General features: G+C 42.9%; 6 protein-coding genes, 1 non-coding gene and 1 pseudogene across 12 annotated transcripts; 5 read left to right on the top strand and 3 right to left on the bottom strand.

Moving 5' to 3' along the window:
- Positions 1–1,579, bottom strand: part of LOC146250837 (neurexophilin-2 pseudogene) — a 10,026-nt pseudogene extending 8,447 nt beyond the window's left edge.
- Positions 1,580–2,477: 898 nt separating this feature from the next.
- elapor1 (endosome-lysosome associated apoptosis and autophagy regulator 1) lies at positions 2,478–18,314 on the top strand. Its single transcript, XM_084681120.1, has 23 exons — positions 2,478–2,611; positions 6,225–6,256; positions 9,049–9,169; positions 9,438–9,618; positions 9,769–9,916; positions 10,029–10,109; positions 10,414–10,519; positions 10,742–10,891; positions 11,202–11,290; positions 11,578–11,755; positions 12,329–12,457; positions 12,796–12,886; positions 13,075–13,180; positions 13,687–13,824; positions 14,140–14,403; positions 14,507–14,683; positions 14,867–15,017; positions 15,447–15,540; positions 15,646–15,747; positions 16,124–16,250; positions 16,376–16,554; positions 16,988–17,153; positions 17,284–18,314. Exons 2-23 carry the CDS (start codon positions 6,245–6,247, stop codon positions 17,350–17,352), a joined length of 2,859 nt encoding a protein of 952 aa, XP_084537246.1. The 5' UTR covers positions 2,478–2,611; positions 6,225–6,244; the 3' UTR covers positions 17,353–18,314.
- On the top strand, positions 3,775–4,135 carry LOC146250836 (small Cajal body-specific RNA 2). The gene has a single exon (XR_014732186.1).
- cfap276 (cilia and flagella associated protein 276) lies at positions 4,452–5,729 on the bottom strand. The gene is made up of 5 exons (XM_084680656.1): positions 5,552–5,729; positions 5,225–5,341; positions 5,026–5,147; positions 4,794–4,903; positions 4,452–4,629 (listed from the first exon to the last, which is right to left on the bottom strand). The coding sequence occupies exons 1-5, from the start codon at positions 5,630–5,632 to the stop codon at positions 4,559–4,561; spliced, it is 501 nt and encodes a 166-aa protein (XP_084536782.1). The 5' UTR covers positions 5,633–5,729; the 3' UTR covers positions 4,452–4,558.
- Positions 18,315–20,050: 1,736 nt separating the features above from the next.
- mapk14a (mitogen-activated protein kinase 14a) lies at positions 20,051–29,861 on the top strand. Of its 3 annotated transcripts, none has more exons than XM_084680181.1 (12): positions 20,051–20,605; positions 22,123–22,252; positions 22,485–22,543; positions 24,258–24,369; positions 24,568–24,597; positions 24,984–25,031; positions 25,175–25,289; positions 25,399–25,470; positions 26,416–26,495; positions 27,842–27,920; positions 28,064–28,237; positions 28,373–29,861. In XM_084680181.1, the coding sequence occupies exons 1-12, from the start codon at positions 20,487–20,489 to the stop codon at positions 28,435–28,437; spliced, it is 1,083 nt and encodes a 360-aa protein (XP_084536307.1). In that variant the 5' UTR covers positions 20,051–20,486; the 3' UTR covers positions 28,438–29,861. The 3 variants fall into 3 exon arrangements, with proteins under 3 accessions (XP_084536307.1, XP_084536306.1, XP_084536308.1); XM_084680180.1 differs by lacking the exon at positions 26,416–26,495 and adding an exon at positions 26,959–27,038 and having other exon boundaries at positions 20,055–20,605; XM_084680182.1 differs by lacking the exons at positions 20,051–20,605; positions 26,416–26,495 and adding exons at positions 21,767–21,959; positions 26,959–27,038.
- Positions 29,862–29,940: 79 nt separating this feature from the next.
- Positions 29,941–42,960, top strand: srpk1a (SRSF protein kinase 1a). 4 transcript variants are annotated; one of them, XM_084680179.1, is made up of 17 exons: positions 29,941–30,105; positions 30,288–30,389; positions 30,997–31,051; positions 32,110–32,240; positions 32,378–32,486; positions 32,581–32,668; positions 33,170–33,257; positions 33,885–33,991; positions 34,208–34,373; positions 34,459–34,484; positions 34,578–34,815; positions 35,160–35,570; positions 36,112–36,212; positions 36,508–36,615; positions 36,738–36,807; positions 38,205–38,297; positions 41,263–42,960. In XM_084680179.1, the coding sequence occupies exons 2-17, from the start codon at positions 30,377–30,379 to the stop codon at positions 41,445–41,447; spliced, it is 1,989 nt and encodes a 662-aa protein (XP_084536305.1). In that variant the 5' UTR covers positions 29,941–30,105; positions 30,288–30,376; the 3' UTR covers positions 41,448–42,960. The 4 variants fall into 4 exon arrangements, with proteins under 4 accessions (XP_084536305.1, XP_084536303.1, XP_084536302.1 ...); XM_084680177.1 differs by lacking the exon at positions 38,205–38,297 and adding an exon at positions 38,890–38,982 and having other exon boundaries at positions 29,944–30,105; positions 35,160–35,597; XM_084680176.1 differs by lacking the exons at positions 29,941–30,105; positions 38,205–38,297 and adding an exon at positions 38,890–38,982 and having other exon boundaries at positions 30,172–30,389; positions 35,160–35,597.
- A 43-nt stretch (positions 42,961–43,003) lies between these two features.
- Positions 43,004–44,198, bottom strand: lhfpl5b (LHFPL tetraspan subfamily member 5b). The gene is made up of 2 exons (XM_084681328.1): positions 43,787–44,198; positions 43,004–43,266 (listed from the first exon to the last, which is right to left on the bottom strand). Exons 1-2 carry the CDS (start codon positions 44,196–44,198, stop codon positions 43,004–43,006), a joined length of 675 nt encoding a protein of 224 aa, XP_084537454.1.
- Positions 44,199–64,249: 20,051 nt separating this feature from the next.
- Positions 64,250–143,495, top strand: cpne5a (copine Va). Its single transcript, XM_084680004.1, has 21 exons — positions 64,250–64,359; positions 95,331–95,371; positions 96,663–96,709; positions 100,469–100,572; positions 101,721–101,760; positions 103,987–104,001; positions 104,204–104,280; positions 115,375–115,438; positions 119,137–119,240; positions 119,575–119,679; positions 123,689–123,730; positions 125,197–125,272; positions 127,072–127,125; positions 127,676–127,737; positions 131,987–132,033; positions 132,392–132,573; positions 133,511–133,638; positions 134,894–134,996; positions 139,088–139,145; positions 143,024–143,097; positions 143,268–143,495. Exons 1-21 carry the CDS (start codon positions 64,250–64,252, stop codon positions 143,475–143,477), a joined length of 1,743 nt encoding a protein of 580 aa, XP_084536130.1. The 3' UTR covers positions 143,478–143,495.
- The last annotated feature ends 684 nt before the right edge of the window (positions 143,496–144,179 follow it).

Below are 144,179 nucleotides of genomic sequence, written 5' to 3'. Positions count from 1 at the left end.
CAATACTGATGAACTTGAAACCCAAGTATATCAGGGTGCCATCATGATTGCACAACAGGGTGTATTATAATGTTGCCGGTGTGGTCGCCAGGTTATTGTAGATACGTTTCAGTAGTGGTTGACAATGGTGCAATGGTGCAGTCCTAACCAAACAAGTGGTTCTTCTCTAATAGCTCTTTTGCTGCAATTGTTTATTTGTGTGTCGGTGTTATAATGTATATACAGCATGTTGGTTTTAAAGTATTTTGCATCCCATGTAGAATAGGATGTACTCCTTAATGATCTGTACATGGTCAGCTACTGACTGTGTGCTGGAGAGTCTGGCTGTCTAACCTTGTCATCAGCTTTGTAGGCTTTCTCATCCTTCTTGTCTCTCTTCTGTCAGGATGTGAGGTGGGGTTAGACCCAAATGCACGAGAGTACCGAGGCATACGGAAAACAAAGGGTTTTATTTCTCGAAAATGGGGGGACACAGAAAGGTACTCACACGACAGGTAGTAGTAACCACAACAAGGACAAGACAAAGGCTGGACACAAAACAGGAACCTAAATACACAGAACCAAACGACACACAGGTGGACACAATGAAGCTAACGAGACGGTGAAGACAATGACAGGGAACACTAGGACAGGGCAAAACCAAAAACAACAGGGGGGGGCACGGCTGTGGCCGTTCCCTGTAGCAGTATGACAGGACAGCACACTTTCACTTTCCATGGAACTCCTCACTGACCTTGACTACATTTTGTTATGTAGGTCATGCTGCTTTAATGGCTGCAGAGATTAGGTTTTTAAAGCTTTGCTTCATGCTACGGTCAGCATCATGTGAATGTATCCGTGACTTCACTATCTTCGTCCTACTTTCACCGCCTTCCTTATCTGTAGATCACAGGGCTTCCTTTTCATCCATCATCATCATCCTCATTTAGGAGACGGTATCACGGGTGTCTGGTTCATGGTATAACTAGTTAATGACCCAGGGTCACTGTAGGGTTGCCAAATTTGTCACTATGAAATAAGGGACCAAAAGTGGCCTGCCGCAGCAGTACGGGGTAATCCGTGTTTCCACATGCCAAATCGACTGAACAGTGTCACATTTACCTAATTTTCTTTTTGTGTGGAGGAATTTAGTTAACGTATACTGATGCGCGTGGGGTGGGCTGTGATTGGATTATGACAGGTGCGGTGATCATTCTCAAGTGTTGTGATCAGCACTGCTGCTGTTGCATCAGTCAGTGGTTATATCAGCGTAGCAGTCAATAAACGGGACAAGGGAGGTCACATAGTTTATTAGACCCAATGTAAGGGACGTCCCGGCTCATACGGGACAGTTGGCAACCCAAGGTAACTTTCACACTCTTCTCAGAGCCCTACTTCTGCTCCTTGTTCACTAAGACAAGGGGTCGCTTCAGTTGGCCTGGGCTGGACACAGGGAGACAGAGGGCTACATGAAGATCACCACCCCGTTTCATAATCCATCCATCAAACGAAACATTCAAATCTGACCCTCAAAACAGAAATACCAACCTCTCTGAGCATGAATGTGTACCTTTTCATAGAAGAAGTACAGCTGCACCATCGTTACTGTCTTGGGCAATTAAGTATATCTCTTGTTCTGCCTGTTTTGTGATATACACGCCTAAAAAAGTTTTCTATGGTGAAATAATATCGGCATTATAATTATTATGATTATGATGGTGTTTCATTTGGCTATTTTTGGTGCCCCGTACTTGGTGCCCTACGCACAGCGCGTGATGGGAGCGGCGGCACTGAATTCACTCAGAGACTGTTTAAGGACAGCCTTTCCACTCCCTATTAAGCCCCATTGTACCGAATCAGGCTGCAGTTCCACTAGAGTTCCACTGGGGGTGATCGCGAGCGAGTGCATGTTGAATGGGAGTCTATGGAGCTAAACGGCTAAATGTGTCTCTTTCGCCTGATTGTCGTTGAAAAATCTCCGATTTGATTGTAGTGTGTGCATTTTCAACATGGATTGTAGGTCGAAAGTTGAATGAACGAGTACTTATGTCCTTTTGATTTCTTACATGGTGAGTCGTTGTTGCCCATAACACGCTAGCATACTGCTAATGAATGCTGATTGGTTAGTGAAAGACTGATACGACCAGAGCTCCCGCTTGATGGCATCCGAAGCGGAATCAGAATGTCGGAGCATTAGCAACATTAGCAACAGCAGTGCCGCCGCTACGCGCACTACGCGCTGTGCGTAGGGCACCAAGACTTGAGGGGGCACCAAAAAATTGCCAACTGAAAAATCATCATAGTTATTATAATTATAATGACGATATTATTTTAGTAGGCCTATATAAATATTACGCACCTTTTAGGCATGTATATCACAAAACAGGCAAAACAAGAGATATATTTAATTGCTCAAAAAACGTTACGATGGTGCCCCCCCCCCCAAAAAAACAAAAAAAAACAAATACACACTCAACTTTCCAAGCTCGCAATGCCCTTTCCTATCTCAGTGGCCTGACGAACTTTGACAGTAGGCTAGGTAAACTTTTCGAAAATGGCCTCAAAAAGACAACAGGAGTCAGGGGCAGAAAAAGAAATCAACTGCAAGATGATGCCCGTGATTCACTTTCAGGTAAGTCCATGTTTAATTATTGTTAAATACGGGAAATGTGCTGCTAACTTATAGTTAGCCTATGCATACACCTCGAACTAGCTGACGTTATTGCTAATTTTAGCACACTCAAATATGTGCAAACTAAATATAGATTTTACTGTTAAACATTATCTATGCATTTGAAATAACTGACGCCAGCTATATGTTACTTTACTGTACATTCTAAGATGCTTTTTTATTCGATTGATCAAATAGTTTTTAAATGAGTAATAAAGGTGGAGAGCTCCTTGGTTGCATGCTTTCAGTTTTAAATGTTTATAATTAATTTGGAAAACCATGCTAGGAAACGTAAGGGTGGGGCTGAAAAATTAAGAGACAAAAATACATCACCTTCACTAGACAAGGTTTTACCAATTGAAAAACGGCTGTTTATTTGACATATTTAGTTTATGCTCCAAAAACTATTATGCACTCAAATAAAGGCCCCAAAATTTCGCTCGCGTGCATTGCGCGCTCGCATTAACTCCTTAACCAGCATCATATCAAACACAGAATGTGGATGCATTGACAGGGCAGCTGTGGTGGTGGTGGAGGGGGGCATCTCTCAGGGCATTGTCAATACCCTGGGAGAAAAAAAGTGACCAGAGCTTGCCGTCAAGCAGTAGCTCTGGTCGTACGATGTGTATGACGTCAATGACATTTTCAATAGCTTTTTAGAAGAGAAATGCGACTTTAAAACAATCTAACAGCCAGCAGTGTGTACTTTCCCCCCCTCCCCTTTCGAATTCAGAATTCAAATTTCTAAACAAAAAATTATATCCTGAGAACAGTGGATTTTGAGGGGTACCAGTCCATAGACCTCCCATCATTCTGCACTCGCTCGTTAGCGCCCTCACATGGAACTTCAACCAGTTCAGAACACGGAAGTTTCCCGAGAGTGGCAGTTCTCTCTATATTAGACATTCTCTTGATTCACTGTTCTTGCTGTTTCTTCGTTCCTCCATAAAGCTGTCTTCAGTTTGAGCCACACCGTTCACACCGCCACACTCGGTGACTCGGTGCATATGCATATTCCCAAAGTTCTCAAGTTCGCCGTTCAAAGTCCGCTTCCATTTTTGTCCACGCGAGGGCACTCAACATTTTAAATCAACCCTATTTCCCATAATTCCCTGTGCTTGCGTACATTTCCGGTCATGTTCTGACTGAGTTGAATGGCTGGTGTGGTTGTGTTCGTGTGGTCGTGCGAATGTTTGTGAGCGTGAAAATGAATGAGCGAGAAAATGTATGAGCGAGAGTGAATGTTCGTCTTTTGTGTTTCTCTTAAAACTACACAGTGATCTTATTTGATCTGGACGGAGCCGGGCCTTCCTCCGGTTCAGAAATGATAGAATCCGACTTGCGAGCCAGTAATGGCGGTGTGCATGAGGCATTTCACTGATTCCAGGGCCTCCACAATTTCTAAATTGTGGTCAGAAATGATGAATTGATCAGATATACTAGTGCCGTTCCCGGCCAATGAGTATAGAAGCGATTCTGATCTCACCATAAATTCAAAACTTGTGGACCACGATATTTGGACGAAGATGAGCTCGCTAGCTAGCTAGTACTATCAATCATACCATATAGCTAGCGTTAAAACAACATGGACGCTAATTACAAGTTTGTTAAAATAAGGGTCAAACAACGGATCTTATATGACTAGCCATGTGATATTGTACAGAATGTTTCAAATAAAATATTTATCGGCTCGTGTGACTAATTGGCTAGCTAATTTGTGGTTCTTGTCATGTTTGCTACACCATGATATAGCTAGCTGGCAGAAGACGACTGTAGACTAGAAAGGCAAGCGTCGGACACGTGCTCTTAAACGTTTATTTCATTATACACATTTCATTTTACACATCAAATGGTTGTCACAGCATTGTTTTGGGGGGTATAGAATGTAGTGTGAGATATTCAATGTGATTAGATCGAGTAGAAGCCACCGTCATGCTTTCTTGAGTAGCCCCTGTTTGTTGAGGCGTTGTGATGAGATTCTGGGCAGACAAAGGCATTGTTATAATCAAGGGCACGCCCAAGCTTGAACTGGGTTACTTCAGAAGTATCAGTCAAGAGTGCATCAAGTGTACATTGTAAAGTCATAGATTTGTTTTAGTAAACCCATGTTAAAATAAAGCCTGGCACTGTTTTTACATCTCACCTATCGCTCCTTGAATGCTGCAAAGGGAATTCCTCTGAGAGTTCATCCATACTTTAAAATCCATCTGTTTGGTTGGCTCCTCATACGTCACACGGTTCTTTAGGGGTCTCCTACAAAGTAGAATGGTTAGTTAAAGGAATTGAACCACTAAGGACAACTTTCATATTCCATCTTAAGAAAATGATGTTATTAATCATTTAAGTAAAATTCACCACCGCTCCATCAAACTCACCCATGGTCATGATCCTGTGAGAGAGTCTCCTTCTGGTATAAAGTCTGGTTCTTACTAAGCATGAACTCCTGGTGGTGATCATAGATGGATTTTAAGTGGAAGTCTAGGCTGTCTTTTGGTGCCTTGGGAAAAGGGATACAACTTATTATTTGCCATAATATTGAGCTTGGTAGCCTACTTAATGGTGAGCTGGACCGACCTGCTTGTTGTAATGCATGACACTCCGCCTGGTGCTGGCCAAAGTAGACGTCTCGTTTAGACGACACCAGGGTTGGTCATTTTGCGCAAGGTGTGTTGGTTTATCAAATGTCGCAATCTGTTGTTGGAGAGAAATATGCTTAAACAATTTGAAGTTGTACTTCAAGTACAAGTAAACTACACTAGTACCAGTAGTAGATTAGAGTAGCCTACGTTTGTTTGCAGTTGAAATTCATTTGATTTTGTCCGTACAGTACAGTAGAGCTAGTAACATTTGTCTGGAAGCTATGCTAGACCTAATAGTTTTTCAGATGTGCGTGGGTCTTACCCGTTGAACTTCATTTGCCCCACTGAAAGTAATGTCGTTCTCATGTTTGGGAAATGGAAAAGGATCTCTTTGACTTGGCATTGTCAAAAATGCCGGAATAAAACAGATGGAAATACGTTCGCCACCAAACTCCTATGAACGGAGCAGTCGAGAATGTTTACCAACTCACGGTTGCTAGGAGATCCCCCCCCCCCCCCCTCCCTACCACCACCACCACCACCACAATATTTTAGACCGAATGAATAAGTGTGGTAATTAAATGCATGTGCGTGTGTGCTCTTTATAACAATATTTAATGCACAATTACATTTATTTTGATTCAATATGCACAAGAAAAGGGCTGCCTGTCCAACATGCTTGCAAAGCAGGAACCAAACACATTAAGGATATTGGGCTATTACAAATAAAAAAAACTAAAATGAACATTGACTAAAACAATAAATGTATAATACACAACCATCATTACTTGGAATCCACATGACAATCTATTTGGTTAATGGAGGCGGAGACATCCGTCTACCATAGTAGGACTGATAAACCTGAGTCGTCGTGGCACAGGTTCAACTCTAAAGTCATTGCACTGACTCGCCACTTGGTTAGATCTACATGCATGTGGAGGCAAAGATGCTCCGAGCTTCACTCTGCACTTTTCTGTTCTTTTTTGTCGAAATAGATGCTTCCCGGGAACTGCCCATGTGTAAAGAGGTAAGGAACGCGATAACGACTGCATTATTTTAGTCTAGGCCTACGTATTGAAGTAATGGATTGAATACGATTCGATAATGTTCACCCCTATCATGGACTAGTGTGATATTTACGGTCGGTAATTTGCCGTATTTTGTCCACACTGAATCCTAAGAAGAGCATGTAATTTAAGCAGCCAATATTTGACATATCTTTATGACATTAGGAAACTGGAATATCAAATTATGAAATGACAGTCTATTTTACAATGTACGTTTATAAATGCATTTTGAAAAGTAACTCATATTAACAAAGAGGTAGGGGTACAATTCACCTGTAATGTCAGGGTAAACTTAAAGAGTGTCAATAATGGGTTAAAATTCAGTACATACACCCTCTTGTTCGATTTTTCTTATCATGAGTTGTTGACAACGACTTGAGTACACCTCACACATAGTTCAAGACCTGTGGGAAACCAACAGGTGTCACCAGTCTGGATTATATTTTAGTCTAGCATTAGTTAAACTGTACAGCTGTCATTTTGTAAGGCCGGAAAAAGCAAGTGCTGAGTTGCACAGTTAAACAACTACCTACAGTCTCCTTCATTTCTTTATATTTGCATAACAACTGTTCTCTTTGATAATGTTAAAACATTTCCTTTTTTTATGAGTGTACATAGCCCACGTGTGAATGACCTGCTGTGATGGACTGATACAGTATCATGGTACATGACTGGGCCAAAACCTTACCCTTGATATTCTTGAACAGCCTATTTCAATCCCATTGCAATGGAGTAGCCAGGTCATAATGTGTTTTTTTCCCCAAAAATTTAAGTGGTCAGAGAACTAGTAAGTACTACCAGCTTAATAAAAAATAAAAAATAATGTTTAACAATGGCAGCTAACACAAATTACCAGATAACTGTCAACAATACTGTATATACAGGATATATGGCTGTCACAAAACACAAACTTTGCTTGCCTTGCCTGTCAGTGAGACCAAAATGAGAATCATGAGTTACACAATCTGTTTCAAGAGAAACACTAATTGACGTCATCCAGCAGTAAACTGTACATCTTAGAATGTAAGTCAGGTCAAAAGGCGCCAAAGCTCAGGCGCATGTGAAATCTAAAACCCCCAGAACAAGTGACCAATGAGTAAGATCTGAGACCATCTGAAATTACCAATAGTAAAATAACACAAGAAAATAGATGGGCACATACAACATTATATAAGTGTATGTCCGGAGGGTAAAAGACCAGGTGGTTCTGGAATCAGCTCACATTTGTTGGGATTTTCGTCACCTTGAAGCAAGGCCGTAGCCATGGAGTCAACATTGGGGGGGACGAAATCTGCTGGGGAGTCTGAGGGTCCCGCCCTGAGAAGTTAAATAAAAAAATAAAATGTTTTAATATTTGGTTGCCTGTCGTAGTCTAGCACATTTATATTTTATTCATATTTTTATATCAATATATTAGGGGGGACATTTTGACCAAATTTGAATATTGGGGATGTGTCCCAAATATATATTACGATTACAGCCCTGCCTTGAAGACCAATAAACTCTTTGCATCAAACTTTGCAGAGTTCCAGGGCCATTTTGGAACTTTGAAGATTGGTTGAAGACGTATAACATTTTACACAGCAGTGTTGTTAACCAGACAGCCTTCCCAAGTTCACTAAACGGCACATTTGCATCAAGGTGAGGGAGCTTAAAGACAGACTCAGGGAAGGGACAGCATGGCATCTTGTATTCATCAGGTGGATTTGTTGGCAGACATGGTCACCTTTATGACCATACAAAAAGAGGGTCACCATGTCCTGTTGCCTTGGTATCCTTAATGTTTATAGAAAAGTAGGATTAGGCAGGAGCCCATCTCTAAATTGATGTGTTGTTTTTACATGACCACACACACACACACACACACTTATACACACTCCTTGTCCCCTTGCACAATGAAAGTTAATGTAGCAACACTAATAGAAAACAAGCTGAGCGACTAACAGGTCTACTGGTATTATTTTGTTAACTATTAATCTCATGGCTCAATGCAGTGGGCAATTGTACACAGCTAAGTGCTTGCAGCCTACATTTTTAGCCTTGTACTTAGTATGTATTTGTTGTTTTGGGTATTGGGAATAAAGCTGTTGTTTTTTGTTGGTTTACATCTGTAACTCAAATCACATTGAGTAAGTTAAACTTCTAGACATCCTTGCCTTGCTTAACATCTTAACTCCTATTAGCCCTCTGTAATTGTTACAACTTATAACAACAATTGTAACGGGATTTGTATAATGTTTACATATTTTCCATTAATGGGCTTTTCCCTTGGTGAATTAATGAGTAAACAACCTTATGGGGTGACCTGTTGGTTGAGAGTAGTGAGGTCGGTTAAGACAGCAGTTTAGACAGCCCACTGAACCAATATTGACTCCCTTAAATCGCTTTATTTGAATATGGGGTTGGTCTGGTTAAGTGAGAATTTTTTGCAGATGCTATTCATTGTGCCGACTGACTATGTTCAAACAGTGTTTCCTCACATTTACATTTTACGCAGAGCTTCCATAAGTTATCTAAATGAGAGATCATAAGTACCGAATATTTAACACCAACTGTCAAATCTGTAGGATAGGGGCCTCATATGGTCTGGGCATGTGTGGTATCACAAAGCTTTTACAGCTGCTCCCATGCATTTTATATATTTTATACACAAACTTGTGTGTTCGCTAAAAAAATATTGTTTGTCATTTTCCTGATTCTCATTAACGGTCCCGTCCACTCACCTGTGTGTGTGTGTGGTCTTACCTTGCAGTCAGATTACCACTTTGAGTACACAGAATGTGATGTGCTGGGGTCACGCTGGAGAGTAGCAGTGCCCAATAAGCTGGACACATGTACAGGCCTCCCTGACCCTCTCAAAGGCACTCAGTGCAGTGAGTACTACCCTCCCCCCATCTCTACCACCTCTGGACGTACTCCATACTAGCCCAGAGTATTTATAATAACATATTCTTCCTGTCGTGTGACTGTTGTTATCAAATCTCGTCATTACATTCTCACATACCTCCTTCATTTCCTCACCTTGCAGGACATCAAAACTCTTACATTTACCATTACATGTCTACCACTAAACCATTTCCCTGATTTGGACCTCTCATCCTCATCCATCTGTTCTCTTCTCCCCTTCCTGTCACCGCCCAGCATTCTTCTGTAGCGAAGGAGAGTTCCTGGACATGAGCAGCCAGGAGTGTCAGAAGTGTGCAGCTGGGACCTACTCCCTTGGGACAGGGGTGGCCTTCGATGAGTGGGATGACCTGCCTGCAGGCTTTGTCACCCATGCCATGAACATGCACGCATCCGACATCTACGCCAACTGTTCCAAGTACGCCTATGACCGCGGCTCCTAATGTGGCTGACGTCAGGCTATTTTTGGTGAAGCGATTGAAAAGGTTGCATGCAGCTCATGCATCTGTCGCGGGTTATCTTGCTTTAACTGGATATGTTGTGTCTGGTCGTTGTTGTTCATGTGCAGCTCCACTTGGACACCGAAGGGTGATTATATTGCCTCCAACACAGATGAGTGCACCACCACCTTGTCCTATGCAGTGAGCCTGAAGAAACCAGGCGCTGTCTCCTTTGAGTATTTCTACCCTGACAGCAGCATCTTCTTTCAGTTCTACGTGGGTATCCCCCCCCCCCCCCCCTCTCGTCTCACTGTAAACTCTGCGCTCAAAGGCTGTTGTCACAGCACGTGAATGTTGACAGAATTGTCTTGTATTTCCATCTGATTAGGTTCAGAATGACCAGTGTCAATCCACAGACTCTGAGGGCCACTGGATGAAGACGTCTGAGAACGACTGGACTCCCTACAGCGTGAGTGTGCTCTGCTTTTTGCTCGACAGACAATATTATGAATATGATCCAACAAAATATGTTTTGTCCCAGCACCCTCTCCGGGAAATCATCTCATCATGTCTTGCTAACGGAATATCATACTATTACAAATTGTCGGGTAAATGTTTCAAAATTGAGCTCTCATACAACTCTAAAATTCACACGTTTCAAACATTGTTCAAAGACTGATGCGTCCTGAGGTTGTGACTGTTGATAGGGATGAACACTCACACTTGTGGATGTTCATGTGTGTGTGAGCATGTGTCCATGTGTCCACTTGCAGGTCCAGCTAAACAGTGGCAACAACGTGCTGTACTGGAGGAGCGCTGGGTTCGCCCTGATGGGCAGCGCTGTCAAACCCGTGCTAGTGCGCAACATCGCCATTTCAGGTCTGCATCCTCTGATGATTCTCAGAAGGCCTTTGCTGACCCAACCTTTTGAACTTTAGAAGCTTTGTGTTCTTTTTACTGTAAAATACACAATATCGACATTGCAAAAACATACTTTACTCAGTACTTTACAGTGAACAATCCTATTAACAGTAAAAAAAGCCTAGATCTCTGTTCCTTGTTAATCATTCCCCAAAGATAAAGTGGTTGATCGTCCTCCAGGGGTCGCTTACACCTCTGAGTGTTTCCATTGTAAGCCTGGAACCTACAGTGCCAAGCCAGGATCGGCCCACTGTGCCAGCTGTCCTGCTGATTCCTATTCCAACAAGGGTGCCACAGTCTGCCAACAGTGTGAGAAAGACAAATATGCAGGTAGCTTTCTGCATCCCCATGGACCCACGAACGCTACACTGTATGAGCGCATGTTCTGTGCTGTTCACTTCCACTGGCTGCCTAGTACTCAGGACGTTTTTCAGCACGTTAGCACTCTTGGTTAATGGTATTGTGTACAACATGTGTATGTAAATGTACACATTTGAAGGGTTCAATGCATGTACGTGTGCGATAAGGTTACTCAGTGTATGTGTGGCATATCACTGGATCTTAGTGTGTGCGGGCTAATGCAAGTGTGAGTGCCTGAGCGCGCCTACGCGCCTAATTTTCCCCTGCTCCCCTGCTCCAGAGCCAGGCTCAGCAAGCTGCAAGGCCAGACCTGCATGCACGGCCAGCGACTACTTCTACACACACACTCCCTGTGACTCCAGAGGACAGGTAAGAAAGGGAAACAATCACCATGCCTGGGAGTTCAGCCATTACCAGGAGAGTTGAGTTTCAGAAATTCATTAATGCAAATGCATTTACTTTTCACTCTGTATCCCACCATCTGGCTGTGATATTGATTTCACGTTAGTCTTGTTTACTTGCCAAGGCCCCAATGTTTTCTGTTGCCAGAATGCATTTGCTTTGGCCCATCAGGAAATTATTCAGGAGAACCAGGAGCAAATATATTCAAGTTACAGCTGCCTGGTTTAACCCCAAACCCTGCCTGTGTTCATAAGACCCAGCTAATGTACAAGTGGACTGAGCCCAAGATCTGCAGTGAGACGGCTGAGGGGGGGGTGTCTTTGCCAGGCTCGGGTGAGATGGAGACCTGCCCCCCCTGTAACCCAGGCTTCTACGTCACCAACACCTCCGTCTGCATGCCTTGCCCCCCCGGTTCCTACTCCAATGGAACAGGTGTGTAACCTTCGCCTCCACCTCTACTCCTATGCCAGCCCTCCATCTTGTTCTCCCTCTGTCTTCCTCCTTTCTTTCTCCAACTCTGTGGTCTTCACAGCATCTGACTAGGAGCGAGTTATATATTCTGTTGTTTTACAAGCCTAAACATTTCCTTAACTTGAGATATGGCACAGTCTGGGGTCTGGGTATTTGATTAGATGTATTCAATTAGCCAAAGCTTTTAACCAATTAGTGACATACAGTACAAAAGTGTATCTACTGACTGCAGAAGAAAATCAAGCACTTGTGACAGGATGACAGTGGTTTCAAGTGTTGATCTGAAAATTGCGATTGCTAAATTTAATTTTGTGTGAACAGTCAGCATGCTTAGAAACCCTGATTGCACTGTTCGTAACCCAGTGGGAATATGCCTTTCATTGTGATGAGGTAATTTACTTAGGAGTTGTACAATGAACATACTTTCCTGAATGTTCTGTTTCATGTCCATAGTGAAGGCATTATCTCTGGCCCATGCCCTCCTGTTCAGCCTGCTGCTTCAACATGCCCTCTCTTTCCCTACCTTTCTGCCAGCCTGTTCAGACTGCCCTGTCGGCACAGCCCCTGAGGTGGGCTTTGAGTACAAATGGTGGAACAAGATGCCCAGCAACATGAGGAGCTCCGTCTTCAGCAGAGAGTACAGCGACTCTCACAGGAGCACGGGTAAGAGACTGACTTTGAACTAGATCAGCTAAATGTGACTTAATGTTACCATGCATCATGTTGTTGAAGCACAGAAGTGCACTGACCGAAGAGTCAGTGAAAACACATTCTGTTAAAATCCTATTTGCATTTATGAGGAAATCTTCTCACGGGCCACATAACATCTGTTCACAGGCCACACATTTGGCAGCTCTGAAATAAATGCTATAGTGGTAGCAGAGTACATACAGTAGAGTGATAGCTTACGTTTAGAGTGAGCTTAGCTTTGCTCTGACTATCGGTTGTCATGCGGAAGTGTGTCAGTGCATGGGACTTGATAGGTCGGTTTGTTGTGACAGCATGGGAGGTGGCGGGGGAGTACATCTACACCACCCCAGGAGACCTGGACTCGGACTACATGATGCTCACTCTAACTCTCCCCGGATACAGGTGGGCCGTGCGTCATGACAAACCAAACAACACGTTGGGCATCTCCTCCCTGTTAAATAACCACTAACCGCTAATGAGAGTCCAAAAGTGTTCGGGAATAATTGACTATGACTCATTTGCTATGTAATGAATGTATAGCCTGTGTTCATGTGGAATGCTTTACAAAAGCTTTGGCCTATCTTTCCCAGTCTGCCTCAGTCTGTGGCCAAAGACGATGGAAGGAGAGAGCTTTCCCACATCACCTTTGTCTTTGAGACCTCGTGCACAGCGGACTGCACGCTTCATTTTCTGGCGGTGAGGAAAAACATGACACCATATAATTTTTTATATTTATTCAATGAGCAGATGGTTCAATCCAAAGTGACAAACAAACAGTGCATACAGTAAATACAGCAGATAATCATGAACCAAAAGGAACAGCTTGTCAGATGACTGAGCGGTTAGGGAATTGTGGCTATTAATCAGAAGGTTGCCGGTTTGATTCCCGGCCATGCAAAATGATGTTGCTTCCTTGAGCAAGGCACTTCACCCTACTTGCCTCGGGGGGAATATCCCTGTACTTACTGTAAGTTGCTCTGGATAAGAGCGTCGGCTAAATGACTAAATGTAATGTATCCTGACACATCATCACCACGGCAACACCATCTTAATCATTCCAAATTAGAAATTCACAGGTTTCCAATTTGTTGAAATGCAGCCATCATTTTACACATTCAAATCATTTCTCCCTTTGAAGACATGAGTTAGTAGTTTCTCACCAATAGTGACGTTGCCATGACCATCATCCGGCTTTCCCGCAGGGCTACAATGAGAGGAACAATGAAGAGGTGGAGCGCTGGGCCGGCTCCAGCAGGAAGCAGTCCTACTCCTACCTGATCAGGAGCAACAGCACCACCAGTTTCACCTGGGCCTTTCAGCGCACCGAGAGATACAACTCAGTGAGCTTGTTTAGACACAGCACCATGTTCAAAGTTTTGTCACAGAGTTTAGGTTGAGCTGTTGGGGTGTGAAAGTGGTGGTGGGGGAAATAGTGCACATGCAGTTTTTTTGTGGAATGTTTTTCGAAGGAGGCGTGTTAGAATGTTTGTAGGATCATTAAGTCTGTGTGTGTATGTGTTTCTGTGTGTAGAGGAATGCAACAGATGCACATCCCAGCCAGAGCCTCTTTCCACGGAGAGCCAATCTGTCCTTTTGAGGGTGGATTTCCCATCACACGTAGCATAACACGGCTTCGGGTGTGTTCTCTATTCTAGGAACGACAGTACAGCACGGACTTTGCCAAAATTTACTCAGTCCTTGTGACCAACGTTGTGGGGGGCGTGGCTTCACGGTGTCACCACTGCGCCCTTGATTCCTCCGGCGCGGGCTCCGCCTGCGTCCCATGTCCCCCTGGACGCTACATGGTCAACGGAACGGGGGTGTGCAAGAGTTGTCCGCCCAACACCTACATCCTGGCTGAGCATCAAGTAGGACAGGATGCTTGTATACCCTGTGGACCCAACACACACACCAACAAGGTAGTTGTTGTAAACAAACCGCGACGTGAATGTCCAACAAATCTACATCGAAGACTTTTCCCTCAGTGTTTTGCAAGTGGGGAAACCTTTGTTATCACCCCAGGCCAGATCAGCCTGTGTCAGCGACTGCAGTCTGGCTCTGCGCTCCAGCAGAGGGGAGTTGCTGCGCTACGACTTCTCTCCCTTGGCCAACGTCACCGGCTTCCAGAGCGGCTCACGCTTCACTAGCAAAGGCCTCAGATACTTCCATCACTTCAACATGGCCCTCTGCGGAACGGAGGTGAAAGATGGTCTACTTTTGTAGCACTTGATCACGGTTTATTTATCATGGAACATTTCACGTTGAAATACACGTTCCTGCACTTTTATAACACTTCACACTTTTTGTCTCTGTTGAAGTTGTATGTTTTCAATCAGGTCGTAGTACCAGGTGTATTTCGTTTTTTTTTACTACTGTGCGCAGGGTAGAAAGCTGGCCAGGTGTGTGGACAACGTGACAGAGAACAGAAGGGAGATAGAATGCTATGCCTGTCAGTCCACCGTGGTTCCCTCAGACATCAGGGGCCAGAGCATGGTGTCTTCCCAGCCCTTCAGCATTGGGGACAAGCTTGTCGGTAAGAAACATCCAAATGTTAACATTGCTCTGAAATGGAAGCCATGGTACAGCAGTAGACAGACTCATTGATTCATATAATGTTTTGGTGTAACGGAGTTGTCTAGACTAGGGTTAGAGAATATAACGTTTTAAACCTTTGTAACAATGACTGAATGCTCCTTTGTGTTGGGTCATTTTATACTAAACCTACAATATGTATCTATTTGATCATAACCATAGAAGGTCTTCATTGTTTACTGTTACTGTTTGTGCTGTACTTTCTGTACTTCCCTCCTTGAGGTAATCTTGTGTGTCAAATAGGTGTGAACATGTCCTTCTCAACTCGTGATACTGTTTACTGTCAGATCAATGTTAATAATCAAGGGAAGGGAGCCAGAATGGTTTAATAAAATATTTGTCTTTGAATGTTTTCTGTTTGTTTGTGAAGGTGTGACCACAGAGACAAGCCTGAGTGGCATCTCCTCTCTGCAGCACTCTTTCCCCACCCAGCAAGACCTTCCTGATGTCATCTTCTACTACAGGTAGCGGTCATGCCCTCTCCCATCTCACATTCACAAAAAGCGTGCGACTATTCCTTTTTTTTTTATATGAACACACAAGGTTCATGTTCTTATCTGTCTCTTCAGGGCCAGTGAAACGACACAGGCGTGTAAAAAGGGCAGGTCTACAACCATCCGACTGAGATGTGATCCCACTTTAACAGCCAAAGACCAGATTACCCTGCCAAGGTATGGTATACCACACCATGACTGACTGGAGTGAACTGCTGACCTTGGAAGAGACCCAAAATGATCTTGGACTTGACACCTGTGCCAAGTCTATACTTACTTAGTGAACATTATCCCTCGTGTGGATATGTTTGGAAACTGCAGCTTCTCTACCACAAATGCCCTCTAATAAAAATACAAACTGAACAAGCAACCACTACAATCATTTTACTGAGTTACAGTGCATATATAAAAAGCAGTCAATTGAATTAATCTTGAGCTATATGTGTAGCTTTCACGTGAAATAAAAAAAATCTGAGATATTGTATACAGTAAATGCAGCATGTAATCCAGGACTAGAAGTGCAGTGTTGTAACTGTATTACATTGCTTCACAGCAACTGTTCTGAGGGCACATGTGATGGCTGTTCTTTCCACTTCCTGTGGCAGTCTCAGTACGCATGTCCCCTCTGTACAGAGAGCCACTACAGGGAGATAGTGAGCGCTTGCATCCAGGGGATTCAGGTAATAAGCCTACAAAGTTGCCATAACTTCATACACAATTTAAGATATTTGTCATACTGATACACCGCAGTCCTAAACGTGTGTGCGTGTGTCTCCCTCTCTCTTTCTCTCTCTCTCTTTCTCAGAGAACCACCTATGTGTGGGTGCAATCCTTGCAGTGCACTGGCGGGGTATCCCTACCAGACCAGAAGGTGAGCGCCTGCGTGACCCTGGATTTCTGGCTCAAGTTCGGAGTGACCACAGGAACGATCGCTGCCCTTCTACTCATCAGTCTCAGCTGCTACTTCTGGAAGAAGACCCGCAAGTGAGACTCCATGTCTGGCTCCAGACAGGTTTTCATTTTTTCTTGGTTACTTTTGTGGAAAATGTTTCCATAGTATTTTGGGTTGCTAGATTCACAGCAACACACTTTTTGGTAGCTGTGGATACTGTACATGGCAGTAGTGTTGCTTCTCTGGATTGTGAAATCATGTAGACACAAAGTGTAAATACAAATGAGTGCCATATTACGAGGACAGTTGCATATGGGAAGTATACAAGAAGTTGTACTAGTAGTGGTCTTCAGGTTTAAGTTCATCCCTGTGCAAGCACTGGTAGATTGGAATTCTTGGTCCTGCTTCTCTAAACGGTTTCCAAATGTATTAGTCTATGCCGTCTTTATAAATATTTATTTAAAAATGAAAAATACAAAATGTATGTATGTATGTTTTTTTTTTTTTTACTTGGTGTGTGTCCAGACTGCAGTATAAGTACTCCAAGCTGGTCATGAGCTCTGGGGAGAAGGAGTGTGAGCTCCCTGCTGCAGACAGCTGCGCCATCATGGAGGGAGAGGACGCAGAGGACGACCTCATCTACCTCACCAAGAAATCCTTCTTCACCAGGATCAAGTCCTTCTCAAGAGAGGTGAGCATCAATGTGTCTTAAAGGTCAAGTAATACTGGAAAATGTGTTCTAATGTGTGAAGAAGCTCTACCTGGGTTTCAATGGTTTAGTTTATTTGTAACAGTTTAATCAATCTTCTCTTTCATAACAGAGAACCTCTGATGGATTTGATTCTGTACCTCTGAAGTCCTCCTCAGGCCTGGACATGGAGATGAGTTAGAGCAGGGACAGAGCTACCTGTGTAGTACTCAAACAACATGAGATGTCAAAGTAGCATTGTATGAATGGACCAACAATACTGGAAGACGCAACATGCATTTACTATAAATGTCACTACGAAGTTTCTTCACAATATATGGGGATGTACAGCCGTGGCCAAAAGTATTGGGAGCAAGATACATTTTGTGTTTCCAAAGCTTGCTGGGCCTTGGCATAAAATGACTGCTAACATAATTTCAGTAAGTCATACCACCAGCACAGGGGAAAGTGTGAACTAGTTCTAACCAGGTGGATTTTATGAGCAGACTATTTGCATATATTGAAAATTCTCACCCCCAAAAACCTTTAAAAAATATGAAATGTGCCTTATTGTATTCCAGTATTCTATAGAAACATATGAAAACATTTTCCTCAAATACTGAACCAGCAAACTTTGCAAAACATAGCATTTGTCATTGCCAAAATTTATGGCCAAGACTGTAGATACATATCTATATACCGTAGTAGATTTTATATTTTTATTAATAAAATTCATTTTTACACTTTCACGTTAATGCCTTGTGAACTGCTATAGGGAGTATAAATTGTAAATGTTTTGTTTGATGTGTAGAACAGTAGTGTAAAGGCTATTACATTTCTGTGGACTCTAAACTGTGCCAGTGGTTCAATCCATGAATTATAATTGTTTGATGTATTACGATGAATTTTTCAAAGATAAAGTTTGCTTTATGGTTTATAGATTGCAGCCGTTTATACTATTGTGTTGGTGAAAGTGTCATGCTTGAATGTTTGTTTAATTAATTTCAATTGTTCTTACAAAACCATGGAACATTGTTCTATGTGTATTTTACTAATAGTATCATCAGGAGCTATATTTAATTACTGTTTTGTTTTGTTGACCAAACATTTCTTACGCCTATCAATTCACGTGGGATTTCAATATCGTATAAATATATTTGCGTCTTTGTCAAAAAGTTTCTTCCTACTTTCGCACAAGGCCGTAGCCACGGAGTCAACATTGGGAGGGACAAAATCTGCTGGGGAGTCTGAGGGTCTCCCCCTGAAAACGTTTTTTTTTTTTATTATTAATTTTTTTAAATGTTATAATTTCGGACAGCGTGCGTGGTTGCCTGTCGTAGCATAGCACATTATATTTTATTTATATTTTTATTAGGGATACACCACTCTGACTTTTTCAGTCCCGATACCGATATCGATGCCTGGGATTTGTGTATCTGTCGATGCCCGATACCGTTGTTGAATAATAATAAATTATATACCTTACACCTTATACCTTCCTTCCACCATGTGGAAGAGACTGAAGGCACCAGACTTTCCTAACTCAACATTACTTTCCTTACTGAGACAAAAACCCAAGTACAAAGCCCCTGTAAACATTTTTCAATTATGAATGTTGAACGATTTAGACAAAGGTTTTAGCTTGAGAGCAGTACCAGAACAGATGAACCACTGTCTCTGGGTGCTTGTCACATAAGCAGGGACGGACTGGGAGTAAAAATAGGCCCTGGACTATGATCCAGACCAGCCTACCAGAACCGGTTCCGTATACGCCACCACAGCGAGCGCCCTGCTAAGGCATGCAAATTCTGTGCCTGATGTGATGCTTTGGGACTTCCACGCTTAATGCGATCGCGCGTAGCGCGCGAGCGAATTATTTTGGCTGATTTGAGTGAAATCATGCTTACTTATGATATGAAAGAATGCTCAATGCATCTCCATGTCTCCTGATATAGCCTTGGTGGTTGAGATTGAGAGTGAGTCAGAGGCAGGGGCAGCATGCAAGGGCATTGAAGACAGGTCTGTTGCTGAGGTGAGTGCTGGAAGGTGACAGGTAGTTGAAGATGTCCCATTGCTTATTGGGAAGTTTAGTTTTTAAAATATTTTAATGTCCAGCCCCTCAGTATGTGTATAACAACTATGGTAAATAGTTGTGGTAAATGCCCCAGAATGCGGGAAATTGCATCTACGTCTTAAAAAAATTTCTGGGGGAGAAATCCCCAGACCCCCCACTTTCAAAATGCTGCTGACGCTCATGAGCAAATCTGTGTGCAAAGTCTTTAACGACGCTCTTTACATGTAAACGCGCGCACGTTTATTCTCTATGCTAAGGATAGCCACACCTGACAGCTTCTCTTGTGACATGGAGCTTCTGAGATGTTTTGGTCAGTTTTAGCTTGGAAAATGACCTTGACGGCCCAGCAATAACACCAGTCCACGTAGCGGGATCCGAGCTAAGCTACAGTTAGCTACCTATTTGCTGCGGGCCCGCCGGTCTGTGTGACCATCTGACCTATTTTATAACGTCACTTACCTTGCTAACAAAGAAAGCACAATTAAATATAATTTTCTTTATTTTTATATCAACTCTGGAAACACAGACAAGACAATAAGACCATAGTGTGAATCCCATATAATTCTAATTGGATAAAACCAATTAATAATTTGTTTTACCTTTTGCCACTAGAGGCCCCCCTTCCCTGCAAGGCCCCCCCGCGGAGCGGGGGCTGCGGGGGTAATCTCTACGGGCCTACTGTATTTCATTCCCCTTCGAGAGTTGGAACCGATCTCGCGACATGTGAGGATTAATTAGTTTTGGTGCTCATGGACTGCCGGCTGTTGAACGGGTTGGGAAATTGTATTTAATCCAGAACAAGGAGGAATAGCATGTGTGAAATATTCTAACTGCACAACAGATTTGATCAAACACGACTGCCGATTTTAGTTTCTGGTTCAATCTTTTTGTATTTTAACCTCTTTACACGTCACAGAATTTATCTACTGCCGCTCCGAACTATTTTCTGTGGTTTTGGCGAACACCGGGAAGCAAAACATGTTGACCTAATGTGAACCACTGGTAGCGAAATACCAGAAGCTGCACGCAAGGAGCTCCTACTGACTCGACTTTTCCCAGAACTGCTAAAATATAGATTGGTTGCACTTTGCTGGTAAAGGATCCTCGATTCAGGGATAATTTCTAATTTGTATCTGAAGTTTTACGATTCTTTCTAGACTGGGGTGCACATTTACTTAAATTACAGGAATCTATCTAGGCAACCACCCTTGACTAAGAAAAAGCTGAAGTCACAACTTGGTTTCAGTGAGAGTTCTGCAGGAATGTCGCAAAGAGAAAGACCCAAGTTCTATAGACAGGAGGTCAACAAGGCGACTTGGGAGGTTCCTGAACGGTACCAGAGACTGTCCCCAGTCGGTTCTGGGGCCTACGGATCGGTTTGGTAAGTAGCCCAGTCTGCGTACATAAACTATAGGCACCGACCGCATTCATTTAGGAGAGGCCTGCATCGATGCTAAGGTTAGCTCCACGGACCTAGATTAGAGTAGTACTAGTACTAGCCTGCTAGCCACCTCGCCGAGGGCCACGATCTCTAATTTGCAGCATAAGCGATTGCAGGGAACACTTAAACTAAATTGATTGATGAATGATTAGTTACTTAAACTTGCAAAGTACTGGAACTATGCATGGACGTTTAATCGGAAACCGTGAATCTAATGCTTGAAAGTTATAGTTTTGTAGAGTGCAGCTTTGCTTAAGTAATTTGGAAAATGCGCCCGTCTGCAAACTGCGTTTACTGTAGTTTGGTTTGCTAGTAGTTACATTGATGGTGAAAGGAGATATGAATATTACACTGGAGTTATAGGCCTACTTTCGAAGCGCATTGATTATACACCATACCTACAGCTACTACAGGATTTATAAACGGTTGTAGCCTACTTTGATCATGATGTGCTTTTTAAATTACTCATGCCTAGGTTTGAAAGGTTGAAGAGATTTCGTAATTTTACTTCAAGATTGCAGTCTTCCGTTTCGCAAAATTCCCACAGGAGGAAGTCACCATTTGTTGTTTTGTCCCTGTCAGAATCACTTAATAACTTTTACACAAAAAATAGTTTTGAGTTCTTTGGAGAAACGAAAGTGAAGCCTCAAACTTCTGTCTTGACAGTTCATGTTGTGACATGACAATCTGACCATGTCCGCATGGCTGGATTCGGCAGGGTTGTTTTTCTCACCAGATGTTTGTTTTGCAGCCCAAAGCAGACAGCTGCACTGTTGCTAAGCAGTCGGATAATCTGTTTCAGGTTAGATTACAATTGGGTCAAATGTTTACTGAATGAAAGACTGGTAGACGCATGTATAGCGACTATTAGTACAGTATATATTTAGCTAAAATGGCCAATTGTGATATCTTTCCAACACGAACTTCAATTGTTGTGAAATTAAGGAACATTTAATCTTAAGGTTGTTTTATTATCGCACAGTATACAATTGATTGCTCTCTTTTATTTACTCAAATCATAAGACACGGAATTTGGAGTCCTTACAACATTTCTAAAGCTCACTATTGCTGCTGTGTGTACTCCTGTAATGACTTTGGCAGGCATCTATCCATCATGACTGCGGTTAGCTCAGACACAAGAAGAGGAAGCGAAAGAGAGACAGTTCTCAGTCTGTCACCAGTAGATCTGCAGGTCCTACCTATGTTTGCTGAGGGAAGATGTTTTCTGCTGATGTTCCTATTTTTCCCTCAATACAGCACTTGATATGGTTTCAACGGCGCACTCAGCCCTTTTGTGAGACTTTTTAAAGTAATAAATGACAGACAAAAATAGTTTAAATCTGGAATAGTGTTGCAGTGCCTTTTTCCAGCAAACACTTCAGTATGTGTTTCTTGCAAACCGCTTAACTTGTTATAGACATAGCTATAACATGCCGATTGTTCTGTGTCTGTGGCAGCTCGTCGTACGATGACAAGACGGGTATGAAGATAGCGGTGAAGAAACTTTCTCGGCCTTTCCAGTCCATCATCCACGCCAAGAGAACTTACAGAGAGTTACGACTGCTGAAGCACATGAAACACGAGAACGTGAGTTCCTTTCTCACACACACAAGCACTACATCAGTTTAGATATGCACATTTAATCAATCTTCCTCTTTTAAAAAGCCTCAGGGAGTAACAAAATATACAACTGTACCAGCGATGCACTGTTTCACCTAGGGCATAGGGCACGACAGCTCATGCTTAAACCAAGCAGTAGCCAGTAAACCGTTCTAGTCTGTGCATTATTTACTTGTCCAGCGACTTGTCTTTGTCATAGGTGATCGGGCTTCTTGATGTCTTTACACCTGCCACAAGTCTGGAGGAGTTCAATGACGTGTGAGTAAACTCGCTTGACATGAATAATCCACCACAGTAATGGCAGTAGCTGCTAGGCTAAGCAAGCCCCTGGAGACTGGCCTGCAGATTGAACGCTGGCATTTTCTTTCACGTAATGACTCAGAGGTTCCTTATCAATGCGTTAGGGGACAGTTTGTCACTGGGGCTAGTTGAAGAATCTTCCTTTGGGGAGGAGTGTCCTTTGATAGTTACTATTGGTTCTGCACCAGGCTAAGTCTGTTTTGAGTTTTAAAATGCCCCTCCCCCCTCCCCACTTGTGCTCTCAAATTGCCCCACTGCCCCCAGATGAACACTGTGGAGAGTGGAGGTCATGCCTGGTCACACAGACCCAGAGGGAGAGAATCCGGAATCCTGATCTAGTGCCTTCCAAATGCTCTGCTGCCCTCTTGCTCTCAATAAAACATTCAACAGAGCAGCTGTTTTCACTTCCTCCATCTCTGTGCGCACGCCAGCTTAGAAACGGATCTCAGCTCTGTCCAGGAAAACCACATTATATTAATATAGTCATGCCCCCCCTTTCCATCAGCAATGATGGCATGACACACAAGGGGCGGTCCATAGCTCCACCTCTACTCCTCTTTCAATAGGAAGAGGAGGGAGAAGGACAAGAAAAGAGATTGTGAGTATCCGTGGATCAAGACTGATGAGGGAAACCACTATTTATACATTTTATTAATGTTTCTTCTTTCAACCCTGCCCAGTGTCGTGTATGTGTATTAGGTGTCAGTCGTTCTGACCAGAGACAGGAAGCACAAGCCCAAGCTTAACCGGAGGCTATTTTAAGCAGTCGCTTTTCAAGCATTCACTTTACTGCGTGAACAAAAAGTAGATGAGCCTTTGTCTAGTCATGAGATAGGCGCTACCTCTGACTTGCTAACCATTTGGCCTACTGTACTGCCTCTCTCCCCCTTTCCTTCTGAAGTACATGACAACCGTAGAGGCTTTATAAACTGCCACGTGATTTGATTTGTATTGTCCACTGATGCAGCTCCATTAAGCTCCATTACCTATGCGTTTGTGGGTTTAGGTCTAATGACATTCCATTTGTGGAGTGCTAGGCCCGCTGAAAGCCTAGGGTGCTTGGACATATAAGCAGTGTACCTGAGCTGACTCTCAACCATGTAATATGGGACAGCACTGACTTGGATATGCAAGACAATAATATATATTTTTTTATAATTTGTTTCTTCCCACTGATGTTTCTTTTTTTCATACCTCGCCAATGTTCACATTCTGAATGTTCTGGAACTGTGACAGTGATGAGTCCTCTTCTGTGCTAGTATGCACCTTCACTGAAGATGGCCTCAGGATTGCCCAGACACCCACCAGTTTTTTAGCTGTGTTGTTTTGTGAGCTTCTTGCACACACGTTTTTGTGCTTGTGTTCCAAAATGTGGAACTTGTGCTTTGGGACAGCTGATGTGGTTGGAATCTCAAAAATGATGGTGGCTGCAGAAATGGTCTGGCACAACTACCATATCCCATTCCCAAGGCCTTTTCTTGGCACTGTACCTTTCCATAATCAGGGTCGAGGTGGCATGACACAACAGAAATCATATCATATTCTCTGACATAAGGACTTACAGGACGCATTTTCAAGTTTTTGTGTGTGTCCAATGCCTTGTTGTTGTGTTTTGAAGTGAGGTCATAACCTCAGTCTCTTTCAAATGGTCTCTCTACTATGTGTTTTTCAGCTACCTGGTGACTCACCTGATGGGCGCGGACCTTAACAACATTGTCAAGTGTCAGAAACTGACAGACGACCATGTCCAGTTCCTAATATACCAAATTCTCCGGGGACTTAAGGTGGCACATCTTGATATGATGCACAACACAATTACAGAACCTGCAGTTCAGTTCCAGGGAACTATTGAACTGGTCCCATATATACATTTCTGATCAAATCAATGATTTTATCTAAATCTAATAATCTTTTCTGTCCTTTTTTTCTTTCTATATGTCTGTCTCTCTCTCTCTCCCCCCCCCCCCGCCCTTCCCTCTCAGTACATCCACTCGGCAGACATCATTCACAGAGTAAGTCCCTTGTTTGATGTGGCTGTGATTCAGTCAGGACAGAGACCAGTCATCCATTCTGCTCTGTAGTACACACAGTGCGTCCTTGTGTTGGTTTAACGGCGCTTCGACCTTGCCTGGCCAGGACTCGCCTTGTGCAAACACAATAAAAAGGAAAGGAAAGGAAAACGATAAACAGTGACTTTATATCTCACACTGACTCACACTGTGTAGTTTGTTTACCCAAAGCCTAAATCAAAGCGCATATTTATCTTGAACCAGTCAGCGCTGGTGTCTTGTAAAATCACATCAGCAGAATTCTGGCCAAATACGTTGAGGGTTCAATAGAGATGTGACTATTAGGAGATTAAGAGAGTGTTGTTTTTTCAATTTTTTTCACTATCCAGGACCTGAAACCAAGTAATCTGGCTGTGAACGAAGACTGTGAACTCAAGGTTAGTCACACTCCCCCTATCTCAAGCTAACCACAGGGCTTACAGACTTTTAGGCCAAGTGATCAAGAGTGATCCATGTATTAGCGGGCTTGATGGTTCACCTATCAGCATCACCTGATGATGTCTCTCCGTAACCTGGGCAGATCCTGGACTTTGGGCTGGCGCGCCACACAGACGATGAGATGACGGGCTACGTGGCGACGCGCTGGTACCGCGCTCCTGAGATCATGCTCAACTGGATGCACTACAACATGACAGGTGAAGACCACAACGGCTGCTCACAAACTCTCCCCTTCAGCTTACTTTGGAGTTCAAGATACTAGATAAGAGTTCTGATACTCATGTTGTTGTCCTATTTATTCTTCAGTTGACATCTGGTCTGTGGGGTGCATAATGGCGGAACTCCTTACTGGACGAACTCTGTTTCCTGGCACTGACCGTATCCTTTCATCGCTGTCGTGATTAGTCATGATATGAGTCCTCGACTTGACCTAAATAATTGAAGGTGTTCATTTACATGGGTGGTTGGTGACTCATGGGGCCAGAGCACACCAGTTGACAGCTGTGCCGGCTTTTGTTGTGCTTTTGGCTTCTTTTGCAGGTTGAGTAGCAGAAAATGCTTGTCCGTGTTTGACTGCGTTTGTGCGCTCTGAGCCATGTCCTTGCTTGTGTATTTTTCCTAACTTCTGTCTCGTCCTTGGTCCTACCTTTTTGTGCCACTAATCCTTCTTATACTCCTTTCTTACCCTCTAGCATGTTTTTTTAATGAAGCTGTAAAGTCCTCTCAAGTGTGTCTGCATTGATTGATAGTTCTTGTTCTTGTCATGCACCGTTTCCAGACTTTTCTACATGCCACAGCTGCTTATAATTTCTCCACACTAAGGAAGTCCTTTGTTGCAGCATGTTGGCGGCAGTCTTCCCTTGCTACACACCTATACATCTGTTTATGTACATGTTTAAATCTCTGTTCCTGCTGAACGTGTGCTGGTTCCTGTTTACTGTTTGTCTTCATGCCTGCCTGCCTGCCATTGTTGTCACACCAACCGCTTTTTAAGGAAGGGTCCATTCCGGCCTGGTTGTCCATTAGCAAACTGTCTCAGCGTCCATGTTTCTCATCTAAGCACTAAACAGCACTTGGCAGTTGTCTGACTGTGCAAAATCCTGTTGATATTGACCATCCAGTGTAGTGCATGCACCTTAAAATACCAGTGGAAGTTAACTATTAATAAATTAATGTATTAGGATCTCATAAATTACAATGTTGATAAACATGGAAAAACCAGTTTTGGTGTTCAAGAGAGGGAGGTTGTGTACTAATCGGTCAGTGCTGGCTGATGACTCCACGTCTGCGTCCAGTTCCTGTTCCTTTACCGTGGTCTGGTAGACATTGATCAATTGAAGCTTATCATGCTGCTCGTCGGAACCCCAGGGCCTGAACTCTTGATGAAAATTTCTTCAGAGTCTGTGAGTTCATGGTTCACATATGCACTACCAAGTCCTGTGTTCTAGATTTGCAACCCAAAGAAAAGACTGGTTTGGTATGCATCAGTATGCATTTACTCTATCTCCCTGCATATGCAAAATCTAGTTACTGATTTAGTCCCCTATTGATTGACATCTCCTAGACGTTCATGTGTTACGTGCTGAGACTGATTACTCATTAACTTCTTACGGACTTTTTCTTCCTCACTAACTGAAGTTTCCCTTCCTTCCTCACATACTAAACCTTCCAAGCCTTAATCGCCTGTTTCTGCCTGCTGCCTAACTCTCCTCTCATCCCTTGCCCTCTTACGCTTCCCTCACTCTTACCTCACACTTCAAACATTGGGCTGCTCTTGTAAAGGTCAAGGTTCTGGCCACCACACTGGTTCCAGCTGCTACCATCTCTACCTTACCGCTGTATCCCCCTTGACACGCGCCTCCGTAGATATAAACCAGCTTCAGCAGATAATGCGGCTGACAGGAACGCCCCCGGTGTCTCTAATAAGCAGGATGCCCAGCCATGAGGTGAGCAGGACCCACACCACAAACCCTTCTGTAGTCCAGAACAGGACCGGGCTCTCGGAACAAAAGTTCGACCTGGCCTAGAGCCAAGAATGTCAAGATGTATTCGCATTTTTAATTTTTTTTTATTGAACTTTTTATTGAACTTTTTATAAATCCAGGAGTTGGCAATGATCTTGGCTGTTAGGCTTAGCCGCCTCGCGAACAACATTGATGGCAAGTCTCCTTAATCCAGTGTCCTTTAGTTGACCAAAAGGAACAGAATGTTCGCTGACAACCAGCCGAGAAGTTTTATGTCTCGCCTACATATTCAAATGAAACCTGCCTGCTGCATGTGAGTGACAGTGGCAACCTTTACCGGCTCATAACATTTTGCTTGCTAAAGCAGTGCAGAGCATCAATATGCCTCACACAACACACTAACTCTAAGGAGTTTATGCGTACATTTTTTAACACGTAACTCGATCGTTACTCCACCTAAAAATAAGTTGAGAACTTTTTTTCCCCCTCTCCTACTTTCACTGGCTTTGTGCACATTTACTGAATTTCCTGCCAAAATCTTGCTGCTGCACTGTTAATTTGATGCACTCGTCTTTTTTAATCAAGTGACAGTGCTTAAGTGGCTGAGTAAGTTTTCTCGTATTCACATGCTCCCTGAATGAACTTCTGTTGTTTCCTTGTGTCTAATAATCAAGAGAAAAACACTAATGTAGGCTGGATGGGTAGATCAAGGTAATATTATGTGGGCAACAGGTTGCCTTTGGCAGTGACTGAGTAAAAAAAAAAAAAAACATTTCTCTTCACAGGCTAGGAATTACATCAACTCTTTACCACAAATGCCCAAGAGGAATTTTGCTGACGTGTTTATTGGAGCTAATCCACAAGGTAGGACAGACGTGCAATAAGCCAGAGAAAGACAGATCCCTATATGGGCGAATGATTTTAGAGTTGCGTCAGTGGTCATAATCATTCTCAGTGACAGTGGTCTGATGTATCTTCCTGGGCCTATAATGTTGCTCTGGCTGTAGCGGTGGACCTGTTGGAGAAAATGCTGGTTCTGGACACTGATAAGCGCATCACAGCAGCCGAGGCTCTGGCTCATCCCTACTTCGCTCAGTACCATGACCCGGACGATGAACCGGAGGCTGAACCGTATGACCAGAGTTTCGAGAGTCGCGAGCTTGAGATTGAGGAATGGAAACGTAGGTGCTACAGAAATTTGGAGATGACAAAGCTCTAAACACATTTAGTAGTTGTGAAACAATGTGTTCTGTAGATATTCTATGTACTGTTCCATTATCACATTTATCTCCCATTTCCATGTCTTTTTTTTACAGGGTTAACTTATGAGGAACTGGTCAGTTTTGAGGCTCCATTGTTTGGGGACGACATGGAATCATGAGAGCTGCTGAATACACAGAGCACACCCCCTGTCCCACAACTCTGTAACAGCTGAAGGGATCTGCATAAGTATCACATGACCCTTTGGGAAAACTATATCATTTGAGTGCCTACCATAGTCAATATTTTTTATCTGGCAAGCTTGCATTCTTCTGCCACTATTTTGATGTATTAGTTCCAAAACGATTTTTAAGGTAAAGAAAAGACTTCTCGAAGCTTGTCACTGTCAGCAAATCCTGATTATTTGTATGAATGGTATGTTTTGAATGACACTGAAGCATGTCAAAACCAACCACTATCCTTGGTTCATTGCTGGAATAAGTCACGCTTCTGTTTTTGTCTGTTTTAAATAGTTTTGTATTCTAAAGAGGTTTGTATGCGAGTTCTGACTTATCACTGTGACACTCAAAAAAGATGCTGAAACGTCCTGGGGGGAAATATATAGCTGTGCTATTGTGCCTATGAATTTAGGATTGAATAGCGATGGAGTAATGCTTTGTCATTCACTGTCTCTCACAATGCCAATCTGTCAATCATAGCCTGGTGTCACAGGTTGTCACAAAATGGCCCATAGGATATTAGGATTTTTAAGGATATTTAGGGATATCTTTAAGGCTTTTACAATACTGTGAAAACTTAACCAAATTATAGGGCATTTTTAATCAGTAAGAATAAGTATGGTATAGGGTATACACAACCTCATCCTTCATTAAATTGTTTTGGTCTGCTGCTTGACCATAAGATGTAGTGCTTATGGTTAGGGTTGGAAACCAGACATTATTCATTAAACTGTGTGGTGTAATCTGGTAGATATTTTCTTATTTGTTCATTTTTTAGCTTTCAGTTTCTATCATCTCATGTGCTTCATCAGAGATGTTTTAGGAAACTGCTCTTGCAAGGGCTTTAGTCTAAATAGATGGGTGATAGTCCAAAGACTAACCAGTTATTATTTAAAATTAGATGATGTCTGACCCATTATGGTATGTGACTTTAAGTGCCAATTAACCTGGCACTGAAGTAGGGAAAACGTTTATTTGTGGGTTCAACTTACAAAATGGAATCAAATGTATGTAAATATCTGTTCCATAGTTTATTTTAGAATATTTTACTGTGGTTTATTATTCCATTAAGCAATCACTTTATCAGCATGTACATCTTGTGTTTGTTTGCGTGTGTCTGTGTGAGAGTGAGTTGTGTGTTTACAGGAATTTGAAATATTATGCTTAAAAAATGCTCATAAAAATATTACAGAAATGACTAAAAGAATGAGGGAATTAGATGTATTTATACTTTGTTGAGGTATTTATAATCTGAAGGTATGGTATTGTTTCTTTCATCCCCATATCTGAATACTACAGTCCAGCAGTGTAACTAATATCATTACGCCTTTGTTTATAAAGAAATAAAGACAGTTATTTTTAAGAACGTGTATATTGTCTTATATTCAGAATTCGTAACACATCTGGAAGATGTGTAATGTATGTGCAGTTACAATATGTGTCCAGGAATGTTTCAGTTTTACGTCTACTTGGGCTAAAACGAATTTTCAATTACAATCTATGTATTTAATAAGACACTAGATTTAATAAGACTATCATCGGTTTCGTTTGATCATGACATGTTCTCTTCAAGTTTTATTGCACTGTAGACAAAGGGTAGGCATATTTAGGTGAGTGTTTCATTAATCGCATCATTCAAATTAAATCTGTTTAGATATATTCATATTTGTTTGGGATCACATGTGCTTGTGAACGAAAAGTCGTCAGTAAAGTTTTGACGGATGGATATTTATTTGCTATACACAAGTGCAATGTAGGCTATTATCAGACCCAAATAATGACTCAATTTTAGGAAGTGGCAAGGTGGTTTGCAGATTTGTAGCTGGACAACGCGCATGCGTTACCTACTCAGCTAGCCTAGCTTCGAAGCCGCCGGCCAACATGGAGAGAAAAGGTAATCTTACTAAGACATAGCAAATAGATAAACAACTAATGACAATATTTTATACTTTTAACTTACAATACTTAATAACATGTTTTATTTGAATGCTGAAGTTCTCTGAATGCCATCACATCAGCAAAAACATAATGTTGGAAATGCATGCCATTGCTGTCACGCAGCAACGAAATGCTAGGTGCTAGCTAGTACTGTGTTAGCTAATGACGTTCCAAAGCTCTCAGCGCTAGCTAAACCATCATCATGTGTTATCTTAATATATTTGATGTATTGCACCTAGCAAATCCTCATTGAACAATATAATGTGTTCGTGACATGGTTGGTTAACGCCAAATATATGTTGGTGAGCCAAACGAAGACTGGAGTGTGTGTAACCAAGAAGGTTGGTTGCATGCAAAACGTAGCCCACTTGCTAACTTGCGCCAGCTAGTCTAAATAGGTTTGCATGCGAACCTAGTTGTAGTCAAATCTCTCCCCTACTTAATATCGCCAAACCTTGAACCGTAATAATTATGGCCACTTATTTCATAATTTTTTAGCATTGATATCACTAAATTGTCTTCTACATATCTGAAGTTATCTGAAACTAGGCTGCTTATTACAGTTCTGGCACTCCAAGCAAGGAAGAAGAGGGCAAAGGCGAAGAAGACCAGCAAGAAGTAAGTTGTCTAGTATTCTGCATTATTACACAAACACGCTAGGCATGTGTTTATATCTACACCTTGACTGAAAACAAATGCACTAATTGAGAGGAGTTTGCTAAAAAAAGATCTGTCAGGTCTGTCTGGATTAATGGACGTACTGCCTGTCAGTGTAGAGGTTTATACATGGATTGACTGCCTCTTCAACCTATCAATGATAGGTTAGGCAAGATCAGTTAGGGTTACTGTTTTAAATTGACCAAAGAAGATATTGTGTTAGGCATACTGGTGGCCATAATGATGTGGGAATACTAATATGCAGAATACATTTAAATTACATCTGCTTTTTTGTGCACACAATAGCTGTATCTTGATTACACATTGTCAATGCAGAACTGAAACTAAAACATGCAGTTAGAGCGTGGCCAAGTGTGGAATGCTCGCCAGCTTTTTACAGTAACAATTGTTGTGATTTACCTAACTGCCATGCCATCCCAGGCATCCTCCCGAGTGTTACATAATGTCTCCTGCTATATTTAAAACGAGAGTTATGAAGCCTGCATCTACCCAGTGAAGCGTGACATTTTGATGATAACAGCCCAGCCTTGCAGATGTTTCACTGACCCTGACCAGTACACTCATTTGAAACCATAGCGTTTTATCACAAACAGTACTGTATATTAGGTACACAAGGCCATGTGTTTCAAATATTTTTCTTTTTTTGTGTGTGTGTGTGTGGGGGGGGGGAATGTGTCTTTGCTTTTGCTTTATATTTTGAGGAGTTTAATTCATGTTAAAGACATCTAGATTTGAAAGGCCACCAGTCATATAGCCTATCAGATGTCAAGGTCAGGCTAGGTAGCCAGTCATCAGCACTGGAAGTGATGATAAATGTCTCCCTGGATCAAAATGTAGCTAAAATGAGGTGGTTTAGTGAGCATTTAATGTGAAGGAGTTGGGACAATTGTTTTATTTGATACATTTATCCTGGGTCATAGAGGAAAAGAGCAGTGTCAAAGTTGATCAGATGCTGTGTGTGTGTGTGTTGATGTTTGTTTGCAATGCGTGTCCTCCAGGCAGCCAGCTCATCCCAGGGGATTGGCCCAGCAGCAGCAACCCCAGGCAGATGTTTCTCCACAGGAGCCAGAGGAAGAGATCCTGGGCTCTGATGACGAGGAGCAAGAGGATCCCAATGACTACTGCAAGGGTGAGAGCTCGCCCCCAACAGAACCTTGTATTTCTCAGCTCTGGATACACAACATTCCTCTTTTCTCACACAAGCTGCACCTATATTTAACCATCTCTCTCGCTCTCGCTTTCTCTCTTGCTCTCTTTTGTGTCTAGGTGGCTACCACCATGTTAAAATAGGAGACCTCTTTAATGGGAAGTACCATGTGATCCGTAAGCTGGGATGGGGCCATTTCTCCACTGTATGGCTAGCCTGGGATATCCAGTAAGAACTCATCCAGCCATCAGTCTTGCAGATCCACACCAAATAGATTGTATTTATCTTTGTTCTGCTCTGATGATGTGCGTTATGGTTTCAGGATGAAGAGGTTTGTGGCCATGAAGGTGGTGAAGAGCGCAGAGCACTACACAGAGACAGCTGTTGATGAGATCAAACTGCTCCGATCTGTGAGTAGCTGTTGAAACAATAATGGGAGCGCTCCGCCATATACTTTTGACGGAACAATACAAACAAAGTAATCATATGGTGGACTTGTATCCAATTACTTTAATACAGTTAACGTGACGTACGCACAAAACGGGGCTGAACATTTGCATACGCCACTTCCCACGCAAAGTTTGCGATTTATAAAAATTACATTTGACAGCAGAATGTGCGGTCCACTCAAAACGTAACGTTAGCCTACTAATCCTTAGCCGGCTCGCAAGCCCAAACAAGTGTGTTCAGTGCCAGACCTAGCCCATTTGGCGCCCTAGGCAAGATTAATCCAGGTGTGCGTACACACGGTTTTATAAGTCTGAATTGTTTTGGGCGTATGCCATTTTAGGCTTTTGGACATACGTACACTTTTTTAGTAAGAATCCTACGCACAGTTTTATAAATGAGACCCCTGGTGTCTGTACGGTACTTGTTAGTGTTGGAAATGTAAGTGTTGTGTTTGTGTGTAGGTCCGAAACACAGATCCCGATGATCCCAACAGGGAGATGGTGGTTCAGCTACTAGATGATTTCAAGATTTCTGGCATCAACGGAACTCGTATCCTTCAGTCCTGAGGGCCATTTGATCTGGTACAGGTCAAATGTTTTATTGTTTTGCTCGGCTCAATATCTATATTCTGTGCATATATATGCAATATCTATATTCTTCATCAACAACATAGTATCCATTTAAAGTCATTTCCCCATGGAAAATACCTTGGCTTGAAAAGTGGGTGAGAATGCCTAAGGATTTGCCCTCCCCCGCTCCAGTATCGAATACCCAAGGACCTGCATACCCGTCACAATGTAAACAACAGCTGATTGGCAGGCAGAATGGAACCTAGTCTGTTCTCTTCCAATCAGAAACCCTTTTTCTTTTCTCTCTGTCTGCCTCAACGCCCTGACCCAGCTGCCCTTAAATCCTGGGGAGAAGAGTAAAATGACACTTCCCTTTATAACACTTTGAAAAGGTGATTCTACATGGATACTCTTCTAGCATTCTCACTCCTCAGCATTAGGGTTCTAGTACCTTCATTGCTTTCAGACTATTTCTGTCAAGGTCAAAGGCTTTAGGGTGGGGGGGCCAGCAATAGCAAAGTGTCTCACTTAAATCAACACCTTTGTTCCACACTGACACCATCCTAATGAGGCTTCAGTATTTTTTCCTTGACTGCTGTTTTCTAAGACGTGTGCATGGTTTTTGAGGTCCTGGGGCACCACCTTCTGAAGTGGATTATCAAGTCCAACTACCAGGGCCTGCCTCTGCCCTGTGTCAAGAGCATCATACGTCAGGTAACTGGAAGCCAGTGTCATCTTTCATTTTCTTCCCTGTGACAAATTGTGTACTTTTGTCTTTGTGTGTTGACTTGTCTCTAATGTAAACAGTATGTTTACTTATTTGGAGACTCAATGATTTTCCTGTAACCATAGTGGGGCCGATACATGGTGAAATGTGATCCAGAGTCAGTTTCCACTAACCCATCCCGTGTCTGGGGCTGTGCTTCAAAGGTTCTCCAGGGTCTGGACTACCTCCACACTAAGTGTAAGATCATCCACACGGACATCAAGCCAGAGAACATCCTGATGAGCGTCAACGAGCCCTACGTCAGGAGGCTGGCGGCCGAAGCCACCGAGTGGCAGAAGGCCGGGGCGCCCCCTCCATCAGGATCTGCAGGTATGGGCACACACACAGAAACACAGAAACACATCAGCTCAGATTTCTTTGGCTCATTCGACTGTGTTCCATTTCCCTTTTCCAGTGAGCACGGCACCAGCACCAAAACAGGTAAGTCACCTCACGGAAAGACGACAGCTTTTTATTTATTAAGCCACACAAACCTGTTCCCCCTTTAACCCCAGAATTATGTTTGCTTTTCAGGCCATCAAGATGTCTAAGAACAAGAAGAAGAAACTAAAGAAGAAGCAGAAGCGCCAGGCGGAGCTGCTGGAGAAGTGCATCATGGACCTGGAGGAGATGGAGAAGGCTCCGGAAACCCGCGAGCAGGAAGAGGAGGAGGAGGATGACGAAGAGGACCCTGAGTCCCCCAGAGACCAGCGACCGTGCGTCCCTCTCAGGCAGGCCTCGCTGCAAGAGCTAGGGAACGAGGAGATGGATGGTGAGTTCCGGGGAAGAACAGCCACATATGGAAGGTTCTAGCCCATTTCAACTGCGGGGGCCAAGCTGGGGCCAGTTGTACTGTTAGAGGGGCCAGTTACATTGAACATCATTGTTGTCATATAGTTTTCTTCACTGCATCACAGGCATAAGCAGGCAAAATGCCATGTTTATAATTATTCAGACTACATTTAGCTGGGCCACAAGGGGGCCCAAGCTTGTCACAAGTGCACTGGCCCTCCCTAGAACCGCCCCTGGCCACACACTGAACATTCTCGGGCCGTCCTTCACGTCACATGCTTCAATCGATAATTTACATCGGTATCTCTTTTCTGTTTTCCCCAGAGTGTATTGCCAACACGGAGGTGGCGCAGAAGGGACCAGAGGGCATAGCTGAGGTGAACTGTAACGGCCTCCACCTGGAGGATAAAGAGGAGGAGCAGGGGCAGGTGCAGTGGAGGGAAGAGGACCGACACAACGGCAACGTGGAGCCAGCAGAGGTGCCGGGTTCCACCCAGGAGACGCAACATGAGGACTTCCAGCCCGGCCCTGTGTGCAACGGGCTGGCATCCCCTTCGCCCTCTCCTGAGGAGCAGGGCCTGGAGAGTGAGGGTAGAGACGGGGCTGTGAACATCGGGGCGGCTGAGAGGGGGCCCCCTGGTGGGCTGGAGGAGGGAGAGCTGCAGAGCCAGAGTCCTGAGGGGACGGAGGAGAGCGTTGACTGCCAGTACGGAGCCCAGGAGAGCCTAAAAAACGGTCAGCAGCCTGATACGACACACACGGGTGTGTTACGATGGCCTTTCTCCTAGCTCCTTATGGGAATATTAGAAGAAGAAAACAATTACGAGGTGTTCTTATGACATTACAGTGCCTGTTAAAAGTTTAGAAACACCGACCCTTTAATTATTTGGTTAATTTGATCAAGGTGACAGTTAAATTAAGCTTTTCGTACCAATATTTGTCCTGAGTAGTAAATATTCGGGGAGTAGAAGAAGTACATCTTCAACCTGTAAGTTACCTAGTTTGTTGGATATAAACAGTAGGAGCATGCATGATAAAACACTAGGTGTTTCCAAATGTTTGATAGGCACTGTACCACTGTGATACATTGTTGCCCACAATATCACATTTTATGAAATGCCTAAGGGGTTGTTGCAGAGCTGCTTGTGCGAGTTAAATTGGCTTGTGCTTTTTGAGTGTATAAAAAAAGTCAGAATGGGTCTTTTGGGAATCGTTTTATAATTGTCTCAAATTTGCCCATATCTCTCTCCCTATCCTCCTTCTGCTGTCCACGCAGCCAAACTCGCTGCCGGCAGTTTCCTGGTCAACCCCCTGGAGCCCCTCAACGCAGACAAGATCAAGGTTAAGATCGCAGACCTGGGAAACGCCTGCTGGGTGGTGAGTAGTCTGATTAATGACTTCAGGGATTTGAAGTCCTGAGTCTTTGACATTGGACCAAATTCACACACAGGTGCACTTGTAGTGAGTTGGAAATTGATTCCATTCTAGTCTTTGTTTCAAAGAAAGTTTTTCAAACGCAGGCTTCATTTGATGTTGCTGTTGCTAAAGCCTGTCTCTATGGAGATTCCCCCTATATGGGTCCTTGGTTCTGTTAGTTGTGTCGCTTTGATTGATGTTATCATTGCCAAAATTGTGCTTGTGGTCACATGCTCTACCCATCCCATCCTTCCAGCACAAGCACTTTACGGAGGACATTCAGACACGGCAGTACCGCTCCCTAGAGGTGCTGATTGGCTCCGGATACAACACACCAGCCGACGTATGGAGCACTGCCTGCATGGTGAGGCCCGTTAACACTACCTAATGAACTCTTAATGATGATGATTATAATTATCGCTCCCCCCTTCGCTCGCATTAGTGTCCGTTTCCTGTCATCATGCCGTCTGTGGTTTTCATCCGCAGGCGTTTGAGCTGGCCACGGGGGACTACTTGTTTGAGCCACATTCGGGGGAAGATTACTCCAGGGACGAAGGTAGCTGTGCACTGCCTGCTTGCTTTGGGAGCTAGTCCCTCTGTCGGCCTCCATATCAGTCTTCTTGCATTATATATTTTCAGATGTGAATCTGTCAGCTGAGCTGTTTGGAAGAAGTTCATAACCCTTTAGCTCGTGAATTCTAAAATATCCAACGGCCCCCCCAGTGTTACGCACATGCTCGTTATCATCGTCGAGCTGTTCAAGATTTTGATTGTTGTTGGGGCAAGCAAATCACACGAGTGTATGTGCTAAAGGGTTAACCAAGACAGTGTCCGGTGTTACTGGAAACACACACAGCCACCACACAGAGAAGATGCTAAACCCACCGCTACTGTAAAATGCCCTCAATAACTGCACGGTCACATTTATCCCTCCTATTTGAAAAGAGTATGTATTCACCAGTAGGAATTTATTTACATATAGACTGTTAGTCAAATGCTTAACAGGCTGTTTTCAGTAGGGGCAATATTGTGCCATTTGTGTAGCTGGTACTTGTTTGAGAACATGTTTGCCTCAGGTACGGCATTGCAATGATGTCATTTGATTTTAGTTGTAGCCTTATTGAGGTATATAGAAAGTATTTAAATGTGTATTCTAGTGTTGGCAATATATAGGTACAGCTACAAATTCCTGATGGATCAATATCAAATCTACTTGAAGCAAATCATGTAATGTTATGTACCTGCATTCCTGTGTCTATTTCCCCCTCTAACATACGTCGCTATATTTCCACCAAAGATGTTTTATCTCCCCCGAACACCTTCTGCTCACCAACCACTCTCTCCTCCCCCCCTTCCCACACTCTCTCCACCATTCTTTCCTGCTGCTTTGCTTGTCTTGTTCACGGATGCCCACATCACATATTTGTGCAGACTTAAGGGTTGCCAGGTTTGTGTTAATGTAGCTTCAGGCTTACTGGCACGGCTGCAGATAAAAAGTAAAGTACACCAACTCTTCAATTGTCGTTTGATAAACAGACCACCATTAAGATCTTTGCTACAGCCTTGTCCTGCCTGCTGTTCTCACTGACTACCCTGGTTTGGTGTGTTTTGAGTGTGTGAACTGACAGCACTTTTAAAACCTTCTTAGTTTTAACCTTTTCCATTTTAATAGCTTAACTAATATATATCTCTATCTCTATCTCTATAATGTAGCATATATATATATATATATATATATATATATATAATGCTACATTTATTGCTTCCTCTTGCTCCTTAATGTTCATATTTTGTCTGATGTGTTCAGAGCCTTTGTCTAGGAAGATGATGATTCATCCTCAACATGACGTGTTAAATCCATAATTCTCCATTTGCCTTTTAATGTACTGCCCAGCTTCCTCTCCTTCCAACCCCCTTTCCTGTTTTCACTCGCTCCTTCTCTGCGATTTCCAGACCACCTAGCCCTAATTATTGAGTTGCTAGGTAAAATTCCACGCCACTATGCTCTGAGGGGGAAACTGTCACAGGAATACTTCACCAGGAGAGGTACGCTGCCCTTGTGTTTGAGGCCCATCTGGAGGCTGTGGAGGAGGAAGGAGAGGGAGGGTTGGGGTACAATGGATCCTCTGACAGCACCTTTCTAGCTGCACCAATGCTTATTAAGTATTCCTTTCCTGCTCTGATTGATGCCCAGAATGAGGCAAGGGAACCACAGCTACCTTCTTAAAAACCCAGGACTGTTGCACGTATTGGATAAGTATTCAGTTCTAAAACTTAAACTCTGTGCAGGAGCTTTTGGTCTAAGTTTGAGGCAATCTGTTACTTGTGGGTGATTATGGACATTCCACTCCAACTTTAGACCCTAACTGATCTGGAAAAGATGAGCATTATCTAAATTGAATGTAGCTTAAAATCTTACGGTGTGATCGGAAGTAGTACCAGACTGATGCTGTCATGCTGATAGGCTGGTGCATCTCCATGCTGTCAGAGCGACCACCCCGTCTTCTCACCTGTTCCTGCCCTTCCTCCTACGCCCCAGATGGACCCTGTGACCAGAACTGAGTCTGATTAACTTGTTTGTGTCGTCCCCTCCCCTTCTCCTCTGGTCCGCTGGGACTCTTATCTATTTCGTTGACAGACCACATAGCGTTGATCATTGAGCTGCTAGGGACTGTTCCTCGCAAACTCATAGCGGTGGGAAAATATTCCAAGGATTTTTTCACCAAGAAAGGTAAAACGGTTCTGTTAAACTAATCGTATCGCAATGAAGTGATGGATGCAACTTTCCTTATCATACATTTAAAAATGTTATTTATATGTACATACAGATGTATCCATATACAGCCGTGGCCAAAAGTATTGGGAGCGACATACATTTTGTGTTTGCAAAGCTTGCTGGGCCTTGGCATAAAATGTCTGCTAACATAATTACAATAAGTCATTTCATCAGCACAGGGGAAAGTGTAAGTAAGTAAGACTTTATTTATATAGCACATTTCATACAAGAATTGTAGCTCAGGGTGTTTTACATAAAATCAATAAAAACAATAATACAAGTGATAAAAGTAATAATTAAAATAGCAACAATAATATTACTAATAAAAGTAGTAAAACCCTTTTGAGATAAAATTACTTAAATGCTTCAGTAAAAAGGTAGGTTTTAAGATGTCTTTTAAAAATGTCTAGCGTGTTTGCTTCCCTAATATTTATGGGTAATTTGTTCCCTAGTTTTGGGGCGTAATTTGCAAAGGCCGAATGACCAATCTTCTTATGACTGCTTCTGGTGACCTCTAATAGGCCTGCATTTGATGATCGCAGTGTTCTAGCTGGTATAGTTTATAAGGGAGTTAGCAATGTAGCTAGGTCCTTGTCCATGTAGAGCTTTGTATGTAAGGAAAAGTACCTTAAAGTAAATTCTGAAAGTGACAGGGAGCCAGTGTAAAGTAGCTAGGACAGGACTCATGTGTTCTCTCCTTTTAGTTTTGGTTAATAATCTAGCTGCAGAATTTTGAATGAGCTGTAGTCTTTCAGTGGTTTTCTTGGGAAGACCAGTGAAAAGTGCGTTACAGTAGTCCAGCCGGCTGGATATAAAAGCATGAATTTACTTCTCTGCATCATTTTGGTTTATGAATGGTTGTACCTTTGCTATATTCCTCAGGTGAAAGAAAGCTGTTTTGGTCACTTTATTTGTGAGAGTTGAAATTCAAACCTGAGTCCAGGATTACACCGAGACTCGTCACCTCTGGTTTAACCCTTGTGCTGCCTTCGGGTCACATGACCAAAAGGTTCATAACGAACCATCGTTGTGTTTACCCAATGTTACCCAATACAAAAGCAAATAAAAATAATTTTCTTTTAACCTTCGCAATGTGGGGGGTCTGAGACAGCCCAACGGTTAAAAGAAAATGCTTCACTTTGTTTTTGTATGCGGTAAAGTTGTCGCAAACGAAGGTGGGTCACAATGACTGATGGGTCAGAATGACCCGAGGAGAACACAAGGGTTAAGACAGGGGGTTAAGCTTCCTAGATTCGCAAAACTAGTTAACGTATTTTTCATATGCTGTTGCAATAACTAGTAACGTTAGAAAAACTACAACACAACGGATCAACAGGCACGTCGCACACACTTGTTCGCGAGCCAGCCAAAGCTGTGGGTAGTCAGCTAAAGTTACGCTTTGAGTGGATGGCGAGCGCTAGACGCGAAATGGATGGCAATAAGATTCTGAATGGAAAGTTTACTTTTGCGAAGTTGCCAAATGGTTCCATTGACAAGACCAAAGTAATCTGTGGGTTTTGTCGTTGTGAACTGAGCTATCTTCGCAGCACGTCCAGTCTGAAATACCACTTGATGGCCAAGCACACAGCTAATGCGAATTCTCTGTGTGACAAAGTATTTTTCTCAACCTTTTATTGATGGATTATTTGCTCCAAGTGTGAATGACTGCTCCAAGTGAAAGTGTTAGTGTCAAATTGAACAGAACAGTATGCCAACGTTGTTTTCAATAAAAAAAAAAAAAACATTTGCACAAAGCAAGCCAATCAACTTTTCCATGTTGATGAGAGCAATAAAATGAGAAAAAATAATGGGACAAAAATAAATCAAGGGACATTTAGAATACATAAAAATGTGCGATTAATTGCGAGTTAACTATGACATTAATGCGATTAATCGCACTTAAATATTTTAATCGTTTGACAGCACTAATAAAAAAACGTGTAAAAACATTTTCCTCAAATACTGAACCAGCAAACTTTGCAAAACACAACATTTGTCCTTGCTTAAACTTATGGCCACGACTGCACACATGCACTGTCTATTTGTCTGATTTTAGGCTTATGTCTTATCAGCAGCCATAAGCCTTGTCGTGTGTGTCGCTGACTCTAGGTGTCGTGTACCAAGCGTTACCTTTTTGATGCCTCCTATTGTCACAACCTGTGTAATTGTCCTGTCATGTCGCTGTCATGGCGGCCCATTGAAGCAGTATGAATGATCTTGTGCTCCCTTCCCCAGGTGACCTGAAGCACATCACCAAGCTGAAGCCCTGGGGCCTGATGGAGGTGCTGGTGGACAAATACGAGTGGCCCAGGGAGGAGGCTGAGTGTTTCGCTGACTTCCTGCTCCCCATGCTGGAGCTCATCCCAGAGAAGAGAGCCACAGCAGCTGAGTGCCTGCGCCACCCCTGGATTGCCCTCTAGTGGTGGCCTCTGGCCTCACAGCAACTCTATCACTTTTTTTTTTTCTTTTTTTTTTCTTCTCGATCTTTCTCTCCCTCATTCACGAGAATGCAACAGATCACTTTCCAGCTCAAGCATATCTGACGAGTATTTATTTTCCGTTTTCATGTTTTGGTTTTCTTACATTTTGTTTTAATGGTTGAGTAATACTCCTGTCCACTTTGTGTATTTGAATCTATTCCGTTCCTCCCTTTGTGCTTGGGGGTTGTATTGGTCTGTGGTCCTGTTAGAACAAAACTGCTGTACTCTGCTAACTCACTCCACCTCCCCCATTAAGAGGACTTGGGTTTTAAAGGCAGGCAGCTTCCCTCATTCTTGTTTTCTTTTGCTCAACACTCCAGAAGAGATGAAGAGAACATTGCCCTTAATGTCCACTTTCGCCTCTGTAAAATTGCCCCCCGCCTCTCCAGTTCAGTTCATTTTGGCCCTTAGTGCAGTGTTCACTTTATGGAAAATAATCTTATGTTACACCTGTGGGGAATGATTGTTTTGTATTGCTGTAGTATTAGGAAGCTGCAGAGTGATTAGACTGACTGAAGTGATTGCAGAAACTGCAGTCTTGGTATCTCCTCACATAGAGCCATTAGATGTATTTAATAGGGAACCTGGGGCTGCCCGTGAAGATGGGTACTGCCAGTAGTGAGTTCCATGTCACTTAATAGTTAGTTCACTTTGTTGGGAGGCTGGTTTTCCTTCAGGGTCTTTGTGGGATTCAGGAATATTTCAGTATATAAAGCATAAAAGACTCATGAGAACAATTGTGAAGAAAAAAAAAAAAAACTTTGTGTCTGTATATACATGTACCAAAGAGTTGGCCTTGTTCTGTATATTACAGTTCTGTACAGTTTTTAACAAATTCTATGTCTTAGCTAAAATTATTTGGCTGGGTAGTAAGGTTTTAATAAAGCATTTGGAAGACGTTTGCAAGCTTATTTTTATGTCCTGCTTTATAATGTCGCCCCATGTGATTTAATGTCCCAAACAATTGTTTAAGTGATTACTTTCTATTTCAGGAATTAGATCTGTTTTTCAGGCAAGTAAATAGAAACACAATTTCTCAAGAGACAGGAATATTGCAACAAGTCACATTCAATTGAAAATTTAATTCTGTTTACAAATGTCCCTATCACTGATAAGTCCTATTCAGACAATGCTGTAATAGAAGCATGTTTCGGTTTTATATTGTACTGCTAAAACAAATTTAAATCACTGCAGACAAAGCCTGGTAACCATGAAAGTAGGGTGTATTGGCCCCAGCAAATGTCTTCTATTAACAATGTAAAGAAAACACAGTCCATTGTTGCACCGGATACTCTTCATACTGTACTTAGTAATGGAATTGTTGTCTTTGATGCTGACCTTATTGGAAGACAGATCAGGGCACTTCTGGTTTAAGGTTTTTCTGTGATGAGAAGATGGGCAGTAGAAAATAAATATGACAAAAAAAAAAATTAAAGTACAGAATGATTTGAAACATTTTCTGTGTGGTTTATTTGACACAAATCCTACATCAGATCTCAACAGAAAAAAATCATAACCTCACCTGCTCCTTCCACCTCAAAGTCATCTGGCAGCAGCTTATCCTGCCGGTTTCCAAGGCTGAAGGCCAGGAAAGCCAGGATGAGGGCGTCTAGGATACTGATGATGGCCAAGATGTAGGCCCAGCGCACTGTGCAGTTGCCCAGACTATACTTGTCCGTCCGCTGGCCGCACATGCGCTTCACCTCCGGGGCGTCCCATCCATCCGGGTAGATCATGCAACCCATTAGCATCAGAACCGCTACAGCGGCGGCGAGACAAACCATGTTATCAGTATACATAACGGTTGCCTTTTTGCCATAATTATACATTATCAATTGTTTGCATGCAATAACCACTGGATCGTGTTACGTCCCGTGTAATCTATCTGACCTTGTAGGCATAAATGTCAGCATCTGGTCTGCAACAGAATCCATTGCCGCTATAATTGCCACCTAGAGCAACTGTCAGGTAACTGGACACGACACTACAAACAGCGTGGAGGTGTCACTATGGTGTCTTTTGACAAATGAGCTCATCTTACCCTCACAGCTGATTTTTGGTTGTAACAAACAATCAAATAACTGAGTTATTTATCAGTTGTTTTGTAGAATGTTTCAATTCCTTAGGGTTGACAGGCCCCAAATGTCAGAAAATTGGTAGAGGTATAGTCTAGCTGATCAACATCTATTTTAAGGTGCCTAGTGGACTTAATGGGCATGTAAACATGGGCTTAACATTTCCCCACGACGCCCCTGTTTACTGGACACAGATTGTCTTACCTGAAGCAAGCTGCATCCACGCACAAATCTTGTACACACTCCCAGCGTTGCAGAAGAAGAATAAACTAAAGCACACCATGCAGCCCACTATTAATAGCATAGACGTCCCCACAAAGAACAAAGCAGTTCTGAAGGCTCCGGAGGGGATTGAGCCAAAATCCAATGCGCTGCCCTTGCATGTCAGCTCAGAAGTTAAAGCGTTGCCGATGCAGTAGTGGAAGAGGCCAAAGTACCCAGCCTGCGGGGTGTTGACGCTGTCCCCAATCCAGTACGGCTGAATGAAGACCACGACGGTGATTATGCCGAAACAAATTGTGAAAATTGCCCATAGGACGCCTATTGCTCGCGCGTTCCTTACGTAATTGGTGTGATAGATTTTAGCAGCCTCTTGGGCAGGTAGCATTTTGTCCATGGCAAAAAAAAAAAAAAAAAAAAACTGGCTTATGTTTGAGTAACTTGCAACTTATTTCGCGTTGTAATTTTCTATCCCGATAAATCTATCCCAAATTGTAGCAGACAGTTTGAAGTTGCGCTGTGCGGCTTCATGTGAATTATGACCTCCCTAGTGTTACGCACGAATCAACACTGGAATCAACAACAGTGTAAAGACAGATCAGCTATTCAGTACCACTGCACGCACTTTTTCCCGATGATTGGCGTTCTCAAGGATAGACCGTCAATCAAGACAACGGACGCTTAGCCAAAGTATAATAGGCTACTGCGATTACGTTTTTTTTGTATCAAATTCATCAATAACCGTATTTTAAAAATCGTGAAAGCGATATGAAAGCATAAAGTTAAGAACAGTTCTATACCGGCAGACAGTTGGCCTCTGTCCAGTTGGTGTTGGTGTTGGAAATGTGGCGAGTGCCAATGAAGGTGCGATGGAATTAATTATTCAGGGTAATTTAACATGGGGAGTACGGTGTCTATCCACATGAGTTAAGTGACAGACAACGTTTCTGTGTGGAACCACAGCTTTCCTGTTTTGATAAATGAATACAACGACATTCATCAGTGTACAACTTGTCTTCGTGGTTGTGCATCACATTTTAAAAGAAGGCTCAATAATTGGCATGAAAAATTGAGGATAGAAAACTGACAGAATCTATGGTGTAGAAAACAAGCATATAGTTAGACAGTGTCACATTGCTTTAGAAGAATATACAGGTGTGTTAGGTTTTTATGGCTCTACGATGAAAATGAACATTACCCCTGTTTACACCCCTTACCCCTCTTTACCACTGAACAGAGGGAGACAATCCCTTCTCTGCTTCACCTTATCTGCTCCAACGAAATCATCAGCAGCCTGTCATGTTCTCTCCTTCCCTGACCCATATAGGGGGGATTGGCTGGGGATTCCTGGAGATCATATATAGCCTGCTGTGGGGTACGTATGCCCACCAGTCACTGCCAGGCAAGGAGAATGAGAGACCCCTGCAGGGGAGTAGGCCTGTCGTAGAGCAGTGCATGCAGGGACACCTGGCCGTACTGCTGACCCAGGGCACCCCCTGGAGGTCCTCTGCAGCTCAGGCTGGGCAGCAGGCCCAGACAATAGGGTGTGTCGTGAGGGCTGGAGGGAGGGAGGCCTGGAGCCCTGGCTCAAGGAGAGGAACTCTGAAGGCTCCCTCTGAGGGAGAATATAAAGAGGAAGATGAGGAGTTGTAGGAGAAGGAGCTGTCACAAGTCCAACAGCAGAATTTTCAGATCAATCACAGCGCTCACCAATCACTTCCTGTATTCAGAGGGATCCATCTTGAGTGCTGCTGTAATGATTGCGGGCGTAGGACGCCCTGTGATTGACAGCCTATTTCCGGGCTTGAGTAACTTGTCAAGAGAAGCCGTGGGCTCACTCACCCTACAATTTAACAGCGTGTGCAGCAGACGGCTTGAAGTGAAGCCATGTCATCAGCATCTAGCCAGACAGACATGGGAACACATGAGGGGAGAAGGAACAATGATTTACATTTACATTTATTTATTTAGCAGACGCTTTTATCCAAAGCGACTTCCACAAGAGAGCTTTACAAAAGTGCACGGGTCACTGATCATAACAACGAGAAGCCAAAGGGAAGAACCATAAGATTATGTAGTTAAACAAGTTACAATTAAACAACATGAACCTCAAAAAGTGCAAGAGTGTACCTGTAGAAAAGCAATCAACAGGGAAATATTTCACAGCGAGTTCAATAATTTAAATCCGTTACAACTAACCAACAAGAGCAACAAGTCTATCAATAAGAGTCATTGTGATCCTGGAGGAAACTAGCATCCGGTCCAGCAAATCATTCCTAAGTACGGTTGTACTCCCGGAACAAGTGTGTCTTAAGCCTTTTCTTGAAGGTGGGGAGACTGTCAGTGTCTCTGATGGAGATGGGGAGTTGGTTCCACCATTGGGGGGCCAGACAGGAGAAGAGCTTGTGTTGGGACCGGGTGTTCTTGAGCGGTGGGACCATCAGATTGTTGTCAGAAGAAGACCGTAGGTGGTGGGTGGGGGTGTAAAGCTGGAGGAGAGACTTTATGTAGTCGGGTGCCAGTCCCGTTCACTGCTCGGAAGGTCAGTACCAGGGTCTTGAATCTGATACGGGCCGTGATGGGTAGCCAGTGAAGGGAGATGAGGAGCGGGGTAACATGGGAGCGTCTGGGTAGTGAAGACCAGGCGGGCTGCTGCATTTTGAATCCTCAGGAGAGGGCGGGTTGTGCATGCTGGTAGACCGGCGAGAAGCGAGTTGCAATAGTCCAACTTTGAGAGGACAAGTGCTTGGACTAGCAGCTGGGTGGAATGCTCAGACAGGTATCTCTTGATCTTCCGGATGTTGTAGAGTGTGAATCTACACGACTGGGAGACTGCAGCAATGTGGGCTGTGAGGGAGAGCTCGTCATCCATGGTAATCCCGAGGTTCCTGTCAGAGGATGAAAGGGTCACCGTCGCAGATCCCAGGGTGATTGAGAGATCGTGGGAGATGGAGGGCATGGCCGGGATGATGAGAAGTTCTGTTTTTGCGAGGTTCAGCTGGAGGTGATGCTTGGTCATCCAGGCGGAGATGTCTGTGAGGCAGGCCTCGATCCTAGCTGAGATCCCCGGATCAGTCGGGGGGAATGACAGGTACAGCTGCGTGTCGTCAGCGTAGCAGTGGTAGGAGAAGCCATGGGAGGAGATGATTAGTCCAAGTGAGGTGGTGCTCAGGGAGAAGAGGAGGGGTCCAAGGACGGAGCCCTGTGGGACACCAGTGGAGAGCTGGCAGGGTCTTTACACTTTGCCTCCCCTGGAGACCTGGTAGGAACTTCCCAACAGGTAGGATGAGATCCACTGAAGTGCAGTGCCAGTGATGCCCATTTCAGAAAGTCTGATGAGCAGGATCTGATGGTTAACCATATCAAACACTGCAGAAAGGTCCAGCAGAATGATGACGGATGACCTTGAAGCCACTCTGGCAGACTGGAGGGCAGAGGTGACTGACAGGAGGGCAGTTTCTGTGGAGTGGCCAGTCTTGAAGCCCGCTTGGGGCTCTGCAGTGTCCCTGTTAGAGAACCTGTCAATGAGCTGGGGGTGGAGGGGGGCAGCAGGACAGTCTGCAAACAGCAGCCAAACAGGTAATCAGACAGACAGGTCAATGAAGAATAATACAGTCCTAAACTACTTCGAAGCAATTCAAGTTATCCAACCTTGTGCCTTGTGTTTCCTGAAGCCATGTGTTTTCATTGTTTAATTTACCAGATGTTTTCTGTCTCGTGATGGAAATCTATCTCAAGCCATATGTTTTATAGCAACTGAACGTCTCAACCCAAAATGCAATGGGCAAAGTTAAACATGATGTTAGTATCTTCATTAATTTCTTACTGAGACACACTGTTGCAAAGCAGATGGTGGACAAACTTTTCGAGAAATTGGCCAACTTATGGACCAAACAACAAGCTTTAGGTTTTTAGATATGTTTTTGTAAAAATGTTCTCACCATTATTTTGGTGGTATATCCACCTCAAAATACTCTGAGGTATACGGCAAAACTTTTCTCTAACCATTGTATCATGATCCAGAAAGAATGCAGAAATTGTTCAAAAATCTGCTCAGGTATTAAACAAGTGCTCTCTTGAACCGAATGTTATCTATGCTATTATGCTACACAACAGTCATCTGTTAGGGGTCTAAGAGTGTATTCTTTATGTGAATGATTTTAAACCATATTTGATTGATGTTAAAAAGTTATGTCTGCTACACTGGGGGAACGAGATTCCAGAAGAATTGAAATCACGCTAAATAATTCTGCTTTGTCACAATCATGATTTGGACAGTTTTTCAATCTGTCTGCACAATTCGTCCTTTTTCGTTTGGCTGCTATAGGAAATGGAAGTGGAATGGGCTTAGGTCTAGTATGTCATATTACTGTGTCAAAAGTATAGGCCACAAAATGGCTTCAAAGTTTTAAGATGGTTGGCTAAAAGTGTTAATGAAGTATTTTATTGTGATGAAACTTGAGATTTACACCCCTACAAGAACCTCTGCCAATGAAGGTGTAACATGAGAGGTTTTTTGAGAATTCACACTGTGAGTTGCAGGGGTATAGGTTTGTTTTCAAATATGATGGGGGACAGCTTCTTTGATAACTGAGGATGCTGTTAAATAAAATAATTTGAATAAAAAGTGTGGAAGGGGGGCAGATTTGCCATTTTCAAAAAGTGGGTGGGTCATGTCCCTTGTATTATCAAACCAAAGCCCCTGATGAGAAGTGCACATTTTTAAGAAGTGATTTACTTATTTATTTTCATAGCAAAACAACTCACTGCTGTTTCCACAAACATCTCCAATGACTGATCCTCTATCTTATCCATCTTATTGAGGCCCTCCCAATGATGATCAGGCCTCTACCAGTGTGGGGATGTGGAAACCACAGAAAAGCAGATGTTAGGTCCCTCAGGGAATGTGTCCCACACTAAACATGAAGGTATTGCTACCTCAGCTCCCATCCGTGCACATTCATCCTGGAGAACACTGTTCATGGAGACAGTCAGAGGTAGGGAACAGAGAAGAGCTCTGCAATGGGCCTTTAAGTGGTATGTATCTAGCTCCAGGCCAGTGCGACTATGGTCAGAGATGCGGACCTCCAGGATTTCCTCAGTAAATCACTGAGCTCTCTGACAACCTATTCTTGATTTCAACATGAAACATCTAAATAGTAGCTCAAATAAACTTAAAGTTCTGCTTTTTTACAGGGTGCATTCTCCACAATTTAATATGAACATATTTTTTCCTACAATATCGACTTCTGGTCTGGGAGACTCAACTGGGCAGTCAATTTAGGGAGACCTTTGGATTAATGTCCTCCCAGCCTTCAAGTCTGGGAAACACCACCTGTCAGCTTAGAAGAAGTCTGTTCATCCACGGTCTGGTGGATGGCATGATCATTATTTATTAGAAAAACAGTGAGTGAGTGTTTTGAGATCATGCTGAAGCTCATTGAATCAATACTTCTTTACCCTACAGCCATCCGGGAAGAATGGATAGACTTTGCTGACCATTTGTAAATTGGCACACCTGTGAGCAATTTTTTATAGATTATTATATTAACAACATTGCAAAATCAAATCCTGCAAACATCGTTGTTCTAAGGGTGATGGAAATGGCTTACTCTACGATGACGTGCAGGAAGTAGACCACCATATTACAGGAGACCTGGATGACTTATTAAGGAAACCTTTGGGTAGCTTCCCTCTCAATCTTGTGATCGAGTTTTCTGTGGATGACGTGACTCTGTTCTGACCTAAAGTAATCAATAAAGTAAACTTTCTATGCCTAACTACCATTGAAATAGGATTTTGAGAATACGTGAGCAGAATGTGTGATCTAAAATCGACATGGAGAAGCACATTGTGGTGGCTACTTTAGCTGGCCAGTAAGCATTTTGTAGGGAGGCACGCACAGTTCGTAATTACACACTGAGCCCTGGAAGGTTAAAAATATAGCAATGCCCAGAGTCACTGAGCTTTACATTCCATGCTATAGTCACACAGTCCATTTGTAAACATTTTAGTGACAACAAAATTGATAAATACAAGGCCATGGTATGAAAAACATTACATTAAACCGTACAAAATACTTGAAAATGTGCATAAACAATATTGCATCCATAAATTCCATAAATGAAGCTGCTCTTCTGAGTTAGTTCAATCTGGAAAAGCAAACAAACAAGCAAATTAAGGGGGAAATTAATCTGTGCTCGCAAATCTAGGCAGTAACAAATGTAACGGGTTACAAATGAGACCTTCCTTTCTGGCAATCATCCCACTGCCTTTGCCAGACCCCAGTCTGCACCACCTTAATCAATGGTTTGACTTCTCTCTTTCCCAATGGCACCTCCACTTCCACGCTCTCTCTTGTCCTTCCCACCACACCTATGTGAGCTGGCACCAAGCAAAAATGCACCACCACCCCTACCCTCTCATCAACACTTCCATCAAGTCCACCAACAGGTCATTTTGTCTAACCTACCTGACTTTATACTAGGACTAAGGACAGCAGCTGAATCAGAGCACACCACCCAAAGGGGCTACACTTCCTCCACCCACCTCCCCTCCACAATTATGCCACTATCACCTCTATAGACCACCACGCTATCACTCAATTTGACCTAAATGCTTAGGCTACCCAAAATTCCTGAATCCACACCCCTGCACACATCCTTGCATCGTCCTTTAACCCATCTGTAAATACCTGCACATATGAACAATATCTCTCATAACCTCCACACCTTCCCTCCTCCTCACCTTCCCACTCCCTCCTCCTGTCAATCAATAATTCCCCTATCGGCTGCAGGAAAAGCCACAGGGTTGTATGCCCCAGCGCAACCACTGACCCTTGACCCTGCCACCCTACCCTTCAAACCGTATTCCTCAGCTGGTGAGGGAGCTGTGTGTATTGCACGAGTGATTGATTAGCAAGTGAACCTACAGTATCTTCAGCTTTTCATATAGCTTAAAATATACAGTAATGTAAACATGCACACATTTTATTTGAGGACATTTGTGTGTTATCCACTCCCAACTCCACCTCTGCAACCCCGCTAGTGTCGCAGCCTGACGCCAATTGCATCAGCGCACGGGCAACTTACTATCCCCCTCACGGCCCTACATGACACATACCCACTTAGTAAAGGGAAAAGATCCTGCTGCTTCCCCCACCCAATTCTGTATCATAAGAAAACACAATTACACCATCTTCCTCCACTCTGCTCTTGTGAAAGTTTAACTTCTTCCTGATTGTACACATTTGAACATTGTCATAACAGACATGTTGTTCCATGCAGGAAGCAGATGCCAGACCAAAAGTAGCCAAGTAAACGTTCATGAATAATCATGAAGCATTAAACTTCCCTGACAGTGATATGCTTTTAATGGCCAGCTTGTGCTTCGAATCAACATCATATTTCATAGGATACCCAATAACGGATCGAGCCATTACAAAATGGCCCCTGGCATTTCTAATAATCTCTGCCGCTTTATTGGATTTATAGCCATCATTCATCAGCAGAACCAGCACTCATTTCCTGATCCAATAAAGGTTCTGTGGATGAGACGGTCGGGAAAATTGAACCTATGCTGACTTGTTTTTAAAATTGGACTGACCACCTATACCACGTCAGGTGTTTTGTACTGACATCGTTATGTACGTACATTGTTCCACCTCACAAGTCCCTCATCCATCTTTACGCCATAAGAGATGGTCATTAAAAGTAAATATAAAGGTGCCAAACATAGCCTGAAAGCCATCAGTCCTCTTTGCCTCTCAATGTACAGCCATGCTGGTAAGCCATGGATGAATTCCCCAGAGCCATAGGCTAAGAGCCACTTAATGTCCCTAATTAGAGTCCCATTGACCAGAGAAGGCCGATTCACTGCTGATTTCCTTTGTAACAAGCCCAGCGGAGGGAGGTCTGGAAGGAATATTGATTTTAGTCTCGAAGCAGGTTGATAATAATCAAATGGCCCTTTCTCACCACTCAGCATTCAGTACATTGAGCCACCCTTATCTGTATGCACAGGTTTGTGGGACAGGACAAACCCCCTACTAGGCATAAATCCCTACAGCGGATCCCATCCTATCGGGTGTTTGAGCAAACTAAAGCTATGAATGAATGCACATATTGCAGACCCAATCCCATCAGAGAGAAACTCTAAATCCCAGCAGCAACCTTGAACCCCTAGTTGAATGTCAAGTCATATTTTTACTGCAGTAATGTTGATAATTAGGCATGTGAGTCCGATTACCAATGACTTGCTAATGGGTATAGCGTCAAGTCCACTAGGGAGGCAGGCAAACGCTGACATCGGACTCCCTTGGTTTGAAGAGTCTCTCTCTCTCTCCTCTCAGATCAATACTTTCTTCTGCCACACCTCCTCCTTCATCTCCCTGACCGTATGGCTCCAAGGTCAACGTTCAGTCCCAATCATCCCCCCATTGTGGCTTCAAAGTTTATGGGCATCCACTCTGCCCTGGGACCAAAATATTTTTTGCTGCAACTCTGTCTGACTCTGTCCATTTGAAAGCCCTATTACTGTAATATAGGGCTTCCAAATGGACACCAGGGAACCCAGCGAGATGTTGGACAGCAGCGTGTTCTTAGGTTGGAAATTGTATGTTTTTCTCTTCAGAGCCAATTTTAACTGAAGAAAGTATTAGACACAGTTAAAGGATGGCTTGATGAAAGTGCCCAGTGTTCCATAGCCTTAGGTGTCACCACAAATTTGGTTTATCGGCTCATTAGAAAGCCAAGTTGTGTCTCAATGTGTTTTTCATGGGTATGATTCTCCAAGAGGGGGCAGTGTGTCATTAAATGTAGTGTGAGTGAAGCAGAAAGATGTATTTTTACAACACACACATTGGATGTATTAAACAACAGATGATCTCTACTCATTCATAGTTATTGGTGACATATATTTACTTACATGATCGGTGATCCTTCCAGCAACAGTAATACTTTTTATTAAGATAATTTCACACCACTCATCTGCAAGAAGTACACTGACGTGTAAAACGAATCATCTTCTTGCATAATTATTAATCATGATATTTAGTCTTCATTGGAGGGGGTCTTAGTCTTCCCCTCACAGTGTTTAATGAGATACAGAGGATCCTGTGCTTCATACAGTGGCCATTGAAATTTGATAGATCCCCTGCTGTGTTTTTCTCTCTCTTTCTGTCTGTATTTTCTTGTTGCCTATTACAAGTTTATGGTAAGTTATTACACTTTCAGTTGCTTCTCCGCATCGTGGTTGGGTGGTCCTCTTGGTCCAGTGTGAGATGTACCTGCCCCCCCCCGCCCCTAAACCCTTTGACATGGCTGCCTTCTTCTGAAAGCAACACTCGAGCTTGTTCACCAAGAAACAGCTGCTAGTGCTAATGAGCTGAGCAACAACTTCCTGCTGACTGACAGTCTGGGGCTAGCTATCAAACTCTCATGCTGAGCTACAGCTCTTGAAAGACATTCGTGAGTAGGGTTATCATACAGGAACATTCACAGTTCGCCTCTGGGGGTCTAGAGCATATTTGGTTGTTGTATATACCTCTGCATTTATCTTTGCTTGTTTTAACATTTTAACACAATTCAACACAGCACACAACACATTAAAGAAAGTAACAGTGCCCTAATGAATGACTGCCCTCTACTGTTCTTGTTATTCATGTCTGTCATTAGTCACATCTGTAATAGGGATTTAATTATTATCGGTTGTTTTATCTCCTGAATTTTCATACAATACTGTAAGTTGGTAATTGGTTGACTGACTTTCCTGGGAGTTTCCCCTGGGTATGAACAGAACAATACAGTAGACTGTCATTATGACAATGTGTGTGTTTTCTTTGGCAGTTAATTATATTATGTAAAAATATGATGGAAGGCAGAATGTTCCCCTTATAGACCATACCGAGTGTGACAGTGAGAGCAGCAAGGACATTTGGATGATAATTGGATTGTGGATATATTTCCACAACACATCTGAACAAGTCTACATACATACAGTAGCCTCCCCCAACAATACACACACACACAAATCAAGATATTGTATTTTGAAAACTCCCTAAGATCTGAAATGGGATGCTACTGTAGTTTGAGCTGTATATAGCTTACTAAGATATTGGCTAGTGGACATGTTTTGTGTTTCCTCTCTTATAAACACAGTAGATAGTGCACTGCACAGTGTGCTTCGTAAGTTCATTAATCACTTAGCCAATTGGCTAGCACGAGAGGAATGGAGACGAGAGAAAATAGACTTTGGTTTTAAATCACTACACAACGCCTGACATCTCCCCATTAATTGCGTGTATTTTACCAGCAGCGTAAGAGAGGGAGGCTTTCTATTACTATGGCTTGGTAGCGCTGTGGACAGCTTTGTGATCTAAGAGCTCATTGGTTTATATTTGATGACCCACAGCCTAGGTGCAAGCTCTCCCACAACAAGAGTTTTATCATTGGCTCTGTGGGCTTTATTCCTGTGTAGGCTTGGGCAAAGACTATTGATCTGATCCAGCAGTGAACAAGGTTTTGCTCTGCTCCCAACATTGATAACTACTTTCCCTTATAAAGTAGACTTTATATCCATTCCGAGGTAATCGTTGCCCCTACAAGCTAACAACACTCAGGCTCTTGATCTGTGCTTAGCTGGTGAACACAGTGTTTGAATGACACAGGTTATTTAATTAGCAACAACCTCAGAAGATTGTTGCCGGGTATGCTTTAGAAAACTGTCTGAGAGTTATTGATTAAGATGTGGCTGGGCTAGGAAGGCGAATGGCCACATGGGACAATGTGTTAACAAGTGCCTTGCATGTGGAGGGCCCAGACCTGTTTCTTTATCACACCATCGTCTCTCTACGACTACTGATCCCCCACCTCGTGACTGATTGATCTTAGAGGGGTTTCAAAAGCAACGCAGCAATCGTTACCATGGAAATTGACGAAGGACAGCAGGGAGGTTAAGGGAAAGGAGCCTAAAGGGGTTAAAGACTTTCAGCACTAATGATACTTCCGCAGGAATTACCCTATGTTGCCGCTAGCTAGAACCACTGATGGGCTCTCATCTGACGATGAAGATTCCCATGTCCTTTTTCTGTGTGTGTGTGTGTGTCCCCAGCTGAAGTCAGTGCCCCTCCTCCTCCAGTGCATGCTGGTCCAGTAATGAGGAAAACTGTAATGGCATATGCTGCCTCTCAGGGTTCAGTGTTGTCACTGGAGTGCATGCAAGCAGGCAATGGGAGTGCTTCAGCTGGTGAATAGGCCCTCTCATTATCTTGATAGGAAGTGTCATGGGTGACTTGTGCTTCAGGTCGCAGTAGCATTCATCATACTGTCAGACACAGTGGTAACCTCACTAGAAGTGCGGGGGCTCACAGTGTTACATGTGGATGAACTGCATTGTAGATGACAAGGTATAGGCCTGAGGCTCTGCACCCACTGATCTTTGTAACACCAGCAGTATACACTGATCTGGCAGAAAGCTCTGATTTTGCTGCTTTTTGCGGCTTGGAATGTTGACATTAGCTGGGAATGAACGCCTTAATGATATCTTTCCATGCATCTGAGGCTCAGGAATGTTTTCTCATTTGCCTAGATCTTCGATATTACGGGACAACATTTCAACATTCTTACCTTGAGCCCATCCAATCTTGTGCATATGGGTTGTGTAAGAATTTCTTCAGATAAAGACCTTGGAAGTCTCAGTGGTGCAATTATCTCCCTGACAAGATGGGGGACCAAGAGGAGTGAAAAAGTCCTGGTAAATTCTGACAGTATACTCAAACCGGAAAGGGTTGGTACAACACTTTCACTGCTGAATGGATGCTGTAACTAACAGGAAATAAGAAATTGATCGACAGAAGTAAGTAATGCAATAAAGACAGAGTTACTTGCACCAGGACAGTTGTTTGGCCATCGAAGCATGTAGCAAGTACATATGCAAAAGTATAAATTGCGTGTTAAATGTAAAAATGTATAGCCAAACAACTATCCTGGTCCACGTAACTCTGTCATTATGGCACTTTGTACTTCTATATTCTGAAAAGTCCTGTGTTTTTAACGTGCGCATACTTATTTTAATGTTGTGAAACGTTAACAGCATATTTAAGAGTATTTCAAAGGAACGTCCCTGTTTAAAATAAAGAGTAGTGCACACGTTTCTGCTTTTCTTCCAACCAAAATGATCAACTTCATGATAATGACAGAGTTAAGTGAAGCGATGAAAGTGTAGTACCGACCCTTTCCGATTTGAGTTAATGTAATGTTGTTTCCCATTTGGGGGAGCTTGTCTTTGTATTGGGGGGAGGTGAGCAAGTCATCCTATTTTGGGGGAGTTGACTTGTATTTGAGGGGAGTGTTTTCTTTTGGGGGATGCACTCATATTAGTGGGTGTGTTTGGCACTTCAGGGCCACAATACTTATCAGATGAGAAAATGAAATGGTGTTGGTCTGAGTCAACAAACCTAATTGGATTGGTTAGTTACCTGAAGTAAAAGGATTACCTGAATCCTTTAGCAACATATAACATTAGCGACATATAAAATGCATCTTTACGAAGAATCAAAATAATTGCAGAGGGCTCAGTGTCATAGCAAATGATGAATTATCTCAATGTTCCAAAAAAATGCTTTTACTTTGTTGGTTGGGGAGCATGGGGTGCTAAATCTAAGTCATAGAGGTCTTCACATATGCCATATGCACATATGAACTGGACTCAAACCAACATAAAAATCTTAAAGAAGACAGAAAACTGCCACAAAGATGTTCTCTGCCAGAGATGGCTGGTGACACACTGAGGTGCAGACCATGAGCTGAAGACAATTATGTAACAAGAGTAGAGATAAAAATATTCAAGTGCAAATCGATAGTGAAACACAGACATCCAGAATTATGAATCAGGATCAGCACAACACCACAGGAAGACCAGGTAGATGGACAGGAACTGACCAGGAACTCAGCATGGTCCATCATAGGTCATGTTGGCTACTAGGTTCAACGTTGGTGGCAAAGACCTGGCAGATGTTACCAGCTCAACCCCCCCCCCCCCCCCACACACACACACACACACACACACACACCAGGAGAAGAGAATAGGGTTAGAGAATGTGGAGGAACAAATACAGTTACAGTAACAGATCATAATGTAAATTGTATTTTCTCATCCCAACTGAGTCACAACATGGCACATGAACATATTTTTAGGTTCTGGAACACAATTGAAGATTTCCTGTTTTTAGTACCTTAGGTCTACTTTCCTCCAGTATATTATTATGACACTGCCAGTATCATACAGGGTCTTGTCAGCTAGCCTAGCTTTTCCTGCCATGATGGCACAGACTCTTGTGACAGTACTCATTGACCTTGGTGTTTGACCTTGCTATCAATAGCTGAAGCCAATGTGCCCTGAATCTGTATGTGTGTGTTTATCCCCTTCTTAAGTCCTTGAGAACTATTTGAGTATCCTTTAAATGATTCAGACAGATGGGCAGTCAATTTCCAACGTTTTTACTAGGTTGATTGCAAAATGTCTAAGACATTTTCAACAAACTAAGTGCTGTTTGGACAACATGCAATTACTGGTGACACTGTAATCATCGCAGTAATCACTACATTCTGAGGGCCACCACAAAGCAGAGTATGTTTGTCTAGTCTATCACTCATTTTTGGGGATAAAGATCTTGGGGAGGAGGGACATTCCAGGATGTTTGTTAACTGTGTTATGTTATGTGTTACATTCTTAGAATGATAAAAATGTCACAACCCATGTTTCTCCACGATCAGCCTGGGGTTACATATATATCTTTATATATATATATATATATTTATATTCAAAAAAAATTTGGGGGGGTTCCTCCTGTACAAGGGAACCTCTTGTTTTTCTTAGTTTTATTATTATTATTATTATTATTAGGGGCTCAGCAGAAAAGCTAATAATGAAACTAACAAAAAGCACTACGAGCTATTCTTGACAGCAGCAACCCAGTCATCCCATTGTCCGGTTTTTATAGGAAATGTACAAGACAATATGGCTATTCATAAACTCAACAGTTGATGTGTAGCAGAGAGGCTGACTTGCAACCTAATTTTCTTAAGTTTGAATCTCCATTCAGCCTTGTTGTCCAACTCTTGATCGTCTACAATGTACATTTTTTAAATATTTTGCCATTTTACGGAGGAACCCGCATCGCTGCATGCAGCTCTAGCTTTTTTTTATGAGCAATATCCGCCATGTTACTCTGTTCTGTTTTCTCCCTTTCATTCCAAACTGTGACCAATGCCAGTCTCCCTTCTCTGCAGAACGCATTAAAACAAATCTTAATAAAAAACAAGCCCCCCTGGTCTGACGGCAAACCCCACCCTACCACCTTAACTAACACATTTGCTGTGGGAAACCCTGAGAGAAGTGCAATGAGCTCCATGATATGAGAGGAAGGAAGCAATTTGAGTTTTATCTAGTGATTTAGAGAGGTTAATATGATAGAATATGTATGGACTGAGTTCCACATGGGGCAGCTTGGATCTAGGTCAACCCTTGTGCTGGAAGGATAGGCTCCTTGTTAAAGTGTGAAGTGAGAAGTTTTTAGTATTTTCTTAAATACATGTTTAAACACATTACAAAGTCTATGAACTATGTAGTACTGAATAGAGGAATTAGACCGTTAAAACGTTTTTCAAAAAATGTTTGTTCACAATTTTTTGGGGCGGGGCTGAAATCATGCTCGATGACAAGCATGATTTCGAGCATAGCCCCTCAACTAACATTCTAGTAACTAGAGAACGCATAAGCCGTTAATAAAACGAATAAACTGTTATTTATTGATAGCCTAATGTTATTTGGCTAAGTCATGCTTGTTACATATCGATGACATATACTCTAGGATCCCTTTTTTTGTACAGATGTACAGAGTTTTTGTTGTAGAGTGTTGTAGAGCGGTATTGATAGTTGAGAGAGAAACAGCTTTCCCGCAAGTGGGTGTGGTTTCATTGACCTTGGCAGACACGCACCCAGCGTTTGAGATCTGAGAAAACGCCAAATTTGTTTAAGATTTTGATAACTTATTTTAGTTTCTTGGAGATTTTTTAAATAATTTGAAGTTGGCTGGCTGGTTAGAAAACAAATCCTTTCTATGGTGTGACAAACTCAGAACACATATTTTATTGTCACTTTACAGGGACTTTAAGTGAAGCGTGGAGAAGTCACCCCCCAAGTGGCTTCACCTATGTCACTGGTGAAGAGTGAGAACATAACTTCTGGAACAAATCTGGAACATTCCCTTATTGGTTTACAATGCCTTTATTATGTTTACAGAGCTTCTTGCTTCAACTCCATTTAACTCATTGACTTCCTTTAGCATCATTGCGTTGTTTTATTAAGCAGTTTCTTTTTAAGATTTTGCTCTCTATTAGGAGTCTTTTAACTGCACTAGATCACAGCTTTTGTCCATTTTCCCAAAACTGTTATCTTCTACAGTACAGGTAGACATTGGAATGCTGGTCTGTTCAGAATGTTTCTCCAGGAGTCCTTGAAAGCTGCTGCAGTATCTTTTCCTTTTGCCGTGACTAATTAGAAGCAACTGTTTTGACTCAAACACTTATTTTCTGGTTGGTTGTTAAGCCTCCTGAGCCTCAATTTCTGTCCTCCAGATGTATGCATTGTATCAAGGGACGTTCGTTGGACTTTCGTGGGGTTTGTCTTCTTACGAAGACAGATAAGTCAAATTTTTCTCTATATGGTCCACCTGCTTTGGACATTCCTGTACAGTCAGTGTGAAAATAAAGATTGTCCATTGCACGGTGGTATGGAAGGGCTTGTTGAGCCAATGACACGCCCACCATCCTCAGTGCTGTCACATGTGTCTAGCCACAAGATCTGTCAAACAAAGTACAACATTCCTCCAGTATTGTTTAATTTGATTAAACAGTTTTTTTCTCCCAGCGCTACAATCAAACTTCAGGAATGATGAATGCTTCTTATTGTTTTATGCATGACAGGGCTAAATAAATATATTTTTTTATCTTGCTGCAATTTAGAATAGTATTAGACCGATCACTCACATTTCGGCCGATTTCTTTACGGACGTGAGTTTGATATTAAAATATTTTGAAAGTAATGAAAATCCTCCTAAAGAGGCTAGAGATGGAACACTAACTATGAAAGACAAAGTATTTTAACCGTGACTCTGTGAAACTATATGATTAGCAGAAATATTAAGATTCAGCAATTGATGCACACAGTTATTTTTTCTGTGTGAGCATTAAGCAAAGTCATGACAAAATCGTCTTACTTTATCCACTTGCTTTTTTCTCCCTTCCTTTTTTTTCACAAAGCAGCTCTCAAAAACATCAAGACAAACCCTTCTCTGCACAAATTAAAAATGAAATAAATACATTGTATTTGAAGTCAACCTGACATAAATAGAAATGCAGAGGGTCACCGTCTGTCTCCTCAAAATACCTGGCCTATCTATCTCAAAACACAACATCGATGAGGGGTTGTGGAAATGCTGGCTATACTTCTATGGCTACGACCATAGAAGAAAACACAAACACAGTATACTGAATAAAAGTTGAGAAGGCCTACAGACAAATGAACCAGCCACAAGCGTCAAGACACCATTAGAATGTCCCAACAATAATTAGCAGGAAGGTGGGGGTTGTTTGAATCTAAGGTTATCAAAAATGTTTACGCACCATTATTAAACACACACCTGCGCCCACCATATAAATGCTTGGTTCTACCATTTTAAAGTGTGACAAGTTGCTTCAGCCTTCACTGACCACAACGACACATTGCTCTGTCTCTGTGACAGAGAAGAAGAGGCTAAAGAAATCACACATGCCACTGCTCAATCAGCCGATCGCAAAGGATCTCTTTCCTGTAAGAGACACTGATGAGAAGCTTATACTCTCAGACAACCTCCTGGCTCTTTCTGCCGATGGCGGCTTCGCTCCGCATGTGGCGGTCACACGCTGTTGTCCCACTGACACTGTGTGGCAGAAGCATGTTCCCTCATGGTCCATTTACCCTGCAGCAGGGGGTTGCAGGGCCCAGTCGACTCGCTGGAACTGTTCCTTTAGAATCTTAAACATCAATAAAGCTTTATGAGTGCTGTTGTACACACCTACTCAAAATAGAACTAAGAGAACTGAAAGCCCTACACCACAGATCTCAATGGAGCAGTGAGTCTGCAGCACCATACTAAAGGGATTTTGTAGTCTTCTCCTCCCCGTACAGCAGAAATATATGGACTCAGACAACAGGCTTGATAAGTGTGTCTCCAGTGCACAGGTTGAGTGTTACGTACTGAAATAAAAAAAAGAACATTCCTAATTATGGGCTTAGCCACAAAAGACGTTGATGATGTTTGTTTTGTAATTGTTTTGAATGTTCACATAGTAGAAACGGTGCTTTTGACTAAGAGGCAGACACTGTAGAGCACATTTCTTTATAGTTTCTCACGTTGGTTGAAGTGATACTCCCGCACCTCTAAGGGGTATCCACTGCTACTGAGCTGTAAAATTGCATTTGTTGTCTCTGTGCACCATCAAAGTGCTAGAGGATTGGCCTGGCAGATTTGCTATTTGGTTTTCAGCTTGAGAGAGCATACAACAGGCAGTCAAATAGGTTTGTGTCAGTCAATCAGTCAGTCTAAAGGACCATGGTCTTACCTCCGTGAGGCTATAACAGCAACAAGACGCACACATACGTTAAGATTATTAAACCTCAGCACCTGCTGAGTCCCTGTGGTGCTATTTGTTTTCCTGATGACTTAGTCATCAGTACAGCAGTACAGGTGCAGAAGAAACAGTTTTCTGGGGGAGAGGGAGAGTGTGTACCCCACTGGGTTTGGTACTACTGTGGGACTTCCAGCATGGGTCCAAGTGAACACACACAGTCCCCAGTGTGTGTTCACCCATACACTGTCCTCCAGATGCACGCCCCCCCCCCCCCCCACAAACACACACACACCCGAAGTGCCTCCCATGCATAACCACAATTACACATGGACCAAAGCTGATGGATGAGAGTAGTGTTGACAAGGGCTCAGCAAGAGCTGGAAGACTTGGGGTGTGTACTCAGGGGGACTCGGTATAAGACAACCAGGCGGTACCAGGAGGGCCTAATTATTACTGCGTAATGATGAATAAGGGTTCTAGGACTGAGTGTCCAGAAGGATCAGCCCCTCACCAACACCACAACCTCCATCACAATCAGAACACCCAAGTGCAAGTACCAGATCTCAGCTGAACAGTAAATGGTACATTAACATAGTGTTTAGTCCTCCCACACTGCCTGATTTCCCACTGAGGCCTGGGGCATGATGGGTAACCTGTGGACGTCATACAGTTATGTAGACTGTGTGTGCCTGTGATTGTGTTTGTGTGCTTGATTAGCATATCTAGCACTGTGCTCTGTTTCCTAACCATATCCATGCAGGGCTTATTACATCTTACCTGCCCAAACTAGAAAAAAGCATTGGTAGCAAACACCCAGACTATCCTTTACGAAACACTGCTTGCCAGCTTCGCCACTGAAATACAGTGGCGCAGGTTGGCTGCATTTTTGCTGTTGAGTGATTACACCCAATGAATGTGGTCCAGGGCAAGGATTTGCCTCTGTTGGTCTCAATAACATAGTAAAACTCACTTTTATCTGTAATATGGATGTCAAAACAATTATTTGTAACAATAGAATAACTCCTGCTAAATATTCTTCACATAACCAGCTAATACAATTCCACACAGGACCCTTTCAGCTCAGTAAGGTCTTGAACATTCAATTTGGAATTGTATAGACCTAAAAAAGGTTTTGTACTGAGGCTTTTTTGGATCCTTCTGTCGTTCAAAATGATTTCTAGACACCCCTTATTGATCTTTGAGTATATCTATTTGCTAACGTGTTCCATTGATCCCTTATATGTTATGCTGGAATAGATGTGTATGTCATTTTATTATTATCAGTTGAGTTGTGAGGCTTTGGTTTGTTCAGTAGTTGGAAACAGGGGATACAGATTGGGATGTATTTTGTCCAAAGAAAGCAATAGTGACTGTGTGAGTTACCTTCATGCTTTGGTCAGTGTAGGAGACAACAATCCCAGCTGAATATTCTCCATTCCCAGCGAACTGACGGTCCTATTATGCAGATTCCTACAGATTAGTTAGGTCATATAACACCTTTGAAAAAATGAATTGCCATTGTATTAGAAAAACTAATGAATCACAATAATGCACAACTTAATTAATCAAGCCTGGTCTTGATTCTGACGAATCTTTACAAAAGTGTTATTTTTGAGTATTTTGTGGGAAATCCAGGCTGTTTTGGCATCCAGTTTTCTAAAACGTTTGAGTATGAGTGCATTTTCGAGGTACTCTGACGTATCACAGCGAGGGTGGAATTATTATGATTGCTATGATGGAAATGTTCATTTATTACTTCGAGCGTTTCAGGGAGCCCCCAAAATAATATTTTCCAAAAATCCCCCCCACACATTTTTTTTTTTAATTATAAAGACAGGATAAGGTTAAAATAGGCGACTTTAGTATCACTTTGGGTAATAAAAAACGGCTCTAGCGTCAAAGCATGATGGAGCTGTCCAGGAAAAAGGTGCTGAAAGCCCATCAGCAACAGCCTTTCAATGGAGAAGCTATTGCGGCGTGTACATTTGGTGTAATGAATTTAGCATTAATCGAGTTTATATAATATTCTACGAATTATGAACAGTGCGTTTATTGGTATATCATTGCTTGTTGCAAAACAGGTTAGGCTACATGACCTAGATTAATGCAAATCTAGGAAAACAATTTTAAATTATTGTCTATATTTGTCATTCAATACACGCAAACAAAGTTTAAGTGAAGAGATGGATGGCTGTGCTGTTTGATTAAATCTTCGTGCTTATTAGTCTAATAAGGATAGGGCTGAATTGATTAATAATAGGCTATGTCTTACCTATTAACTTACCCGTTAGTGCCACTATGGTGATGTCCTTGCTGGTAATAGTAATTTGGACAGCGAAAACGATCTGTAAATCAATAATGTGAATCAAATGGCAGCCACATTCAGTAGGGTAGCCTAGCCTATGTGAAAGAATGCATAAAGGGGGTGGAGTTCGAAGCTCTTACTTTCGAGACGCTCCATTGCCAGGAGAGATCATTCTTAGCCTGAAGACAGTGAAGTTCATTTCGGTGAGTTGGTGGGACTCTTCATGAATCTCTTACCATTACTGTCGGTTTACATTCAACACACGCTTTCCATTTCGTTTTTAAATCACTTGAAGAACATTTAGGTGGTTTGGCAAATCTATTTCCAGCTCCCGCATTACCGTTAGTTATTTATCCGGTCTTTCGTGCGCTCGCTGCTCACCCGCGCCTGGCTGAGGGTGTGAGGGCAGAAGCTCGACACACGTTTGCGGCCAGGCTGTGCGAACCAGGGAGCTGGCCCGGTTCTCCCGCGCGCATGGAGGGAGACGTTATGGACAAACTGGAGGCCATGGCTGCGGTCTGTGACTTCGACCCCATCACAGGGAGCATCCCGGCCACTAAAGTGGAAATCACCGTTTCATGCAGGTAAGTCACAAGAGAGTTTCTTACTTAAGACTAGTTTACTTTTATTTGTGCAAAGATGCAAGAGTTTAAAATACGGCTCTATCGTTGTGAGTTTGCAGCTTGGCTTGATAGTATTACAATTCGAATCAGGCGTTATAGGCTCTAAGAATCTCCCATATAACTTCGAAAGTTTCTTTATGGTTCAGCTGTCAGGGCTTATAGACTACTGTATGTTTACAATCTAAAGTATTGTTTAGAGATTGCTACCATACAATAGCCTAAATCCCCTAACCTTTTTCCCCGTATTGCGTATGTTCAAACTGTCGCGTGCCAAAGCTGAAATCGACCGTTGGAGAGTTGATTTGCACTGCTCTAAGTTCACCTCCCGGTGATGTGGCACATGCAGACTGGATAGCCCGGCCCAAGAACGATCTTGTTGTACTAATAGCATTTTGCATTGTCTGCATTGCTCTAGTTGCTTTGTCAAACGCTCAACCTTGTTAGGAAATCAGCGTGCTTTTTCGGGGTGGGTTAGGACGCACGATCATACAGATAACTGTCGAATGACATCAGTGGCAAAAATCTGCTATACATTTTGGGGGGGACAATTATATGACATTTTCTCAAGAGCAATTCCTGAAAGGGACACCAAAATTACTGCTGTAACACATACATTGTAATATGTTAAATGTATATTATTAACATTATTGAAATGTCCTTATGTTTACAGTGATTTATTGGGGGGGACAAATCATATTTTTCCCAGGATAAGGGGGGGGGGGGGGGGGGGGGTCGTGTCCCCCCGGGATTTCTGCTTATGAATGACATACATGCTGAACATTGACCAAATTGTCCACACGAAAACGTTTTGGTTTCTATGTTGTCGGTTTGACAACGTGGTGGGGAAAATGGTAGCTTTCCATCTTTTGACTTGTAGTCTACAATTGGTTAAGGTATACTGTAGAGTAGACTGTTTGTTGTGATATGTAGGCTAAATTGTAACAGTAGCCATGGTATTCGAAACACCTCGTACTGGGGACATTTCACTTCTATGCATTTGGTGGGGTATATCTATGTGTAAATAATGTCTAGCCTCCAGTTTTCTCAAATCGAGTAATTGATGCATGTGTCACTGAGATATCTGTAATCAATAGGATGCGAGGCACAGCGGAGAGATGTATTAGGCGCTTTGATGACCTCCACCGTCCGCCTTATTCAGGGGAAGGGGGGGTTGAGGGAAATGGATCAAGTCTAGAAAATGCTTTAAGGGCTATTGAGTGTAAAAACTGTTTTCAGATATTCTGTATTACGTTCAAGCACCCCACAGCCCTCTTCAAGAAGTTCCATTAATTGATCATTCGCATCTCACAACACACCCATCAAGTGGCATAAACATCAGAACTCTGAATGAATTACTGAATGGGTGGAAGAGTGTGGTACATAATTAATTCATATTCATTATGATTGACTACTGTATCTAAAGTGCAGTTAGTCACATGAGGTACATTTCTTAAAAGCCTGCATTATCACAGTGGGGACTTGGAAACACTGCTGTGATAGCTTACAGAGGGAGTTGTAATGTTGAGCCGGCTCTGCTTTTCATTTCGGCCCTTGTTCCCAGCGGCTATCATTTTGCACAGAGGTGCCTGACTATTCCATTCATGCTATCAGAATAACAATGCTACGAGTTAGCCTCATTTGTGCATTTTTTCCAGCGTGGGTGTGTATGTGTATGTGTTTTAGTGTCTTGCAGACATCACTGCTAGTTGAGATTGTTTTTCACCTTGTTTTGGTCCATGTGGTTTAGTTATTTCTGAACCTCCTGACTCCACAGTGGGGCTTCAACAAAATATTATTTTGATCGACTAATCTAACGAGAATTATATTGATTAATCGACTCATCGCCGTGACATTGTCATTCACCATTTAATTTACTGTATTAACAAGTAGCTGACTGACTGATGCAGCATTCTGCCTAATATCTCCTTTTGTATGTCATATAAATATGGAAAAAAATAAAGGTGAGTGATAAGCTATCCTAGCTAGTTGTATGTGTCCTCTCGTGCCGGGAAGTTTCCGCTTTAAATGCTCCAACATGCATGTTGTGCTCCCATGAAAGGCAAGTTCCGCTCTGCATGTATTATACACAACAGCATTTTTCATTTGAAGTTTTGTTCAACTTTCCCACACTCTCTAAGGTCGGCTTCGTTTGCACTCCGACATTCTCATAAGCACATTATTGTCTTGTATTCTATTGGATTGCATACAGCGTGACAGCCTAGCGCCACAGCACCGCACTGATCAAATTGTGTTATTGCAGGATTTTAAAATAGGTCATATGAGATCAAACAACTTGTCGACAATAGAATTATTTGTTGGACATCTTTTATTGTCGACCTTGTCGATAATGTCGACAAATCATTTCAGCCCTACTAGCTGCTCAGTGTAGATGCTCCAGAACACTGTCGATCCACTGCTCTCTTCTCTGACTCCGAGATTCCCCCAAAATGCAACTGCTACTGTGTACATTACACCCAGAAAGCTGTTCACACCTTTCCATACCCTCCTATCATCTATGGCTGATTCAAATCACTGTACCCATCTGGATATTTCCTGTTATGTCTTTCCTAAAGCTGTGTTTTAGTTTTTGCATGACTTTCAGATCTCAAACTGCTTTTCCCATTTGTGCATTTGTCCAAAAAACAGTCACGTAAAAGCATCACTAGGCTCATGTGGGTGTGTGAGGCTAGTATAGGCATCAACCACCTAAACTCTGTAATTGGTTTCTTGAGAGTGAGAACCCTCAGATTGCTGCATACATGGAATTCCCAGCAACCCTATAGGCATTCTCATAACCCGCCTCTGTTATTACAGAAAGGTCTGTCAATCCAGAGGGACTATAACAGAACCACCCCCCTGCCAGTTTGAAAACAAAGTGCATCTCTGTGATTGCAAATGGTTTCCCCTCTCCGGTTCTGATTGGCTTTGTTCATAGGTCAGTTGCTGAGGCGAATGAGAGCCCTTGTTTACTGGTTAAAAGGGCTGCACTCCAACCCTAAGACAAGATAGATTCTTGAGACTTGAGTGGGTCTCCATTCCTGTTGCTTGTCTCCCATGAGAGAGATATGGCATTGAATACAGCTCAGTAAGTTAGAGAGGAAGATAGAGGGATGAATAGTCTTGGCACTGTTCCTAAGGATTGAGTGTATTTTCAGTAGTTGTGGCCTTGGGTATCTTTTTTGAATAATTTATATCTCTTGTATGTGGCTGTATCAGGATTAACGATGAGACTTTAAATCCAGCATTAGTAATATACCAGATGGTCTTGTCACCCAATCAAAATAACATGTGGTAAACAAGCTTTATGGATGCCATAGATCGATATAAGAAACAACAGATGTGTTTTATTACTAGTAGGCCATCTTGGAAAGTGCAAAAGCAGTCCTGAGACATAGACCTCTAAGTTCCTGAGAGGTACACGTTTTTATTTCTTCCGTTTATTATGTGATTGCTTCCTTGTTCCCATTCACTCAAGAAAGACCAACACCCTCCTTGCAGGTAAAAACACAGACGAACCTTCAGTCCTTGTCATTGATTTCTTCTGGAATATCTGTGGGGTAAGAAGAAGATTTTAAGATACCGTATTTTTCGGAAAGTACACCGCATCCTGTATTAGCTGCATCCCTCAGAATGAGCACTTTGTGTTTGTAAATTGGAGTATAAGCCGCACTGGAATATAAAACGCACTTGGAAAGCAAACAACGTTACCGTTGCGCCGGCTAACGTTGAGCGGACCAATGCTCACGATTGATCACTTGCCCAGACACACTGTCGAAGCGGACAGCTTGGATTGCCATCTAACTAGACAACATTTCCAATCAGGGTGAACATTCAAATGAATAGACCATAGCATTACACATATCAAAACAGAACTAACACAATGATATAACTCCAAACAATTCGTATGCCTTAACTTAGTAGCTTTTCATTTTGCCGCAGGGCATTCTGGGTACCAAGAGCAATAGGCAATCTTACAGCAGTGTGTATCACACTTCGGTTGTGGATAGTATGTCCAGAAATAAAGCCAAGTCACTCATTTAGTGGCATAATCCATTGTTATGTCTACAAAACTTTCTATGTGACAACGGACAAGGGAGTTGCCGTAGGCTTGATGCTTAGAGCCTGTTTAAGGAGAGCCTGGGAACTCCCTGTTAAGCCCCATTGTACCTAATTTTGTTGCAGTTCCACCAGAGTTCCACTGGGAGTGATTGCGGGCGAGTGCAAAATGAATGGGAGTCTATGGAGCTAAACGGCTAAATGTGTCTCTTTCACCTGATTGTCATTGAGAAATCTCAGATTTGATTGTAGTTTTTGCATGTTCAACATGGATTATAGGTCGAAAGTTAAGTCCTTTTGATTTCTTACAGGGTGAGTCGTTGTTGCCCATAATACGCTAGCATTCTGCTAATGAATGCTGATTGGTTAATGAAGGACTGACTGACCAGAGATCCCGCTTGATGGTATCCGAAGTGGAATCAGAATGTCAGAGCATTAGCAACAACATTAGCAAGCCAAAACTCTTTCTAGCATGTGTATAGACAGGTAATGCCTAACCTGTAAGCTGTGTTGTCGAGGCCCCGAGAGAAAAAAGGAAGTGATCAGAGCTACATTTACATTTAGCAAGTGCTTTTATCCAGAGCGACTTACAGTAAGTACAGGGACATTCCCCTGAGGGAAGTAGGGTGAAGTGCCTTGCCCAAGGACACAACGTCATTTGGCACAGCAGGGAATTGAACCAACAACCTTCTGATTACTAGCCCAACTCCCTAACCGCTCAGCCATCTGACCCCTCGAGACCTTGCCATAATGCAGTATCTCTGACAGTACAATGTGTATGACTTTTTAGAACAAAAAAGCGACTTAATAAAAATCTAACACCCAGCAGTGTGTATTTCAATCAGGAGAGACCTGGGATAAGTGAAATATATTTATTACAGAATAATAAATGTACTACAGTGTTTGGAGCATGGACCCTGCGGGGAATTTTTTCCGCCGAAGAAGAATCCCCCGCGGAGTCCAGACACTGGTGGCGGTGGCGGCAGCCGACGATCAATCGAGCCGAAGATGGAGACAGGAACCAGGTGGTGACGGGGAGGTGGAGGGTCGCGCACTTGACAGCATGAACACACAGGGAGAGAATCGTATTTAAAGGCAAGGATCGTATGACGCCATTAATTGTACACGGGAGCGCTAATCAACCTGAACCCCAGACCGCCCCAAAGTTATTTTTCCGAAACGGTAGCAAGATAGCTTTAGTTAGCTTCCAGGCTAAGTTAGCTAGCATAATACTCGTAGCAATGCCACTAGCCTACTATACTAGTGTTACTTGTTAGCCTTCTCATTAGTACATTTTGAAGCCATACTAAAGCGTTTGTGGCATAGCTTTTGTTCATCTGAAAATATTCAGTTGGAATGTTCGAATGCATATATGCAACGTTACGCTGTGAGACTCGCATTCGAACGATCCCATATGTGCGATGCTACTTCTTAACGGTTTAAATAGCTCGCTTACTTCAGTGAGAGTTCCATTAAAGTGGCTTATTCTAGTCTAGCTACGTAACCAAAGTAACTTATATTTCGGAACTAGCCTGCTCCGTGTCAGGCTGAAAGTCGAGCTAAACTAAAATGTGTTGCAAATAATCTCAAACAGGCAGAAACACAATGTCAAAAGACAGTTCCATCCATCCATCCATCCATCATCTGCCGCTTGTCCGGGGATCGGGTCGCGGGGGCAGCGACCTAAGCAGGGAGGCCCAGACTTCCCTCTCCCCGGCCACTTCCACCAGCTCTTCCTGGTGGACCCCGAGGCGTTCCCAGGCCAGCCGAGAGACATAGTCCCTCCAGCGTGTCCTGGGTCTTCCCCGGGGCCTCTTCCCAGTGGGACGTGCCCGGAACACCTCACCAGGGAGGCGTCCAGGAGGCATCCTAATCAGATGCCAGAGCCACTTCAGCTGGCTCCTCTCGACGCGGAGGAGCAGCGGTTCTACTCTGAGCCCCTCCCGGATGACCGAGCTTCTCACCCTATCTCTAAGGGAGAGCCCGGACACCCTGCGGAGAAAGCTCATTTCGGCCACTTGTATTCGCGATCTCGTTCTTTCGGTCACTACCCATAATTCGTGACCATAGGTGAGGGTAGGAACGTAGATCGACTGGTAAATAGAGAGCTTTGCCTTTCGACTCAGCTCCTTCTTCACCATGACGGACCGATGCAGAGCCCACATCACTGCGGACGCCGCACCAATCCGCCTGTCGACCTCGCGCTCCATTCTTCCCTCACTCGTGAACAAGACCACGAGATACTTGAACTCCTCCGCTTGGTTCAGGATCTCCTCCCCGACCCGGAGATGGCACTCCACCCTTTTACGGTCGATTACCATGGCCTCAGATTTGGAGGTGCTGATTCGCATCCCAGCCGCTTCACATTCGGTTGCGAACCGCTCCAGTGAGAGCTGAAGGTCACGGCCCGATGAAGCCAACAGGACCACATCATCTGCAAAAAGCAGCGACCCGATCCTGAGGTCACCAAACCGGACCCCCTCAACACCCTGGCTACGCCTAGAAATTCTGTCCATATAGGTAATGAACAGAATCGGTGACATAGGGCAGCCCTGGCGGAGTCCAACCCTCACCGGAAACAAGTTCGACTTACTACCGGCAATGCGGACCAAACTCTGGCACCGGTCGTACAGGGACCGGACAGCCCCGATCAGGGAATCCGGAACCCCATAATCTCGGAGCACCCCCCACATGAGCCCCCGAGGGACACGGTCGAACACCTTTTCCAAATCCACAAAACATGTGTAGACTGGTTGGGCGAACTCCCATGTACCCTCCAGGACTCCGCGGAGGGTATAGAGCTGGTCCACTGTTCCACGGCCAGGACGAAAACCACATTGCTCCTCCTGAATCCGAGGTTCGACAATCCGGCGGACCCTCCTCTCCAGGACCCCTGAATAGACTTTCCCAGGGAGGCTGAGGAGTGTGATCCCCCTAAAGTTGGAGCACACCCTCCGCCACCTCGGCGACCTCAGCCCCAGAGATAGAAGGGCCCCCCCCGATGTCCCCAGACTCTGCCTCCACGTCGGAAAGCGTGTTGGTGGAATTAAGGAGGTCTTCGAAGTATTCCTTCCACCGATCCAGGACATCCTCTGTCGAGGTCAGCAGCGCACCATCCGCACCGTATACAGTGTTGACAAAGCACTGCTTCGCCCTCCTGAGCCGCCGGATGGTGGTCCAGAACCTTTTTGAAGCCGTTCGGAAGTCATTCTCCATGGCCTCGCCGAACTCCTCCCATGCCCGGGTTTTTGCCTCCGCAACCGCCAAAGCCGCATACCGCTTGGCCTGCCGGTACACATCAGCTTCCTCAGGAGTCCTACCAGCCAATAAAGTCCGATAGGCCTCCTTCTTTAGCTTGACGGCATCCCTCACCTCCGGAGTCCACCACCGGGTCCGAGGGTTACCGCCGCGACATGCACCGACCGCCTTGCGGCCGCAGCTCCGGTCAGCCGCTTCAACAATGGAGGCCCGTAACATGGCCCATTCGGACTCAATGTCCCCGGCTCCCCCCAAGACATGATCGAAGCTCTCCCGGAGGTGTGAGTTGAAGCTCCTTCTGAGGGTTCCGCCAGCCGTTCCCAGCAGACCCTCACATTACGTTTGGGCCTGCCAGGCCTGACCGGCGTCTTCCCCCACCATCGAAGCCAACTCACCACCAGGTGGTGATCAGTTGACAGCTCCGCCCCTCTCTTCACCCGAGTGTCCAAGACATGCAGCCCCAAGTCCGACGACACAACTACAAAGTCGATCATCGAACTGAGACCTCGGGTGTCCTGGTGCCAGGTGCACATATGAACACCCTTATGCTTGAACATGGTGTTTGTTATGGACAAGCCGTGTCTAGCACAGAAGTCCAACAACAAGACACCACTTGGGTTCAGATCGGGGGGGCCGTTCCTCCCAATCACGCCCCTCCAGGTCTCACTGTCATTGCCCACATGAGCATTGAAGTCCCCCAGGAGGACGAGGGGACGCTTTCCAGCACCCCCCCCCAGAGACTCCAAAAAGGGTGGGTACTCTGAGCTGCCGTTTGGTGCATAAGCACAAACGACAGTGAGGACTCGTCCCCCCACCCGAAGGCGGAGGGAGGCTACCCTCTCGTCCACCGGGGTGAACCCCAATGTACAGGCGCCGAACCGAGGGGAAACAAGTATTCCCACCCCAGCTCGATGCCTCTCACCAAGGGCAACTCCAGAGTGGAATAGAGTCCAGCCCCTCTCAAGGAGACTGGTTCCGGAGCCCATGCTGTGCGTCGAGGCGAGGCCGACTATATCTAGCCGGAAACTCTCTACCTCGCACACCAGCTCAGGCTCCTTTCCCGCCAGCGATGTGACATTCCACGTCCCTAAAGCTAGCTTCTGCAGCCGAGGATCGGACCGCCAAGGCCCCCGCCTTCGGCCGCCGCCCGTCTCACACTGCACCCGACCCCCATGACCCCTCCTGCGGATGGTGAGCCCACTGGAAGAGGGTCCCACGTTGTCTCTTCGGGCTGTGCCCGACCGGGCCCCATGGGAAAAGGCCCGGCCACCAGGCACTCGCCATCGAGCCCCACCCCCGGGCCTGGCTCCAGGGGGGGGCCCCGGTGACCCGCTTCCGGGCAGGGGCAACTGAGAACCATTAATGTTTTTCTTCATGGTTGGTTTTTTGAGCCACGCTTTGTCTGGTCTTTCACCTGGAACCTGTTTGCCTTGGGTGACCCTACCATGGGCATAAAGCCCCCGACAACATAGCTTCCAGGATCACTAGGACACACAAACCCCTCCACTGCGGTAAGGTGGTGACTCAAGGAGGGGAAGACAGTTCCATCAAGTAAATTCCTGCGCTCAAAGCACTTTGTTTGGAAACATCTGAAGTGCAGACATGAATGAATTTACATGTTAACTTAATCTCCAAACAATGTTTTAATTTATATAATTAATAATAATAATAATAATTTAAATTAAAAAAAAAATAAAAGTTAAGAAATAATGTCACTTTAACTGTTTTCAAAAGCCATTGGTTAATTGACTAAGCACAGCGTCTAGACAAGTTACAATCAATTATGGTGTATCCGTTCTTTGACAACCCTGTGGATGAAGGTGTTCAGATTATACAAAGAGCGTTTATCCCACCAGCCCCAAGGGTATTCAGTGACATAAGTAATACTTCCTTGACCAGAATATGTGGAAGAGGTATAGGTTCAGCAGGCCCAGCATAGTTTATATTGATAGATTTGATTGTCATTCTTAAAAAATATATACATAGAAAAACACTTTAGCAACTCTTAAGCAATGATGATGATGGCATGAACACATAAGAGCAGCCTATACCATCCTTTGTAGAAAGTAATAGAAAGGAGAGTAATAGACTATAATATTAGAAATGAGGGTAGTAGACTGAAGCCTATGTAGGTAGGCTTAGACCAGGGGTCACTAAATGGCGGACCGCAATCCGAGTCCGGACCCAGGCGGCTCCCTATCTGGACCCGGACCTTTAGCCGATATATAATTAGCCAATGGAATTAATTCATTTTGACGGATTGTTTCCATTTTAACCGGCACATTTTTTATAGCCTTTGCACTATTTATTATGTCTATGGTTTTCCTACAAGATGTGGTTTCTATCTTCTGTGTCCAATCCAAAGATCCAATCAGGAGCTGTAATAGCAATCAGCATGACAACTTACTCAACGTTGGCCGCAACCTATTATGGCGTGAAATTAGTGCCAGGAGAGCGAGCTCTGTAAAAACGATTTGTAACTTGCAAAAAAGATTTGTGTCTCCGTAGAAGAAAAAGATTTGTGTACTTGTAAAAAAAACTTTTGTCTCTCCGTAGAAGAAAAAGATTTGTGTACCTGTCAAAAAAAGTTTTGTGTCTCCATAGAAGAAAAAGATTTGTGTACTTGTAAAAAAAGGTTTTTTGTCTCCGTAAAAGAAAAAGATTTGTGTACCTGTCAAATAAAGTTTTTTAGTCTCCGTAGAAGAAAAAGATTTGTGTACTTGTAAAAAAGGTTTTGTGTCTCCGTAGAAGAAGGCGGGAACACTGCTCCCAAAACCATCCAAGCCAATCAAATATAGCCATTTCTGTGTGTAGTATCATTGGACATTTTAGTCTGTCTATCACATAAAGAATGTCAGCAAATAAGAACAAAACTAGAATGCTGATTATTTCAATGGTGAGTCATTTGGTAACGTTTAATAGTTCAAAATATCCATGGGCATGTATCTTTAATGCAACATTTAAAGATTATTCAGTTAACACACTCTTAATAGTATAAACTATCAATTTTGAATGGGAGTCAATGGGAGAGGTAAGGGCCAGAAAAATAAACCATGGTCCGTTCCGGACCTTCGACTGAATGGAAATTTGGTGAGTGGACCTTTTGAGTTTCTAATTGAGTACCCCTTGCCTAGACTATGTAGTCTGCTGGAATCACACACAAAGAAGCAAACTCACTGTAACCAAGCCTTGGCCACTGTTCAGTCTGTCTGCATCCTGTGTCTTTGCATGTGGGACATTCTTGAACAGGGTTGGTGACTTAAAAAGGTTTAGCAAAGGCAACTATGCCAGGAAATAAGAAGGGTATACAATGCTCCAAAGCATTTATAAAGCATTCCCCATGGGTGTATCCAGGCCCACTGGAAGACTCGGGGGTGACTGCCTGGTGTCCCCAGGGTTGAAAAAAGGGTTTCTAAAATGCTCTCAAGAGTCGAAATGAGACCAAGTGCCCTACTGTCTGCCATTCACATTGTGAAATATGCTTGCGTGCCCAGGGTGCCCCTTAACGCAATAAATGATAGTGTGCCCTCTATACATTTAAAAACAGGTCTTAATGAGTTCCTTTATATTAGAGAAAATGTGATGCAGTACCCTATAAGGCAGCGGTCCCCAACCATTTTTGCGCCACGGACCGGTTTAATGTTGCAATATTTTCACGGACCGGCCTTTAAGGCGTGGCGCATAAATACATAAAATAAAATGATACGACCGGCATACAAACGGTGGCATTTTCTAAATACAATAATAAACGTGAATCCACTGTGTACTCTTATGCAACTTTATTAGCAGCGGCCTCGTAACATCGTGCCAACAACATAACATGAATCCTCTCTGCCCTTATTATGTCCATGTCTCTGCGGCTCTGCCCCGCTCTGCCCCAAACACTCTCTGGTCGCTATGGTAACATTTAAACATGCCTTCAAAATAAGACGCAACACAAAAACAAATATTTAAAGTGCATTTTATTTTTATAAAACTGAAATAATGTAATTATTTATTCTTTCTCTGCGGACCGGTACCAAATGACCCACGGACCGGTACCGGTCCGCGGCCCGGGGGTTGGGGACCGCTGCTATAAGGTGCCTTTATAATGGTATATATTTGACTGTTCCTATGCCCTTAATTCCAATGGAAAAGGGTGCTGTTATGAAGTGCCCCTTATGCTGCCCCTACATGACAGTGTCCCAAATGGTGCCCTTTCCAAAGAAGACGATTAGATGCTGTGCCCAACAGTCTCCCCTACAATGTTCCCACAAGGGCATGCTTTCCCAAAGTGAAGCTGTGACGACACTTGGGATGTCGTCCCATTCCCATTGTTACACTGATGAGAGCCCATGTCGTGCATTAGCAGCCCTTTCAATTTTTCCGCCCCTGCCCTTCAAACATCCAAATTCTGCAGCTGTCCAAGCCCCCTCTGGATCTGTGGAGGCAGACTATGTTAATTGGAAATATGGAAATATGGGGCAGCTGTCCATATACTTTCAGCCAGAATAGTGATAATTGGATTTGGATTAAATATGCACGTGTAATATAATAATTATATATTCTTAGTCATGCTGAGCAATTTTAAATGACTGTTCTGCCAAGCAAAGTGTGCTACAGTTTGGTTCACCTGATCTGAAAGTTTGTGCTGGATCTGTGCAATAATACTTATTTCACTGAATGCCCATTTTAGTCATGGTCATCTTTCACTTTTATTTTAAAGCTCAGCATTTATCAGTTAATATATGTGTGTGGCAAAATTTATTAATTTTGTTCAAGATGTCAAGACCAAAAACATTATTAGCCCACATCAAGTGCAATTAACCATGGCCTCCTACAGTGTTTAGAATTGTATCCTACAATTTTCAATTGCTGATACGTTCTTTTTTGGGCTATTATTCTCAATATCCTGTTGAGAATATTGGCCATAGGCTACTGTCAGAACGGTTTCAAACAGCTCATCAAATTACGCTAATTAGCCTATCAGTGTACTAAATGCATATGGTTATGTTAAGTAGAGTTGGTAAGCTTACAATATACGCATTTTAACGGGCATAATGGTTCGACAAGTTGTCTCCCTTGCCGTGTTAATTGCGGCAACATTGCCCTTTTGGGGGACAACTCCCCCAAAAATCAAAAAAACAATTTACGCTGCTGAAAATAACAACCTCTGCTGCACACACAGTTTAAAAGCTTATTGAGATCTAGCTTGAATTTGCGTTGCCTGTTAGTGGAACGCAACGGTAGTGGAACGTCTTGAGGCTTGTAAATAAGGCTACACAAGACACATTAGCTGTCGCATAGGGACTCTGAAAACAGGGCAAAAGCTAGAAGTAACATGTACATCTGAGGCTTGTTCCAAAAAAGCTGGACTAAAAGTCCCAAACCTGACTTGAATTAGCCTAACAAGTCAAGCGGGGCTAAAGCGGTTCCATAAAGGCCAACCCTGTTCATAAGCAGCCCGAGAGATAGAACATGAATCAAATGGATCCAACACGGCAAAACGCAATGTTTATGGCCACGTGACTTCTTCCAGAAATAATAGCCGCGTTCGACTTCATGCAGCGCCGGCGACGCCGACTGTCGGCTGCAGTCGGCTGCCTTGAAGCTGAGAATGCCATTGGCTGCTTCAGTCAGCCGGGCTGCAAGGCGGCTGCAGGCGACACCGGCGCTGCATGAAGTCGAATGCACCTAGTGTTCTCTTTAAGCAGCTCCCTCATCCACCACTTATAAATAAAAAAATAAAATGACACGCCATGATTGACGTGAACGATAGGCTGCGTAGGCCGAGGTCCTTTTTTGATAGACCGTTACGTCATTGATAAAAAAAACAGACACCCTCGAGGGTATTTATAAATTAAACACATAAAAATAAAATGTTTTACATTGTTTTATAAATAGTCTACTAATAATCAATACATTATCCAGTAGCCTAACTTTTTAACATTGTTTTTGTGTCGGGAAAATGGAAGATCTATAGATGTATGGATTTAGGTTTGTTTTGCAATTGTAGCCTACTGTTAACAAAAATGTAGCTATGAAAATTATACTGGGATAATTTAGATTGAGATAGACCTATATGCCTGATGCCTAAACATTTGAAATCACAAACTACCTATAGCCATACGTTTAATGCATTAGGCAGAATGTTGTAGCCTATGTATTTAAGTAGATTTTTTCTATAAATGTAGCTTACATATTGAACTAAGGGAGAATGAGAAAATGAGAATGTCCGTAGTAAATCATCGTTTTCCCGTTGTGTCAGTGCATCTGGTTAAGCAACAACACGGGCTAAGCCTGACAGTTAGCCTGTCCCGGACCAGGCAAATTTTGAAGCATAAGTTGCCATAGTAACTGAGTTTGAATTACGTTGAGCTGGCTTTATGGAACTGAATGAACTACAAATGAGTCCCACTAACTGACATAAGCCTGGCTTATTCGGTAAATTCGCTTTATGGAACAGGCCTCTGACTACCGATTGAGCAATAAAACCTCTGAAAACAATACATTCTAAACTTTAAGGCCTGTATTTGGAAATTAATTAACATAAAATGTACCCAGTGGTGGAAAATGTACTGAAAATGGGTACTTAAAGGGGCAATTGACTGGGTTTTTGAGGTATTTCACACTGTTCCTTAAGGTCTCCGAATAGGGTATGTAACATTGGTTGGGTTGAAAATAGCCCGGGTGCTGTTCTATGCCCACTGACAGATCCTCTGAAATGTTCCCGGGAAAAAACACTAGCTTTTCTTTTATGGTATGCTCATTAATATTTAGATAAGCTGCGCGCTGATTGGTTGGTTTTCAACGAGTGAAGCTGGGGAGCAAAAATGCAACACGGCACTCGCTGAAACACCGAAGTTGGAGACTTGAAATAAAAACGCGCAAATAAATCTATTGTGTCTACACAACACTGTTTTCAACAGATTGACTATATATCATTTGAAATGATAACATTACTTGTTTCCACTTCTGTTGTTGAAGCAAACTGGATTGACTTGGGTGGGTAGAACGTTAGGCTAGCTTAGCAACCAAACCATATTGTGATTCTACTCGGCTTCAGTTAGCTAGGTAGTTCTAAATAACTTGCTGAAAAATAACATGACCAAGATCTGGACAAACATGCATCGTGAATTGTAGATTTACATTACACAGGTTATTTATTTGAATGAAACACAGTCAGGAACATGAATCAACGTTAGCCCCATTTCCAATAAACTAGGCAAAATGATCACACATTCTACCTATGCTCTTGCGTTAGCAAGCTAAACTTGTTTACATGCCAACAGTCTAGGTAGGTGTTACTGGTAACAGTTACTAGCAATGCTAACGTATCCTGTATCAAGCACATGCCTTTCTCCAGTTCTTTCAAATAGATTATCTAGACAGGCGTTAGCAGTAAGCCAGACTGCTGTTCGTTTTCTGGCTATTTTTTGGAAGCTTCCCTTCTAATGCCGACTACAGCTAGTCTAGCTAGAGTCATTTGATATGTGTAGAAACTTATTTAGCATTCTACCTGGTATGCTATATACAGGAAATGTTAGCATTGCTAATAACTGTTAGCACAACATCATACTGTCCTTATAGCTTGCGGTTGCAATGAGCATACGGTCGGAACAGCACCTCTTTCCAGGTTCAGCTTCCTAGCAAATCCTGCTTGCAATTGTCCAAGGTTGTCAAAATTGTCTTAAGTGAAATGTTCAGAACAAATGAATGATTGAGTGTCGAACTTCGCCGGGATCTTCTCATTGACAACAGCAGCCATGCCTGTTGAATGTTTGGCTCCTTGGGAAGACTGTGAGTGTTAACCTTCCCTGTACAGCCTGGAACACAGCATTTACGACAGTGGTCCATTTTCAATATCCTTGTTATAATTCAAAACGTTCTTCTTTGTAATTGCTTATAAGTAGCCTACACAGAGCAGCGCGCAGCTAAACTAGTATCGGAGATAGACGCTACTTCAAACTGGTCTGGATGTAAATTCTGGGGCGTGACAAAGATACAGACCAAAGCCAAAAAGGGCGGTCCCCGGTCCTACGTCAGACTGGTAGCTTTGCTGAAAAGCTAGCGTTTTACAGCCAAATTTTGATATTCACGGTATGTTCATTTTACCCACCTAACTGTCGTTATTCAACTATGACAAGGTAAAAAAAAAAAACCTTACCTTTTAGCTGGTGATATTTAAAGATTTTTCTAAAAACCTTTTAATACAATCAGATATCCATAGAGAAAATAGTTAATTTCAACAACAACAAAAAAATGAACTTATTGATTAATGGTGATTAAATTTTTTTTAGATTAGAGGTTGAATAAATGTAAGTCGAAATCACCGCAGATGGCAAACAAAGTTTGCATTGCATTAGTATGCTGTTACCTTGTGGCATTACAAGAGGACATGTGGTAGAGGGGCGTTATGTTTCTCTCCAGGAGTGGCTACCATGCCACAAGATGGCTAATGGGAGAACTATGTCTCCCAGAATGCACCACACAGACAGGTGCAAATGCCACAGCCCTCTGAGTGAAGCAGGAGCTCAGGTGTGGGAGAGAGAGAGTACAAAAGAATGGACCCACACACCAAGCAGGGGGGAGCATACCTGGCATAAACAGAGTTCGATGCCAGAGGAACTTTGCTATGCGTATATGATCCAAATGAGGAGCAACTTATGAAGCCTATGTTTTGCTTTAAAATAATTTATGTTTGCTTCTTTTGTTGGTGAACTATACTTAATTACATTAACGTGAGTAATTTTAATTCCTTATGTGACGGGTATGTAACAGCTGTAGCCACGTAGGAGCCACTGTAGGAGGCCTTCGTCGGGAGCGTGAGTGATGGACAACTGCGAGACCAAAGAGTGGTCCTGTTATGTGTAACTATATTGGCAATATTGGCATCCTCCATCTGAACCACTGTGACCAGAGAGCAGACATTTGTCAATACTTTCCATCACTATGGTTCAGAGCCATTATATTCTGCAAAGGAAGAGCAGGGGTGGAGAAGAAGGGACTCGTCTATCTAGAAGGGACTGAAGCAAGAGACCAAGACAGCTCTGAGTTGAAAATGAAAGCATTTCCGGTCGAATCTGAAACAGCTTTGGCATGCAAGATCAAACAGAAACCCATTGGGTTGTGCTGTCAGGTCAAAGTCCGGCAAATTGATATTTTTTATAGCAAGTCAGGTGCGTTTGTGTAGATTCTGCAAAGTTTGCCAAGGAGTAGCCTATGGGTGTTTTGGGAAGACATTTTGGTACATACGCGCAGTGCTCTTATGTTGCTTTCACAACACAACTTATTTCCAAAACCACAATTCCAATAAAGACCATCAATTAGTCAAACAGATTAATTTATAGACTTTATAGAGCAATGTATATTGCAGTCTATGGAAATCACAAGGGTTTCCATTGCTTAAATGTTCAGGGTGTTTGCAGGAAGTTTACATCACTCATGTCTACTGTATACCATTACCCTGGCTCAGCACATTATACTTTTATATGACAAAGTTCATAACTAATTGGAGGGAAGTTCTGGATGGGTCACTGATGTGAGAGTGATTATTTATTAAAGACCTGGCTCATCAAGCCATACTGTACGTACTCCCAATCGAAGGCAATATGCATTCAATCAATACTGTCAACGCCTCGAAATGTTATAGATTTTGTTACATGAAAATACCTTTCTAATCGGAGAGCACTATTAATACAGTCACAAAAAATCCAGTCCTTTATGGAATGTTGTGTTTTGACAATATTGCCATGAGTAACAAATCTACTTGGATGTTACAAAAGATGGCACTGCAGAGTTGTATGCAACATAATGGAAAGCTAAATGCTAAACTACACTAGGGGTAGTAAGGGGCCATTTAGCCGAAATGCTGTTTCCTACTTGGTGAGTGAACACCCATGGAAGTAATTACCAGAAAAGCACGTAGGAAAGTTCTGTCCAAATTCTGCCCTTTCCCCCTATGGATGTGTCCGAAGAGATTGCTATGATATCTGCTGTGGTACCTGAGGTACTAGACGTTTCTGCTTCTATCCCTCCAAACTCTGTCTGACTTAACTGAACCAGGCTTAGCATTGTTTAAGTGTTCTTGAGTCCCAAGACTAATGATGCACTGACAGCCACTGTTAAATCCTCACATGCGGTTCTCGACGCAGCAATCCATAGGGGTTGAGTAATGTTCCATGTTGAGTGTCTTTTAAATCTCCACATGCGTGAATTTCTATCTCAGTCTTGTGAATTTAGGTTGTGTAAGTGTGCATAGTTACTCGCTTCTTTTGACACATCCCCCTTACCGTGGGGCACCTTATTCATCCAAATTACTCAATTATTCCATAGTGGGGTTTGTCTCACCAACTTCCGTATTAATTGCATGAGCAAGATAAAAAAAAAAAAAATTATGAGCCTTAGACAATAGCATTAAATTATACACCAATGTGTTAGCTGCTACCCCAGAGCACTAGACCGTACTTCGGAGTCTTTGCAGTTCCAAGTTCTCTGCCTTTGTCTTTTTGGACGACATAATAGCCTAGAAGCAGATCACAGACAAAAAACTGGTAGAGTGCAGCTGCTGACAAAGCCACCCAGCTCCAACCAGCACTGAGCTTCAACTTCCTCCAGGCATATTAAAGTTAATTCAACACCTGAGAACAAGTTCTGTGGTAGGAAGACATTCTTCATTTTCCACAGATGACAATATCATTAGGGTTGGTAGAGGACACAGTATTTGTCCGGTATTGCTTTACCCGACATTGTGACCTCAACACGTGCAGCACATGCCAATTCATTTAGAGAGATTGATTGATTAAAGAAGCAATACTATAATCAATGGATACCATGGCCGGGAGGGATGCAGGGGACTGCGGTGGGGGAGACTTCATGTGTGTCTGTGGGGATTCATTCCTGGCTGAAACACATGGCTGGGAGCATAGGGGGCATATCACATCCAGAATTCTGTGACAAATGGTTAGACGTGAGGGCCATCCCTGCCAGTTCTGGATGAGATTGCTGATTGCTATTCTCTGGGGGGCGTCCTGTGACCTGTGGGTTGGCGCTCCACTAACCCAGCCTTCCTTACGGAATCAATGAAGGGGAGGGGTAACAAAGGTGCTAGGGTGTGTACTACCGGTGCTGTTCGATCAATCAAAAACAATTGTGGCATACAGAGAAATTGGAATTCGATATGCTTAAACAACCTGGTGGTTATTTGCCCATTGGGTGTTTTTTTCTCCCTCAGCCTACAGTTTTTTTTTAGCACATAGCAGAAGATTTAATATGTTAAAGTAATGGGACACCATGTTCTGTTCTATTAAGCCATGTTCCATAGTTTGCTAAGTGTCATTTAACAATATATTTAAAATAATCAGTATGGTGTATTATATAAATGTTGGAGATGTGTCGGTTGACTTACTTCATAATATTTCTGGAGCTACAGTGCCTGTCAAATGTTTTTAAACACCTAGCTTTTTATTGTTTCTGAGAGACACATATACTACCTGTTTTTCATTTTTTTTATGCATGAACTCAATCACTTAATCACTCAATCACGGTCTGTAGGGCATTTAACCTACATGTATAATGAGTTAGCATGTTCTCCAAATATAGCCTGAGGTGACAGTTTGATGAAAGTTAAGCTATTTGTACCAATATCTGTACACTTCGGTCAACATAAATCTCCACACTGTAAAATTAGCTAGTTTGTGCACCATCATTGTCCTTAGCAGGTTGAATTTATGGGAGCTGATGTTCAGTTCCTACTTGAGGTCCTGGGAGAGGATAGTACCCAGGAAGCAGAATTATAATTATTATTTCAACACACCCAACTCCATAATGCTAGAGTTTGCATACTCACAAAATGTCAAATTTGTCCATACAGGAAAATATCATTCCAGGCCACTTAAATTACACTTTCACTTTTCAAGAGGAGTTATTATTACATCGCTTTGCCCATCCGTCAACTCCACCATTCCTTGTTATCTACGTGTTGTTTTGACTGATGAAAATATCCAGCTCCATTCAGCCCCATGTCTCTGCCGGGTGGTGACAGACACAGCGCCAGGAGACAGGGAGCAGACCCTCCAATTTTGGAGATGTTAAGATAGTGAAACAGAGAGTCTCACAGGTCGTTGAAGCGGATAATTATTATGCATGAACCCCAGACACAGTGAAAATGAGTGTGGATCAGAGGCATTCTGGCCTGTGGAGCCAACAGTGTTATTAATAAAGTTTCTGTTGGGATTGTGTGACACTGGCACTGTGTGAGATCTAAAGATGCACTTAAACCTTTCAGGGATGCTAATGACATCCTTCCTTGATCCTGTGACTGTGTTGGTGTTTTAATTATGTGTGTTGAATTGTATTTGATTTGTTGGATGGGGTGTGGTGGAAAGGAAATGTTTGGCAAACGTCCGAAATAGTGAAAACATAATCAGTCAGGCTTTTGATATTTGACCTCAGTGCAGTAATGCTTAAATTGGAGGGCAGTTATAATTTGATGAGTAAACATTTCACTATACAAAGATCCTTTCACTTATTGACATGCTGAGCTGAAGGGGTTGTCACAATATGTTACTGTCAAGCATGATTGTGTCTAACTTTTGTGTTATAAAATGTACATAGAGCTGTAATATTCTACAGAATTATAAAAACATTATTAAACTATATTATATTACTATGTTTAACTATTACATTTAAAAACTATACTAGGCTTTAACATTTTAAGTTGGGTTTGGTTTCTAGTTTTTTTGCAGTGTAGCCCTACTTGTTGAAGTGAAAGTGCTGTAGTTATGTTAACCAGCTAGTTTGCTGAATCCCTGGCACCTCTCATCTCCCTTTACTGCCTTCCAATCTTCTCTGAAGGTTTTTTTTCTGTAGTTCTCATTCTTATGGGTGTTATACTTGTGTGTCAGTGTCTCTGCTTGTGTGTGGGTACTCCACACAGTATGTGTACTTCTGTTTATATCTAATTACAAATGTGACATATTGATAGTTTGTGTGTTTCCAGACAGTGGAGTGAGTGTGATGGGGTGAAATTGTCAAGAATTCTCACTTGGCAAAGTGGAAAGTGTTCTATCGAGGTTGGTACAGCTAGAGTATCATTATGCACATCCCCCAACTCGTAGCGTCAAGGCCTCCGTCTATCTACAAATGCTTGGTTACATTGGGCAAATAGTAGTCATTTCCTTCCTAATCTAAATTAACGTAGTCATGCACAGCCCTGTAGTGTAGTGCTGGTTGTGTCGGAGTCTCTGAACGCTACTCAGGGAGGAATGCTGCAGGTAGTCTGTACTTAGATATATTCCAAAATGAACAGAACTAAATAATTGAACAGATGGGACTGAAAGAAAAAGCAACACCATGTGCCACAATCACACAGATAGTCATCAGGGAGCTGTCGCTAATAAGGAAAACCAGATTGCTTATATGTGTGATTGATTGGGGGGAAGGGGATTATAAAGATTACATAAACTAAAGTAGGCTCCATACAATCTGGATAGCTCTTTGAAAGATGGAAAGAAGAGGTATTGTTGCCAAAGCGGAAAATTCTGTGCTTTCAAAATAACAAACAACCTGAAGAGTAGGCCCAAGGCAAACTGTGCTGTAGTTTTCTATAAAATGAATGACGTAAAAACACAAATAAAATCACACATGAGCCTCACGGCAAGAAATCTCTATCTTAACGTTGACCTTTTGCTCCCCTGCTCCCATAATGCTCCCCTTGGCCGTATTATCCATGCGTTGCACTTCCTGTCTACCCCAGCCCCGCCGACCTTGCCGTGTCTGAGTTGAGGGGAGAGAGGGGTCGCAGGCGAGTGGAGAAAGTGTATTCTTTACTCTAGCCTCCTTCAACCCAGCCCTCAAGCCCTTTCCCGGTGTCTAATGCACTGTATGGCGGTAACGTCCTCCTCTCCTCCCCTCTTTCTGAGAGAATCCCAGACTTTTCAGACCACATTTATCTTGTACTCTTAGAACAAACGAGAAGTTAGAAGAACATACCCAGGTTGCCAGGTTTTCCTTACACCCCTCCGCCTATATCAGAACCCAGAATAGATGCTCTCTCCTGAAGGTGCCAATTATGAGTCTGACAACTTCTGCAGAGTTGGGAAAGGAGCTGTTCACCTGGATGATAAAGCACTGCAGGCCTCAGTGTTAACCCACGCACCGCGGCATCATTCCATTACCCCCCCCACACGCACAAACACTTCCCCCTTGATTACTCCTGGGGAGGAGAGATGGCTGTTTACATGTCAAGAAGATCCACTTGGAGAAGAAGAATGGGAGTCAGATGGCAGATGGCTAAGCGGTTACGGAATCGGGCCACCAATCCCTGGGCAAGGCACTTCACCCTACTTGCCTCGGGGGTATGTCCCTGCACTTACTTAAGTCGCTCTGGATGAGAATGTCTGCTAAATGACTAAATGCAAATGTATATAAAATAGGCTTTTGGCCTTTACCCAAAAAAGAAGTTACCAGGGTATGAAGTCCCCCTGTTTCTAGTGTTGGTACCGAAACCCGGTGCTAATATGTACTGGACCGAATCAGAACGCAGATTTTGGTGCCTCATTTCGGTGCCATTTAAAGGTTGTGTAGGCAACTTGTGCGAAGCTAGCTGTTTTAGCTTGATTTCAAAACAATTCAAACCATAATATCCCACCCCCTCCCTTCAAAGCCATTCCCTCAAAACTATAGTAACGCGCGTTGAGAGCGGGGGCAGAGTGTGCGCAGGTAGGTAGGTAGACAGAAAGATAGCCCGTCCAACCATTAGTCAGGGTAAGGCTTAGTGATCGGTTGTGTTTATTACAGTCTTGCGACGCCCACTGATGTCGGAATAATTTCATATTACCGTACAACCTTTATATGTATTGGTTGCTATCAAGATGTTAAGTTTATTTCGGCACATATGACAAAAAGTGCCTCTCAACAACATTGCCAACCCTGCCTTTAAATTTCTCTGTCAATTGAAATATTGGCCCTCTGGTGCTCCGAAACGGACGTATACAGGAAGCATCACCACCACACACATGATTGCTAGTGTTGTGGGAAAAGAGACGGCTCTCCTCAGAAGGATTCTCAAAAATAGACTGAGACAGAATATCTTTCAAAAGTCAAGGTGGCTTGGTGGTTTATTCAGCAACACAGATGCAGCATACATACAAGGCAGGTTCAAAAGGCAAAAACTCAAGCCCCAACATACATGTTTTATAGCCTCAATGAAGAAAATTCCCCCGCCCTGTGAAATACAATATGGCATCATATCCACATGTTTGTCCATACCCTAGCTTGCATGCATAGTGTTTTGGCTGCTAAGATTGTTGCTGAACTTTTCCACAGCTGAAGCACATCTCAGCTGTCCTGGGTCAATGTCCTTGACATTAAACACCCTCCTTATTCCACACAACTGGTCTTTTCCCCAACTCTATCACGCCTCATTCTGGCCTGAATCTGGGGATCCATCAAACTTTGATTCACAACAAGTACAAAAAAGCGGATTTGTGACGTCACACATTCCACATCACCTTTGTCACGCCCCAACATTTACATACAGACCAGCCCTATGGTGTTCTGGCCCAGGATCTCAGACACTATGTTTAGCTGCGTGCCACTCTGTGTACCTCCACACGAACAACAAAGGAGAAAGTTTGAAAGTTTATAAGTATATTGAAAATGGACCATTGTAAATGCAGTGTTCCAGGCTGTACTGGGAATACTGACACTTCAGAGGCGGTGGCACGGTTTTTGTGATGGAGGGGCGAGATTTTTTTGCCCCGCAAACAAAATGAAATCTAGACCCTCTGAAACACTATTTCCTGCATTTTAGGGGGCAGAATTTCATTATACACTTAGCTACTTTTCTCTTGCGTTCTCTGGAGTGGTGTGTGATTGTCGCGAAAATAAACTGACCCATGCATGTGACACTGAGGACAGCAAGTGCTTTAGCAATTATCTTGTTTTCGTTTTCAGATTCGACTTGTTAAATCATGGTATGGGCTACAGTTCAATGGACACAATTTTTTGCGTTGCGTTTGTTTACAGTTTCGTCGTTCATAATTCGGTTCTGCTCGTTTTTGATTTGTTATGTTTACCGTTATGCCGATAACAAAGCCTTCTACTAACATGTTCCTGTTCTTTAATGTTTCTAACACATTTGACTAGATCAGGGGTGTCAAACAGGGCGTCCAGTTCGGCGGCCCGGCGGATGTCTTGGCAAAGTTTGAAAATTACAGAAATACACATTTAATTTCTATAAAAGTAACTGCTATTCAGAATCCAAATGTCTATTAAGAATATGGAGGTTTATGAGTACAAACGTTTTGTAATTTTTTTAATTGATCCAGTAATTGCTTCAAAAACAGCGTAAATGCAATGTCTGCTCCGGAGGCAGAAGCGCTCATTGCCACAGGCAGCAGTGCTTGCTGCGCGCTCTGTGACACGTTTGACGTCAAAAGCGTCACAAAGCAAAGGAATCAGCAGAGGAGAGCCCGGGCAGATAAACAGTGGGCTGATGTCTGAGTTTTTGGTCTTTATGTTTCTAGTTTACTATAGAAAGACCTTAAAATAGGGTTTATCATCTAAAACTTTCACCAATGATTTAAATATCAAGAGTTCAAGGATATTTTTGGTGGATTTTATTGAGGGTAGCGACGCCCCCCCAACATATTTTTCGGAGGGGCGACAGCCCCCCCTGCGCCACCGCCACTGCACTTTTCATAATATTCCCAAGGAACCAGACACTCGATGGGCATGGCTGATGTTTTTCTATGAGAAGACACTCATTTATTAATTTGCTCGAACCATTTCACCAAAGACAGTTTTGAATGAAAACCTTGGACAATTTAAAGAAGGATTTGCAAGCCGCTATTCCAACTGCATGCTCATCACAAACGCAAGCTGTAAGACAGTAACAGTTAGCCAATTAGCAATGCTAACGTCTCCTGTATCTAGCATAGGTAGAGCTAGTATGCTAAATACGTTTCTAAACACATCAACATAGCTCTACCAGAGAATGTCTAATATCCTTTAAACAGGCTCTGGCTATAACTTACTTAACAAATGACACTAGCTAACCTAGCTATAACCTTGTAATGCTAACCTAGCATAAGGGAAGCTTCTGAATAAATAGCCAGATAGCGAATAGCAGTCTTGCCTATTGGTAACGCCTGTCTACATGGGCGTAGATTTAGGGGGGGACGCTAGGTACTTGTCCCCCCACCAACATTTGAAAATGACAAAAGTGTCCCCACCAATATTTTAGTGAACTCCTTTGTAATACAATTTGGATCGATTCCGGAAAAAAAAATTGCACAATATATTTGAAAAACGCATTTCCTATTATTGTCCGTCGCCCAAAAAAGTTTTTAAAAGTTAACCAATGCGCCCTAGAGCCTGCGAGACTAGATTATATAATTTAATTGAAGTGGCAGAGTCAGAAACACTGTGAATCTTGACTTGCAGAAAGAGAGCTGTCAGTAGTCTGACATGGTAAACTACTAAATACGCCAGGAAATAATAAAGCCTCATATTAGTATTTCATTTGGTCTCAGCATTGATATTTTTTACCCTTTTGTGTTTTTTCACCACCCAGAGAGTAAGTAGCTAGCAAGGTCGTTGCTAGTTAGCTAGTAGGAAAACTACCCACACAGTGCAAACCTGCTAGCCTTACATCGCCACCCATTCTACAATGGAAACATGTTTTGAAAGTTGTTAGTGTAGTAGAGGCTGTAACTTTTGCTTGTATTAAATATATCCCTAGCGTCTGCAATCTTTCGACCAGTGTGTTAGCAGCAGCAGGTCTTGTTGAAGCCAGAAGGATAAAGCTAATCTACCCACATAATGGGACCGTGCTAGTTTAGCATAGTAACAGCAGGCTAGCAACTCAAAAGTGATTTTAACTAGTAATAAGTAGGCCTATATGATCCCTTGGATAGTAATATCCCTATAATCGCGACCAATGTCAGCAGTCAACTAAGCATGGTTAGTGTCTGTATTATTTAAATTGATGAATTACTGTGCAGGAAAAACGGCACCCTGAAGCTACAGATGTAGAGCAGGTTGGTGATGAATCAGCATCAGGGGTTCAGGTGAGAAGTTGAATTGTCCACTTTGGTAAAGATTGCATTAAATTGCTGTTTTTTAAACGATGTTTAGACAATGTTACCCATGAATGTTATCATTCACACTTATACTTGTAGGTAGTAAAAAGGTATAAATATAAATCCATTATTTCATTGCTTAGAAGTCCAGTACAGATTATGTAGGCCTAGTACAGCTCCATAAAACCTGAACGAGTTACCTACATATATATGTATATATATTTATTTTAAAAAAAAATTGGGGGGGGGGGGGCTTCAGTGTCCCTACCAAAGCTGAGACCAAACCTACGCCCTTGCCTGTCTAAATAACTGGAGAAAGGCAGGTGCTAGGTACAGGATACGTTAGCATTGCTAATAACTGTTACAGACAAAATCATACTACAGCTTGCGGTTGTGATGAATGTAAGGTTGGAATGCACCTCTTTTACAGCTTCATAGGAAATCCAGCTTTTTTTTTTTGTCCCAGGTTTTCAAAACCAACCTTGGTGAAATGGTTCGCGCAAATATGTTGAGGGTTGAACTGCACAGCTATGGTACAGACAAAACATCAGCCATGCCCGTCTAGTCAATGTTAGCTAGACTCTAACTCATCAGATTTTTATAAACGCTGATTTGCAAGGAATGCAAGAACAGCTAGATAGCAAAAACAGCTCTTTGCTCTGAAGGGGCATGTTTAGTACTGATATAATCAGGACTCCTATTTTGAAATGATCTGTAAACCGTACAAGTACAAGACAGTACAGGACTTATTTTCCCGATAATGACAACGGGCCCCATGAGCGAAGCTCTGCTTCGCGTTGGGGTGCTGTTTGCCCTGTCGGGGCTTATTTTTCAGATAATAACTGGCGTCTTACATTATCCCATACATAATGGACACCCCTGCAGCCAATCAGAATCGTGTATTCACCCAGACCATGGTATACATTTAGTTATACCAGAGAATGTCTAATAAAGGGAGAACTCCCACTCTCGGGAAACTTCCGGGTTCTGAACTGGTTGCAGTTCCACTCAAGTTCCATATGAGGGCGCTAACGGTCGAGTGCAGAATGAATGGAGGTCCATGGAGCTAAACCCCTCAAAATCCACTTCTCTCAGGATATCATTTTTGTCTCGTAATTTGAATTCTGAATTCAAAGGGGAGGCAAAAAAATACACACCGCTGGGTGTTAGATGTTTTTTAAAGTCGCCTTTCCATTCTAAAAAGCCTTTGAAAATGTCATTGACGTCATACACATTGTACGACCAGAGCAACTGCTTGACGGCAAGCTCTGGTTACTTCTACTTTTCTCTCGAGACATCGACAACACAGCTGACAGGTTAGGCTCTCCCTGTCAATACACATGCTAGAAAGAGTTTTGGCTTGCTAATGTTGTTGCTAATGTTGCTAATGCTCTGACATTCTGATTCCGCTTCGGATGCCATCAAGCGGGATCTTTGGTCGTAGTCAGACCTTCACTAACCAATCAGCATTTGTTAGCAGAATGCTAGCGTGTTATGGGCAAAAACGACTTACCCTGTAAGAAATCGAAAGGGCATAAGTACTCGTTCATTCAACTTTTGACCTGTACTCCATGTTGCACATGCAAAAACTACAATAAAATCGGAGATTTATCAACGACAATCAGGTGAAACAGACACATTTAGCCGTTTAGCTCCATAGACTCCCATTCATTTTGCACTCGACCGCGATCACTCCCAGTGGAACTCTGGTGGAACTGCAACACAATTCGGTACAATGGGGCTTAACAGGGAGTGGGCAGGCTCTCCTTAAACAGGCTCTGGTTATACACTGTGTTCTGCAGTTATCTTAAGGTAGGATATGTGATGTTATCCTGTATTCCATGCAGTCGGGGCATCTCCCCCTCCTGCACTCCCGTAGTGGACAATCTGATGTTGAGACTGTGCTGAATTTTGATTTAAAATTAGAGTTAGATTATACAAGGTGTTTATGGAACAATTATCACTCAGTACAAGCACAAATAACACTGCTGGATTTAATCTTCATGATAATGATAAAATGGAGTGAAAAAACGTGTGTGAGGAAAACAAAATATATAAATATTACGAGTAATCGTTCTTCCCACATTTACTTTCTGCAGTCTGATTACAGTATGGTCATCTGCGTCGCCAATTCCCACTGTCTCCAAAATGTGCGTAGGCCTATGCATGGGTCAGAGGTTGCGTGGAAGGCCGTACGTTCTCCCGCCAAGTTTGTTTTTTATAGGCTAAATCACAACCTTTGCGTCAGACGTGGAGTACGCACATTTTCAGCCCCGTTTTGTGCGTACGCAACGTTTATAAATTAGACCCCTGGGGCCTCATGTATAAAGGATTGCGCAGCTTTCATACCAGAAGATGGCGTACGGCCAAAATTACCTATACGCACAGAAATATTCACACATATAAAACCGGTCGTAAGCCAGGTCCTGCGCACCTTTCCTTTATAAATCACAATCAACGTGAGATTGACCGCACGTGAACGAGCCATTGACCCCGCCTTGCCTCCTCCCCTAAATTAATATGCAGATAGACTATAAATGCGCTTCTGAAGTCATATATTTGTCTGAATGATCGTGTTTCTTCGAAGAAACGCCTTCCTCGAAGAAACGCCGGACCAAAAATGAACGTGAAACGCCGTAGCGTTTATTCGAAGAAACACGGGGACTGTGAGATCGAGGTTCTGACAACAGAGGTGGAGGCGAGAAAATGTGTCCTGTTTGGCGGCCTGGTATTAGTGACAAAAGAAAGTCGGCAGAGTGGAAAACTGTCACTATTTGCGCCCTTTCTTGTTTTTAACCTGCAGCACTTTGAGATTTAGCTAAATGTAAAGTGCATTACCAATAAAATGATCATTAGCCTATTATTATAGGGCCATCAATGCTGTGGGTTCAGAGAACTGGACCATGGCAGAAAGTATGAAGAAATGGTCCGATATAAAACTATAAATGAAGAAACGAGTGGTGGCGCATCGTAACAGCATGGCAGCGATAGGGTTATATAGCGTGACATGCATTTCCTGAGTGGTTTTGTTGTTCGTTTGACAGCCTCAAGTTTAACAGAAGTTATTAAGTGGTGGCGGTATAAACAGAAGGCTATATAGCATTTCCCGTTTTGGGTTTTGGCATTTTGGTGTGATTATCCACATTCATGATCAAACTTTTATTTTAATGTTTTTTGAATAGTCAACGTCATAAAGGTACGAGTGGAAACTTTATTTTGTAATGTTTGGTGAGTCTCTGCACTTTTCAGTTAGAATTCGCCATGTTACAGAGCCAAACAAGACTTTGCATACGGTCCGCACATTCCCACGTCTGCTCAAAAGTTTCCGTGAAGTAAATCTTTATACATCACAAAGTGTGCGTGAAAACCTGTATAAACGTTGCGTACGCAAGATTTTTGTACATACGCAACGTATATACATGAGGCCCCTGGACCATTTTAAGTATTGATTTGGCACCCGTATCATAAAAACCCAAACGATACCCAACCCTACACGTTTCGCATTTTTCTTTTATGGGTCTGAATGATTGGCCTTGTTCAGGGCACAAATAACTAAGAAGCTAATTTCAGAGGGTTGAGCTTCTGCTCTTGTTAGTGAATCACCTATTAATTACCTATTAATTAGTCCTAATCCATGCAGATCTGAAAACTCCCAATTGAAATTCCTGCAGTGATCAATAAATAAATAAATATGACTGTGTAAGGGAGGATTAGACAAAGAACAGACTTTATTCATTCTTAATATTTCCTAGGTGAATTAGATAGTCTTTCCCCAAACCTTAACTGGTCGGAGCCCCTGTGAGATACATGTCAAACTAACTGCCACTGATGAATTTGGATATTACATGTTCCAATGGTCAAAGCATTTTGAGCTCTGTGTTTCAACAAACGCTGTTTCTGACTGATTAAAGGTCAATTAGTTGAAGAGGAATGGGAACCGATGTGCCTCTCTCCCTCTTGCTTCCTTTCTCCTGCTCTTTCTCTTCCTCCATCCCTCCCTTTTTCCCTCTCTTTCCCTGTCATAAAGCTCTGCTTGTTGCTCATCAATGTGGAATACAGCGGTCAAGGTCAACTCATATTTCCTAACTTTGAATAATTTATCACTTTCTTGTATTCCCTTATCAACAATGGAGCACCGCCATTTAATGGGGAGCAGATTCATGTATCGAAAGGTTCAAGTCCATAAAGCAGAACCTATCGATAACCAACCAAAAGACCAGATATGCGTTATGCCTTTTTGTTTGTTACTTGTTCCGACTATCTAAGTGAGTGGGTCAGATAAACAGTTACATCATATCTGTTGTTCCACAATTTCCCAGTTTAGCACTCCAGTGAACACCTTATCAGAGAGAGCACAGTGGAAGTTTCCTGATCTGTTGGTACGTTCTATTGGAAAAGGTGACAGACAAGCTAATCGGTTGAGGCTAATGGCAGTAACAAGTGGATGAGACAAGTCGGCTCGACAAGGCTGACTGTTATCTTCACAGATAATTACAGCCGCAATGCTGCAACCAGGTCAGGTTTAGACTAAATGGTGACTGTAACCCAAATTAAGATGCAGCTAATGGCACCAGGCACACACACAAGCACACACTTTTTACCAGAACTGTAAAATGTTTACATAAACGATGACTCAGAAAGTCAACTATTGATTTATTTTATTTATTGCCCCTATTGTCTTCTGTTGGTTCCATGTGTACAATGCTTATGTTGCTAATGCAAGGGTTGTATCAACCTTATTCTGTATTCTGTAGATGACAAGCATTGCTGAGACTATAAACTAGAAGGCTGTAATCTATGATAATGAGGAGTCTTTGCCTTTGTTACTGATATGTATCATCTGCAGTACACAGTTCCTTGTAAGCCATCAGGTAGGTGTTTGGAATCTGTAGCTGAAACAGTGGAGCAGCCCCACGGCATGGCTGTTGGATAGTAATGACCCAACTATGGGTGGTCAGAGAGACCGATCCCCGTGACTGTGCTGTGGTCTGCAGGCATCCCCTACCCCCCTTCTTTACTCCTGGATCCCCTACCCTCAAAGGTAGATCCAGAGCGAACCCCCCTCCACCACCTCCTCCCTCTGCAGTGTTGACTGCCAACCCTGTACCACACTGCTGAAGCTGCACTTGGACAGGCAATCCACCCCAGACCCCCAACCCACCTGTGATCCATGTTCACACAGCTCTTTCTTCAGTTTGTCCGCTTGCTCAAAGCGATTCCCAAAGTTTTGCCGCTGGCAGCATTGCTTTAATGTCCCTGAGTGTTCTGCTGTGAGGGTGCCAGTGATGGACACCACGGTATTGTTAACATGGCAACAAAAAGCTCAAGGATATTTTGAACATGCTGCATGTGGTCCATGCCCTTGATAGTAAATCACCTTGCAATAATAATAATACAGTGTATGAATAGATGACGTTTTGATATGTGACTTCTAATGGTACGAGACGAGAAAAACAAGACTGCAATGAATGTATCTGAAGAGATGGTTTTACGCTGTGGAATGAAATGAAACTCTGTGTTGATACTGAGGATATTTATTTTCCTTTCTTTCAGAGATCTGTTGGACCGAGACACGTTCTCCAAATCAGATCCATGTAAGTACTGTACACTTACACATGTAGTTTTACAAATGTAATAGTAGCATACAAATGCACATACAATTGCTGGGTCTGCAGAAATGTTGTCCCAGATCACTGGCCTTCCGTGGTCTGTGGGAAGACAGGTCAAGAACTACATATCAGCTCTCAGGGAAGGCAGCAGACGTACACAGGAAGGCTGCAGAGGTCTGGCTAGTTTTAAATAAGTCCTCTTCCTTGCCAACCGCTGGATTCAAGAGACCAAAGGTCACTGCATCTCTTCCTGGTGAAGATGGTAATGATCTTGATGCTGGTGTGGGAGGAAGTTCTCTACTCTATACAGAGCTTTTGGGACTCAGGTCGGGTCTGCTACCATGCTTTCAAAAATGTTGAAGATTACACACGTTCCTCTGCTCCCTGCACATGTGTGTGTGTGCCACATGTGAGACAATGTCCCCTCCGTCATGTCTTCCCTCGAAGACAACCCTTACGTGACTTTGCCACCTTCTCTTTCTCCTCTTTTTTTCTTCTTTTTGCTCCCCGTCTGCTGAGCTTTGCCGTGATTCTGTTTACTCTGCAATTTCAAAGGCGTTCCGTCAATAACCGCATATCATTTGCACAGCAATGTGACAGCATTTCCTTTCAGAGACAGAAGGAGGGGAGCCTTAATGCATGCCGCATTTAAACGGCAGCTTTTGAATACAAATGGCTTTTTTCCGCTGAGCCACAGCAGTGGTGACCAGGGGTCCCTTGGGGGTCTCGTCATGGCAGCTTTTCTATTATAACCGCCTAGAGGGAATGGGGTGGGCGGGTGCCCCAAAGAAGCCTGAAGGGCCAGAGTTTAGGCTTGTGTATGTGTTTGAATGACTGGAGCGGATGACGCCCATCTCTTCCCCCTGCTGATGAGATGATTGAACCTGGGTACGTGTGAGAGGTGGCATCCCTCATACCCGCTGTCGGTGCCATTCGAGGCCCAGAAAACCAAATAAGGATGTGGAACGTCCTGCTGTTTGGATATTGTGTTTGGGTTGAGCCATACCAGGTGCATTTTCTGTGCCTTACAGGGTTTGTGAGTCTCTCTTCGCCTGCGTCTAGTCAAATGCAAGAGCAGACAGTGAACAATGACAATGCGTAATGCCATCCTGGTGGGGTGTACATTCAATTTGAGGGGAAAGAAGTGTTTTGCTGAGTTGGTTAGGTGTCTTTGTGCTTGCTGAGACATGTAGGAAATGATTCCACAATGACACTATTTCTCTTTCTCTCTCTCTGTCTCTTTCGCTCTCCCTGACCTCTCTCCGTTTTCCTCCAGTGGTTGTCCTGTATACCCAGGGAGTGGAGACCAAGCAGTGGCGTGAGGTAAGCACTGAACATTACATTCACACCACAGGCATCCTCAACCTTCCTCTCTTCCCCACCTAGTCTGAGTCAGCGTCACTCTCCGGCCCTGTCTGTCAGCAAATAAACACTATGGCAGTCAGTCAACCTCCGATCACCAATGGATTGACTGATGAATATTCATGGTGCGGTGTTAAGCTTGAGTGATTTGCCATCACAGCAATTGTGACCTGTACGGTGTACCTATCAAGAAAATCAACCACGTCGGTGACCTCTTGGACTTGCAGTTAGAAGACTCTTGCTTGCTCTGTGTTGTTCTTGCTTGGGACATTTTCTACGCTAGCTACCAGTACTTTCTGAATGCAGTGTGTAGGACTACTCTACACTATTCTGCATCCATATACTGTATTTATTACACAGTCTTGTCACTGGTCCTCTGAACAGCATTTTTTTATTGACTCTGATACCCTATGGTTTTATTTTCATGTAGGGAGCACCCAAACAAGGTTTTTGTGTTATTGACACAGGAGAATCAGATAAACTGACTTGCTATGGTACAAATGGGCAATCTTAAGGGATACATTTTATGGAACCTGTAGTGGAACCTCTACTATCGCAGTGTGAGGGCCTACTCTGACTTTATCAGAGTAGGCCCCCTCACCTGGCACTGACTGACAGCTAACCACCTTCGGCTTCAGTTGGTAAATCTCTTAAAGCAGAGTGAAGCTGTGTGGGATTGATATAGCTAAGTTCCTTGTTGCCCTGTCCCTCGTGTAATGTGTTTTTGTACCACCCCCCCACCCCCTAAGTAGATACAGTCAGGGCACCTTTTCTAACCGCCGTCTGTAACCCAATTCCTCCTCTGTTGGTTTGACTCCCCCCACAACCCTCTCTCCCAGCTCCTCTGACTTTCCTCTGTCAAGTTCCTACCTCAACAGTCCATTCCAAATAGGAGGTTTCATTGCATACATTCATTGCTTAAAAGTCAGTGACTTTTTGTTATTTTTGTTGTTTGTTGTTGTCAAGTACATGGCTAAGACCGTAGCCCATAATTCTCAAGTTTTCTTTACACGTTTCAAGTATTTGCCATTTGCAATAAGTTCAAGTACAGGCAGGGCCGATATTAGAATTATTGGCCTTGCTTCTCTGCAGTTTTTAAGTAGTCTAAGTAGTATAATCTCATTTTGTAATAAGGTTACATTTCATGTGTAATCCTTCAAGTAGAATATGTAATCACAATTCTCCCATTAACTATTCAACCCCTTCTATAGTTAATTACCAAAGGTGTGTATAGTTTTAGTATTCTTCTGAGTATGGGTTGTAATGTCAGACACTGACCTTTTCAGACACTAATTACATGGAGTCTAACCATTATTCCAAGTTTGAACACTCCAACTGCAATTCATTCTATTTAAAGCTGGTGCAGGCAAGTTTTGCAAAGCTGGCTATTTTAGCTTCTATTCCAAACGATTCAAATATCCCACCCTTAGTTCAAAGCCACTCCCACAACACACATGAATGCGCTGCATGACTACAGATCTGCCGGGAGACTAGTCTACTCCACGAAAGAGAGAGTGATTTTGAGAGAGCAGCATCGTCACTAATTACCCCATGTCACATTCACATGTAAGAACACACAAAACACTATCATAAACATGGCTAATGTTAGTACTCACTACTTTCACTACTGGGAAATTCTATAATAGAATTGCAGGGGCAGAGGGCGGGCAGGGAAGTAGGTAGACAGACAGGTAGTCCCCCAATCATTAGTCTCGGAACGGTCTTGGTAATTATTTGTCGTGTTTATTACAGTCCTGCGATACATACAGATGTAGGATTGATTTCATATTATTGTCAAGCCTTTAGATGTATTGGTTGCTATCAAGATGTGAAGTTATTTAGGCAAATATGACAAAAAGGGCTTCTCAACAACATTGCCTACACAAACTTTAATGTCAGAGGGATGGAGGTTATGCACTTGCAGGGCTTTGAGATTCCCCTTAGCAGGTGTGGTCTGGGGCTTGGAGGCTACAGTAGTCTAGGCAACCTGGTCACCCTGGCTTACTCCCCTTAGAAAACACATACACAGCTTACTTCTTCAGCCGATGGAGGCTAATCTTAATACCCATTCTTTTCTTCTCTATGTAACGAGCCCCAGACTAAAGTCAACGTGCTGTTGGCCACCAGCCAGCATCTTTCATCCTTGAAATATGTATTCCTCCTCGTCTTTGCAAGATATAGCTGCCTCTCAATCTATGAGCTAAGGAGCTCTGTGTCTGACTGAACAAGATAGGTGGAGGAGGAGTGGGGGGATTAATAGACAAAGTGGTGTAGAGGGAAAAAGGGATGCAATAGCAAGAAATAGGGAAGGGCACAGATGGAAAACAGAAGGACATGCAATGTTTAAAGGGAGTGAAACTTGGATGGTCACAGAGGATCCCCTTTCATGTTAAATTGTAGTACACACCCATCTACATCCACATGTCTACACAGTACCGTCCAACTTCCCAATCCAATCTGGAATTTCAACAGTGTGATCAAGGGAATTCTGGGACATATAGTTCCCCAGTCCCAGGCAAGTCCTACTTGTCCTGTCTCAGTTAATTGGAGGAATGCTCAAACTTTCCCTCCATCAGAACGGCACGGTAGTCCTGGTGTTTCATCTTGTCATTAAGACCTAAGTCTGCAATAATGAATTCACTCTGTCATTTTATGGTAACACTTTCTACCCATCATCATTTATTCATGGCATCCCCATGTTGGGTCTCAAGCTTTGAATTATTCATTTTGAACACAATTAGCGCGGAGGAACAAACTGCAGTGTTTCTCTCCCCCTCTCTCTCTTTCTTTCGGTCTCTCATGCCCTCTCTCTGCCCCCTTCCCCCCTTGCTGAGTTTGTATGATTTTCAGCTCATCACGAGGCCTTGCACTCTACCAACACTGGGGACCCTCTCCCAGTGTTTGCAATGTCCTCCAAGTCCCCTGCAGTCTCCCCTGCAGAGGCGTCTGGGGACCCCTGGATGGACTGACAAGTGTTTCTGTTATGTAACAAGAAAGAATCCAGAGCTCTCGTGCACACACCCCTCTCCCCCCCCCCCCCACTCCCTCTCCACTCCACTACTGTACGAGAGGAAGTGAGGAGAAGGCATTATGGAGAAAATGTAGTATTAATTAACTGAGTGGCAACAAGAGCCTCAATGCTGCCAGCATCGCAAGCCCTCCGCCGGCAGACAGGACAAGTACAGAATAGAGTGGAGAGATAGATGTAGAGAAGACTAGCATCATCCATTATATTTAGATGTGATTATCGATTCCTGCCTGAACAAATCTGTTTATCAGCTTATGTGTGTCCACAGAGAGACAGGGAGGGAGAAGGAAAGATGGAAGGGCGGGGAATGATTAGTTAGCCAGAGAGAAAGGGAGGGAGAGAGGAAGACATAGGGAGAGAAGATTTATATTAAATATAATACTGTAAATAGTGTGTTTGTTCAATGTTTAGATAGAGAACAGTCATTAATGTAAGTGGAGTGAGACATGTACAGCTAAAAGTCCCAGTGAATGTTATCTCCAAATATCAGTAATCATGGAATGCCTCTTGTCCAATCAAATTACTTGGTTGGAATTAATGGTTGTGTAAAATAATATAAGTACCTGCATGTTATAGTATGAACGACAATGTATGAGTGTGCTCTCAAGTTCTTTTCCTCACAGCCCAACTCTATCTTTTGTTCTGTCTGTCATCACTTCTTTTGCTCTTTCCTCCTCTCTGTTTTGATCTAGTTTGGGAGAACCGAGGTGATTGACAACACACTAAACCCAGACTTTGTCAGGAAGTACATTCTGGACTACTTTTTCGAGGAGAAGCAGAACCTGCGCATTGACGTGTGAGTTATTCAGTTTGATCCAGTCCTCCGAGGACAAGGCTGTGTGTGTGTGTGTATGTGTGTGTGTGTGTACCAAACCTTTTTTCCCTCCCATTCCCGATTCTCAAGCTATCACTCTTTTCCTTCTTTCCAACTTCCCCCTCTTTCTGTCCTTTGCCAACACCTCAGCTCTCTTCTGTGTAATTATTAATCGCCTCACCGTTTTGATTGTCATGTGGCGGTGAGTCAGATTGGTATGGTGCATGGTGGGGTGAGATTTTATAAATATTTCATACGCTGGATTTTATCTTCCATTTTGGAGCTCGCTGAGCAAAGCGAATATCTGAAGGCAGGTCCCCTAAGAATCACACAGTCCTCTGGCATACTGTTGCTGAATAGCCCTTGTCTTCTCTTTAAAAGGCCACATCAGCCGACAGGGCGAAGTGGAATTTTACTACGACGCTTTGACAGCTGAGGCAGGATCATTTTCTGAACTCCCCTCATTGTCAAACAGACCTTAACAAAAGAAAAAATATATTTCCGAGAAGCTCCTTAGCCTCTTTTTTTTTTCCTTTCAACCGTTGCTGAAACAGGTGCAGACTTTATCTTGATAAACATTTAGTAAAGTATCCGAGGATCTTTTTTTAAATGAACGGCTTTATTGGTTGCTTTTCATGATACACCATATCTTCACTTTGAGAAAGGAGAGGAAGCATATCCTCTCCCGATTAACGTACACCACATTAGCATTTCTTTTCTATAGCAAAGGTGGAATTAAAGGCTTACGGAAGTTTAATTACTTTTACGGCAAGTTGACTGACAGCTCCTCCAAACGTGCTTTTCTGAAAGCGAAGTTGTCTCTAGTGATGGCAATGATGGAGACTGTGGATGTAGAAGCTTATAGAATTGTCCTAGACAACGGAAACTGTGAATAAATGGTAGATTAGGTGAATGAATGGTCTTACATGTGTTCTGAATTTAATTAACGGTCTTTTACTGGGTCAGGCTGAGATCAACTGTTTTTCCAGAGACGTGACTTTCTGGTTTACTAAAGTTGTGTTGTGTCCATGTTTACTTTTATCCACTAATTTAATAATTTAATTTATTTTTCCAATTTCCTCCGCCCCTCTAAGCTTTGGCTGTCTCTTTGTGTTTTTTTGTGGTTTCAGATATGATATTGATTCCAAAAGTCCAGATCTGGCCAAACATGTAAGTGAATGAAGCTTTTGTAGAGAGCAAGCCACACCATATCAAATGCTCATTGATTTGCTTTGCCCTAGCATGGAAATGATTTGATAGAAACCTTGGTTTCTAAAGCATGTCCCACTTGTTTTGGTTGTATGCAAACCACAGTTTGTGTCTTCCAAATGCTCATATACAATTTGCACCAAACATCTTGACAGAGACACATTTTTATATCTGTCTTCTGTATTTGTTGGATTTTACATAGTGAAAGTGCAGACTGTTAGCTTTAATTTAAGGTTACTAATCAAGACAAAACAGATGAACCACTCAGATGTTTGAATTATTCATGCACATTGTCCGTCCATTCTATGGTACTACATATATTTGTTCAATTGGCTCCACAGCTACGCGCAGACAGGTGTAATAATTTGTGTTTGTATGCGTAAAAGAAGTTGTTATGACTAGTCATGTCATAATTTTAGGCTTTTGCATGGATTGCTGAGGACATGAAAAATCCAACATTGTCCATGGAATTGAATCTATGAAAGTCAAAATACATAATTACAGAACCATAGTCATACTAAGAGCTGTTCGCTTTGAAACTGAAATAAAACAAAACAGACAAGAGTTAAACTATTGAATATAGAACCAAGGAAGACTCATTGTGAATGATTGGAAGATACTTTAGATAGATTATTAACCCTCTTCAGGATTTAGTTGTATATGTCTTCTTGGATGATGTCCTTGCTGACGACAACACCAGGTTGAATTATTAAGTGTACACAAATATTTGTTCTGCTCGAATAAATTAAATATGCCTCCTAACTCATTGGACGATGTTTAGTCATCTACCAAGCAAAGACAAACAAGCTCAGGGAGCAATCATTAGGTTTTTGACTTTTTTGATGAAAAAGGCTGGTCAATTAGTCATTAAATATGATTCCAGTTTACTGTCACAAGCATTTTACAAGCCTGAGAGGAAACTGGAGGCAAAAGCCCATGAAACAATCAGGAACTGAGGATAGCTGCTCTACAGGCCTACAGACTTCAGGCAGTCATTGTATGCAAAGGATTTGTAAAGAAATACTAAGAATTCTTTATGTACATGTTAGACTGTTTAAGGACCTTTGGTGCACTAAAATGGGGGGACTACTATTTTTCTATGGGGGACTACTTTGGAAAGTAAATAAACATATTCATTTAGCAGATGATTTTATCGAGAATTGTGTACTTAAATGCAAAATAGTAAGTACAACAGATAATCAAGGACTATAAGTGCACAGTTCTAACAGCATTGCAGTAATTAATGATTAGGAACAGTCTGTGTTCCAAAACAGTACAACAATAGGGTTAATCCAATATGCATCCAATATTGCTGCACTTTCACTTCAAGGTCCTTGTTTCCTATAAAATAGAAACAACACAGGACCAAAATAACAAATAGTGTGTCAGTGTCCAAATACTTTTGCCACTGGTAATATATATGTATATTTGATGAAACTGTGCAATGTATATTTTGGGACGAGAAGGTGGTAGTGACAGTGCTCCCTGAAGCATCTTTGATTCAGGCCAATGTGTCACATGGAAGTATTGCCATGCATTTCATGGCTGATGAGAAATCATGAAATACATTTCCAGATGTGTTGCACATTCATGAATACATTTCAATACGGACTGAAACTCTGCCTATCACCATTGTCAAAGCTTTTCAAATGTATTTTCCTCACATTTTCTGGAATGTTCCATAACAAAACAAGGAATGGTCTCTCAGGTATAGTTTAATGAAGAAGGATGAATGTTTGTCTTTTTACTTTACTGAAGATGCTTTGATAAAAACCCATTACTCATACACACACATTACTCATACACACACAATGGGAATGTATTTGTAGTGCATGGTTTGCATATCACCAGAAAATGTATTATGATTTTTACATTTGTAATTGTTCTGTGTTATGTGCATTTTGTTATGTATTCACATTGGTTTTACTGGAGAACCTCACTCACACACTCAAAACAACTGTTCCCTGTGTATACCTCTCTCTCTTTGAATTCTTTCTTTCTTTTTTATTTTATTTATATTTATTTTGCTCTGTCCTTCTCTCCTCTCTTACACTTGTTTGACATTTTGGACCGTCTGGTATTTGAGTCTGTTGCCTCCTGTCCCATGAAATGCTTTGTTGTGTCAATGCTGCTGCCCGGTGTTCCCCTCCTCCTCTTCCTCCTCCTCTTCTTCCTCCTCCATGGAAGCCCTGCGACTTCAACGTACGTGTCCACCTCCTTCAGCCTACTCTTTATATCACAATGCTTTTCAATGAACGCACGCCATGCCACTCTGTTACCTCACGCTCCTCACACAGCGTCTTTGTCATCCCTTTCTTGTCTACTGCCTCACCCCCCCAAATTCATTCCCCAAACCTTGCTCCTCCCTACTCTCTCTACACTTCCCCCCTGTTCCCCATTCCAGGACTTCCTGGGACAGGTGTTCTGCACCCTGGGGGAGATCGTGGGGTCACCCGCCAGTCGCCTGGAGAAGCCTCTGGGGTGAGAAGCGAACCCCACTACACATACCACACACACACGGACCACACACGCACGCACATACCACACACACACACATGCACCACACGCACCACACCACACACACACACCACACATGCGGTCGGCACCCGGCCGGATTGTCCTACCAGAGTTTTCCCGTTGACATCTGGTCTGACATAAAAGCGACTCTTCTGGCATCGGAAAAATCAGAGCTGTGCTTCCTCATGCAGTCAAATGACACTTTGGCTCGTCGTGCGCCTGGCCAAGTGGCTCCCCTGCTGGTAGACACACTGATAATGAGAACTCTTATCAGATACTTGCTGTCTCCATACAATGCTATGTTCAGTCAGACGAGACTCGATTTCTTATTGGGCTTCACACGTTCTCCTGTTGGAAGGATGACATATATATATATATATGTGTCCTCCATTGCGCAGCCATCTGCCGATTTCATTATCCGAACAGATTAGACCAGTGTGCTTAGATGGGGTAATTGAACATGACCAGGGGCTCCCTCTGTACAATGACTGCCATTAGGGGAGCAAACTGCCATGTAGAGGGGCTGAAAGTCAGCATGACAACAGGAAAGCCCCACCACCCCACTCTCGGTTAAAGACACACACAGTGTGCCAGTGTGAAGACTGCTACAGCTGTGTGTGTGTGCCCTTTTATAGTTGTGTGTGTGCACACATACACACGTTCGCTTGCTGCGGGAGTGGTGTGTCCGACCCTTCTGAAGATCTTGAGGCGTGTTGCTTGAGCCCAGCTAGAGTATTCTGATAGGAGATAAGAACTGTTCCCCTTCGGAGTAGAGGGTAAAGGATCAGCAGGTTGTTTGCCGATATGCTGTATAGGCCTGCTGTTTGCCCCCTTGTGATACAGGGCTGGGGGCCCAAAGCAGATGCTGTAAACAGAGTGGAGAAGTTTTCAAGTTGGGAGTGATGTGTGTTGTGTTAGGCCTGGATGTGTGTTGTGTTAGGCCTATAATGTGTATTAGGTTAGGCCTATAATGTGTGTTTGCACTGGGTAGCAACTTGGGATTCTTAGCTGTATCGGAGTTAGAGCCTCACGCACCCAACTATAATTGTTGGTGATGAAAATATTCAGAACTTACTTTTCTTACTATTCTTACTATTCTACAGGATACCTGTGTCACCTGTCACACAATATTTAGGTAGATAATTGTGTTAACCCTAGGTTGTAACTGTAATCCTGTAGCTATTTGTAATTGTTCAGTGATGTTTATGAGCAGGGTTGGGAGGATTACTTACAGATAACCTGTTAAAAAATGTAATCAGTAACCTAAGTAACCTATCTAAGTATCACAATTTTAAAGTAATGTAATCTGATTACTTTCCATTACTTTTGGATTACTATCTAAAGTAGCTGCTGCATCAGTAATGGCATATGTAAATGTTTTGTGAAATTACTGTTTTTTGTGTGCAGTACTTAACTGTAGAACTGTTAAAGGCCCCGTCACACCATAACGTTCTGGTCAACTTTCTTTGATGTTGGTCACTGGTATAGCGCCAGAAGAGCGTTGTGTGGGCGCTGGTGACGCTGGTAATAGTCGGTAATCGGTGGTGATCGGCGGGGAACACTGGTCCCAAAAAAAAGTTTTGAACATGCACAAAAGTTCGTATGGAGACCAGCATTCTTCAATGTTTAATTTTAACTTTAAAACATTTTAACGTTTTGCTATTGTTAGTCAGTCGTTTCCCTAGCGTTACTTGGTTGTTATTCATCATTAGGTTTCATCGCGTCATTTTCATTGTTTGCTGTCGTCACACGTCGTCACGACCAAGTGACACGTCATCACACGCAAATAGTTTTCTGGGGTGTCTCACTTGGTCGCTGGTACACGCTCCTCATGCGTCAGTCCCACACTAGTCGTGCGTTATAGTCAAATGTTAGTCGCACGCCAGATGTGTCCACCTCGCCCTAGAACGCTCAAAATTGAACGATTAAAACTGTCAGAGACGAGGCCTTAAGGAGTTGTATAGTCCGGTCATTATCTTAAAATGAATCCCCACTGGACGAACAGTACAGGTTAGCTAAATAATGTTAACCGTAGCAAACTGACGTTAGTTCTGGTATTTATCTCCAAATACAAGTTTGTTAAGAAAAGTGAACTGTTGTTTAGGATCATCTAGAAAAAATGTACATTGTAACTGTACACAATGTTCTGTGAACATAATCTGCTATTTAAAAAGATCAAGGCTAATGTTTACATCCAACTGTCATAACTACAGTATCAGCTAACTGTCAGTTGTCGTGTAGAAGTTAGCTAGCGTAGAAATGTTGGTCTTACCTGTAAATGCTTCTTTAAATTGGACATGATTCCTTGGATAGGGACAGCATGTTCACTGCAGGGAGGCATAGACTGCATTGTACTATAATTATTTACACTTTCAGATTTTAACAAAAAGTGGCAATATTTACAGCCATTTAACGCATTTTTGTAGAGCTCATCATATCGACTTCACTGCTGTCTTCTGGGTTGTCTTCTCGTGGAGTTTTGTGAAGTGCACGTGTCGATGATAATGGGCCTCATTCTTGAACATTTTAAGCATTTTAAGGAATCGCATTTGAGACAACTCTGGACAATTTACGACTTCTGTCTGACTTAAGTCTTCTGAAGTTCAGAACAAATCCTAGATGAGAAAACTTTCCTGAATGCGAAATATTTTCCTAAATCCAATTCAGAAGAAATTCCTTCTTACATTCTTATTAACTGCGTTCGAGAATGAGGCCCAATGTTCTTAATTTGAAAATCTAAAATGTGTATTTTATGTGTGTAATCCTGTTTGTAATCCCAATTTTTCCTGTAAATATCTGTAATCTGATTACATCTTTTTTTGTAGCCTAACTGTATCGGAATTAGTGGTGGGCATAGATTAATTTTTTTAATCTTGATTAATCTCACTGTAATCTTGGAATTAATCTAGATTAAAATGGCTCATTCCACCAAAGGCATTCAGAATATGTGTGCTACCCAAATAATGACTAAAAGTAAGTCTTTGAGAACAAGAAAAAAAGTGGCCCGGGAGTTATACTGTCAGACCGGCCCACTCAGTAAACGGCGCATGGCCCACTCAATACACGGCGCGTTGCCCACTCAATGCATCGCATGTATGGACCAGTCATTGGCCTTCTTGGAAAAATACCCATAAACTTAACATTATTTTGGGTGATTACAAAGAAATTACATCATATATGTTTCATTTCTTTCGTTGAAATTCCGAAGTCCGTAAGAACACATTTCAGAATAAAAATAGGCACCATGAGGGTGAATACAAATCGCGAGGAGGCTTATAAATCTCAGTCAGTGATTGGAGCCTACTAAAGGGATTAGAGCAATTTATACGTTATCATGCTGTGTAATATGGAATAGTATGAGATGCTAGCGATGTCAGAGGGAAGGTCGGTCGGTGATGGAAGTGGGACAATATTTTGGACCATCCCAACCCCGTCGGACCACCGGGGATTCCCACGGTATCCCCGATGGCCAGTCCGCCCCTGCCCAGCTCCCAACCCAATTTGAGGGAGTCAGGTGGCTGAGCGGTGAGGGAATCGGGCTAGTAATCAGAAGTTTGCCAGTTCGATTCCCGGCTGTGCCAAATGACGTTGTGTCCTTGGGCAAGGCACTTCACCCTACTTTCCTCGGAGGGAATGTCCCTGTACTTACTGTAAGTTGCTCTGGATAAGAGCGTCTGATAAATGGCTAAATGTAACTTTGAGAATAGATTAACGGGGATATTTATTTTATCGCCAGATAAGAGTCTCACGTTAACGCAGCACGTTAACGGCGATAACGGCCCACCACTAACCGGAATATGTTTATCTTTTTTTGTATCCCGATTACGTACCGCCGTTACATGTATTCGTTTACTCCCCAATCCTGTTTATGAGTAAAACGGTTTTCCCCCTCTCTTGTAACAGAGAATTTTGCTGTTGTTTTAATGGCTCTGGTTCTGCCCGTAAATGCGAGCATCATCTTTCTGCTGTGTCTTCTTCTCTGGGTCTGCACCACACACAACCCCCCCCCCCCCCTTGCCCCAAGCAGCGCACTCAATTACACATACTGTATGCTGCCCAGCAAGCATAACTCACAAAGCTCAGTGCATTTTCCTGGAGCCTTGAATATCCACATGTATTTTCAAAATGGAAATATAGGATATTTAACACTAAACCATTACTGGACTTACAGTCTGTGGTCATAATTAGGGTCATACATCAGTTGGGAGGGCCTCAAAGGGCACTGGAAATGGATTGGTGACAACAGAATGGCATATTTGATTGAAAGTGCTCATTTTAAATGTCATTGTGGCTATCAACCGTATGGGCCTGTTCCGGAGAATCTTAATGAGATGTGAGATTGTTTAGGAACTGGTCCCGAAGGAATGTTGTAGTTTGTTGTCACATAGTTTCAGAATTACCATAGTTTAATAGTGTTCCATATTGGTGTGTCAATTATATCAATATGGCATAAAGCAGATGATGCTTCGGAGCCATCTCATCGGACTGATAGAGGAGATTACAAAACTGTATTGTATTCTGTAAATGTACACATCGTATCCTTGGCACATGGCAAGCCGCTGTGGAAATTCATGGACGGGGAAGAACTCGACAGAAGTGCTTTCAGAGAAAACTGGAGCAAAGCGAGAACCCGTTCGTCTCATCTCGACTTCAGAGCCTCCTGCTTCTTTAAATTGTTGGTTAATATATTTTGCTGGCTGACTGGGGGCTACACTCCATGCTGTTCTCCACAGATGAAAAAAAACAAAAAACGCTCTGCAGATTTAAATAATGAGAGAGTGAGGAGGAGGGGGGCTTGTAGTCTATCTACTATACAGAAAGTTTATCTGTAGTTTGTTGAGGTTGATTTTGGGCTGACCTGTAAGTAGTGTTCATCGTGGTCCTCTATTATGGGACATTTGAGCGGGCCATTAGTAATCATGGTTCTGCGCTGCAGGTTCCTACACAAACAGGCCATCTTTCTGCTGCTGCTTTTCTAAGCAGCAATTGAAATACCAAAATTAAGCTACATCAACCGTCAGTCGCTAACGAGGTTGTCTCACTAATGATGCCCATTCCTTCTAGATTTGGGAAATTGTTCAAACATTGCTGGTCGTACAATAATTTTCTTGTCTAATTTTCTTGCACTAATGATTTTGTGGTGACCAATAATGTGCTAATACCCCTGCGCATGTTTGCCCGTACACTTTGTGCTTCTATTTTTTTGTGTTTGTTGCCCTTCACAAGCTGACATTTAGTGCAATAAATCATTTTGTTTATATATATTTGGGAGGGCTTTGCTTGGGTTCCCTATAGGGAATTCTCTTGGGTGCTCCACTTCCTGGGAAAATATAACATTTTCTGTTAACTGTATACATTAATTTAGGTGTTATTTTGAAGGGTTCCGAAGACTATCAAACAAAACAGCTAAAATCCTCTATTAAAACAAGCCGCCTCAGAGACAAGATCATTTACGGAATATATTTTCAGAACAGAATTAGTGCTTCGGGCCCACAAACCTAAACAAGGTACATGAGGTACCACATTCTACAAAGGTTTCAAAGAACCCTCCCTCCCCCAAAAAACACCCCCATCTCAACGTGTCAGGATTTCACTGTGTTGAGTTGGTAACACCACCTTCTGCCCACCACAAAGCCCCATTTCTATCCCTGGGAGGGTCCATAAGCAAAACCATGAGCCGAGGTCAATCTTCCCCTGTGTAACATGATTACCAATATGAATTCTATCAGTCAGTTCTATTCCATCAGTGCCAGGTGAGGCGCCTGAGGGGGCATCCCCCCCTGACACTGCGAGGATATGAGAGAGAGATGGAGAAGAATGGAGAGATAGAGACAGAAAGAGAGAGGTAGGAAAAGAGAGGGAGATAGATAGAGGCAAAGAGAGAACCTTGAACCTTTTATGTCTTTATCCTGTCTTTATCCTATCTTAGTCTCTGTTGATACAGTATGTGTCTTTCTGGGTGTGTGATGAAATGTGATGCTCTATTTTTTCCACTAGTACATGAGTTTGATTGAGAAGTACTTATGTCTATTGGAGTTTGGGACTTCTGTAGAAGAGAGAGGAAGGATAGGTGCGAGAGAAGGACAGTATAAAAAAAATATATGGTTTCCGTTAGGAGGAAGAAGTTTTCCCAGAGCATGAATAAATGTTCCAGTGTCTGCAGGAGGCTGATGAAAGCATTGTTTATTTAGCCAGACAGGGGATCACACAGCCATGGATTTATTCATCAAAGCCGTGTTTCATAATTGACGTAATCAAAGTTAGAACAGCAAACTCATTACTTTGCCAAAATGTCACTTGGAATTGTCAGCACCCCAAATGCCATCAGCGGAGTGTTCGCACATATTCATCCTTCAGAGACTCATTTGGAAATGCTTGTGGTGTAGTAGGCTTCCTTTGATGCCAATAATACTATTCAGACAATCCCCATTGTGTACCTACTGCGATGTGAGTTATAGTGTGCTGTTAAATAAGTGCTGTATATTTCCTATTTCACAAAGGTAATGAATATCAACTCACTTCTAGCCTCCACAATCCAAAGAACAATATGATGTCTTCAAGACCAGGCATTCATAAAATTATATTGCTTTATTGAATATTACATATTTCATTGTTTACACCTTCCTCATTGACTCAATATTGAGTAACTTTTTTATGTCTTTTTTCAGTTAGGTGTCCTTTTTTAGTTTAACTTTCCTTTTGATCTTCCATATTTCATTTATTGGTTTTAAAGCAAATGCATGGTGCAACCCTGGTCTTAAAGGCAGGGTAGGCAAGTTTTGCTAACCTAGCTGTAGCATCCAATCGAACTGAGAAGGCCAGAACTGATGGTTAAAGAAACTTTTATTCTTTCCGTCCGTGCCATTTAACCAAGAGCTAGACAAGAACAAATAAACCATAATTACCATTTTGTACATTTTCTCTGTATTTCTAGCTAGATCTTACATTAGCATAACCATATTACCATACATTCATACATAGACATTTCAAATTGCTCAAAATACATTCATTTATATCATAAACCTTGTTCCCCTGTGGACTGTAGCTTAACATTTGAATAACTGATGATCTTTTTACTGTAATTTATGCTTTTAACCATTAACCGTAACTTTCTTAACCTTTCTTCTTTTTGTCTTCTTCATGCAAACGTTCATATTACGTAACTTCCGCCCAAAACAGGAAGTTATCAAAATAAAAGCAGAGAAACCATGTATATGAGCAATGTACCATGTATCTGAGTTAATCTGACCTTTAGATTTATTCGTTACTACCAGGATGTGAAGTTTATTTCAGCAAATATGACAAAGTGCTTCTGAACAGCAGTACCTACTAGGCCAATCAATTATGTATTAGTCTTTGTGGATTACGGTTGTTACCCTCTTGCCTTTTTAAATTAGCCAAATGCTCTTTTCATTCACTTTTTAAATCCTGTGGCAAGGTTAAGGATTATGGATGCCTATCCACGTATGAAGATCAAAAGGATTATCGGGTATAATCCCATTTTTGAATCCCCACAGTTTCTGCACATCTACCAATTCTTTTCGGTTCATGATCTTCCCACTGCCCCACAGGTTAGCATGGCACAGTGCCCCCTAATCTCCCTCCACTCCCTCTCTGTTTATATTAGTTTCAGTCTCTCATTGAGACAAATCCTAATCCTAACCCATAGACCAGGATTCAGCGGATGCAATGACCTGGACAACAAATGTGTACTTACTCGTCAAAATAAGTACTTTGGTTCTGCTGCACACTGAAGGCTTAATGTCACCATGTCTCAAGAGTGACAGATATATGTGGACTTGTTCCCTCCTGGCCCTGTAAAGGTAAAGTGACACTGTGAAATGATCTCCCTGAGTAGGTGAGAGGACTATTGATAGAGCCACAAAAATAAGACCTTTAGAAAGTGCAGTGTGTGTCATGAGAAGCAGGGGTGTTGTTGTTCATATCATCCGTTCCCTTCCCCAGTCTCCCACCATGCCTCAGACTGACGAGAACGTGAACCGCTCCTGCCTTCTCTTCCTCCTCCAAATCCCTTCAACCTCAGTTTCCTACATTTATCATCTACTGCATCCACTGCAGTGTAATGGAGTATATCCATATTCTAAATGAGGACTTACAAATGGCAACTGCCTAAGGAAGGGGCGAAATATAGGACAATATTTAAACCTTCGAAAATGCTTAGTTTTGCATGAAGAACTCAAACGTATCCACTCTATCAGAGTAAAGGAATCTGTCTTTATTTAGAATTCCTCTGCATTTATAGTTTATAGAATCTCTCATGGTGGACATATAGCCAGCGGTCTGTAAACTGCAAGAAACAAGATTGGTCTTTATTCCAGTTGAAAATGAAATAATCCCCTGAAATATATGATTTTGGTGATGCATAAAAATTTGGTATGGGACTTAAGTATATTTTACAGCGTGTGACTGGAATACTGCTTACACAGGGGGCCCCAGTGACTTGATGGGTTATGCTACGCTACACAACAGCATAAGAGATAACAGATAACAAAAGATAACCCGCAACAAAGTGTTAATGTTTTGCTATTGCCCCTGTACTACCAGGATACCTATAGTATCATATAGTGCAATCATATAGTTACATGGTACTTTAACCATGATTATATGATATATGAGGCATCCCCTGAAGCCAGGTCTGATTGTACTGAATGCATCCTCAGTCTTCTTTGTGATACATATTCTCATCAGAACACTTTTGAACAGTTTTCGCTTAACAAAAATCCAATACTCCTTCACTGCTGTGCCGATCAATTCTCATATGCTTTATGCATTGGTCTGTGCCAGGCAAAATCAGATAGACACAGTAGAATGTATTAATTATCCCAGAAATTCAGATAATATTCACTTTCAACAGGTTTTGTTTTTTTTAAGTATCTTCTCCAGTTGAGAGAAAGCCAGTCACTGACTCTAGGCTAAGCAGTGCAACGTTTGAAGAAGCTCTACACAGAGTTAGGATAACTGGGGGTTAGCCATGTACTAAGCTAGCCTAGCATAGTTCTCTTGACAGATTCCGTACGTCACATTCCGCAAACCACTTAACACTTGCTTTTCAGATATTGCAATGTTGGATGAGCAGTGAAATCAATAGGAACATGAGGTGCAATTGATTTGGACCATGCAGTGTGACACAACTGGCTCGGTGCGCCATCGGAACATCATCGTTCATCATAGACACACGATCCACGGGCTACATTTCACAAAGTTTCATCATCATCAGTGGCTGCCATTCTTTTCCCATGGTGGCCCAGCTTGTGAATGACTGCTCTGTGAAGGCTCTCTCTTTCTCTCTCTACTGCAGAACAGACAGCCATCCCACCTCCATATGCAGCTCTGCTTGAATGAAGTATTCTTAACATCTTATCGTGCGAGGGAGGACAAATGCAGTACACATCAATGATCACATCCGGTTAGCGCTAACCTTTACATGTGAGCCGCTGCCACAAAATCAGGATCCGCATTCAATAATGTATGCTTGGTTTAATGGCCCTACGACCCCTCTGTAACTGAAAATCCTCTCCCTCCCCCTCCCTCATTGGAGGTTATTTCCCCGGGTGATATTGGCTGTGCCCTCCTGGATGACCTAGGGATATGGCTCAACTGCCCTGGGAATGGGTTTGGTTCCTCAATCACGTGCGCAAGCTTTATCACCTGATTAATGACCTCATCAACCTGTCTGGTTAGGCTGACTCGGAAATCGGAATCAATAATTCAAGGGCAAATTAATTCAACTTGAGATTGCCCCCTAACAAGTGTGTGTACTATACGTTTGTCTGGGATCGGTTTTGGGAGGGCTCAAGGTTTTAGCCCACCTTTGTGTAGTCAAGCAGATCTTTAATGTGTTGCTTAGACCTGTGGATGTTACAGTATCAGAGTCCAAAAAGATAAACATTCTACAGGTAGGTACAGATAGATTTTAGGCTTGAGACGGTTCCATATGAGCCAAGAGTACAGCAGATCTTTTGCAAGAACAATGAAGGTCGATGTTCAATTATGCAGAAAGTGCAATTCCCTCAAGCACTCAACGGACAGATAAGAGGAGAAGGTGTGCTATCTGTCCATCAAAAGGTCATTGTCCAGTCCTTAGTGTTCACTCATTTCACAGAGAACACGCTCCTAGACCCATGTGTGAGCTTGTGGCAGGTAAGCATGCACAGGTAACATCCCGTCCTCAAACGCAACTGTCAGGCCCATCAGTTGTCACAGCTGGATGTTTTATTTGCTACAAGTCTGACCTTCTGATGATAGGCATCCAGCCAGGAACACAACAGGGGTCACATGTAATTTCCCAACCATTATCTGGACGAATGACAGGCCTGTCGGTAGCTGGAGAGGACCCATCTGATTGAATGGTAGATATCCTGGTCCTCCTTAATGTTAGAGTGTGGGTGGCTCAGCTCATCATCAAAACTGAGAGGCTGAGAAATTGTCTTGACGGAAACCTCATTTTTGTCCCACAAGGGTACAATCTAAGTGGTATCTACTGAGTACTCATGAACAATGCTGTGGTGGTTTGCCAGAGCTATTAGATTGGCAGGTCATAAGGGAGATGAGGTATCTGATTCCTACTCGCAAACACACATACACACAACAGTGGAGTTTCAGCGGAGTCTCCCTTCTTTGGCATAGCGGGACCCACCCTATGCTCTCATATGTCTTGATAAGCTGTCAGAGTCAGAACTAATGGTAAACAAGCAAAGGCTTGTGGAATCTTCCAGCTAATCCACTAGTTCCTTTTGGACAAAAAGCACTGTAATACTTTCTCAAAAAATAAGGAAACTCCTCAAATGACACATACAACCAAAGTTTACTTTACAGCGGCTCTAAAATGTTCATCCGAGAATATTTTCAAATTCCCTTATTGAATTTCTTTAAAGGTTCCATTCCTTTTTCTTCTTTCTCAGAAATTCCCTGCACGCAGGAGATAGAGTATGTGCTTGAAAAGCTGACAGATCTCTGTAATTATTTTTAATGTGCCTTCTGTCACTTGGTTTGATGAATTGTGTTACATTTTATGTGTTGTTGTTTTTTTTGTTGCAGTGGGATACCTGGGAAAAAATGTGGCACCATTATCTTGTCTGCCGAGGAGTTGGGAAACTGCAGAGTGAGTACAGAGTGTTTTCATCTTCATATTTTCTCTTAGTTCCTAAATGTTAGTACCTCGACTGACATTCAATCTGGAACACAGATGCATTCCATAAGGTGTGTGAACGTTTAGCAGTATCAACCAGCGTTAGATTTTACCGATGACAGCATATCTGTGTCTTCTTGGGTTGGCGATGGTCCATTACCATATATGGAATTATTTTTCTGGTGAAGATCCCATGAATATCAATAGCTCCTAAATCACGCCATATTCGTTCCAGTCACTGGAATGGCCATTTGCTCCCACACATGCTGTTAATCTAGGAATCAGTGTTAACTGCTTGTGTCCATTCATTCATTCTCTCAGCACCGTTAAATGAGAGTAGTAAATAATCTCATTACAGCTGCTGCTGTTAGTGCAAAGCTGCCAAGACTTATTGGGAACAATTGCCCTCCCAGGATGACTGTAAACCAATCTACTGAGCGGCTAAGAAGAGTGCAGTGCATCCTAATACACCTACTGGCCATATGAAAACAGATGAGGTTTGTAACCCATTTGTCCACATTGCTCATGAGCTTGCTGAAAAGGTATGTTATTGTACTGTGGAAGCCCCCAACAGTGAACGGCAGAACCCTGGATACTAAGAGGTTGACCCATAGCTCCTAGGCCGTGTCTTACAGTGATTCCACTGACGTTAGCGCATTATCCGTTTACGCAGGGCTCGCAGTAACAGCACGATAACCATTGTGGACCTCGCCCTTTCTGACTGATGTGTCATTATGACGCTTGTGGAAACAGTATCAAAGGTCATCTGTGAGTCACAAGGTGCAATGGATCTACGATGATGGGAGTTAGTTTCATCACGCAAAAGTGCCACTTCCACTCTGGATTGCCAATATAAATGCAAATGATAGTTATCACCACAAAGACGATCCTCTCTTCCTCACCCCTCAAGTGTTGATTAATGAAACAAAGGTTTGGAAGCCACCCTCAACCTGCAGTGATTATGTCTGAACTCAATTCAGGAAAAAAAGGAAACACCTTTTCAAAGTTTAATGGCGTGGCAGAAAAGTGGGGTTATGCTTGAATCAGAGGAAACTGGGCATCCCTACTGTCAGCAGAATTCCCTGGCTGATGTCTTAGAGCAGTTTTAGAGCTACCTTAGATCTGTCTATATATTTGGATGTTGTTTACCTGAACAAGTCAACTGTGTGAACAGAGTTTGTGGAGTGAGGTAAACATTCACTCTTCCTGTGGACCCCTGAATGACTGCTGTTGGAAAGGGCTGCTTCGAGTGAACTGCAGGTGCTTGTCGTGATGACTAGGTGCAGGTTGGCTCTCACCTGCTCAGAGAGAAGGTTCCACTAGGTGTCATTAGAAAAGCTCTGATCAAAAAGGCTCGACTTGGCTCTCATTACTGACGCTTTGGGTCCACACTGGAGGGTTGTGCATGGAAACGTCCGCAGCTTTTCATCTCTCACATCAAGTTCCAGGCCAGAGTGAGTCCAATGTGTGCAGTCTAACTCCAAGCAGGTGGTCAGTATTCCTATCTGGTTAAAAAGAATAAAAACCAAAAATGAACTGCAGTGCTTGTTACCATAATTCTAAGATACATCGAGTACTGAGTTTAAAATAAATGACGCTTTTTTCTCATGGAACACCCCCGTGGAAAGAACACTGTGGTATACTCAAGATGATTGTTATTCCTTTCAGATGTGCATAATCCATGCATTCTTATTGCTGTGCTAGGACATACTGTAACGATCACCAAGGGTGTACCGGCATCCGTTAAAGGACCAAACAAAACGTCCGCCTGCCTCTGCTCCAACTTCATTGTGTGCTGCTCCCTTGCTTCAAGTCTTTTGAGAGGCCAGTCACACACTTTGAAAGCCCGGCGGTGAATTATTATGCCACACCCACCCTGAGCTCCGATAGCTGCTAGACCAGAGAAGGATGTGTTTTGCATATTGTACTGTAGTTGCATGTTCCCTCATGATCCTGGCACCCCAGTGACTGATGGACATGAATGCAAAAATAGAGCCTCAGAGAGTTGAGGTGTTGTCCATGGATTCTGCCAGCTCAGGCCAGCCTGGCAGCATACAGTTAGGCTCTGTAGGGGATACCAGGCTGCACTGTAAATAGATATTGTTGTTTTAGGTGCTGAGAACGGTGAGGCACTGCTAGAGAGTCTCTCCACGGCGTCCTAACATATGACATCTCACTTGAGAGTTCAAAATGTTTCTAGTCGTGCGGTAGATTGCTAGAGTAACCACATTAAGGACTGTAAGTTTTTCATGCTGTACAACATCAACAGAACTGACTTACATCCATTTTCCTGTCCCTTCCGCTCTTACTGGGAAGAAAACAGTTGTGGACCCAGAGACTGAGACAAAACTCCAAGATAATCACTCCTCAAATAATTGGGTGGGAAAGTGGAAAATGGAAATACAACAGCTTGGCTCCCATTTAGCCACCGCTGTCCTAATCAGTAGACAAACCTTTTTTTCCTCCTAATATCCACCGCCACAACTGTTTCTCTACAGTGACAATTAAATAGAGCAGAGTTTATCAGAAGCAGGCCAATTTGCTGGAAATTTGACTCTTTTATTTCCTCATATTTATCTAATATCTCATCTGTCCCTGTGTTTGCAGTAAGCATATTAAAGTTGGAAAGCACAGTTGTGTGTGTTCAGGATATAGGGGAGAGGGGTTTATTAGGAAGTCCTTAGTTCCGAGGGCCTACCAGTGCCCGGTACCATACCAGCAGGTCTTACATTCTTTCATTCCTGTATGGTGAATGCTTCTTCAGTAATGGTGCCAATATCCAGCCGTAGCCATTTTTCTTGGATCTACAGCCACCTGGCAAATGTGCTTCTGTTCCTCGCACACATAATGCACGAAATAGCTTCCATAGAGAGGGAGGTGGGCAGAAAGACAGAGAAAGAGAGAGGGATAGAGTGAGGAAGCTAAAGAGAGTGAGAGGGAAGAGTATGGGGGAAAGGTGAAAGAATCAAGGTCATAAAGTGGAGGCTTGCATACTTCAGAATGTTTTTTCTCAGTTATGGGTGGGCAGAATTAATGACACCACCCTGACTTCTCTCTGTTTTCTCGTCCTACTTTGACCACCTTTTCTCATGCACTTCCGTAACCATTACACTGACCAACACCTAATTTAAACGGCTACGGATTCCAGAGTGGTATTCATTGTCTCTCAGGGCTGTGAGCAGTGAAAGGGAACCTTAATGAGTATAATTATGGTAATACTATGCCTTCTAAAGTATTATTAGACACACACACACACATGCACAGAGAAAGAGAGAGAAGCAGCAAGAGTATATGAGTGATTTTCAGTCTTTTTATGGTGGATTTTCCAGCCTTGTGCTCCAGTTATTTTCACATTCTCCATTGCAAGTTGTGGTCTAGGTTCTTGAGTCATTTGCCCAGACACATAGATAAATGAGTATTAATTATTTCGGTCTGACAGATGTGACATTTGCTTTTGCCTGCATCAGGATGCAGACCGCTCCTTGCTTTTATTTGGTGCTTGGGTGCTTTTATATCTCGACACGAGGCATATAAATCAACAACAGCAAGCATACAGAGGACACTCTAATCTCTCAGGAATTTACTCTGTCCTCTCCCTTGCCTTTTTGTCTCTTTGCCTCTATCTATCTCCCTCTCTTTTCCTACCTCTCTCTCTCTCTCTCTCTCTCTAGGATTGCGCCACCATGCAGTTCTGTGCAAACAAGCTGGACAAGAAGGACTTCTTCGGAAAGTCCGATCCCTTCATGGTCTTCTACAGGAGTAACGAGGATGGGACGTGAGTAATGAACACACATCCCTGTATTCCGCTGCCTTAGAGAGAGATGTGTGAGGGCTAAACTGATGGATCAACAAGGTGGGAGAACGGAGGAGTCGAAAATGGGTCTGGGAAACTGCAGAAAGGACCGGCATACAAATATAGTGATGCTGGCTTTAGAAACACCGGCGCAGTCTCACAGCAAACTAAGTACGATTATTTCCCAGAGGGCAACAGCTGGTACTGATGTCTGAGCTTTGGTGTGTGAAGTGAGGAAGGTTGCTTTTAGGACATTGATCATTATTGGGTTTTGGGGTGTGTGCGTGTGCTTGTGTTTACGTGTGTCTCTCCACAGGTTCACTATCTGCCATAAGACTGAAGTGGTAAAGAATACACTCAACCCTGTGTGGCAGGCCTTCTCCATTCCTGTCAGGGCACTGTGCAATGGAGACTATGACAGGTAAGACAAGCACACACACATACACACACCCACACATTTTCACACAGGGGGTTTGGGTTTGGTGGTGCACAATTTTGATATGTTGTGCAAGATGGGCCAGGCTCAGCAAATTTGGACACATTGATTTTTCAATGTTATTTTATCTGTGGCCACAATTGGAGACTTACAGCAGAGTATGATATCTCTTAACTGCCTGCTCGACTAGGCTGCACACCTATTGATTTGTCTAGGCGCTGGCAATGGCGTTTTTGATAAGTCTCTGATTGGCTATTCCCATGGCTTTTCTAATCTGTAGTGAGCAAGAGTGCTGACAAGCAGGAAGAAGACTCTGCCAAAACGCGAAGTGTCTGTGTGTACGCTTGATGGGAGCGAGTGAGAGTCCTGTCCTGTGGGTGTCGGAATGTGTGGCGGGCACCTGTGTGGGACTCCAGATCGCACCGAACCTGGCAACCCCTCACACGCACACACTGGAGTCGGCATCAGAGACACTGTTTCCCTATTTGCACTATCCCCCCCCCCACCACCCCAACCAGCCTCCTCTTGTTCTCAGATAGGTGGGACAGCAGCCCTGACACATGGGGGGCTGAGGAGGAGAGGGAAGGGGAGGGTGAGGGGGGTCTTCCAAAAATAATAACTTTGGATTGGCCGTGCGTAGGACTGAAGGTTGTTACCGTAAGGTAGCCAGTGGACAGTGCCACATTTGATAGTCCCATACGCATCAGTGGTTACAGTATGTTCAGCACTTGGGACTTTTTTATGAATCAATGTTTTATGAATGAATCTGTGTTAAATTATTCCATTGCCCCAGACCGGGCATTCTTCATTGAAAACAAATGTGTCTTAATGGACTCATCTGGATTGATAAAGGCCTAGTAAAATATGTGATGTAAAATGTACACAAAGAGAGGTAGATTAAGAGAGAATTCGATTATTCTCTCTAATAATGCCAGGAATCTGTGTGTGTATCTGTGTGTGTACAAATTAGAATGGGTTTAGTTTTCCACGATCATCTCAAGAACCGGGAATTCTGCAAAGTTCATATTTTGCAGGTGTCCTTTTTATAATCCAATGGAGTGACATTGTTTGGACAAGCATTTTGACATCAAATAATGAAAAAAAAATAATCAGCCGGTTTGGCTTGCTCTCTCCGCTCTGGACTCAGCCATCTTGAGTTGACTGAGCTGCACTAAGCTAGCTCTCGTGAGCCAAAAAAATATGGATATAATGAGCCAAAAACAGGCATAAGACATGAACAATATTATTAATGTCAGTGCGATACAGAAAATTTAAGACTATTTTACAGATGAAATACTGGCTAGCTAACGTAGAAAAATACATTTAAAGTGGATGGTTTATTTCAGTAGGTGTAGATGGAAAGTTATTAGCTACAATTGTTGCTGTGTAGACTTATGGCTCTGGACTACAAAAAGTCACAACGGTTTCACCTAGAAAGGCAATTGATTTTCATTGGTTCAGGCATCCTCGCTTGACAACCTTTTCAATTAGCAATTCACAATGGGTACCCGATAGCAACTTTTATTTAGAAGCGGATTCGCTTTAATAACCGATATGTTCAGGTTAGCAGTGCTGGCATATTAATCAGCTGCTTTCAAAGGGTTTTCTTTATGGATTAAATGCTGACTAGCTAACTGAACAACAATATAACATGGATCCTTTCAGTATAGACAGTGAATTTTGTTACATAAATGTGTTTACTGATGGTAAAACTACCTGCACATGGCAAATGTGCTACAACATTATAATCACAGCTGCATTAAGGACATTGGCACTGTTCCTACCACTTAAGTCTCATTGGTCAGTAGTTGGGTCTTATTTATGTGAATGCGATACAGAAAATACAACACCATTTTACAGCATTGTATAGCACAAAGGAAAAAATAACAAATGTAACCTAAACATTGCAAACACCTCTTAGGCATAACTGTACATGTAAGCGCTGTATGGTGAATTAAGCCTACAATTATGATAACTGGCTAAACCATTGAGCATGTAATGACTTCTGTTATGAACTAAATGTCTAGATGTTTGTGGTGGTAAGACAATTAACAGAAAACCAATATAATACATTTTGATCAACATAACATAAGCAATTGATAACGTAGGAAACAGCAGATAAATGAAGGCTACATAATCATTTGCATGAATATACTAGACCAGAGCATTGGCCATTTGTTTAAAATAATGAGATGTTGCTTCTATAGTTCCGTATATAGTTCCAATAATCTGTATATGTGTTTTCACTTCATCTTAATCACAGACTGCATCACGTGCAACGTGCACTAGTTCTATATAATTGTGATGATGGGAGGATAATTAAAGTAACCAAACTCTGCAAGATGCCCCAGATAGTGTGATATTGTATCATCCTTCCTAAATCAAAGACCTTCGTTGTTGTCAGAATCCTGGATTTTTTCCACTTGTCAGGATTTTGAGAAACCTTCTTGGCCTGTATTCGGTGTTTGATTTCCGGGTCTTGTGTTTCTGTTGTGCTCCCTGCTTCAGACACTCTCCGTGGGGGATCGGTTTTCATATTTTTTTTCATTTCCGACGTATGACATGGTCTCTGGGGTGACTTATGAGTGCCGTCATCACATCCAGGGGGTTCCTGGCATGCTGGCGAAGATGCCTTTTTTGTGTTTGTTCCTCTTAGTGTTTTTCTGGAAGTGGTAATAGCTTTTTAGTTTCAGGATCTGCCCTGAGGCCGGCCCCTAGCTGAGCTTGTTTGACTTGGTTCTTTAACTCTGATCTTCGCATCAGCGAGGAATGATTTGGCTTGCACCCTCATTTCCAACTGATCTGTTTATTTGATTATGTTTGTCAATCAGTGGTCTTCCTCTCACTCCCTTTCTTTCTCTTTCTCTCTCTAGAACATATTCTCACATTTTGTCTTGCTACCAAACACACTTTGGTGTGAGGATAGTGGGGCAGGACCACATTTTTCCTCCTCCTCCCCCTCGTCTTTCTGCTCTGTACCCTCCTCCCCCACCTGCCTGCCCCCCTCCCACCACTACCTCCTCCCCCTCCTTGTCCTGGATTAACTGAACCTTGATTGACAGGTCCTGGAGGGCAAAGCCACCTGAGTAATGTGCCAGAATGGGAGTACCCCACCCCCTCCCCTCTTTCCCGCCTCCATTTCTGTCTATCCCTCTCATGTTTATATTAGGTTCCCATCCCCCTGTTTATTTTGGGATGCTCATTTGCTGTGCTTCTGCTGCTCTGCCTATGTACCTTTAGCAGCTAGAGGAAAACGCACATTGCTAAACTTAGAGCTCAGTCAACACACTCTCTCTCACTCTTTCTCTCTCTCACTATTTCTAGCTCTCTTCTCTGCTGGGAAATTTTTCACTTTCCTTCAACTTTTCTCATTGTGTTTCTTAACTTTAAATAAGTATTTTTCCAATTCATTGTTAAAGTTTATCTTACCTGTATGACAAGCATTTAGTTGTAAATGTTTGGAGAGCAAACATTTCTTCCTCGTTCTGCAAATGTTTTCGACCGGAGTTCATTTTAAACTTTTCGTCCAATAACCAATTTTAACTCCAAGGTTACAAATCATTTGTGCAACATCACACTTCTTTCTTTGGTGAACATAATACAGAAGTCCTTTCTTTGGTGAACAAAATATTGAGTACGTAATTAGATAATGTGGTTTCAAATCGGTCCAGCTTCTGTGTAATGTCCTAAATTAATTTGATGGGATAATTGATTTTTTTTTGAGACAGAGAGAGAAAGAATGACAGCACTTTGTAAGATTGATTTAATTCTGATCTCTCAGATTAATGAGATGTAATAGCTTCGTTTCACCACAGGACCAAACAAACAGCTAGACTCCAACTCTTGGAGATCTTTTAATTACACTGCAGTCGTTCTGGACTGCATTAATAAGAAGACCCTGGTACCTGCCTGTTGTTGATACAGTTTTAAGTTGCACTCACACAACCACTCTCTCTTGCTGTCACTAACTATAACCCTTTGATCTGTTTTGCAGAACAATCAAGGCTGAAGTGTATGATTGGGACAGAGATGGCAGGTGAGGGTTTAACAGTGCACTCACACACACACACACACACACACACATGTATGGTTAATCCTTTAGAAATACCTTTTTATTTGGTTCCACGATATCTTTCAACAAGATGAAACAGTTCTCCCCCCCCACCCCACCCATTCATATCTCTGAAAGCTTTCATTCATCTTGATCATGAATGACACACTACCTTTATTTCACCAATGGAATCTCTCTGTATAAGCTGCTTGGCCAACCTTTTTCTTCCACACAGACCAATGACAAATATTATGTTGGAATCTTTCCAAAATGACCTGGTACTGTGTACAGTAATATATGGTACAGTTCTGGGAACTGTCATAGGCAGGGCCGGACTTACCATTGGGCTTGACTGGGCTACAGCCCATGGGCCCCGTCCTGTTGGGGGTCCCGCCCGTTTATGTGCAGCGGAGGACTAAGCTATATTAGCCAGAAAGCTAAGTTATGCTAGCAAGATTCATAGACATGAACATTGTGTACGGTTGACAAACAGTAAATATAATTTGACAATATGTTTGACAAGTTGCAGAAACTCATTTCCGGGAGGTCCCCCCCCCCCCACCCCCCCCCCCACCCCGAAACGCTCCCATGACAGCGAGTTGAATAGCAAATGGATGTGAGATGATCGCATTAAAAAAAAGTAATTATAATTCGACAGTATGTTTAACATCAAGACTAGCCAGCTATCTAGCCATGTCATTGTCCCTCAATAATTTAGAACGGTTAACAGTTTTGCTGGAACTACTTGGCAGAATCGAGTATTTACCCAGACCATGGTATAATTCAGATTAATTAAACATTTAAATAGACTTCAGCAATTACCATAAATAATGTTATTTTGTTTAGTTGTTTGATCAAAATTGTGAGCCCTATTTTATTCTTAACCTTTAGAGTTAACCAGAGTGAGTTATTTTTTCAAAACGAAAGCTAGCTAGCTTTAGTAAGCTTCCGTTACCTAGCAACCTAGCATAATACTCGTAGCAATGCTACTACCTGCTAGTGTTACTTGTTAGCCTCCTAATTGTACATTTTGAAGCCATACTATAGCGTTTGTCATATAGTTTTTGTCTATCGGAAAATAGTCGGTTGGAATGTTCAGAATCACATGTGTGACGGTACTCTGTGGGGTCCGCTTTCGAACGATCACATACGTGACGCTACTAATTAACGGGTTAATTTATCCAGAATCGTGCAGCTCTAAATACATATAGCTTGTGTATAATTTTGTTCTATTCAAAGTCATGTAGGCCTATAGTTGGTAGGGTCCGAAAATTGACCCAAGCCCAGGGGCCCCCTCCGCCCTATGTCAGGCCCTGGTCAGACAGGTGTAACAGACCAGCCAACGGATCACAGGATTGAGCGGGAAAGAAGCACATTTTACTTTTTGAACCCACATTGCAGTTCTGCTTTTGTTGTCCTGTATGTGACACTCTGCCTGCTTTGCCTTCCAGCCACGACTTCATTGGCGAATTCACCACCAGCTACCGAGAGCTCTCCCGAGGTCAGAGCCAGTTCAACGTCTACGAGGTGAGAGGTTGAGAGGAAGAAAGAAGACAGGCTAATGTCTTCACCTTTCTGCTCCGCCTCTCTGTACAGACTAACCATCATTTACACATAGTGCCGATTTTCAGCCATGCCCGTAACCACTATAGGTAGAAAGGGGAATTCGAATTAGCATTCCAATTTTGCCTAACCTCTTGGTGTTGAGCACCTGAGAGCTGTTAGCCGTGTGACCAGGGAGTGATTGAAGACGGGGGAGGGGCCAGTGGAGGAGTGACTGTTACAGAGCCAACACTTCTGGTTAGAGACCATCACCCCCCCCCCCCCCCCAGATTGCCATTAGTCTCTGGTCCGTGGAGGACCCAGGCTGGCCTCTGCTCATTAAAACACTCTGCCACGTTACATTAGGTGGTGAATTAGTCATGGAGGCGAGTTGGCTCGAGAAGGAGAGCTAGAAGGAGGGTTAGGAGAAAGTAGAAAGAGAAAAGCTTACCGGGGAAAGGGGCTGAGGGACGAAGGGAAATAGGAAGGGATAGAGAGAGGGAAAGAGAGAGAATGAGAGGGGTGGAGGGAGAGAGGGAGGGAGGTGAAGAGGGAGGGATACAAAGAGGGAGGGAGTGAGGAAGAGACCGATGGAGTTAGGGAAAGACTGTGGGAGTGAGGAAGAGAAAGAGGGAATAAGGGAGGGATGATGTTGGTGAGTCAAAGAGGGAAGAATGGAGATAGGGAGAGGGGGGTGGGAGATCGGGAGCAGGAGATGCAGAGAAGATGGGGGGGTGTTGCGGTGAGTGTTGGGGTTCAAGAGAGTGTTGAAGAGAGTGAGACCGACCATGGAGCCGGGCAGCCGATGCCCTTTCACTCTGCTGACACCACACAACTAGTGATGCATTCATTAACCTTCACAAGGGCAACCTTCTCAATCAGCCCACACACACATACACTCACTTTTCACATTTCACTGAGCCACAGTGACTAATGTATGAATTTCTATAGGTTACCTATTTTTACTTGGTAGTACACATACATCCACCCACACAGACACACACACACATTGTATTATTTATCTGCTCTAGAATTTGAAGGACTATGCATTTAGATTATGTTAGCCTAGCGTTAAACACTACATTAGTGTTTAAAAGAGAGTGATGTGCTCTAATATACTACTGATCTAATGTGATCTTGTGGGGGGTGGTACGGGTGGGGGGAGATGTGCTGTGGAAGATCTGTAGAGAGGGGGAGGGAGGCAGAGACTTGTAGCCTAAGGGCTATGGGGGAAGTAATGGGGGAGGCTTCCAATAACTTGATATTGACTTGAAATTCAGCATAGCTTGTTTGTAGGTGTTACAGTGTGTGTGTGTGTGTGTGTGTGGGTGTGTGTGTGTGTGTGTGTGCGTGCGTGCGTGCGTGTGTGCGTGTGTGTGCGTGCGTATGTGTGCATGCGTGCGTGCATGGGCACAACTTTACAGCGTATAAGCTTGGAAAACCATACGCGTATGCCTGGCCTCCAGTCATGAATGCACAATGATCTCAGTTATGCTTGGAATCTCGTTGTCATCACCTCACCTCTCACACGTGTGGGTGGTATTTCCATGACTGTGTGTGTGTGTATTTCTAGTTTTGTGTGTTTTAGTGTGTGGTTTTGTGTGTATGTGAGTAGGTATAGATGATACAGATGGTCCATGCATAAGAGAGTGCAGTCGAGCTTGTGAGCTATGGCGTCAGGAGGTGTATCACTGTTGTCTCCAAACTGTGATCATCGGACACATGCAATAACAAATGTGTCAACGCGTTATCTTACCTCGACCTCCCATTTTTTCTCTTTCCAGGTGTTCAATGCCAAGAAGAAGATCAAGAAGAAGAGGTACATGAACTCCGGGACGGTGAGTTTCTAGAACCCCCCCCCCCGACCACCGCCCGAACAAAAAAGATGGCCATTCATAGACGAGACACATTAAGAGCTTTGTGCCCAGACAATGAGAAATCGGTTTGGGACAGGAAGTCATTCCCTCTACCCCCCCCCCCCCCCCCACCTACCCATCCCACTCTCAGTAAGGTTGAATGGCACACAGTCAACACACAGCTTTAGGTGCTGGTGAATGGCGCGGACCAACATTTGTGAGGAAGTCTCTCTGCATTGTCATTGCATGAGCACTTCGAATGCTACGGCCGAACCCGCCGCCTACATAATTTAAATCCTAAAGAGCTCATTCATCACGCTATCAGTGAGCAGTGAGTGGATATACTTCCTGTTTTGCAAAATATTAATCTAAGTGGCCGTGTCATAGGCGCTTTTGGGTGATGAATCACTTCTGACTTGGGTGGGATTTGTTTTCCGAGGGCAACGATTGTGTTGATTAGGTGTCGGTGTTAATTACTTGTGGGGATGATGTGTATCAATTAGGTTAGAGCTGTTTTTACAATTTTTCCCAGGTGTCATTGCTGTCATTCTCTGTGGAAGCGGAGCACACCTTCCTTGACTACATCAAAGCAGGGTGAGTTCAGATGCCAGGAGCTCTTACAGTGAATGCAAACACACACACACGTGTCAAATGGAATGGATGGGCTCAAGTTCAACTGTGTGTAATTTCCATCAGCAGGTGATATGAAATTGCTCCAAGAACTTATCGCCCACTCTTGTGAAGAAAGCTTTTTAAACTCACAGTTTTCCTAGCAATGTAGGTGCTGGAGAAGGTTGTTGACCTCCAGTTTGTAATCAACTTCACAGACTGGAATCTCTGAGCGTCGGAGGTCCTCATGGCAGATTCATAATAAATGCTGAACCACTATGAGATTAGAAGAGAACAGAAACTCTTTCACAGCTGCTGAGAGACCTACTGCTGTTACACAGTACTAGGCTACAAGATCCTCCCGTGTTGATACAAACTGTTCTACAGTATATACAATCATATACGGTTACAGTAGGTCAATGCTTTAACTTGAGTAATCTAGCATTGTCTACATACAGTGCAGTATTAAACGATGCCCAAAAGAGGCAAGCTTCGTCTGACTCTTAACCTGGTACACGTTACATATCAATATGAATGACTGCTAAAGTGCCAAATGGGTTTTAGCGCTTAAGCTTGCCCTGACCTGTCACATAGTGTATGTAAATGTTTCCCAATGGATGTGTGTCCTGGTTTCAGCCCACGGCACAATTACCAGTGTGGATAGACTGTCCCAGATCTGTCAGTGACCCTCCAGGTCCCTTTCTGGTCTAGAAAACACACAAACACACATACACACATACATTCACCTACACACACTCACACCTACAAACAGTGGTAAGGAACAGATTTCTCCATCATCCTTGCTGGACCACCTGCCTTCAAGCCTGTGTTCTCACAGAAGGTTTCCTGCTAATCACTACCTTAGAGAATAAATCATTTTTCTGGATAGGAGCTACACATTTAAGCAAACATTGAAAAATTCACTCGCTCGGGATCTTAAATGGGTTCTCCCTCTAACCACCCTGATTCTAATAGCCAGTGACCAAAGCCATATAGAATTTTGTGTGATTTCTCGCTCTAAAGGGTAAATATGATTTATTTTTCTGACGCACAGACACACTCTGAGCGGCTGAGCGGTTATATTAGGTTTTTATTTGTACTGGAGTGTGATGGGGATTTTAATAGAGGGCATAAAGGCCGACAAGGCCCACACTTGTCAGACGGAGAAAGTTTAATGCATGATGCATAATTCTTTCATGGTGCAACATTGCCGATTTCTTTTTGTAAACAACATCTTAAACAAGATTGCCCGTGTTTATGATTACCTTAGGGTTTTCATTGTATGTATTGTTACTTCCATGGTTGAAGATATGACACTCTACAGTGTAGTGAGAGAGGATGACATGGTTGTTTTATAATGCCAACTTGGTTTCAAATTTCTGGCCGGATTGAGAATGCTAAAAACAAGCCGACAGATGAGAAGGATGTATATGGAATTATTTGGAATGATACTGAAGAAATACAATTAGAAAACATGTTATGTATTAGCTGTAGCTGATGTTTGTAATTCAGGGTTGCTAGTTCACAGTCTCAAAAATGAACATTCTAACTGCTTAAGGAACATCTTCTTGAACTGCTTAGATGTGGCGTTCAAGCGTTCAAGCCCTGCGCAATCTGCTGCATAATGTTTTCGAGAGATATGTAAATATAGAAAAACAGAGGGGAGAGGAGAAAGGAGACTCTGCAGTAATCACGTCAATGTCCTGGCTCTTGTTCCTGTGTCTTCCCAGTGTCCCATCCCCACACAAACAGCCATGGAAACAGCCCTGCTGTTTCTATCTATGCATGAAACAGTTCTCGTTTGCTGTCCGGGGAATTGGCATGGCAAGGGCTTTTAAGGTGGATCAATTTGTACAAAATTCCCATCAACTGGGGCTGACGTGCACAAATTGAGGAGAAAAAACGTAACTACTTTGGTAGGAAATCGAGTTTGATAAACAAAAAAAGCGGAGGAGTAAAACTGACCACTGAATTTACAGGTACTCCAAATAATACTGGTTCTTCATAATCTGTGAGGGTCTCTCCATTGTTAGTCTTTCATAGTCAATCCCTCACTTCTCATCAAAGAATATGCCTACACATACTGTAGTCCTATAGCACGAAGGACTAGCATGTGACAAAGAACACACAGGCAAACACAGGGAGCACAGTCCTGTCTTTGTACAGCCATGCTGCAATCAAGAAATCAGCCAGCGTACAAGAATGACAGGATTTCCCTCACCTTCCAGGTAATCCCTTGAACAGGAGATAGAGATGTAGAGAGACATAGGGAGACAATAATTTGCCAAAGCATTTCTCTGAAGAGAAATGGGGATTCCATGGTCCCGGTGGTTCTTTATCAGATATTACCTCAGAGGAATTGAGTACTCCAGTGAACATATTTGATTCACTGGAGGTCAGACTGCACCAGTATTGGTGTACCAAGAAATATACCTTAAGGTCAAAATACATTGTCACAGTGTTTCCATGCCGCCTGGTGATAGTGTTCACCTCAGCTTTCCATGTTAGTTAGAATGCTATCATAGCTAACATGAGTGTCCTACAGTTGTCCTATTGTGTTGGAACCTTTTGCGAGCTGTCTGACCGTGTATAAAAAGATCTTGGTTTTGACCAGTCTAAAAAACAAAGTAATGCTGAGTTTCAAGGGAAGGCACTGCGACAGTTCCCCAGCTGTGTATTCAGCATGTGAATGTGAATGCAGATTAATGAGCTTGGATCAGCATTTCCCCAGCAGGAGAAGCTCTGCCATTATATGGAATACAACGTCAGGCACAGAACTGGCTGCCTAGAAATACTGGATGTGAATGGATGCAAGTGAGGGGGGAGGGGTGGAAATCACTGTTAATCACAATGAAAAGGCCTCCGACCAATACCCGGGTCTATCTCCCCCTCCTTGCCGGGGGGTTGACAAGCTCGAGGGGGGACTGGTGTGCGTGTGGGGGGGTATTCAGTACCTTTTCAAGGTCCTCAGTTATCATCTTTTTCTTTCCCGCTCATGAATAAAATATGATGTTAACACTCGCTAGGCTGTATTATACAGTAATGATGGGGACACAGGAACAGAAATCCATGATTATTCCCCATTGACAAAATACACACGGGACCTAGGGTCATTAACTACAGATGTGAATGACAACAATGATGATGATGATCATCATGCTGAGCTTGGTAATAGTGGTGATGCTGATGTTTTTTGGATGTTAGTGTTTGGATAGTGAAACATTTTCTTCAACGAGTTCACAGATGTTTTTCGACCACCAGGGAACGTTGGTTGTCACTCTCGCTTTCTCCCCATTACGTATTGCCACTTTGTCTGCTGTCAAATCATTACAGCCGACTCCCTACTTTACCGTGTTTTGAGGAAACCGTTTGGGAAATCACGGCTTTAATCTCTGCTTACGAAGTTCTGACAGAAGGCTCTTGTTGTTTAAACTTGCTAAACTTGTTTTGGGAAATATTTTAAGGACCATCATGACGAGTGCTGTTATCACTAACAGGCTACAACCAATTTAATTGCAAACCACTCCATCTGTGCACCAAAACTTTGTGGTGTATTCAGTCATTAGCTATGTTTTAGCCCCTTAAATTTTGCAGTGCACTCCAGTAAAAGCTGAATCAACAATGAATTATCTTCCTAATACTGTCATTGCCCTCCATCAAACAAAAGTTAAGTTCTGTAGGGAGTTCAGCCTAGTGCATTTTGGTATCCAGGTGCCTGCCCATGCACGTAGTTGAAATGAATTGGCTAACTGGGCTGTGAGGATCTTCACCCAGCATGCCCGTCTGGTGAGGAGGACGGGGACAGGAGGGGGTCAAGATAAAAGTATCTGTAGTGGCTCAGCTCTGCTGAATGGTGGTAACCTCAGCGCTGAAGATAGCCTTCCTAGGTGTGAGCTGGACCACAGAGGCTGGCCAAGGTTTGAGGTAATTGCGGGTCTCCGAGCCAGACAGATGGGCAGGATTAGACCTCTGAGCTGAACCATTGAGATGGAACCACAACTTGGCGGGTGTTAACGTGTGTGTATGTGTGTATGTGTGCCTGAGATGGGGGAGAGGGGGACACTTCTTGATGAGGTTTCCAGCACTAGTTTACCCTAATTGCCCCTCTCATTAATGCGTGAAGTGCTGTGACCAGCAGGTTGCAATGTGTGTTTGCAGTGCAGTGCTCCACAGCTCTGGGAGGGTCTGGCCTCTATCTAATCTATCTCCATCATTCCGTGTCTCTCTCTTTCAGAACCCAAATTCACTTCACAGTGGCCATTGATTTCACAGCATCCAATGGTGAGCACCATAACAACTTCTACTCAACTACTTCTGTGCTGACTGACAGTTTGGAGTGGAAAGAGAATAGAGCTCCCCTTTTACTGAATCATCCAATAGTACCAGAAACATAGTCATTTATTTCTTTGTCACCTCAGACTACTTTTGTCCATTTCAACTGTTGTTTTCACGCCCCAAAATAACGTCTACTGACCCCAAGTTGTGGAAATAGATACCACATCCACCATGAAGCTACAGTGCTAGTACAGTAACATGTCTCATAGTGATGTCAAAGGTCCAGGTCGCATTAGAGACGCCAGTCCACCCTTCTCCTCTCCGTTACTGATCGTTCCATCATCCCCCCTCCTGGCTACCCCAGGTAACCCATCCCAGTCCACCTCCCTCCACTACATGAACCCATACCAGATGAACGCTTATGCCATGGCCTTGAAGGCAGTGGGGGAGATCATCCAGGACTACGACAGTGACAAGATGTTCCCCGCCCTGGGCTTCGGGGCCAAGCTGCCCCCTGACGGAAGGGTGTCCCATGAGTTCCCCCTGGTAACGATCTGTTTCTCTATTTAACTATCTGTCTCTGTCCATCTATTCATCTATCCATCTATCCATATATCTGTTTATCTAACTAGCGTCTGTCTGTCTCTGTTGGTCTGTCTGCCTCTCTCTGTTGGTCGAACTGTCTGACCTTGTCTATGGCCCTCTGGGTTGGGTTGCTGGGTGTGTTGCTGTTTTTCATTGCCGCAGCTGTGTGTTAGCTGGGCTACAGGGACCTGGTTCAAAGCCAACAGCTTTATTTTTCCTAGCTGCCTCCTTTTATGTAACTCATATTCATGAAAAATTATACTGTTTTCCCTATAGAGATGGTATGCTTCCTTGTTTGTGTGTGAGTGTGTTGGTTTGGTTGCGATACTAAGTGTTTCATGTTCTCTGCAACCTGCATGATATGTTTGTGTTTCTGTACACGTCTGAGTGTGTAGGCATGTGCGTCTGGGTGTGCGATGCATGTGAGCCTTTGATAGATCCGAACGTGCATAAATTAAAATTGGGTTTCATTTACCTTTTATAGTGCAAATGGAGCTTGCGAATGCCTGAAGGAGTCTCAAATCAATTTGGTTTCTCTCAGCCAGCTAATGGTCTCTGGCTGCTGTACAGCAGTGCTAATGAGCAACCAATCACCTCCCTATCATCTGCATCACACTCTGATTTTCATTAAGACTTGCTTCTTACTGAACAACTAATTCACTTGCTTGTGTGGTTTTACAGGAAATATCTCTCATGGTCAGAGGCTGCTCTTCTGACAGAGATATTTCAGTGTTTTTTTTTATCCGTTCCAAACAACCTCAGTGAAATATATTATTCTATAATTTATTATTTACCTGCTGCGTTGTGAAACGCCAGCTGAACAGATGCGGGGCAGGTTAGGATTTTCATAAACAGGAAGAAAATTGTATTCCATCTAGTATGTTGTTTTTCTTCACAGAACGGCAACATTGACAACCCCTACTGCAACGGGATGGAGGGAATCCTGGAGGCTTACCATCAGAGTCTGAAGACAGTACAACTTTATGGACCCACCAACTTTGCTCCGGTTGTCAATCACGTTGCGAGGTACGGGGAACCTCTGATGCACATAGGCATCTCACCGGCTGAAAGACCTGCCTTCTCACCCTTAGATATGCTGTTGTGTCCTTTTAAGGTGAAAGAGAGATAGAAAGCAATTCACTGTCCTTGACTGAATAAAAGTAGAAAGGCAAACACAGGTGGTTGGGTGGGAAAACAACATCACGGGAACAATGCGTGTCCAGATAATTGCCGCGTAAGTAAGCCCCTTGCATCCACATCCTTACCCTTGACTGGCTGTTGTAGGAAAAGACAAATCTTCAGCTTGACATGCAAGCACCAGACACCAAACAATCAATTAGAAGCAGCCACAACAATAAAGGATGGTGGTTTTACAAAATGTCCCTGAACTAATGAGGGAGAAATAAACAATCCTGAGGAGATGAATGGTGCTGGTGGTGTGTGTGTATGTGTGTGTGAAGGAGGGGGGGGGGGGGGGTCAAGTGTCTGGTTCCACTAATGACTGATCATTTCAAACACCCCAAGTCTCATCCTTGCAATGCTTGACCTCGCCTCCCCTATTTAATTAAAATGCCAGCCCCCAGAGAGACACATTTGATAGGGCAAATTGAAAAGCAAGAGAAAGTTCCAGAGTGACCCGTAGGTCCACACTGGATGTTCTCAGGTCTGATAATAATAAGCCTGGTGATGGTGTTGCAACAGTGGCACTTATTTCTCTCTCTCTCACTCTCTTTCTCTCTCTCTTTCTTTCTCTTTCACTCTGTCACTCTCTATATTTATCTCTCTCATTCATCCTCTCTCACAAACACACAATCAAACTCGGCCAATTTAGCGCTGGGCCATCAATAATGCTCTGAAGAAAGAATACCCGGCTTGCATAAACACATTGGTGAATTATTCATTTTGTAAGACACTTGAGATTGAATCTAGGCCACTCGCAGTCGTCAGCCTTGTGTGTGCTTATGTAGATATACCTATGGCGGTTTGAATATACAGCTTAGTATATCTATATGTTAGGCTACTGTCACATGCTTATGTTTGAAATGTTTTTTCGCACGTGTGCAAACACACACCTACACTCAGCCTGTTGTAGTTGGCATAAGATGAAATTGATGTGCTTGAATTAGGGCTCCTTTGTCAGGCCTGATCCTAGTCACAGTATCTGTAATGTATATATTTTTTACATCAGTTTTGATGGATGTCTATCTGGCAGTTGTAAATAGAGTCTGTTCTGTTGGTCGGTACAGTGTCTGTTGCTCTAACATGCTCCTCTGCTCCCCAGCTATGCTGCAACCGTGCAGGACGGTTCCCAGTACTTTGTCCTGCTCATCATCACTGACGGCGTCATATCAGACATGGCCCACACCAAGGAGGCAATTGTCAAGGTGAGGGCCATGTTTCTCTCTCCATCGCTCTTTCTTTTTCATTCTTTTTTGTCATTCTCTCTCTCCCAATCTTATTTTCCACTTTTCTCGCTTTCTCCACTTTTCTCTCTCTGTCTCTCCCTTTTTGAGGGTTTTATTTTGGTAAAATAGCTGGGCATCTGTGAAGCCCTCTGCAGCATTCCTTGAAAAGATGGCTTCTGGATTTTGATTCAATTTTCTTTCCATATCTATCTTATCTTTCTCCATCCCTGACTCCACTTCATGTTACCCCCGGGCTCTAGCACTGGTGCTTTTTACTCCACAGAGAAGCTCTGCCGCTTACCCAGCATGCTTTGGGACAGAACCTGTGTCTGAGGTGCTGCGGTAGCTGTGAAGGTTAGAGAGTCTGTCGCTGGCTCTTCCTTACAGGGTTCTACTCTATTTACTCCCATATGCTTGACTACTGTTTTGTTGTTGTTGTTGTTGCTATTGCTGTTAGAAGTTGGCCTTCAAGTGTTTTTCACCATGTCAAACTAACTAAATACTTCATTCATTTATTGCCTGCACTGGACAGTACCATGTGTCAATTACTGTATGTTGGAACATTATTATTAACTACAGTCTACACCAGTCTAGTTCAGTCCAGTTTAGTCTAGTCCAGTACCTTTCTGTCCAGTTTAGTCCAGTCCAGTCCAACCCAGCGGTCCATGGGAGCGGAGCAGTGATCGGACACCCCCCCACCCCCAGCAGACTGGGTTTAAAGGGAATTTGCGACTGTTAGTCAAACCATTAGAACAGCCACACCTTCCTTTTAAGATCTTGTCTGCTGCTCTAACCTGCCTCTGCCAAGCCTGCTATCACCTGCTGTTAGCCCTGGCCTTGCTGTATCTATGGACTGTACTACCCTCACCTCAGGACTGAACAAGCCTCTCTTGTGGGATTTGCAAGGTCTTGGCTTTTTTGCCTTTTCTTTGAACAGTCTATCAGTTTAAAGAGTAATTTAAAGATGTCGAAAGCAAAAAAACACATCCTCTGTATTTGAGCTGAATCATGAAATGTGATGAATGTCAACGTTTTTTGGCCAAACTGTCTAAAAGGGTTGGGGGCTGTGGTGCTTTGTTTTTCGTCCCCACCGCAACTCTGGTTTTCTTTCAAGTTAACAGGATGGCCTTTGGGATGAATATTAGCTCAGGCTCCTCTCTTTGATGTTCAGTCAGTCTCTGTTCAGCTCCTCCACTCAGCATTCTGAATTATAGACGAGGCTTGTCTCACTGACATGATTGGCTGGTACAGCAGAATACTGGCCCATAATTCAGTTGGGCTTTGCTTCTTGTAGGGGGGTTGGGCGGTTCACCGGCATGGCAGATGGGGGAAGCTGCCCACCTGGACTGATTTGTCACACGCAGGTTGCAATCAAACTCATCCATATTTGACAAGTTTCTTGCTTTAATGCCTTGGAGAAAAGAAAAAATCATTATGTAGGTGGGTAGCTGTGGACCTATTAAATGTTGCTGCGTATGTGGTTTCTTCAAAGAGAGAGAGAGACAGTGGTATAAATAGACAGCTTGCTGGTGTCAGTTCCCAGGGTTTCCTCTTACTTTGTATGTAAAGCAACTCGTGTTTTTGACTAAATACATTTGTGGTTTATTGTTTGTTGAGATTGAATGGGATGTTGTGCCTATGGGGTAAATAAAGGTGCAAGGATGTGTGTTTGGGGAAAGAATGCGAGGGGAATGTGGGAGTGAATGATGGTGTATGTGGAGAGTAGGGATGGGTATCGAGAACCGGTTCTTGTTTAGAACCGGTTCCCAGTGAATCGATTCCTTGGAATCGTTAGCAAAATTCCTTAAACGATTCTGTTAACGATTCTCTGTGCCGTTGCCCATGCGCCAACTTTTATAGTTCATTCAGACTGCAGCAAACATGGCAACTAGGAAGAAGCGTTCTAAAGTTTGGTTGAATTTCACACGACAAAATGACAACAACGCCACTTGTAACGCGTGTAAAAAGTCTATTTCGTTGAAGGGAGGAGATACTACAAATATGAAAAAGCATTTGAACACAGAGCATGGAATGAAGTTACTGGAATGTCATGTGTTCGATGCATTCACTTCACTTGATCGGGGGCCATGTGTTATCAGTGTTATTTGCGTGTCCCATTATTAAACTGAGCATATCAATTTTTTATCCATTATTAAACTTAGCATTTTAATTATTTAACCTTTTAATAGTCCTGTTAACTGTGCCTGAAAACGCCTAAACAACATACCCAAAGTACATTGAAAGCTGTTGTTGAACCATTTGGAGTACATGCATGCGTTGTTGGGACCCCTGTAAGTCCTACTGGTGTTGAGTAATAGAAGCTTGAACACAAGGAAACTGAAAGTTTCCATCTCCGACTAGATTTTGTTTTGAAAACATAGGCCTGAAAGGCCTAGAGGTGGTAGGTATTAGCTCATTTCAGAGCCAGTCAAAGCCAGTTTGAGAAATGTGTTTAGAACGAGTGGGGGGGTGGGGGGTGCAGGACGTACAGACCTAGTTGGCTGTAGAGGGGACAATCGATAAGAGAATCGATAAGGAATCGAATCGATAAGCAGGAATTGATAAGGAATCGGAATTGTTCAAATCTTATCAATACTCATCCCTAGGAGAGAATGATCAGAAAGGATACAGAAATATGCAGAGAAAGAGGGAGAGCAAGGCAGGGAAAGGTTGAATGAGTGAGACAGAGACAAATACGGGTAAAAGAGAGAGAGAGAGACAGAGACAGAGACAGAGACAGAGACAGAGACAGACAGAGAGACAGACAGACAGAAAGAGGGGGGAGTTGGTGGGGCGGAAAGTAGCCCTACTCTTAAGTCTGTTTACTCTTATCTTTGACATGCCTTTCTGCCCCAGGAGGCTTTCCAGGAAAGCTGGCCTACTTTCCCCCTGCATCTCCCTTTCCAAATGTATTCCTCCACCATAGGCTAAAATCATTCATTCATGCTTGGGCTTTTACGGAGCCCTTCTCTGAGAAGCTCACAGGCCAACCTGTGGCCTCCAGTGCTCCCTCTGTTCTGCAGCTATCTGCTCGACACGCTGGTGGTGGGGGAAGGGGTGGCATATAGATTGGTCCATTACATTTGTGATGGAATAACTGTAACATATTCGGTATATAAATATGGAAAATGTGCTACAGATGTGCAATTGATAATTGATACAAGTTAATGCAGTTTGTTTCTGCTTTAAGAACACTGGTGCTTAATTTGTTGTTTTTAAATGACCTGCTTCTCCACCAACCCCATATGTCAGACATCATTAATATGAGATGTGGAACAATGTCGTAAACATGACAGGAATGTGTCTGAGTGGTGGTTGTGGGGTTTGAAAACAATTTGACCTCAAAATATAGAAAGTCCATAGCTCTTTACTCACACTATACTGACACTACTGCCTCAGTTTGGACTGACTGTTTTGTAAAGATTGGTATTGTACTGTATACATCCATCGCTTATACATGGTAAAGGAGTATGTACTATCACATCTGTAACCATGATGTTTGTTTTTTTCTTTTCAAAGCCAAACTGTTCATCTCACCCTGGTTCATGGTTTTGTGAATGGTGTCATGACATACATTTCACATGGCCGCCTCTCACCCTCAAATGGTTCAACTATGTAGTGGCTGTATCTGTCAGGCCCCATAGGCATCACTGCACACTGACAACACTGGCTGCAGTTCACTGTTATTATTTCCCCTGGCTGTCGAGCTAAAGATGAGCAGTCATTGTATACCACCGTCAAGACACCAAGTAAACAACATTCCGGATTGAGAGAAGTCTTGAGGGAGCTGTCAGCAAGTATATTGAGTGCCTACTTTATGTGTGTCAAACCCACATGCCCATGTTATAACGTTTCACTTTAGTTCAAGGATGCCCATGTTGTCATTTGGTGCTCTGTGTGGGTCATCAGATCATCAGTAAATATGATTACAGCAGTATCCAAACCTGATAACTTGTCGTAAACAGTCAGAGTGTTTACTGTATCTGTATGTATGTTGATAGGTATTCCATCTCTGACCTTTCCTTTCCTAATATTTGTGATTGACTTCCTGGTTCTTGTGTTTGTCACAGGCCGCTAAACTTCCTATGTCTATCATCATTGTTGGAGTGGGACAGGCCGAGTTTGATGGTAAGATAATATTCCCTGAGCTCCACGTACAAATGCCTCAGCCACGAGAGCTGTCCAACACAACTCACATATGCTCCACTACACACCGCCAAATACTCTGTTTACAGAGAATTGGTTTCTGGACTACTTCCATGAAAAGAAAAAAAAAGAAAATATGATACTTAACCTACACTAGGATTATTATTATTTTTTATCGCGTTCACATGATATATTATTTGGATGCAAATAATGGATTACAATTAGGCTCCACTGTCTTCCGTGTTGTCTAATTGGTGTTTTTTGGCGGAAGTCCCTAGTTAATAAGCAGATGTCAACCAGCAGGGCTTGAACCAAGTTCACAGCTGTTGCATACAATTTGAATATTTCAACATATGGTAGCAACTTTGATGCTCTGTAATTTTGGGATGTGCCTTTCTAGCGGAGCTGGAGAAAAAAATCACTGAAAGTACACTACCGGTCAAAAGTTTATTGAAATTTAAGCAGTTCTAGTGCTGAAACCTGAAATTGTGCAAAGCTGAAAACTGCCAGAGGTTTCCTTTTTCAGGGAACAAGTAGCATGTTTGCTTCACCATCAAAAGGCATTTGGTAACTGGAGGAAGCTCTCTGGCAGACCCAAAGCCACAACCGAATCTGAAGTGTCTGACAGTCTACAGGATGGGCCATAGGTGGATTAAGGGACAATAGTTTCAAGCATAAAGGCCGATTTAGGGTTCTCCGTTTTCCAAAGAACGGACACATGGGAACGCCCTTGTCTACGTGAAACGCCCTCTCCTCGGAGAGCCCCGGAGAGCTTGACGTGCACCTCCTGAATTTCCTAACTATCCATTGAAATTTCGGATAGTTACAGATACCCCCTTGACTGCGATTGGTCCAAACCACTTGCGTCAGGGGCGGGGTTGACGTGACCAACAAGACAAACAGAATCCTTGACCGCCGTTGCTGTAAGTTTTTACAATTCATATTTCAGCTAAACAGCACATGTAAATCAGCATCTGAATTAAAAGGGGGGGTCAGATGGCTGAGCGGTTAGGGAATCGGGCTACCAATCAGAAAGTTGCCAGTTTGATTCCCGGCCGTGAGAAATGAAGTTGTGTCCCTGGGCAAGGCACTTCACCCTACTTGCCTCGGGGGAATGTCCCTGTACTTACTGTAAGTCACTCTGGATAAGAGCATCTGCTAAATGACTACATGTAAATAGAATGTAATGTAAAATGTGACAAGAAATTGGCAGTGTAGTTGCTGAAAATGTGCATATTTTATTGATGAAGTGGCTAATTTCCAAATTTGGTCCGATTTCTCGATAACCGAGGTAAATAAACACGACTACGACTTCCACTCAAAGACGGTTTCTCTAAGGTCGTCTTTGACAAAAAAAAAACGTCGTGCCACTTACTCTTCTGGCGGTGAATTGTTTACAGCACCCACAGCCTACGGAGAAGCGTAAACGAAGTCTATCCGTCTGTATCCGTCCGCCCACCCATCCGTAAACGGAGTCGGAGTAGCATATTGCGGCCTCAACTCAACACTGGTCTAAGTAAGCAAGTCTTGGTTCCAACTGTGACGCGAAGACTTTGAACTACAGGTTTGACAAGTTGAGTGACGGTGAGAAAAACATAGCTATGTTAGCAAAAATAAGAAAAAGAGGTTTGCCTGGGCCATAAAGCACCGCCAGTGGACTACTGGAAACAACTGGTCAAAGGTCTGGAATAAATTGATTTATCTACATGTTAAATTCATCACTCAGGGTTTTAGTACGCCATCGAGTAGGCGAAGGATTGGTTTCTGATGTATGACACCAACTGCCAAATATGGAGGAGGAAGCGTGATGGTCTGGAGTTCTTTTGCTGGATCCAGGGACTTTCACAGGTGGCAACCTGACTTAACAGAAAAGGCGAGCCATGCAACCCTGTTTACCCTCTGGTGAACATCTAGATGGACAGGGCATAATCTGTCAGCAAGATAATGAACCAAAACATACCACCAGGCTATGTCAGAACTACCTCAGAAGAAAAAAAACAAGACAAATCATGGAAAGGCTGACACAGTTGTATGACCAGTGTCATATAGTATGCTGCTGTTACTGCCAAGGACAAGAGCAGACTGCAGCGTATCATCTGCACTGCTGAGAAGGTGATTGGCTGCAATCTGCCTACCCTTGAGGACCTGCACACCTCGAGGACCCTGAGGCGGAGCGAGGAAGATTGTGGCCAACTCCTCCCACCCTGGACACACTGTTCCAGCCACTCCCCTCCAGCAGAAGGCGGCGGTCCATTAGGACCAATACCACATGCCACAAAAATAGTTTCTTCTCATCCGCTGTTGGCCTCTTCAACAAGGCCAAGGGCTCACGCAAACTTTAATCACTATCTGCACAATGACACCTCGACACCTCACCAAATTGTAATTCGCACTATGTTACACTATATGTATCTTTTGTACTATTTGTATTTTTTGTATTTTTATATTGTAAGTGATGGCTACTTAATATTTTATATTTAGGGTTCCTCTGGTGGGAGGGACCTCTTGTTTTTGTTAGTTTTATTATTTATTATTATTTTTCTTCTCTTTGTGCCCCAATATCTCAAAGTCTGTGGTCATAATTTTTTTAAATTTGGCACATTGATACTACATCCAAGTGAGTACCCCCACACCAAATATGGGACACATTCGACTGTTGGGGACGCCACAGGCCACGCCCTAAGTCCGATTTTCAAAGTGATGTTCCACCCCATTGCTCCAATTCTTCTGAAACTTGATGTACATGCCTTATTGCTCATGGGGAACAAGAAAGCCTCAAGGACCCATAAGGTCCGCCATGATGGATTTTCCTGTACAGTCAAAACTTGGGGAAATCTTAAAAATTAATCTCCTCTTAAACCAAATGTCCAATTGACTTACAGATGTGTAGAATTTATGTCTTTATATAGGGTGACATGGAATAAGAAATGCTATACAAAATGGCTGAAAGGGGTGTATTTAGTATGTAATTGTCTACATTGCCTGAATATCTTTGTGTCAATAAATCAAATATTATTTGACAGATGTTTGTTTTTTTTAAACCTATTAGGGTTCAAGATGACATCACTCTGACGTACCATAAACAATTTAACCTTGGTATGTCAAAATATGATTGAATTACAGCTGTTTAAACTTTGGCTGAATCTAACAATGCTTGCCACAAGAGAAACAGATAACCTTTTTTATACAGTAACTGACCGAAGGAATTGCCAACACTGAGAATAGCTCAATGGGTTGAGACAATGCACTGCAATATACATGGTCACAGGTTCAAATAAACAGGATGACATAATTCTGAAGTACCATGCTCAATTTCACCTTAAAATGTCTAAAGATGATTGAATTACATCTACTTAAACTTTGTCCCAAAGCTGACCAAAGCTAATACTCTGCCCTTTCTATTCAAAAATCTCAACAGTTGGTGTGTTGCAGAGGATAAAGAGGCTGACTTGTAACCTTATGCTCATGAGTTCAAATTCCCATTTAGCCTATTGTTGTTGGCCAAATATAAAGTTGTTTTGCTCTCTAGTTGTCCAACTCTTGACCTTCTACAATTTACATTTTTATAATATTTTGCGAAGGAACCCGCATTGCCTGCTTGCAGCTATTTTATTTATTTATTCCAAATCCCCTTAATATTAGTTAGACATTGTACCTTTAGTATAGTTAGACCATATATTTAAGATTCCTATATGTTGAATGTATGCACCTTCCTGATAAAGTAAATTCCTTGTCTATGCAAACTTTTTTGACCTGTAGATTGGTTCTGTTTAAATGGTTTAGGGACACTTTGTGGTTACGGTTGACATTCATTGTTAAGGCTGACATTAGTCTTATAAACCGTTGTCTTTTCTCTGCAGCAATGGTGGAACTGGACGGTGATGACATCAGGATCTCCTCCAGGGGGAAGCTGGCAGAGAGAGACATTGTACAGGTAGGACAGGCTGTCTTCCCTCCTTTTCATCTCTCCTTCTCCTCTATGCTTTGTATCTTAGCAGCCCAGTTAAGAAGGTGCCGTGAAGGACTGTACCCTGTGGCTCAGGATGTTATGTGAAAACAATGGAACCAAGCACCTTATTCAACCCTCCCCTCCTCTACACTTAGTTTGTCCCGTTCAGAGACTACATGGACCGCACTGGCAACCATGTCCTGAGCATGGCCAGGCTGGCCAAGGACGTACTGGCGGAGATTCCCGATCAACTCATCTCCTACATGAAGAGCCGGGGGATCAAGCCCTGCCCCCCCCCGCCTGACTATGAGCCCGACATAGATGAAGATGAGGACGACCACCATGCTCAGACCATGCCCATCTGAGACCAACCCAACCAATGGTGGTGGAAAGAGGGGGAAAGAGCGGGAGGAGGAGGGGCAGGAAGGTGGGGTGGGAGGTGGCGGGGGGGGGGGGGGGCACTGCCAGACGAACCCCTTGATTGCTAGATGTCCCCCCCACCCTGAGCCCACTTTTATTGAGAAATGAAACACTTGGAGGCACCTTCGTTAATATTTATTTGGTTGTAATGTCGAACAGATTAATAAGACTCCACTTTGTTTTCGGAGCAACATTTTGCTTCTTCTGGGAGGGGGAGTGAGGGAGAGAGGGTCTGAATACGGGGAAACTAGCTGAAGCTGAAGAGGGAGTTTCTTCTTTTTGAGCATTCTGTCTACAGGTTGCACACAGAGCTGAGTGGAGAAGAACATGAGGAGGAAAAGGCGGAGACGAAAAGCAGTGTGCTATAGAGGGATGTTAGGTGTTTGCTGTCAAAATGGTAACGTGGTGGATCGCATACCCTTCTAGTGGGGACGATATCAATATATTAGAATGTGCCCGTGTGTATCATGTTTGTGGATATGATACCGTTTGGAATTGGTGTGTGTTGGAATAGGGAAATCATCTGTATGCTTATTTATTTATTTATTTATTTATTGTAAAAACCACTATTTATTCATGTCTGGGATCTAAAATCCTATTTTCCCACATATATTTCCATACTATTTTCAAATCAGTGCTAAAATATT

This window comes from Hypomesus nipponensis, chromosome 18 (genome assembly GCF_054491055.1).
Source record: "Hypomesus nipponensis isolate SF chromosome 18, ASM5449105v1, whole genome shotgun sequence".
Classification (NCBI taxonomy): Eukaryota; Metazoa; Chordata; class Actinopteri; order Osmeriformes; family Osmeridae; genus Hypomesus; species Hypomesus nipponensis.
This window is presented reverse-complemented; position numbering and strand designations above follow the sequence as displayed.

Coding starts and splice junctions, on each gene's coding strand:
- cfap276 (XM_084680656.1), bottom strand. CDS start 5,632: ATGCCAAGTCAAAGAGATCCTTTTCCATTTCCCAAACATGAGAACGAC. Junction 5,148..5,224: donor TCATGCATTACAACAAGCAG/GTCGGTCCAGCT, acceptor CCTTTTCCCAAG/GCACCAAAAGACAGCCTAGA. Junction 4,630..4,793: donor CAGCATTCAAGGAGCGATAG/GTGAGATGTAAA, acceptor TTGTCTGCCCAG/AATCTCATCACAACGCCTCA.
- elapor1 (XM_084681120.1), top strand. Junction 15,748..16,123: donor GACCAGATTACCCTGCCAAG/GTATGGTATACC, acceptor ATTGCTTCACAG/CAACTGTTCTGAGGGCACAT. Junction 17,154..17,283: donor TCAAGTCCTTCTCAAGAGAG/GTGAGCATCAAT, acceptor CTTTCATAACAG/AGAACCTCTGATGGATTTGA.
- mapk14a (XM_084680181.1), top strand. CDS start 20,487: ATGTCGCAAAGAGAAAGACCCAAGTTCTATAGACAGGAGGTCAACAAG. Junction 25,471..26,415: donor TCTGTTTCCTGGCACTGACC/GTATCCTTTCAT, acceptor GTGGTCTGGTAG/ACATTGATCAATTGAAGCTT. Junction 27,921..28,063: donor TATTGGAGCTAATCCACAAG/GTAGGACAGACG, acceptor CTCTGGCTGTAG/CGGTGGACCTGTTGGAGAAA.
- srpk1a (XM_084680177.1), top strand. Junction 34,816..35,159: donor AGGGAACGAGGAGATGGATG/GTGAGTTCCGGG, acceptor TGTTTTCCCCAG/AGTGTATTGCCAACACGGAG. Junction 35,598..36,111: donor GCCTGATACGACACACACGG/GTGTGTTACGAT, acceptor CTGTCCACGCAG/CCAAACTCGCTGCCGGCAGT.
- lhfpl5b (XM_084681328.1), bottom strand. CDS start 44,198: ATGGACAAAATGCTACCTGCCCAAGAGGCTGCTAAAATCTATCACACC. Junction 43,267..43,786: donor GTGGATGCAGCTTGCTTCAG/GTAAGACAATCT, acceptor CCGCCGCTGTAG/CGGTTCTGATGCTAATGGGT.
- cpne5a (XM_084680004.1), top strand. CDS start 64,250: ATGGAGGGAGACGTTATGGACAAACTGGAGGCCATGGCTGCGGTCTGT. Junction 64,360..95,330: donor GAAATCACCGTTTCATGCAG/GTAAGTCACAAG, acceptor CCTTTCTTTCAG/AGATCTGTTGGACCGAGACA. Junction 119,241..119,574: donor AGGAGTAACGAGGATGGGAC/GTGAGTAATGAA, acceptor GTCTCTCCACAG/GTTCACTATCTGCCATAAGA.